Consider the following 106215-nt stretch of genomic DNA (forward strand, 5'->3'; position numbering starts at 1 on the left):
CGAATTAATTCAGGTTTCAAAGGCAAGCAGAGATTAAAAGTATTGGGGTAATGGCAGTAGGGATTTTTCAGAAAATTGCAAGCTAAGCCAAAAGTTCCAAGCTTACATTTAATTCCAGCTTTATTGGAACTGTGGGTCAGTTGCAGTAATCGAGGCTTGCTAGAGGGGCCTCAAACAGCTGGTTTTTTAAAAGTGAAACTTCTCTCCAAATACAGTTACATTCTCTGCTGAACAGATCAGGCCTCTTCAAAGGATTAAATCCAGCCATGTTTTTCACGCGATCGCATGGCTTTTGTACATGGAGGTCTGATGATCCCCAGCATAGACTTGGGGGGGGGGGGGTCAAAGGGAAAACAGGGTTAACATACCTGTAACTTATGTTCATCGAGTTCTTCTGTGCTGACACACATGGGACTGCGCAGGCGCAGGCCAGCCGCCGGAGAATTTTCTAGAGCTTCCATGGCTCCGAAGGGGCCGTTTGTCGCGCGCCTCAGCGACCGTTTTCCCGCCCAAACGGTCACGTGATCCTCCAGCGACCAACGGCCCCTTCCCTCAGTTCTCCCTTGCCGCCGCTTGACCAACACACTTCAGCCATAACACCTTAAAAACACCAATTTCCGTTACAGCCAACACAGTATTGTGCATTGGAGTTCACAGCGGGGTAGGAGGGAGGGTTGTGTGTCAGCACAGAAGAACTCGATGAACATAAGTTACAGGTATGTTAACCCTGTTTTCATCTTCGTTCTTCTGTGCCTCCACACATGGGAGTGTACCAAGCTTCACACAATAAGGAAGGCGGGGGTGAAGTCCAACACAATTTTATTAAGCAAACAAGATCAACAATAAATAGATATGCATATATACATCTATGTAAAAATACTGTGTAAGGACACATAAATACTCAATATTTACATATATACACACCCCCAGGTACATATATACACACTTTCACTCAAGGGTACCCAACAGGTACGTCAAGAAAGTCATACCAAAACTCCCTCAGGAAAAGAGGGAGTGTAAGACAGCCTTGGCCACAGATACATCCTGCTCCGCATTGACATCAACGGCGTAATGCCTGACAAAGGTGTCTGCAGAGGACCATGTGGCTGCTTTACAAATGTTAACCAGGGGCACCCCCCTGAGGAGTGCCGAAGAGGATGCTTGGGACCGCGTGGAGTGGGCTCTGACATGAAGCGGGCAAGCCACCCCTGCTAGGGAATAGGCCTTGCTAATGGCCGTCACAATCCACCTAGACAGGGTCTGTGAGGAAGCCCTGTTACCCTTGTCCTTGGCCCCAAAACATACAAACAGGTGAGGACTGGAGCGGAATCCCTTCGTCCTATCCAGGTAATAGGCTAGGGCCCTCTTCAAGTCTAGGGTATGGAGGGCCTTTTCCCCCTTAGAGGAGGGTTGAGGAAAGAATGCAGGCAGTGAGATATCCTGCGAGAGGTGGAAGGCGGACACCACCTTGGGCAGGAACTCAAGGCAGGGACGCAGGACCACCTTGTTGGGATGAAACACAAGAAAGGGAGGGTCAGACCGCAGTGCAGACAGTTCACTGACCCTTCTGGCCGACGTGACGGCCACCAAGAATGCTACCTTGTAGGATAGCATATCCAAGGGGCATGTAGCCATAGGTTCAAATGGAGGCAACATGAGATGTGAGAGCACCAAGGACAGTGACCACCGAGGCACTGGCGCAGACACAGGTGGGTAAAGATTGTACATGCCCTTAAGGAACTGGCGGGATTGTGGGTGAGAAAACACCGTAGCACCCTCAATTCGGGTGTGAGCAGCTGATATCGCTGCCAGGTGGACCTTGAGGGAGGAAACCTTCAAGCCCATACCACGCAAGTGGCACAAATACTCGAATACAACCCCCAAGGGACTGCTGTCAGGCACCACCCCTCTGGCAAGTGCCCAGAGCTCAAACCTGCGCCACTTGGCCGCATAAGCGCGCCTAGTGGATGGCCGACGAGCATTCAGGAGGACCCTCTGTACCTCGTCAGTAAAGCCTATCGGGGAGGAACGATCCGCCAAGCCGTTAGGTGCAGCTGCTTGGGATCGTGGTGGACTAGGCTCCCGTTTAGGAGAAGGTCTTGCCGAGGAGGCAGACTCACATACGTCCGTTTGGACATCCGCAGGAGCTTCGGGAACCAAACCTGCCGTGGCCAGAAGGGGGCCACTAGGATGCAGTCCGTCCCGTCCTCCTCTATCTTGCACAGGACCCTGGGAATCAAGGGGAACGGAGGAAACATGTAGTGCAAGCCCTGCGTCCACGTAAACTGGAAGGCATCCCCAATAGAGAGGGGGTCGCTCCCTGCCCTGGAACAGAACGTGTGGGCCTTGGTGGTCGCCGCAGTGGCGAACACATCTATCACTGGATGACCCCACATCTGGAAGATCGGCCCAACGTACTCTACGTTCAGTTCCCACTCGTGTTCCAGTAAAGGGACCCTGCTGAGGGCATCTGCCCGGGCATTGTCTGACCCAGCCACGTGTATAGCACGGAGCGACACGCCGTTCTTGATAGCCCACTGCCAAGTGAGTGTGGCTTCCCGGCACAGGGCCATGGACACTGTGCCCCCCTGCTGATTCACGTAGTACATGGCAGTCGTGTTGTCCGTCTGCACCAAGACATGACGATTTCTCAGCAGTGCTGTAAGAGACACAAGTGCGAAACGAACGGCCCTTAGTTCAAGCACATTGATATGGAGGGTCTTTTCCCTGTCAGACCAGACATCTTGCACAGCCACATCACCACAGTAAGCACCCCATCCCATCAGAGAGGCATCAGTGGTAACCGTGATGTCATGGTGTTGATACCCAAAAGGGGTCCCTCTAAACAAGTTGTCATCAGACAGCCACCAGTCCAAGGAGGAGAGGATGACCCTCGGGATAGAGAATTTGAGGGACGGAGGGTGCAGTAGAGCATCGTACCTCCGCACAAACCAGTTCTGGAGAGGGCGCATACGCAGCCTAGCGAAAGGCACCACAGAGGTGGCCGCTGCCATATGCCCTAGTAAGCACTGGATAGCACGCACAGACTGGAACCGGTTCCTTTTAAACATGGACACTAGACCTCTTAGGGACCGAGCCCTCTCCAAGGGGAGCAGGGCCTTACCCTCCACAGAGTCCAAAAGTGCACCAATGTAGGACACCTTGCAGTTGGGCACCAGTTTGGATTTCTCCAAGTTCACCAGGAGCCCCAGGCGTTGGCACGTGCTAAGTACCAAGCCAATGTCCTGCACCAGCCTAGACTCTGAGTCAGCCACGATGAGCCAGTCATCGAGGTACGGAAAGATAGTACAACCTTCTTCCCGTAGGAAGGAAACCACAGGGGCCACACATTTAGTGAACACTCGTGGGGCAGTGGACAGGCCAAAGGGGAGCACCTTATACCGGAAAACCCTTTGCCGGTAAACAAAGCTCAGGTATTTCCTGTGCTCCTTCCGTATGCCCACGTGAAAGTATGCGTCTTTTAAGTCAAGAACCGCAAACCAATCCCCCTGTTTTAGCAAGGCGATCACAGCCGCCAACGTTACCATTTTGAATTTGGTCACCTTGAGGAAGGCATTAAGGCCCCTCAGATCTAAGATGGGACGTAAGCCCCCATCCTTCTTAGGGACCAGGAAGAACCTAGAGAAGAAACCCTTTACAGAGTCGTCATAGGGCAATTCTTCCACAGCACCCTTGGCCAAGAGCGACACGATCTCCGCATCCAGCTCGGCCATAGTGTTATTGACAGCTGTCAGGGGTGAACTGCATCTAGGCAGCTCAACAAACTCCAGCCCGTACCCCAGTTCAACAATAGTTAAGACCCATGAGTCAGATGTTATTGACTCCCACTCAGAGAGGAGTGGACTAAGTCTGTCCGAAAAGTTCAGGGATACGGCTGGCGTGACCTGTCAGTACTGCCTCCCGGCGCCCTGCTGTTCTTTCTGCAGGGCCGGTTGCTGTGCCTGACGAGGTTTGAAGGGCCGACGCCTCCTCTGCTGTTGTGCGGGAGGGTAGGGCCGCTGCTGGTAGGCAGGATACTGATGATAGCCCGGCCGCTGCTGTTGGTATCTGCCCTGGTAGTGGTAAGGGCCGGACCGGGGAGCGTACCGTGACCTGGAGGAGGGCTTGTCCGCTGGAGCCAGACCCAAGGACCGCGCCGTCTGCCTGTCCTCTTTTTTCTTTTTCAGGGTCTCGTCGGTCGATTTGGAGAACAGCGAGTCCCCTTCAAAGGGCATGCTCTCCACCCTGGAACGCACCTCCTGGGACAGGGCCGTAGACCGCAACCAGGAGTGGCGCCTGAGGACCACCGCCGACGCCATCCCTCTAGCAGCAGTGTCAGCAGCGTGGCTCCCAGCGTTCATCTGCTGCTTAGACAGCCTCACAGCCTCCGTCTGTAGCAGGGACACCACAGCCTTCTGCTCAGGAGGGAGGTCCCGGGTATAGGATGCCAACTTCTCCCAGAGGTACAGCTGGTACCCTGCCATGATGGTCTGGTAGTTGGCAATCCTCAGACCCAGCGAAGCGACGATGTATTGGCGCCTGCCCATGGCATCAAGCTTCTTGCCCTCTTTATCGGCAGGCACCGAGGAGTGACCCGATCGTCGGGGGTTGAACTCCTCTGTGACCAAGGAGGAAGGTGGAGGGTGTTTCACCAACGCCGGCCAGGTGCCCTGCTTGATCTTGTAAAGCTGCTCGATGCGCTTGGACGTTGGAGGTTGATCACAGGGCACCTGCCACACCTTCTCCACAATCTCCTCAATACCCTCGAGCATGGGGAAGCCTACGTACGCCGGATTATCTCCATAGATACGTTTGAGGAGCTTGTCCTTGGTCTGGGGAAGTGCCGAAGAGATGTCCATCTCGAGAGCCTTGGCCATCCTTGCCATCTGATCGGCGTAGATGCGGAGGTCCTCGAATGGCGAGTCCGCAGATGGCACTAGCTCCTCAGCCGGCGATGGTTCGGACCAGGACTCCGACTGGTAGCCGCCAAAGCTCTCGACATCCTCCTCATCGGAACCGAGCTGGGATTCCGGAACCTGGAGCGGAGGGGGAGCCCACGCCGACCTCGACGTCGAAGGCCTCGGTTCCGACACGGAGAAGCCCGCAGGTGCCCCCTCCCATTGGCAACGGTATGGCGAGGGGAGGTAGGAAGCTTGCCGATGCCGGGACGCAGTGGACCGGACTGATCGGACACTGTCCCCGGAACCATGCCGCTCACGACCGACCAGAGGTGGAGACGGACGGACAGGCGACGGACGGCTCCGACGAGGAGATGGGCTCGGTTCCAGCCTCGGCGACCGAAGGGCAAGCGATGGTCGGCTCCGACGGTGCGGGCTCGGCTCCGGCCCCGACGAGAATTCCGCGGGCACCGTCTCGAAGGCCATCGGATCCGGCACCTGCACGGAGATGTCCTCTGGCTCCGGGGAGCCCAGATGAGGGGAAGGCGTGTGAGGAAGCACGATGACCTCCTCCTGAGGAGCGGGACGCGGCGACCGATGGTGCTTGGTCTTTTTCTTCTTCTTCGGTGGTTCCGAAGAAGAACTCGGAACCGACGCGCTCCTCGCCTTCGAAGGGGACCTCGGCTTCGACCTCTTAGGCTTCGTCGGAACCGATCCGGCCGTCGGTTCCGACCGGGGACTCGGTACCAGGATCCTCGGTTCCGAAGCTGGTCTCGGATCCGACCTGGTAGATGAAGCGCTACGGGGCGGCCGCACCGGTCCCTGCGCTGGAGAGGCCGCTCTCGACGCCGAGGTACTCGGGGGACGCGGTTTCGACCCCGACCTCGCGGAGGCCACTGAGCCAGCTCTGGAATGCCGTTCGGCAGAGGGGCTTGGGCCGGCCTTGGAGGAGGGCAACGGAGCGCCTCCGGACATGACCTTCTGCCACAGGGAGGAATTCAATCGGGCCTTGCGCTCCTGCCGGGCCTTGCTGGTGAAGCCCTGGCAAATTTTACAGGCCGTCACATTATGGGTCTCTCCCAAACAGAACAGGCACAGTTCATGGCCATCGGTTTTGGCCATTTTCGTGTGGCATTGGAGGCAATGCTTGAAGAGAGCCTTTGAGGCCATCTTCAGGGGCACGCGAAAGGAAGGTCAAAAACAGTCCGAGTCAAATTACCGAGTCCACAACAATGTCCAAAACGAGATCCGAAGAATAGTCGAGGTCACGAAGTCCGAAGTCAAAAGCCAAGCAATCAGTCAGAATAAAGCACGAAGCACAAAAAAGCACAGAGCAACGAAGCTCACGTTCTCTCCAAGCGGCGGCAAGAAGAGAACTGAGGGAAGGGGCCGTTGGTCGCTGGAGGATCACGTGACCGTTTGGGCGGGAAAACGGTCGCTGAGGCGCGCGACAAACGGCCCCTTCGGAGCCATGGAAGCTCTAGAAAATTCTCCGGCGGCTGGCCTGCGCCTGCGCAGTCCCATGTGTGGAGGCACAGAAGAACGAAGATGAACTCTTCCTTTTCAGGCCAGCAAAAAATCTGCTAGATCCAACCCACTGAGTTAAACATACCCCACCAATCATGTACCGCAGCCCACCAGGGTGTTGGGCCAATCTTTTGTTTGTTTGCGGCTGCTAAGCAAGGGGGCCTGGAAAATGCCTGACCAGCAGGGCAGGTAGGTCATTTGCTTGGCCTGAGTTGAACAGACCTAGTGGAGATAAGGGTGATCTGCATGGTTTGTATACAGCACAAGCCTCCATTGTGGTTCGGAAATCAAAAACTGAACAGGGTGCTTTGATTCATGATGGGGCGCGCAGAATGCTCCGAGGAGGGCAGGTGCTGTTCAAGCTTAGTAGCTTGGAGGGAAGAATTACAGCCACTCTGCAGGAGCCACCTGTGTCTGGAGCCTCCCCCCCCCCCAAATATCTTCAATTACCAGGTTGCAGAGTCTCCCAATTCAGATCAGGACCCCATTGCAAGAAGTGTGTTTTAAATCTCCTCTTCCATGCCATTTTCCTGATCTAAAATGGCCACAGAGGACTGTTTTTGTGCCACTGAGGAAAGCTACAGGTATCTGAGGGTGGATCACAAGGACACAGACCTCCCAGTGTCTCATCCAGCTCTGCTTGGGGCTTCCCAAAATATACTTTTCCAAAGTGTAGGGGAAAATGTTTCCCAAAATGTGCATGTGATAAACAACTCCCACAAGGCAATGCTATTTAAGGCAGCACCGTTAAGCACCACATCTTGCAGGAAAATTGTATTATGGTTGTTTTTCCAAAGTGGAGGATGCAAAGATATTGCCCCGCCCCCAAAACCACCCAGAGGAAGCAGCTACTGGTGGAAGCAGGCCAAGGGGAGCTCATGTCAGAAACTGTGCAGGTGCAAGTCCTTGGTCCCTTTGTTGCTACCACACCTGAGAGGACTTGGGGGAAATCTGAAAATGCTAGGTTGAGACGATCTTGGAGATCTGAGGGTGGATCACAGGGAGGGCAGGGTTTGAGGAGGGGCCTCAGCAGGCCTGTCAAGACTGCCCCATCTCCAGCTGATGTATTTCATTCTGACTACCTTTTCGTGTGTATCTGCTAAGATTTGTGATGGCTCATGCCCAGAGGAGCTGGGTAGCCCCTTACTAGAGGTGCTGACACAACTGGCAGACAGGCAACAAGAAGAGAGGGAGGAGGCTTCAATCCTGAAAGGCAAGAGCTGGATTAGCCAGGTATCAAGGTACACCTAATCCAGTTGCCAAATAGTCTGCCAGGTCCAAAGGGTTGCCAACCTCCAGGTGAGGCCTGGAGATTTCCTGGAATTACAACTGGTCTCCTAAGAGCAACTGTGGCAACTAGTGGGGAACCTGGATAATTTTTTTATATGGCTGTATTGGTATTTTGTAGCTCTTTGAGTTTATGGAGTTGTTTGTTAATTATATCTTTGCTACAGCCAATGGCAAATTACAATAAACTTCTAACTCCAGTCTACAGAGATCAGTTCCCCTAGAAAAAATGGCTGCTTTGGAGGGCGGACTGTATGGCATTATATCCTGCTCAGGTCCCTCATCTTCTCTGCCCTGTTCAGGCTCCACTCCAAAATTTACAGGAATTTCCCAGAGTTGGGAACCCTGCTTTGGGAGGACTGGCTTCATAGGCATACCATCAATAGGACAGGACTGTGCCCTTTCCAGTGTGCACCATCAATCGTGGCTGGCCCCACCTACCCTACTGTGCCACTTTAAGGGGGTGGTGGTGCTGGGAACAAGATCAGCCATGTCCAGCTGGCAGAGATCAATGGACTTCCCAGTTAAATGGGGAATTATAGGGCACTGTCACTATCGCTATGCTCGCCACATGCTACGTCTCAACCCTGCTGCATGCCTCAAAGCAGCCTCTCAGTGGCGGCAGCCGCATCAGTGAGCGTGGACAATGGCAAGTCCTCTGAAGGAACTACGCACCTTTTATTGGTTTTGAACCACAATGCAGCAGGGAAGATTTCTAGAGCATCACTGCCCTAAAATAGCCCTCCTGTTCCCACACCCGACAGGGCAGCAGAGGAAGGCCTTATCCCAGGGACCAGACCATCAGATCCTGAAAGTAGTATTTTCATTATGTGACTTTTGAACATGAGTTTTTAAAAAGTTTTAGCCTCTTTTATTATTAAAAAAGCAAAAGCAAACCAAAGGCTGAACACATGCTCACCGGTGAATGGCTTTGTGCACACAAGAATGAGAAGATAAAGGCAGATAGTGCCCAGTTTTCTTAATCTTAAAGGGAGGGGTATGGAGAGAAAATGCTCTTCCTCTGTTCTGCACCCCTCACAGCTAGCAGAAACCTCTGGCACGGTCCAAAGGCATGTGTAACAGCCCCCTTGCTGAAGAGAAGTTTCTGTGGCTGGATAGGTGACCTCCTGGAAATCCTAGGTAAGCTGCCTTCACTTCCCTAAAGGAAGTTAAGAGGAGACATTAAACACAATCAAAGAAACAAGCGTCATTACATAACAAAGCACAACCAAACAGAATAAACTGTGTAAAAGATGCAGACAGATGCAACCTTGCTTAATTTAGAAAACTGTCTTCCTTCACAAAACAATTTTCTCAGAATCACAGGGGGAAAACAGGATGTGCCCAGCTCTGATCATCACTGCTGGTGGGCTTGATCATGATGGGATTTTAGGCTTGGGAACACAGCCAGCTTTTCTAAATATGATGGAAAACAACCTTCTGAAGCTCCTGTCCTTCTGCTGAAATACGACAGGCTTTGAGGACAAGCCCTAACAGGTCACCTTCAGCCACCATCCGTTTTCCAAGCTCCTCGCCAAAAGGATTGGCAAAGCGTATGGAATGTACAGTCCTTTGACAGCAGGGGTCAGGGACAGGGTGGGAGGGGAGGAACAGCTTTTTGACGGTAGCAGCCTGGATTACAGTTAATCCAATATACGCATCCAGCCAGAAAATGGATACTGTGTCAAAGCAGGAATGCAAAAATCCAAGTAGCCATGAACTGCAGGGGCCTCAAACTGTACCTGGCAACAGGCAGAAAGCACCCTGAAGATTACTCCTCCACCGTTTTTAATTTTTCTAATGCAAAAAAGAGTGCTGCTATTTTCATAAAATCTTGGAAAATCTCAAAAGAAAAATCAAAATTCTGCACCAAGAGAAGTTGAATTCTGGCAGCCCCAGGGAGACCTGCTTATTTTGCCTTCATGCATTTGGCTTTTGTTAGTCACAGAGAGGCGCAGAGAACTTTACAGGCCACTAAAGTGCCCCTCTTTGGTCACTGGAGATCTTGCCTGGTTTGCTTTATGGTTTCTGGGGCTTCAGCACAAATTGATCACGTCTCCACTCTCCCCACTCAGAGTTTCTGAAGTGTTAGGATTTGAGTGAAAATTCAGAATGGGTCCTGAGCACATGCAAGGAGGAATATGCGCCTCCTGGACAGCGTAGTGCCAATGGACCATCTGCCTCCCTGCAGTTATTATAGGCACAGGGGCCTTCTCAGGCTCTGGACTTGGCACCCAACTAGTTATCCATCACATTCATACCAATTTAACTGATCAGTTTTCTGCCCTGCTTTCTCCTGACTTGTAGCACATGCTGTGGTCACCACTATGGTGGTTAACTAGGGTGGGGTGAGAGGAGGTGAGCTGATACATGGAGGTTCTTACTGCACACTCAGCTAGAAAGGTTTCCTCTTTTTTCTTGTCAAGAAAGCTGCCCAATAGACCAGTTTTTATGACACAAAGACATAGAGAGATGAAGAAAGTTCCCCCTAGTGAATTTCTGCCAGGCAAAAAAGGCAGCAACTTCATGTTGAAAAGTGTCTTCTGGCCCCATAAACATTTTTTTTTACTCCTATGGAATGAGAGTTCTTAAAGCAAATTTGGCCTTCTTTACAGTGCTTTCAAACTTCCTATGACTACGGAATCCTTTCTCCTTGCCAACAAAGGAACCCCAGAATGTTGGAGCAGACTCTATGGCACGTTCCAGCATGCACACAGCTCCTGTGGGACATCAATCATGCTTGCTCAGCTTCAGCACTGACCCACATCTTCTGGGTGTGTGACCTAGAACACACCCTCCCTACATGCCAGTGATTGTGCACAGGAGGAGCCAATGGATCATGGTGAGCAAATCTGATCTTGCTGACTTAGGAACATCTAAGTAGTCCTGACATCAGGTAACCAGAAAGCATTTTGAAAACCATTGCAGTAAAATTCATCATAAAACCATTAATGTGTAACACTGGAGAGGGAGGCAGACCAGACAAAACGAGCATATTTTCAGTGACTGGGCAACTACTGCCACCTAGTGGCTGGCCACTGCTGAGACTCTCCCACATCAGCACTCTCCACGGCCTTGTCCGTTTTTACTCTCCTTTGGTACTCTTTTTTCTTAGTAATGTCTGAACCTTTGGCACTCTTTGCACAAAAGGCACTTGGGGCCCTGTTCTACCATCTCCAATTTTTCTGGCTCCAGTGTTCCATGCTCATCTGGTTGAATTTTTTTTTTCTTACAGAGATGGGTTTTGAAGGTGCAGAGACTTGCAAATCGCACAAGTTCAAGGTAGAGGGGTGGCGAAACTTGGGTCTCCTGTACACGGGCAGGCACAAGAAAGCAACAGGGTTTAATAGTTGTTGCCTGAACTATGCAGGCAACTTAAAGAGTTGCAAGCCGAGATCCTCAATTTCAATCATTTCAAGAATGTTGGTAGTGGAGGCAAAATTGGACCTCTCTGGGCTGCCAAATGGCCCCTCCTCAGATTTCATCAAGGACAGTTCAATCTAGCAATGGCTATTGGTTACAGTAACTAAAAACAGAACCTGAGGTAGCAGACTTCATTGTACCGGAGACTGAGGACTAGGAACAGGGGCTCCACCCCGCTGCATTTATGAAGTTCTCAGGGGCAGCTGGAGACACAGAACTGGATGAGACGGAACTTTGGTCAGAAGCAGCAAGGCAATCCGTATCACAAAAATCCCCAGTCCAATCTACAACGTCTGTATTGCTATTTTAAAAACAAGAGCAGATGGGTCAAAGAAAAAGACAAATATCCATGATTTCCTCTCTGAATCAGCCTGGTGTTTGTAAAGCCTGAAAAAACAAAGCTTCCACATCTTGGTAGGAATGATCTTTATGGTGAAACCCCTTTTTCCTTTTTGTAAAATGAAGCAAATCCTCACAAGCATCTTCTCTACCCAACTGGCCTCAATTTGACCCATGGCTCCTGTCTTGGAGCCCGCTTATTAACGTCAGAGATTGGTGCTGGGATCCTAATGAGCTGCGTGCAGTTGAGCATGTGAAGAGTGCCCCTGCCATCCAGGAGCAATCTCAGCCAGTTTGCACAAATATAAGACAGAGTTGGGGGGGGGGTGAGGTCCAAGTGAGTTTTGTGAGTGGGTGCACACAACAGTTAAAGGTCAGAGGATACACTGTCTGGAAAGGGTTGAACCCCAGCATGTTCCTTTTAAGAAATTAATCTCTGCAACTTGGCATCTCTCCTCTCTTCCCACTTGTTTAAAAGGGAGGAAGCAGAATTCATAGCATAGTTACTTCTGATGAGACAGTTAAGGGTAATCTGTCAAGCAGGCAACATAATGCTCTTCTTTCCTGAAGCAGTTGACACAGCGCAAACAAGGTCTCCAAATGTTCTCAGCTCACCACCATCTTCCACAATACTTTTGAAGTCCCTTTAGTAGAGCCCATCAGACTAGCAGATCCAATGCTGCAGAGCCACTCACAAAACTAAACTACACTAAACTGAAAAGGAATCAAGGCGAGCAAGGCAAGAGGGAGACCGTCCCTGGTTCTCCCTCAAAAGAAACACACAAAAAAAACATCCAGAAGGTACGATGATGTACCCTCAAGCCAAGTTCCTGGGGAGGAAAGATGTATATCCTGATACATCCAGGAGAAAGGCAACCAGTGTATTACATCATGGCAAAAAAACCCAGATATGGACACTTTAAGAGTAGAAGGAAAAGAGGAAGTCCAAACTGTCACCACTTCTCAAAGCAAAGCAAGCCCAGCTCCTCGAATGCTGGAAATGACCAGTGGGTGTCCTTTAAAGAGGCGAGTGCTCTCCCCCAATCTGTGTTGCACTAAAGGCTTTAGTCTATTTTAAGAATGTCTGAGTTGGCCTTCAAGAGATAGAGGCTGTCGTCCACGAGGAAACTGTAAGGAGAAGAAGAAGGGATTGTTTGACTGTCAGTGGAGAGATTAGCTGGGTTTGTTACAAGGCACTGAACAAAACTTACCACTGGCCTCAACAGCCTGCAGAGCCCACACTTGACCTCAAGGAATTGCTGGGGAACCCACATCTAGCTACAGCTCATCTCCACTCCCCTCCCCACCCCCATGCCATTTCCCCAAGACCTTATACATGCATGGGAACTGCTGATAACTGAACTGCTGACTTGCAAACTGCCTGAAAGAGCAGCCTGGATCCAAGGATCCTTCCTTCAACTTGAATGGCTTCTCTGTGGGATAAAGAGCCACTGGATGAGGAAGAAGGCTTCAAACTTTACTGAGCAATGTGGTAGGACCCCTTCCAGCAGGTACATGAGCCACACAGCTTCCAGGGAATCGCTCCTTGCAAAAGGCTGCATGTCTTTGTTTAACAAAGGCTTATGAAATGTGCCACAGTTTAACACAGGACTGGCTACAAACTAGAATTTCTAACACACACACACACCTTTGGGACTGACTATGCTCTGTCCTACATAGACAGGAATAACTGTCAACTTCTCAACTAGCCCCTACTCCCCTTGCCTTTTAGCAGCAGTGCAGTGGGCAGAAATTCACAGCCATGAGACTTACCTCCACGCACGGAGAAACTTTCCCCTGCCAATTTCTACACATCACATTGCTGTTAAAGGGAGAAAAGTAGGGCCCAGGCTGGTTCCCTTCCAATCAAGAGTGAGTAACATCTCAGGCAAGAGTGTATTTCAAAATTTTGTGCTGAGGCCTGCTATGTATTCTGAGATTATGAAACTGTACCATGCAAATGCATGGTACTGGTTTTGAGCGCTTAAACACCACACCTAATAACCTCAACTTTCATTTCTTTAAAGCCGTCAAGACCACGAAGGCAAGTATCGAGAGCATGCAATCTTCTGGGGATAGATGAAGACTCACAAAAGCTCATATTGAAATAAATGTGCCACTGGACTTCCATTTCTAGTGAATAAAATTTCCTCCTGTTGACTGTCACCAGCACATAGTATCCAGAGATCTATCTAGTACATTTTTTCTCTCATCCTTCCTCCAGGAAGTTCAGGGTGGCATGCCTGGTCCTCCTCACAACCAGAGAGGCATAGTCGTTACAGTGACGGACTAGGATCTGGGAGACATGAATCCCTGCTCTGTCATGGAAGCTCACTGGGTGACCTTGAGCTTGTTACATTCTCTCAGCCCAGCCTACCTCACAGGGTTGTTGTGAGGATAAACTAGAGGAGAGAAAAATGATGTAAGCAACTTTGGGTCCCCATTGGGGAGAAAAGGCAGAGTATAAATAAAGCAAACAACAACAACAACATTCGATTTATATACCGCCCTTCAGGATGACTTAACACCCACTCAGAGCGCTTTACAAAATATGTTATAATTATCCCCACAACAAAACACCCTGTGAGGTGGGTGGGGCTAAGAGAGCTCCAGAGAGCTGTGACTGACCCAAGGTCTCCCACCTGGCTTGAAGTGGAGGAGTGAGGAATCAAACCTGGTTCTCCAGATTAGAGTCCCGTGCTCTTAACCACTACACCAAACTGGCTCTCAGTTGAATAAATAACAATTGAATAAATAAGAGGATGAGGGGACAAAGACGCACAGCAAGATTCAAGGCACAGCAAGGATTTGAACTCTGGACTCCCAGCTCCTTGTCCAGGGGCTTAAACTTTGCTGTCCCTCCGGAGAACTTTTGGAATTTTGACCAATCATAGCAGGTGCCATATTGGCTGCCGTTGGTGGGGGGGGGGAGGATTTACAAAATGTTGGGAGGTTCCAAGCGAAGCATCCTCCTATGATGCGGGCAGCTATTTACAAATGGGCACTCTCTGAAGATGCTTCCTAGGGTCTTCTGAAGCACCTCGTGATCCAGTGAGGTAGAAGATAGCCATGATGGGCTCTTTGCTTTGGAGAAGCAGCAAGCGGGCACCAGGAAACTCATTGGTGGGTATCATATTGCCCATGACCATCCTAGTCCAACATTCTAATCACTACACCATGCAGTTGTGGCTGACCTGTAGAAAAGGATGTTGACAGGGATGGTGCTGATGTGCCAGATCGCATGGGCATCGAAGACCCAAAACAACGGCGGGAAGTCCAGGAGCTCTAGCAAAGCCAAGGCTTGCAGAAGCAGGACAACTGCCACGCACTTCCAGACGTATGGCAAGCGTTGCTGGTTCCTCATGCACCAGCCCAACCACCAGAAGAGGTTGAGGAGGCCTGCGGGAGGCAAGCAGACAAAAGGAGAAGAAAATCCTTCACGTTTGCCGTTGGTATTATCAGCTTGTGGACACATGGAGCAGGGGGCTTCGGACTTCTATGCATGTGGCTGTGCAGTTGTAAGCATTGTGGAGGTAGTGGTACTGCCTACAATGTGAGTGGCAGTAGGACATCTGGACCAGGTTGCTCCTCCCTCAATATCAGATCTCCAAGTACATTTGCCAGGCCCCAATCCCCGAAATAAGCAAGCTGGGGGAAACACTGAACACCTGTGGCAGGTCTTGGCTCTATCTCCAAGCCCAAATCGAGGCAGGGGGTCCACTTCTGCACTGGCATACCTGAGCTCTTTGCAGTGCAGAAGTTATTCACTAGAGAGGGTGCCGTAAAGCCTGAAGCTTTCACACATGATGCTGTCTTGTGCTGAGTCACATCCAAGGTCAGTACTACAGTCAGTGTCTACAGTGGCTCTCCAGGCCTCAGGTGGAGGCCTTCTGCAGCATCTCCTGCCTGATCCATTTAGCTGAAGATGCCAGGGATTGAACCTGGGACCTCCTGCATGCAAAGCAGATGCTCTACCACCAAGCCATTGTCCCACCAACCTGAACCAGCTCTCTGCCTTGCAACTGAACCATGACTGCTGAGAAACCTCCATGTTATGTGCATAGCAGCCTGGCCACTCTCACAACTACATCCATGTTCTTCTATGGGACTGAAGTTCTATGGGATTAACATGTACCTAGTTTCCCAGCCTGGCCCTGAAAAAGTCTCACTGAATCATTCTTCAGTTTTGTAATCTAGTTTTGGTGCAACGTTTGCTCTGTGCATTAGACCTTTTATTGTATACATTATACTGTTTTGAGTGCTTTTCTGTCTCTAATTTTGTAATATGGTTTACCATATTGTTTGCTGAACATATTATATTGTTCTTATGGCATTGTTTTTTACTGCGTAATCTGCCTTTGGTCCTAGCAAGAAAGGAGGACTAAATATAAAGAAAAATAAATAAATAAAAATTCATGGTAATTCATATAAACAGTGATCAATGTTAAAAGTTGAACATTATTATGTCATGCTGTGCGCGTAAGGCAGGGGTGTTTCCAGTGACTGGTGTCCTATGTTACATATATGTACATGACAGGCAGGCCTCACCGATTGCCACATTGGCAGCCATGTTGTAGCCATAATCAAACCGCACAAGCGTCAGGTATGAGATGTGGCAGGCCAGGAAGAGGAGCAGGAAACCCCCAAAGACGGTGGCAAAAGCTGGACGTTTTAACCCCAGGGTCCTGTGACAAAACAAACAGAAGGCCATGGGCTGTGGCGTGCTTGCCCTTTTCCCCTCTGCCTGTGGGGAAAGGAGTGCTGTGAAAGCCACTACCATTACCTTATAGGGATTTGGCCTAGACAAGGCGCTCACTTGCTTCTTCCCCAATGGACCACCTCACTAAAGCAAAGAACCAAGCCTGACTTTCTTCCACTTCATTGGGAGGAGGCGGTGCTTTAGAACAACATAGGAGACATCACTCTCGTCTCTGCAGAGAGCACCCATTTTGGAAATAGATTTCTCCATAACAGGAGGAAGTGCAGCTAGGAACTGCCTAACATTCTGTGGAACCACCCAACATTTTTTCATCAGGCTGAGCCCTTATGGCAGCCATTTTGTGGCTGGCCAAGTCAAGTTCCCATTGCAGCCATTTTGGGGGCTCTCACTAACTACTCTCAACATTCCAAAAGTGCCCAGAGCTCAACCCCTGGCCTAGATAAATGTTTGTGCCTTTCCATCCTTTTAGCTAATGCTAATTCAAAGAAATTACAGGGTGGGGAAGAATAGATACTCACCGAACACAACATAAATATACAGAGTGAAGGATAACAGCTGAAGCGCAGAAATAGTCCATTTTCTGTGGGAAAAGAAATTCAGCAGAGATCTGCAACAGTCCTTACTCCATGGTAGATAAACGGCTTAAAAACAAAAATGTCTCTGCCCCTGCCCTAACGAACATGTAACTAGTTCCCCCCCCTCCCTTGCTAGATGTGTAGATTCTCAGCAAGCTATTGAAGCAGTTTGATGTGCCTGGTGTATTCCAGGAAGGGTTGACTTTTGTGGAAGGCTCCCTCTTACCGAAAGCAAACTGAAGGCAAGGGAAAGCAGTTCTTCTTAGCATCCCCTGAGGGAGGAAGGGCAGTCAGGCCCATGCCACATGGATCTCCCTTGGCTTTTACTCTATAAAATGGCATGCACTTGAATAGTTAGTTATAAAAACAATTGCTGAGCTTGAAAGATCATCGACCCTATGCATGCTTACTTGAAAGCACGTCTCCTTGCCTTCTGCTGCATTTATGTCTGTGTAAATGTGTTTAGGACAAGTTCTCATTCTCTTCCTAAAGTTCTGGGGGTCAGGAACTTATTTTTATTGACAGAACTGGGGACTGATTTTTCACAATACCTTAAAAAATCCCCCAAACCTTTTACTGCTACATCGGTTATGCAACATTTTCATGACACAATGCCACTCACCTCGGTTAGATTTGTGTCTCGAGTGTGAAAAATCGTAGACCAGAACCAGGCATTCAAAGAAACCTGAAGACAGAGGGAGGAAAAAATGTAGGCCAAGTTAAACACACAAGCTAAGATCAGAACTTTGAAGGTGAGCTCTGCCACATGAATGCTACAGAAGTATAAGAAAACAAGTTGCTCGGCTAGGAACCTGCCTGTCATATGATGAAAAGCTGCTTGCCAGTGTGGTACAATGCTCAGAGTTGTGGACTAGGGACTGGGTGGCCCAGATTTGACTCCCACTCTGCCATAGTTTTAGGTGGGTAGCCATGTTGGTCTGCAGGAGAACAGCAGGATTTGAGACCAGTGGCACCTTAGAAATCAACAAGATTTTCAGAGTATAACACTATGAAAATCTTGTTGGCCTCTAAGGTGTCACTGGACTCAAATCCTGCCACTCTGCCATGGAAGCTTGGTAGGTGAACTTCAGCCTGCCACACACACTTAGCCTAACCTACCTCACAGGGTTGTTGTGAAGGAAAAATGGAGGAAAGGAGAATGATGTAAGCTGCTTTGGGTCCCCACTGGGGAGAAAGATGGGGTATAGATGAAGTAAAGTATTTGCAAATTTATGAGTGTGCCTGAGGCAGACCTTGGAAAGTGATACAATAACAATAACATTTGATTTATATACCGCCCTTCAGGACAACTTAATTCCCCCTCAGAACGGTTTACAAAGTATGTTATTATTATCCCCACAACAAACACCCTGTGAGATAGGTGGGGCTGAGAGAGCTCCAGAGAGCTGTGACTGACCCAAGGTCACCCAGCTGGCTTCAAGTGGAGGATGGGGAATCAAACCCAACTCTCCAGATTAGAGTCCCACACTCTTAACCACTACACCAAACTTGCTGTAGAGCCTGGCTTTTCTGTCTCAGGGAGAATAAGGTGTACAGAGCCAAGTGTTTGTATAAGAAGAGGGACCACTTTAAACAGACCTGCTGATCTTCTCCTCCTCTTCCACCCAGCCTATGCATAGCAGGGATCCCACCTCACCTTCACGAGTTTGGCTTTCCCCCTTCCTGAATGGAATCAAAGTCTGTAATCTCACATTCTGACTTGGAAATAAATCTAATTGAAATGTATTGGACTTATTTTCAAGGAACCCTATTTAGAATTGTGCTGCTAAGCTGTGAGATGACAGGGATAGAAGCAAGCTAAACAGCACCAGAAAATTACCTACCCAAGCAAAGGCGATACAGGTATGGTACATGGGAGAAGAAGGTGGGACGGCAGCTTTGTATCTGTTCAGCATGACTAAATTGGCAAGTCCATTTAGGAGTGAAGCGAAGGCAGAAGCTGGCTCCTGAAAGAACAGGAAACGAGAGAAGGGCCACTAAGGGAGGAAAAACAGAACAAGAACAAAAAAATCATGACATGCCCAAACGTAAAACACACATATATGCTTTCCAGGATGATTTCAGGGACTAAAACTAGAATACCCTAAGAGGGATGCACAGCCCTACAGAAAGTTCCCTGATCTGACAGGTGGCAAGAAGAACTGGTGGAACTGCCACCAGCTGGCCTTCTGACTTTAGCACCTTATACTTTCTTTTAAAGAAGAGTTTCTGGTCCTCATGGTTGTGGTGGAAAGTGGTTAAAAGGAGGCAAGAGGTTCTGGCGCCTCAAACAGCAGCATGAAACAGGCCCAACTTCAGCTGCAAATCAAGAGAAGTGATTGCTGGATATGCCTCTTAATGAACCAGCTTTCCTTAGCACAGATAATGTTATCATTGTTAGAGCTACTGAATGCTGTGTTAGAAGCTTAGAAACAGAACTCAGAAGGCAAGCAAGGAACCCTGCAATAGAACAGCCTGGAGAAGTGAACTCAGTTGGCTGAGAAGGACCAAATCTTGACTTGGGCAAGACTTGGGTTCTAAGGGTGGGGCAGGCAGGTTTGCAATGTTGCTGGCTGAGAAAGATGTCACTTGGATAGTTTGGGGAAAAGTGGGAAATGACCATGGAACTCACAGAGTGCATGGAGGACAATCATGATGATGATATTGTAGTAATAACAATATTGTTCTTATATATTGCTCTTCTAGGCAGCTTACTGCCCACTCAGAGCAGTGAACATAGTCTGTGCTATTATAATTCCCATAATACATTATATTACATTACACTTCCAATTTTAGAAAAGTTTCTGGCTCTCACAGTTGTGGAGGAAGGCTTAAAAGGAGGATCCAGGTGGTGTTTTTTGAGAACCAAAATCTTTCTGCGCCAGACAGCATTAGTGGTGCTCTCCAACTTCAGGGATTCCCACCATAAGAAGTACCCCAACTCCTTCTTATACCCCAGCTCAACTCATGGACACCACTCACCTTTCCATGAAACTGAGGCACTTTGTATCCTTCCTGGACATAAAGGCCCACAGTAAGCCACATACATTCATATTTACAATCATCTCTGCAAGTCCATCCTAAAATACGTACGGAGAAACATAAAGTTAGGGAAGATGTTTATTTGGACAATAGCCAGAGATGTAAAATATCTGGAATGTTGGAGCACCTGGACAAAACCTAGAAACCTGAAACATATGCAATACTTACTTTCTTATCAAGTCTAAAAGAATTCTATTTAAAGAACATAAAATGCATCATTTATAATTTAGCTAGCCTATACAATTGTACTATTTGTCATGTTTATTAAATGAAAAAATACAAAAGGCTTAATTTTTACTAGAAAAATTGCAAATATATCCAATACAAGAAAGGGGTGGCAAACTGCTGCACCCTATACTACCTAGTTAACAAACATAGCTTCATTTTTGCCAGTTGGAAATAGAAAACACAATGTATGTAGTACTAAAAAGGAGTGTATTATTTAAACAGAAATGGTAGCAAACAATAACAACAGATTAGCAGCATATTTCGATGTAGAACAATGAAAACATTGAACTTTTCAATATTACATTATCATGCACGTTAAGACGCTGATAAAATGAATCACGTTTAAACAACATACACTGGAAATATGTTGTGTATCTACTCAGCAATTATCATCCTCTACTGCTGTAGCCTGTTTTGTATCCTAAACACTTTGAATAAACAGCATTGGTCTTAAAAGTCTTTCCCTCATTCCAAAACAGAAAATGTTGCATTAATCTTTTTTTTTAAAGTTCTCCCCCAAAATTCCAATGCTTCTGTTTCAAAAAAAGAAAAAAAATCCTTAGGTTAAAATTGGTTTTCCACCCCAAAATAATGTCCAGGATTTTTTCTCCTTCCCATCTCTAACAATACCTACAAAAAAAACCCCCTTATTAAAATCACTTTGAAGTGACCGAGAGGTTATTGGAATTGTATGTATATTTTATTTTAAGCAATTATAAGCTAACCATACGCCTTGTGACTTTTTTTTCTTTTCGAGCAAGTCATTAGGGGCAGAACCTAAAGAGGGTCTTTAAGGCTGGTAATGTTTTTAAAACATTAAGAACATACTGAATGTTTCTGAATGAATGTTAATCTGCTTGGGGCCACAAAAACGAAAAATGCAATCATATCCATTCTTTTAGAAACACCATTTAACGTCCTGTGTGGTTTCCACATAAATGTATTTGTGATTTGCCTGCTTTAGTTTAGATGCATATTCAAGGAGTGAGGGACAGATGGGGGCACTTCAGGAGTGGGAAAGCCAGAAGTACTGTGCTTAAAGCAACAGTCCTACAATCTTTCCTTGGGGTTAAGCTTTACTGAACCACTCTAGTGTAGTGGTAGAGAGAGACCCATATTTGTATCTCTGTTCTTCCACGGAACCTCACTAGATGTGATGCTGGACCAATCCGTCTCTTTTTCACAAGGTTGTGAAAAATAGAAAAATACATAAATTGAACACCATGGAATTTAAGGTATATGAAGCTGCCTTCTACCCAGTAAAACCGTTATTCCCTCTTATCTCAGTCCAATCGGCTCTGAGCAGCAGGAGCTCTTCAGAATCTCAAATGAAACAGGACTTTCCCAGCACTTTCTGCAGAGATCGTTGAAACAGCGATGCAAAGACTGAACTCACAAGACGCTGAGCAACAGCCCCTTCCTTGCTAAGAAGTAAACATATACAGGAACTTAACAACCTATGCCATGGATTGAGCGGGAGGAAGTAGCCATTCTTAATTTCTGAATTAAAAAATGCGGGTCTTGACGCTTGCTTGAGAACCTTTTTACGCTAGAAACTTTTATCCAGATTTTTTAAAAAACTCATTATCTACTGATTTTGGGAAATGCACCCTGCAAATTTTCTCTCCATTTAGTTGCTCGCAAAAGTGCCTGGGAGGAGCCACAGAGGCACCGAGAGAAGCGAGCAGAGCGCTGACCCTTGCCGGCTGTGCAAAGGAGGTTGTCTTCGGTGGACCCCTGCAGCGGGCCAGTTTATGGGCGTGGCCACATGCTCAGGGGGCGTGGCCCTTGGTGGAGCCTTGCGGTACCTGTGAGGCTCATGTAGAGCGGCTGCTGGGAGCGGAAGTGTCGCAGCCCGGCCCCGGAGCAGTTGCGCTTCTCGCAATGTGCCAAGCAGTCTCGGTAGACGGGCTCCCGGTCTCCTCGCGACCCTTGTGCCGGGGCCGGGCCTGCCCCTGCCGCCCCCAACAATAGCAGCAGTGCGGTTCGAGCAGCCATCCCGCCTCACAGGAGGCTAGGACGCCGCTTCCGCTCTGCACAGGAAATAGTCCTATTCTAATATTCGTCCCCCAGGCATTTTAGTTGCAGCGATTACACGAGAAGGTTCCGCTCTCGTCCGAAAGGCAAAGGATTATGGGGAAAGTAGTTTCTTATTCCAAAAGACTCTTGCGGTGGAACTTCCAACTAGAAAAAAAGAAAACTATGAAAGAAAAGAAGAGGCAGCTCACCATGTAAACGCTGCAGGCACCTGTAGAGTTGCCATGGCTTTTAAAAACTTTTGCTGTCGTGTGCCTGGACTAGCTGCATGGCAGGCAGTAGTTCAACGGGAGCAGGTTTCCCTAGCGTAGAGCGGCAGTAATGAGAAAACCTCACCCGATGCATTTCTGCCTCTCAACTCTGCACTGTGTAGAAATAGAGCAAACGAAGCTGTTTTTCCCTCACTACATTGGCATTCCATGGAAAGTGTGCCTATTGAACTGCCTGCAATTAGAGTTGCCAACCTCCAGGTGGCGGATGGTGATCTCCAGGAATTACAACTGATTTCCAGGCCATAGATATCAGTTCCCTGAGAAAATAGCTGCTTTGGAGGGTGAATTCTGTGGCATTATATCCCGCGGAGGTCCTTCCTCTCCCCAAACCCTACCCACTCCAAATTCTACCCCAAAATCTCCAGAAATTTCCCAACCTGGAGCTGGCAAGCCTACCTGCAATGCAACTGCTGGTAGGAAAGGTGTTTCTTTACACCTGAACAACCCTTTTCAACTCTATGCCTGCAAAAGCAGGGATCCAAGAATTGTGGGAAAGGGGAGTCACTTTCCTTTGGGAGGAATTCCAGGACCTATGGTGGTCCATGGTGTGGGTTCAGGTTTTATGGTTTTAGCTTTCTCCTGGGATCTGTAGAGGAAGCAGAAATATCAGAGTGGGGTGGGGGGGAAGACATTTTATGGCTGCCTTGAGAACTTTTTTTTCTGCTGCCATTCCTGCATGTCCATAAACTCCAACCATTGGGCACCACCAGGCTCTTTTGCACAACTAGGCAACTCTGCCTCCTACTTCACATCACCTTATCTGCCATCACCTTGCTCCCATGCACCTCCTGCTGCATCTTTGGGCCTGACAACCTGATACATGGTTCCAGGGACTTGTCAAGCAGTTGTGTGCTTGGGAGTTCACAGGTGAAGGCCATCCTTGGGAGCCTGGAGGCCAATTCAGACTGGAGCTGTGGTGTGCAGGGAGAGGGGTTTAAGCCTTCTGTCATGAGCCATGGTCTCTGGAGGTCTCCTATCCAACGACTAACCAAAGCCGACCCTGCTTAGCTTCGAAATCTGGCAAGACTGGGCTTTCCAGGTCAGGGGCCAGGGCTTATGAGATTTACTGGTTCTTTTAAAGGCTTTATCAATTTATGGACATAGCAACGAATTGTGGGTTTCTTTTTTTAATGGCTGTTGTCCAGATGTTGTTGATTGCGCTGTTTTGTGATGAGCTTTTATACACTTAGGTATTTGTTAGTTACTCTTGTATGTCACTGCACGAGTTACAGTGCTGAGAATGGGTCTCATATTCCAAAAATAATTAAATTCTCTGTAATTTATACATTTCTTCACATGCCTGTCAGTCTGGACCTACTGCCCAATTAATGACTGCACGGGATGACCTGTAGTTCTTATATATTTTTTTTAAAAAAATATTCATTAATCTTTTCATATATCTCTATGATGTCTATCCACCTAGTTCTTTTTCCTTATTGTAAAAAGCTACCTTCTCAAGCTTTTTTCCAACTGGAACATGCTCCTTTTCTAAAGAAAATCATTGTTCAATCTGATTGTATGGTCTTAGGTACTCTTAACGCTGAAATGGACTTCCAGCTACCTTTTCTCTTCTACATTGCCATGATAACTTTTTTTTTTAGATGGGAGGGCCAGAGCTGTATTCTGTATTGATGCACTACGGAGTTATAGAAAAGCATTGTTGGACTTGGTCTCTTTTTAGTGTCTCTTCTAAGAATTCCTATTTTCCATTGTCTTATATTGGCAGAGTTGCCTGGAGGGGTGTATGCGTGTGGGCAATCTGAGTCAGACCTCTACAAAGGAAGGGGGCCCTCTGCGTCAACACCAGGGTGTACTGTTGCTGTGGCCGTGCTGCGTTGTTCAGCACAGAATTCTTGGTATTTTGTGGACAGTTTCCATTAAAAAAGAAGAAAATGGCTTAAATATAAGATGTCATCGACTCTCACCATCCCAAAGCAAAAGCCATTTTCGATGACCAAAATAAGAACAAACAGTGTGCAAGCTTTCAGATTCTCCAGAACTCTTAACTGGGCTGGATGGTTAGAAAACAAACAAGCAAAGGCAAGGAAGCAAACGATCCTTTCAGACCATAGTCTTAAGCACCCTTTGTGCCCGAAAAGATCATTTCTCCCCCCCTCCCCTCCTCTTTAAAAAAATCCATCTTAATACACAGTTCTGGAGAATTCACAAACTTGCACACTATTGTGTCATCTGAAATGGTAATACATCTCTTATTATGTTCTTTCATTCCTAGCTTTGTAATGCAAGTTTAGGAAATACTTCCTTGGCAAGCCATTAATGCTTTAATAGTATCCTGTCTCTGAGGTATACTCTCTCTGCAGTAACAAGCAGGGAGGAGGAAGGGGAAAGCCCACTTGCTCCCAGGACAAGGAGAAGTTGCATGCAAGAATTCTCCGGTGTACAAGAATTCTCTCAAGTGGTGCTCCCCATGGGTGTATCCATGTAACGGGTTGCATCAGGATTCCTACCATCAATGAGATCGCAAAGATGGATATTTTGTCCCTTTCAGGTAGAAGAGCAATATTCCTTCTCTTTGCAGACAGCTGTGGGGCATGAAAAAACAAGTATACAAGGAGAGGAAAGAACCCCTTAAGAACAGCGAGCCTTCTCCCCTCCTCTCTTTCTGGCTGCCTGCAGGGTTTGACGGCAGCTTTGAAAGGGCCCATTCTCTAGCAATCCCTCCACGTTCCAAGAATTTCCTCCCCAGGGTTTGGACTGTCAAGCCAACAACCCCCTCCGCCAAGGCCCTCCTTCCACCCCCCTGGCCTTTCATATCTTAGAGAAGGCAACACACCAATCCAGCCATTGAGCCCCGAACACAACTGGCAACAAACCAAGGCCTGGCCAAGGACAGCAAACTGCTGAAGTCTGTTACATGTTGCTTATGTCAGTTGAAGTTGTGACTTGTAACACAATCAAGACTTTACCAGAATCTCAGCTGGGGTTAGATAATCTTCATTGGAAAGGGTTTAGAAGAGAGCTGCACATTCAAAGAGAGCAACTAGGATCGTGATTCTTACATTGCGGCTGACAGTGCTGTTGACAGGTCAGACACAATTACATGACACACTATTCCTGGGTTTGCTAACCCCAAAAGTTGTGCACTGAAAGTCCCTGGTTGAAATTTAGATTCTCACATGTGTACGGGCTGATTCCTCCCCTCCCCTCCACTTCCACCTGCTTCTAATCTCGGTTAAATTCCTGAAACAGAATTCTGTCTTTTCCTAGATTCTCCAATTCAAATGCTAACTACAATTGTTACAAAGCAGGAAATGTAGTTACTCAGCCTGCATTAACATGAAGAATGAAAACTTCTGATTAGCATAAGTTTCCTGTCTCTTATATTACCTCTTTTACAGTGTAGGTTGGCACAAGCCATCAAATGAACGAACACTCCTTTGCCCACTGCTGGCAACTTTTCATCAACAAGGAGTGATGAGACTCTAGTATGCAGAGATTCAGATCCTCAGGTGGAAACATCCTTTTGGGAAACAGCTGCAATACGGTTACATAATTTGTATTTGTTTGTTGGCGAACTTTAAGTTCAGACCTCAAGGATGATGACGCACAAGTATGTCCTAGGTCAAAGAAAGTTGGCCTGTTGAGCAAATTCAATATTTTCCTTTATGTTTGAATGACTAATTATTCTGATTTCATAATTTTTAATAAAACTTTTTATCTGTTGCATAATGTGCCTATGGATTTATTCTTCAGTGTCCCCTTAAACACTTTATGTTACCCTTTACTGATAAACAGCTATTTTGGTCTGTGTACAAAATTCAGGTACCCTGACCTGGATGTCCCAGGCTAGCCTGATCTTGTCAGATCATAGAACCTAAGCAGGGTTGCCTCTTTTTGTTACTTGGATGGGAGACCACCAAAGAATTCAAGGGTCACTGTGCAAAGGCAGGGAATGGCAAACTACCTCTGTTTGTCTCTTGCCTTGAAAACCCAGTGGGGTTGCCATAAATCAGATGTGACTTGATAGCACTTTACACATATGCATGAAATTCAAGTCTCCCCAGTTGCAAAGAGGGCTATACATATACCATTTTAGGTTTTTATTACTGAATTTTTAGCAGTAACTGGTTGACAGAGCAATCTGTGAAAGGCTGGTAAAAGAGCTCCAGTAAATCACAGCCATCCTTCTTTTGTAGAGCCCAGTTGGATTGGGCCAGCATTGGCAGGAACCATGGCACCTGCAGGTGCTGGGCTGGGGACCATGGCTCTGCACCCTAAAGCTATATCACTTAAGACCACTGGATCCTGTTCAAAGGGCCTCTTGAGCTGCATAAAGGTAATTCCAGCAATTTTGCTCAATCTAGAATTATGATCAAGGCAACATTCATAATGACATCCTTCAATACAAGCTTCAAACTGCATGAGAAAATGGGAGTAATCTTGCATAGCTCCTTTTTAATTTGAGTCAGGCCTTAAGATCTGCCCCTTCATACTGCTTTTGCTCACTAAAAAAACAACCTTTTGCAAGCTTTTTGTTGTTACTCATCAGCAGATGCCTAAAGACGTTTTAGTCCTACTAATTGTTGTTTTTTAAACAAACCAGCCATTTCCTTTTCGCCTAGCCTGCTCCAGATTCACATACTTAATTTTCTTCCTCCTATAGTCACGCTTATTTTATTGCAAAATGTGCGTTCATAATGCAAGTTTTGTTTTTTAGTTCTTACTTGGGTCCTAGAGTGTGAAATGCCCAGGTTTCAGCCTATGTGGCAATTTCAGTTTCTGCCTTGATACTCTTCTGTGAGAAACACACACCTTAAAAATGCTCGGAGGCATTTTCAACTAGATGATTACATCATGTGGCAGTGTGCAGGCTGAGAGTCAAGAAGTCCCTGCTTCAGATCTTATATCTGCCATGAAGTCACTAAATGGCCTTAGAGGCCTCAGTCATCTTCCTATCAGATCTGCAGTTTGGGGATAAAAATACTTCCTGACCTACTATACTGGGTGTTTTAAGAACTGCTGTGATTTTATTTTGTTGATATCATTTATATTCCACCTTTCTCCCCAGTTGGGACCCAAAGCAGTTTACATTGTTCTCTACTTCACCATTTTACCCTCACAATAACCCTGTGAAGTAGGTTAGGCTGAGTGTGTGTAGCTGGCCCGAGGTCACCCAGTAAGCTTCCATGGCAGACGGGATTTGAACCTGGGTCTTTTACATCCTGCTCTGACTATATCACATGGACTGAACAGTAGCGTGTATGAAGTGCATTTAACACTCTAGAGCATGATGTAAATGCTAAGTTTTAATTTTATTAATGATGCAGAGCTGAAGCCTGGGAATAGCTGCAAGTTCTGGGCCGACCCTGGCTTGAATACAGAACTTATCTAATGACTGGACCTCTGAGAGGGCAATCCTAAGCAGGTCTACTCCGAATCCTACTCAGGTTTATTGAATGGGGCATACTCACAGGAAAGTGTCATTAGGATTGCACTGTGGGTCTTGAAAGCTCATTCCCTGCAAATCTAGTCAGTCTTTAGAGTGCTACTGGACCTGAATATTTATTAACTTTCCCTGCCCCACACCAATCCATTTAAGTCTGATTCCCAGTTGATCTCCTGTGATTTTATCTAAGAGCATTTCTGAAACAGACTTGTGATCTTTCCTTGCTGGTAATTTTTAATTCCAGTTCCTTGCTGGTTTAGTTTGGAGATTATTTGGGCTTGGTCTGCTGTGTTTTTGTAATAGGAAATGAGAGAAAACTGTTACAGAGGCACATTCCTTTTAAAATGAGCAATAGCTTTTGCATGTTAAAAGTTGCATGTCCTCTTGCCTCTTCCCATCTTTCCAAATGGCACTGTATAAATATATTACCATTAGTCATGTAATTTAGACAAATCATCTGTCTTTTAACTAATCTACACAAAAGAGATGTGACAGTCCAGCTTTTAAAACAAATCTTTCTTTCTCTTGGTCAACTCTACATTTTAAAATACTTCTCTCTTTTAATCTTTGCCTAGTAATTTGTTTAAAAAATGTATACAATTATTTGATTTCCCTTAGTCGACAGTCAGTGCCTGTAACAGAAAAGTGATTTTTTTAAAAGTATAATTTCCCCCCTTCCTTTTCTCCATTCAAAGTCCATGGCTTTCAACCGAAGGACCTCCAAACAAGATTGCCCAATGGAGAAGGGGACGGTCCATAATTCGGCAGTGGCAAGAAGGCAAAAGAAAACTTTTGAGGGGGGAAAGTTTTCTCTCACCGCTCTCGGTTTCCCACGAACGGGGTTTGGCTGCTCCAACGAAGAACTGGTTTGCCACTCCCAAGGGAGCTGGAATCCTTCTCTGGGGCGCGCTCAGCGCGTTCCCGACGGCTGGTGTTAGTGGAGAAAAGAGGTGGTGCCCTTTTTTTTTTAACGCAGTGGAAAGGGCTTGAAAAGTTGAGTTGTAAAGAAAAGTAGGAAGGGGGAGAGAAATTGCGAAAGCGAAGAGGGCGCGCTTGGAAGACGGTTGGAGAGATCCTCGCCCACCTCCTTCCTCTCCCTGGATTCAGCCGAGCCATGAGCCGGGATTTGCAATGAAAAACAATGGGGCCCTTTTCCAGCCCCTCCTGGCTTTCCATGGGGCTCCTCTTGGTCTCGATCCGGCCGGGCGCTTGCAGTACAGAAGGTGAGAGCTGGCTTGATAGGAGTGGGGGCTCGCAGGGGCCTGGAGAGGCAGGCGGGCCGAGCGACCCGTGGCGGCAGTTTTGGGGAGCAGGAAAAGAAAGACCGAAAAAGTCTGGAGAATTGCCGAGAGCGAAACTGGGTCTCACTTGTTGCTTCTCGGCTTTTCGCTTTGCCTTGTCTTCAAGTCAGCCCCTTGGATTAATGCTTGAGCTCCGTATAAGTGCAGATCGACTGGGAAGGGGGGCTGCGGGGGGAGTTTGACGGCTGCGGCTGTTGTGGGGGGCGGAATTGGGGAGAACTGCGGCCGGATAATTTTGCGCCAACACCAGCTGAGCTCTGATCGGTAACGCGGAGATTTCGGAGCGCCGCACGAAACAAGGAGGGGAGGGTTCGCTTTCCCCCCTCCCGCTGCGGCTCTCTTCCCGAATCGAAGCGACTCCGAAGAGTTCTGCCGCCCCGCCCTTGCAAAACGTGTGCAGGGGTGGAACTGCGATTACAGATTAGGACCGCGGAGCCGGTTAATGATGGTAGTTACTCCGGACGAATTACTCCGGGGTGGAAATTAGGCATATAGAGCGCGCGGGCGGTGTAGCGAGGGCTGTGCCTTGCAACAGGGGAGAAGTTGGATTTGACCATGATGCGTGGTCTTGAGTGTCGAGTGGGCTCCTGGTTTCTTTACTAGAATCCACAGACCTGTTATATTTGCAAAGCAAAGCTTCATACTTGGGATCTCTTAATCGTGGGGATTTTTAAGAGGGGCCATATGCCCCCCGCTGGAAATCCACAAATGGAGGAGGGTGCATTCAGGACTGGGGGGGGGGGGAGATAATTCTGGATTTTAGTCAACCCTTTCTTGCCCTGGCCAAAGGAAGCGAGTTGGTTTGTTTTGTTCAACCCACCTTGAGGCTATAATCCCAGATACTCTGTTTTCCCCAGTGGTGGTGGGGAGTGCCCTCAAGTCATAGCTGATTTATGGCGACCCTTGGTGGGGTTTTCATGGCAAGAGACTAACAGAGGTGGTTTGCCATTGCCTGCTTCTGCAACCCTGGTCTCTGTTGGAAGTCTCGCCTTTAAAAAAGTGGCATGCAGCAAATAGGAACCAAAGGAGTAAGTCAATGGCCCATCAGGCATGGAGGTCTCGCTGAATGTGAGATTTGTCTTATCATCTGCATATACCTTATAAATATGACTGTATTAGAGTTGTCTTGACTGAAATGTTGTTTTCATTGAAGGAGGGCATTCTGTGATGATGTTGAGTGCATGGTGGGTGGTAGTGGATTCAGGGTTAAGAATCCCACTGTCTGAGCAGCTAAAACGGAACCTGAACTTGAAATGATCCTGACTTTGCTAGTTCACACCATAGATTGTGGGCTGGAAATGCATTAATGGTCCACAAGTTAACCAAGATCTACTTTCTGCCCATCTCTGGTATTTGCATTGTGCTTCCATGCAATTTTGTATTTTCTGTCTTCATCTGCCCTACCTTATCTCTTGTAATGGACTTTTATGGATTTTTCTCCTCTTCTTATGAAATCATACTAGGAGTAGGCAACCTATTGGGCCAGAAGGCAATCCCCGTTGTGAACAAACCCATGAAACTCCCTTAGACCCTTGGTCTATCAAGGTCAGTATTGGCTACTCTGACTGGCAAAAGCTCTCCAATGTCTCAGGACAAGGTCTTCCACATCAACTACCTCCTGACCCTTTTAACTGAGGATGTCAAGGACTGAACCTGGGATCTTGTGCATGCAAACCTGACGTTCTACCACTGAACCATGGACCCTCAGGAAGATGCTGTCTCGCTGGCAAACAAAAACAGGAGGGTGGAAATATTAGAGCCAAGGTACAAGTGACGCCTGACACAGGTTGGACACTTGTCAGATTCCCTCAAGTTTTGATGGGAAATGTAGGTATCCTGGTCTTGCAGCTGTAATGGAGAGCCAAGCTGTAAAACCAGGACGCCTACATTTCCCATCAAAACTTGAGGGAAGCTGACAAGTGTCCAACCTGTGTAAGGCGTCACTTGTAGCTTGGCTCTGAGTTGCACTTGGCCTGTACATACGTGGAACAAGTTGAACACGAGAGCTACTGCCAGTGCTCCCCAGGTTCACATAGTCGGTATCTGACTGGCAGCTGCATATCTAGGAGGTGAAGATGGACAGAAGTCATACTTGTTGCCTTCTTCCATGCTGCTAGTTCTAGTGGCTTTGCTAGCGTCACTGGGGTTCATCTTGGATGGAGAATCTGTACTAAGCCAAATGGTCTGCCATGCTGCAGTTTTTCATGTTGTTGATGGAGATTTCCTTCTCTAGAAATACAAAATGTTGGGACCATATCTGTATGTCAGTTATACCACATAGTTCAATGATGGAGGATAAATTTTTATCTTTCTTCTATGAGGAACTGAAATGGGAACTAGAGATTCCCAATATCAGTTCCTCATAGTGTTTAATTGAGCCTAATGATAACCAAATGAAGATGTGGAAAGTTCATGCAAACAGTTTCTCTGTGCAACGTCATGTAATCCACCTTGAGTCTTAGTGAGAAAGGCAAACTATAAATAATGTAAATAAATAAATCATATCTAAACAGACTCTCTTAAAGGGAGGCATGCCAAATAAGGTCCCCAGGCTCCCTGATTCTCATAATCTGAGTCTCTTGGGGGAGGGTTACATATAAGGAGTGCTGCTTTATAGGTCAAGAGGTGGTTCCTGATAGGATAGACCCTGCTGGTGGCTCAAGACTGGATCCAGATGGACACAGGGGTGGGTGAATGCAGGAAATGTTTGATTCTTGGTTCTGTCCTCCAGCACTGCTTAGGATTTCACTGTAAGATGACAAAATGTCAGTCAGCCACCAAAATCTTGCAGCCCTAATGAATCTGATTGGTACCTGTGAAGGTCAATTGATCTGCAAGAGCTCTGCCTTCCAGACCCTCCCTGAGAAACAGAGGAGTCTGAAGGAGCCCAGGCTGGGTCACCAGATTTTGTTGTTCATGTTAATAGAACTTTTCTGTGCTGTTGGAGTTAGCATCACCACTTGTATTTACAAAATTTATACCCTGCCTGTCTGCCCTCATCAGGGTTACCAAGGCAGCTAACAGATAAAAGTACATCTTAAAGATTAAACCAAAACAAAAACACATTATTAAAGCAATTAAAACCAAAGTTAAAAGACACACAAAAATATTAAAAATGCAATTAAAACAGGGCAGAGCGGAGGGATTACTGATGAAAGAAAAAAATGTTTACCCGATGGTGGAAGACATCAACAGAAGGGGACAGATGAGTCTCACTGGATAGAAAGTTCCAGTGTTTTGGTGCCAGGACCAAGAAGGCCCATTTGTGAGTTGCCACCCACCTAATTTCACAGGGTGGGGCACCTGAAGTAAGGTTGCCAAGCATGGCATGGCAATTAATGGGAGACCAGGAGAGGGAAATGCGAGCATTGTAGGGGATGGCATGGCATCACCTCTGGGAAGTGATGTCACACCTCTCTAGAAATTACTGGAAACTCTTATGTTAAACCATAGCATTTCTAGCATATCCTAGAGAGGACTAATGTCAGACCTTTGCTCTTTATTATTTATTTACTTCATTTATACTTCACTGTCCCCTCCAATGGGGACCCAAAGCAGCTTACATTGTCCTCCTCTACCTTTTATCCTCACAACAAACCTGGCCCAAGTTCAACTAGCAAGCCTCCCTGGCAGAGTGTGGATTTGAACCTGGGTCTACAGGATCCTTGTCTGACATGCTAACTACTATGCTACATTGGTGTGACTATCATCCATTTTTTAAATCCTGATTTGTTATAACATCTGTGATCGGGATATTTCCATTTTGAGGTTTGGATTAGGCAGCATCTGAAAGTGCATCCTTCAGACTGGGGTGAAGAGCTGAGTTCTCAACAATGTTGTTTGGGTTTGGAATTTTGACCCTTTTTTGAATGCTGATTATGCCTCTTGCTCTGGCCAATCGGACTTAATCTAGTTGCCCCTCACAGTTTTATGTACTTAAAGGTTGGCTTTATGTTTGTCCAAAACACCAGAGTTAAGTCGTCATTGTCGTGTTAGGCAAGGAAGTGAAACGTGTGGGGCTTGGAACGTTGCAAACTTCTCAAGATGCAGGTGTTGAGTATTTGGGATTATTCAGTCATCCTTGTCAGGGCTGGCTCCTTAGCCTTTGTCGTGTTTTATTCTTTGGCTACATCTTTATGTGTAACAGGCAAGGGCTACAGTGCCTGTAAAGAATGTCATTTTTTAAATCTTTGCTCTTTGTTCCAGGGAGAAAGGGGCCGAGTCTTTAGGCTCCCTGGAATATATTTATTGATTTAAAAATGCGTTTCCTGCTTCTGCAACACATGGAGCAGATTTTAGAAACAGTAAATAGTATGACATCATAAAACAGCAACCATCAAAACAGCAACCCTGAAATAATAAACTGCCCAAGTTGTATCCTCCTTCCTTATGTTCCTAGCTTGAACAAGGGAGTGTTTTCTTAGGGCCTGTTCACATGTTGCAAATACCTACACATGAAAAACCAATGTGGTGTTCGTGGTTGGACTGTCAGGACTTGGATCTGGGAGAACCCGGTTTGAATCCCCACTCTGCCATGGAAACTTGCTGGATGACCTAGGGCCAGTTACTCACTCTCAGCCTAACCTACCTCACAGCACTGTTGTGAGGATAAAATGGAGGAGAGGAGAACGATGCAAGAAAGTAGGGTTGCCAATCTTCAAGTCAGGTCTGGAGTTCTCTCAAAATTACCAACGATCTCCGGACTACAGATCAGTTCCTCTGGAGGAAATGGTAGCAGTGGAGGGCAGACTCTAAGGTATCACATCTCCACTCTATCTCCTCCACAAAGTTTGCCTTCACTAGGCACCCTGAGTCGGCAACCCTATAGGAGATGCTTTGGGTCCCCATTAGGGAGAAATGCAAGGTATGAATGAAATAAACAGTATACCCCACATGCCTTTAACAGATGTGGTGTGGGAGTTCTGTGCCCATAACAATTCTCAGGCAAATGGACACCTAATTTGGATTCGAGCCACAGGGAGAGGCAGCTTAAGCTCCCCCCCCCCCATGCTGTTTTCCTGAAATGGCCCTGAAGGACTGCTGTTTGACTCTTTGTAGAAACTTCCATGTAACCCATCAGCACACACAAGTTTCCCAAGTGGGAAAACTAGTGTCCTGCTGAAGCCATTGCAGGTTGCGGAAAAGGCCTGGGGAAAGAGATTTAACCCCGCTCTCCTTGCGTGCTGTAGACCTGTTGGGAATTGGTCCCGCACACACACCTGGAAATTAAATTCTTAGCTTGGTATGCTTGAGAGCACGGCTGACTAACAGGGCTGTGGCTAAGGTTGCCAGCTTCTAGATGGGTTGTGGAGCTCTCCTGGAATTACAGCTGATCTCCAGACAACAGAAATCAGTCCACCTGGACAAGATGGCTGCTTTGAAAGGTGGACTCTATGGCACTGAGGTCCCTGCCCTCCTCAGGCTCCACACCTGAATCTCCAGCTGTTTCCCAACCCCGAGTTGGCAACCCTAGCCGCCCGTGACACTCATGCAGGAAAAAGAACTCTGTGCTACATGAATTTTATCTTAGCAAAACCTAGACTCCTCACTCAGTGTAGGCATTAACTAACTTAGTGAAACTAGCAAATTGTCTCTGTATTTTTCATGATTTGATTTGATTTTTTTATCTAACTGCATTGTACGTGGGAGTTCCTGCATTTCTTGGCTCCTTCCCCTTGATTTTTGCCCCATAGCCGCGCATAAAATGGCTGCCCATCTCTAGGCCACAAAACCTTATGCTGGAATGAACATTTTGTTAGTCTTTAAGGTGCCACAAGACTCCTGTTTGTTTTCCAATTCACTGATTCCTCATCCCAGATATACAAGAGTAGTTGGTAGTTAGCTAGGCAGAGAATATGAGACTTCCCTTCTGTGAGGATCTTGCTCTTCACTGTGATATGTTAATTTCTGTATGCTTGGGAGTTTGGAGGCTTGGGAAGTGTATATATCTGTTGGACTGGGGAGAGCTAGCCAGCATTCCATTCTAATGCTTATAAAAGGAACACTGGAAAGGAGACAACCTCTGAATTGCTGAAGAGTTCTGTGTGACTTTGAAAATGTGTGTACTCCAGAATCAGGTTGAAATAACCCAGGCTGCTACTAGGTTGTGCAAGTGACTTGTTTTTGCCAGATGGAAAAAGAGCTTCAAGCTAAGTCTCTAGCCAAGACCATGTGAATCCATAATTGTACCTGGGTAGCCCCTACTCTGTAATGATACTGGCCTCTTTTGTCAGAGAGTTGTGAGGACTGCTGAAAGCCTATCTACAACGTAAAGAAAAAAGCACCTGTTTCCCCAGGACTGCTAGTCAGCTTGTTTCCGACTATCCTAGCAAAATGCCAGTCTGTGCAACTCATCAGCTAATAATTAGTGACCATCTGAGCGGTCCCCGTGATAACTTTGTTCAACATGTGGGAAGGTGTTTTAGGCTTTCCTCTACCCTTCAACTGCTGACCATTCCGTGCTACCCCAGTCCGACCAGAGATGCTGTTTCAGATTTCAGGGTGGTGGAGAGGGACGCAGCCTTCGGCCATTTGGCACATGGAACTGGTGTGTGGGGCCGGGTATGAGGTGGCCTGTTCTGGAATCAGATCATACTTAGCACATGATGTCAGTATTGGGTTACTTTGACCGCTGTCACGTCGTGTGTCCTTGGGAATTGTAAACTCTGAGAGTTCTCAACTCTCACATATCCTCCCATATTAAGCATATGAGGGCAGAAAGGCGGGTATAAATTTTATAAAATAAATATCATGGCTGATGTGGTGATTTGGCATGTCTGTTATATCACCTTCAATATGAGGTATTCAGTTTGCACTTTTAGTTGCCAGTCTTCAGAATTGTGTGATATACACAATTGTATGATATACAGGTACCTTCTGTGAAAAAAGGGAGATTAAATGTGGAAAACCAGGACTACCCCTCCTCAAATTCTCGTCCTTAGTTATACCTGGAGTCACTTATCCCCTACATTGATTCTACTCTGAGCAAAAGAATCTCTTCTCTTTCCTGTGCCATTTGTTAGTGGCAAAGTTTTGAACTTCTTTGTATTCTCTAAAATGTTTGACCAAGACCAAACAGGAAATGTCTATCCTACAAAGCGAAACCCGTTTCAAACTGATACAACTACCATGTCTTCCCTCAAGTGACCCTAAGACTTAGGAGTTAGGGAGCTGAGAATTCTCTATGAGAGAGCCCTCTGTATTTCCAATTTAAAAAATAGGTTACATTTTAGAGGCTCCTTCTGGATATGAGAGAGATTCAAGATGAATTTGGGGGTCATTCTGAAAAGCAACAGAGAATAGACCTACCCCCCCCTTTCCTACAAAGCAGTGAGAAAAATGTGAGAAAGTGGAGACTTGAAAATCCTCAACTTTTATAATGTAACTCAAACAAGCCTACTCAGAAGTAAACACCCTCCCACCCCTACCCCGTTCAATAGGACTGACTCCTGTCAGTGTGCATAAGATTGCAGCTCTAATTTTCCTTCCTTTGTGCTTAGGAGGGACATTGCAAAGGGGCATGCAAACTCCCTTGTTCCCAAGGTGACCTTCAAACTTCTGCCAGAACCAGGATTACTTGGGTCCCTCCCCCTCCCTCCCCGCCACCTTTTCTTCCATTGCAGCTGAGGTTAAATGTTAAATATTAAACTCTTTAATGGCCTTACACCAGCAAACAAAAAGCCTTTTACCCTCTCCCCCCCCCCAAATTAATGGTAGAATTTCTAGGTCAGCTGTAAGGGACCTTGCCATGCTCTGGGCTCCCATACATTCTTCTGACAGTACTCTCCTGGGTTGGGAGGTATGATGAGAAGGTGGGCTGCTTCCACTCACCATAAACAGTCAACATCCATAGCCTAACAGAATTAACAGCACCAGCGAGACACGTTACTGCCTCCTAAAGGCTGCATCGCGCAGTCCAAACACACCCCACACTCCCTTGTGATGCCTTGGAGGATACTGGGGTTCAAATTTAGGATCAGGCTTTCTCATGTGGACATAATCTCTCCCCCCTTATTTTTGGTTCATTTAAAAGAAACACCCATTGATTCAGTTTTCTTAGAATTAGTTGTGTATACCTCACGTATGCCTTTTTCCTTAATGGGAACTCAAGAGTAGCTTACATCATTCTCTTTTCTAGTTTATCCTCACTACAGCCTTGTAGGGTAGGGTAGGCTGAGAGTATGACTGGCCTAAGATCACCCAACAAACTTCTGTGGCAGGGTGAGGGATTCGAACCTGGGTCTCCCCAAATCCTAATCTGCCATTCTAACTCTGCTGACTCTATTTACATTTTGTTCTTCCATTTTTTTCCTGCTGGGAAACTTATTTCCAGATACAACTCCCCCCCCATCTAATTGGGACAGAATGCTCACCCAGAATGCCTCTCTATGGTTACCAACAGGTCTGGAGAAAAATGTCCTCTCTCTTTAACAAAGGACCTTGGTGCCAAGAAAAGCTTCAACTGTCAATTTCCACATATTAAAGGTGCAGGACATTTCCTGCCCAAACCTTTTGTCAATGGTGTTTTTATTTAAAAATGCACTATGACTGTCTACATTTTTTAAAAATAAGCAAACTCATATAAATGCATGTACATCCTCTCAATGCATCTAATTTGGTACTTAGTTTAATAGAAAAGTTGTCTGTCCCTCCACTCCCAATAGCAATGGAGTATAGGAGGTGATAATCACAGTTAGGGCAAAGCAAGTTTATCAGTAATAGAGAGAGAAGAAAGGGTTAATACCTACTTTCCCAACCTCCTGAAGCTGATTTGAAGGAACTTGAGAGTCACTTAAGAGCTCTAGGTATCTGGTGTGACTTTAAGTCTAGAACCTCTTATATATAACCAGAGAATCACACCTAATTTATGATACAAGGCCTCTCTTTGCTCTCTTGGCCCCTCCTCTTCTGCAGCTTCTTAAAATGTGTTGAATGATGTTCTTTCTATTGTATCTGAGGAAGTGACCTATGACTCATGAAACTCATATTGGAATAAATGTTGTTAGTCTTTTAGGTGCCACTGGACTTTTGCTTTGTCTATCTTGTGTCATTGTCTCTGATTGCAGTATGTACACATAGAGATTGAGGCTACTGCCTGGCATTCTGGAATGGTGGTTTGGTGGCCCAGGTGGCATCCTTTGGTCTGCAAGACTGCCTGACCCGCTGGGCACAGCAGCGGAGAGAACAGGATAGCAAGAAAAGAAGAGCTGCTGCTTTTATAACCGTGTTGCTGTCTTTCATGTACATCTGTACACTTGTAATGGCTAAGCAAAGCTCACTATGCGCCAAGGTTTAGCAGCACAGCCCTTTTGCTGTACTAGGGTCTCAATCCTTCAATGTGTGAAGCAGCAGAGTCCTTCAAAGCCATTGCAGAATGAATGCCATTCTTTCAGCCTAATGCCACGACTAAGGGATTGGATTGGAGCAAAAGTCTTTCAGGGCACAGCACTGAACCTCTCAAGATAGGCTTGTGCTCTGACATGTTTCTTTCATAATTAAATTCTGTCCAAATGGGAAGTGATGTATGCACTCCTTTTCCAGTGCACAAATTTTTCTTTTGTGGAGAGAGAGATGTGCTGAAAGATGCATGTTTATTGATAAGAGATGTAATTTGTAATGTGTGAATGAGTTTGTGCCCTTAGGAACATTGTCCACCCAGCCAGCAAAAATTCTAATGCCTAATTCTAATGCAAGATCAGGGGATAGGAATTTGAGCCAGTCTGACAGGGGGAGTTGCATGGTAAAGTGGGTTGGAGAGGAAATCCCTACAGTTGCTGCTGTACCATGTCTACATGTTGATCTCTCCCACCCATCCTGCCTTGGGTCAATAAAGCCTGTAGATGGAACCTATTGAGGAACCACAAACAGGCCTCTACTAGGATTGCCATCCTCCAGGTGGGGCCTGGAGTTCTCCCGGAATTACAACTGGTTACAAGATGACACAGATCAGCCCTGGTCTTTGTTGGCGGTCTCCCATCCAATTACTAACCAAGGCCAATCCTGCTTAACGTCTGAGATCTGACGAGATCAGGCTCATCTGGGCTATCCAGGTGAGAGCAAATGTATGAAGTACAACTTAACATGTTCCCAGTCATGTGACTTTGAAGAGCTGTCCTGAGGCCGAGAGAATGAGCCCCAAAAGCTTAAGGCCAGAGCCCAAGAGCTGGCAATTCTGTTTCCACCAGCCCGCTGAGAGACTGTTACAGATGTCTGCAGGTTTTCTCCATTGCTTCCCAATTCTCAGATGGTATCAGAAAATGAAAATCTGAAGAATGATGAGGAAATTAAAAGATGGTTTGAGAGTGGCTTGCATCTGTGCCAAGCATGTGAATGTTCCCAAGTAGGTACCCTTGGTTTTGACTTTGTCTCTTTGCAAGCACTCATGGTTACTTGACTTGTGGGTTCAGGGAAGCAATTTGAAAAGTAAATGTACCTGCGAAGCCAGTTTAGCTTTATTTTAGAGTCTTTCCAGCCCTGAACTCATAAAATTCTTAGTAGTTAGAGGCATGATGGTGGTAAATTATAGTGGCATTTTATGTAATACTCTTTGTGTTGAAGGATTTCATGCATTCTTTTGGCATTTTTACAACAACTCTGCTTGGTAGGCCAGTATTATTCTTATGTCTCACACTGCAGGGCTGCACCTCACACATGGTTGGGTGTTACATATCATTGAACTACTACAGGACTTCACAATTAGATGGTTTTGTGCATGCAGATGCACTTATTCAGATGCGCTGACGCTGCCTGGAATTTTGCAAGTCCCCAATTAAACCTCCACTGGGACCTTTGAAAAAAAGTATACAAATGATGACTGGAAGACCCCCTTCCCTCCCTTCTCCCATAGACTATGCTGGAACTGTAATGAGGACATTGGGTGGGGGGAGGTGCCTGTGCCAGTCCTTTGTGGAGAAGGGTTGGAGGCAGACGCCTGACACTGATCACCACATATTTTAAATTGCACATGTTACTCTGACTCTCAGCTCCTTGCTGGTACACATGAAGCTGCCTTATACTTTGTTACACACTTGGTCTATCAAAGTCAGTATTGCCTACTCTGACCGGCAGAAGCTGTCCTCTAGTATGCCTCTCCTTCATTCCATATCATTCTTTTATTTTGGGGCCTTAGCACATGATATTGAGAGGTATACTGCTCTGCATAAGGAAGTTCCATTTAACTGTTGTAGCTGAGAATAGGAAGGAGGAATTTGGGCAGCTGAATTCAAGGATAAGTGTGGGAACCCTAGAGTATAGCTTCCCCACTTTTTGAGGGTATAACTACCCTTGCTAGTAGTGCATTTCCTACCTTACTATTTTTTATTTAAAGTATTTATATGCTCACCTTTCTCCTGAGCATATTATGAGATTCTGAGCTGGGTGACCGAAAGAGGGCTAGAACACGTCTAAATCCAGAGGAGTTAGCCATGTTCGTCTGTAGTCGCAAAATAGTAGAGAGTCCAGTAGCACCTTTAAGACTAACCAACTTTATTGTAGCATAAGCTTTTGAGAACCACAGTTTCTCTTTGAGGTTCTCGAAAGCTTATGCTACAATAAAGGTGGTTAGTCTTAAAGGTGCTACTAGACTCTTTACTAAGCTGTCTAGTGGTGGAAAATTCTCACTGAATCAGAAAGAGCACACTATAGAGCCCATTGAAAGTGGTAGTGATAGTGGCAAAGAAACCTTGCTTCTCTGCAACCATTGCATCAGCTGGTTCATTACCATATCAGTTATTTAAGGTATGTTGACACCTTCTGACTCCTAAGTCTGAACCTCTACTGTCTCAAAAACAGACAACTAGCTGCAACACCTTTGCAAAGTTTTTTGCTTTGATCCAGATGCCAGCATTAATATAGATAAGGAGGAAGAAATGCTTAATACACCATCTGGTCCACCTATGGACCACTTTGACCCCGTTACAGTGATGGATAGTGACATGATCCTGGTACTTGTGAAGGCTGTTACTTATGCACTGGATCCTTACCCATCTTGGCTGCTAAAATCTTGTAAACAATACATAAATGAGCCCATAATGTCTGTAATAAATCAATCACTAACTCAATGCACCTTTCCCCAGCCACTCAAAGAAGCGGTTATCATCCCACTACTTAAAAAAAACATCTCTAGAAAAAAATGATGTATGGCTAATTATCACCCAGTCTCTAATCTGTCCTTTCTAGGCAAAGTGATTGAGAGAGCAGTAGCAGATGAACTCCAGGTCTTGTATAACTCCAGTGCCCTCTGCACCCTTTTCAGTCTGGTATCAGACAGGGCTATGGGATGGAGGCAGCTCTGGTGGCTTTAGTGGATAACCTCTGAATGTAGATAAAGGCCATATTTCTTTGTTGCTCCTCCTGGATCTATTTGCAGCCTTCGACACAGTAGCTCATGTCATCGTGTTGAGGTGTTTGGAGGCGGAAGTAAGTATCAAGGATGTGCCTAGGATTGGTTTAAATCATTCCTCATGGAATGGACTCAAAGGGTTGCTATTGGAGACCAGCTATCTTCAGGGTGGGAATTCTTGTGAGGTCCCACAGGGCACAATCTTATGCTACTTAACCTCTGTGTAAATTTAACCTCTATGTAGAGTCTTTCATAGAAATAATTCATAGCTATGGAATTGGATGTCATCAATATGTGGATGACACTCAGCTCTCTATCTAAATCCCCTGGTGATCCAGTAGATGTCTTGAGTCACTGCCTGGCAGCCATGGTCAGTTGGCTGAAAGTGAACAAATTGAAACTAAACCCAGACAAGACAGAAGTGGTGTTGGTTGAGAAGGTGGAGATCTTGAAGGGCATTGTGCTCCCTACTTGTGTGAGGTTCAGCTGACCCTTGCAGACTCAGTAAAGAGGGTAGGGGTTATACTGCACCCAGTGTTGCTCTAGAAAAGCAAGTTAATGCATTGCAAAAAATGCCTTCTACAAACTCAGTCTAGCTCAGAAGATGGCCCCATACACTGACACAGCTGATCAAGCACCTACATCCACACCATGATAACAAGGCTAGACTACTATAATGCACTCTCCATAGATCTCCCTGCAAAGTCAACTCAGGGACTCCAGTTGGTGTGAAACTAGCTAGGAAGAGTATGGATATTACTCCTGTTCTGCAGTCACAACATTGGGTACCCATCAGTTACCAGGCTCAACTCAAGATTTTGGTTATCCTTGATCCCTCGTATCTACAGGACTGCCTGTCTCCCTATGCTCTGCCATGGAGGCTTCACTCATCTGAACATGGTCTTCTGCAGGTGCTGCCCTGCGGTTGGGCAAAATCAACAGCTACTCATACATACATATTCTCTGTAGTGCCCCCCCCCCACCTTATGAAATGGCTTGCCTAAAGAGGTCAGGAAATCTCCCTCTCTCATGGCTTTCTGCAAACTGCAAAACTGAATTATTCGGGAGGGCTTTATTACACAGGTAGTAGGGCTATGCTGTAAGGAAATGGTTCAGAGCAATGTTTTGTTAAAGTGATAGGGACTGTAGACTATTCTGCTGTGTACTGTGTTCTTGCAAGTATGCTCTTGGTGGGTAGTTTCTGTGTTGTTTGATATGTCATGTTCAATTGCTTTTGTTTTGTTTCTGCATTGTTTCAGCTCTGTATCAGATTTCTACTTGCTTTCAAATTTCTGCAGTCTGTACCCTATTGTGTTGTTTATTGAATATCTCAGATGCTGGTTGTGTTGACTACATTGAATAATCTGCCTTGAGTCTCATTAAGAAAAGAAGAAGATAAATAACACAAATAAATTAGTCTGTGGGGGTCTACTTTACATTACATCACATTATATTTATTAATTTAGTTCCTGATGCCTAAACTGCCTTTCTGGTTAAAAAAAGTGTCTGGGGAGGTGTGCCTCCAGTCAGCCTGTAAATGATGTGGGGGCTCTCCAAAATGGAGGCTTGCCAGCTTCAAAGAAGCCTGCATGCCAAAGTTAAATTTAAAACGCCTCTCCCTTTTCTAAGCCTGTAGAGAAGAGCAGTCTCCTTCCTTTCTTCTGGGTGGCCCAGGCCTGAGGCCTTGTGTGGACTGTTGCTGGGAGACCGCTGGCGGACATGCCAGGAATTCCAGCAGATGGGAGTTGAAAGTATTAGTGGCCCTTTCAATGGATCCTCCTGCAGGGGAACCATGGCTGTGCACTAGACGCTGGGGAAATAAGATCAGCCTTTGGCAAGAGAAGTGGTTGCTAAGGCCTGGCAGTGAAGCAGCGCCTTGGCACATCTGTAGGCATCGTATAACCTCTGGGCCTCCTTTTTCCTCAGAGGAATCCTTTTGCCAGGATGTCTCTCCTGCCAGAAATACCTATAGGCTGCTAAGCACTGCCCCTCTCCATATGTTGCTCTAGTGGAAAAGTGGATTATTGATATTGCTGATAGGCTTTTTACAAGCTGGACGTCTTGGGGGGAATTGTAGGGATTTGAAAACCTTAAAAATCTCCTCTTCACAGAATTCTGTAAGCTTTCAGGGACCTGAGGAAGCCAGAGTCCCCCCATGCACGCACGCACGCACGCACGCACACACTTCAAACTTACTCTGCTGTAAAAATTCCTTGCCTCTTGGAGCATGTTCAGTCCAATTTTTGATTCTTTCTATTGAATTACAAATCCTGCCTTTAGATGGGGCATGAAAATGCAAATGGCAGCATGGTAATGGTATTTACAACCCTCTGTTCTTGTATACTGTGTCTTCTGTGCAGTTCCACGTGTGACTCTGCACGCACAGCCCTGCCGATCAGTGAGGTTTTATAGCTAAAATCCGCTAAGGGTCACATGTCTCTCCATGCGCATGCGTGGCGTTTCTCGCTGCACATGCCACTGGGAGATGGTGCCCCCTTACCCTCAGTTTCTTTTTCACCGCTGGCCAGGGAGGTTCTTGTCTTCTAGCTCTGCTGTGATCTGTAAAGTAAGAAAGAAAGAGAAAGTGTGAATGAAATGGCTGAGAAAGCATTATTTAAATGCTGCACTACTTGTGCAGTGAAGATGACGAAATCGGATGGGCACTCCATTTATCTAGAATGCCATGGGGAAGTGCACAACGTTCAGGCCTGTGAACATTGCTGCAAATTTACCCTAAGGCTAGAGCCGAGAGAGCCACTAGACTGAAAGAGCTCCTCTGGGAAAGGGCTATGAAAGCCTAGGATATTTCCAAGACTACTTTCCCTTCTGCTTCTGGGAGTGGGGACCATGCTGCACCAACTTGGTCCTCCATGTTGGAGACTAAATCTCCGTCTTGGATCCAACGTCTTTCGACCCAGTCATCCACATTGGCTCCAACAGTTATGGACCTGTTTCAGAATCGGCAGCAACATCATGCACTTGAGACACATAACTTCATTGAGATTCCTCGGATCCAACAACTACCGTCAACATCGCCTTCAAGATCGGAACCGACCTTATGCAAAAATATGACTAAGCAGAAACAACAATTGTTAATGGAAACAACGGATTGTGAAGTAACAAGTAAAGTGAAATATTTGGGAGTCGAATTAACTGCAAAGAACATAGATCTATTCAAAAACAATTATGAAAAACTATGGACTCAGATAGAGAGAGACTTGATTAAATGGAATAGATTGAATTTGTCATGGTTGGGCAGGATTGCAGCAGTTAAGATGAATGTGTTACCAAGAGTAATGTTTTTGCTACAGACAATACCAATCATCAGAGACTCCAAACAATTTGAAAAATGGCAGAGGAAAATATCAGATTTTGTTTGGGCAGGCAAGAAGCCTCGAGTGAAAGTGAAAGTTTTACAAGATGCAAAGGAAAGAGGCGGAATGCAACTGCCCAATCTGAGACTTTATCATGATGCAATCTGCCTAGTTTGGTTGAAAGAATGGATGACATTAAAGAACAAGAAACTATTAGCCCTAGAGGGATATAAAAAAATATTTGGATGGCACGCATATTTATGGCATGACAAAGTAAAGGTCAACTCGATGTTCCTGCATCACTTTGTTCGGAGAAGTCTATACATAATCTGGAAGAAGTACAGAATTTATCTACAAGAAGGAACCCCTTTGTGGGTGGTTCCATATGAGGTGATAGACCCGAGAGCTGTTGATAATGAACAACAATGTTTAACGTATAAAGAAATAACTAAAACTGAAGCATCCAAACTTAGAATAAAGACACAAGAGGAACTATCACCTAACTACGATTGGTTCCAGTATAGACAGATCAGAGACTTATATAATTCGGACTCTGTAAAGGGAGGTATACGAATAGAGAACTCGGAACTAGAGCAGACCCTTCTTAAAGAAGATAAGAAAAGAATATCCAAGGTATACCAAGTACTGTTGAAGTGGTATACCGAGGACGAGATAGTTAAAACACAAATGGTGAAATGGGCTATAAACTTTAATAAAGAAATAACAATGGAGGCATGGGAATACTTGTGGAAAACTACAATGAAGACAACGACATGTATTAATATCAAAGAGAACATTTACAAAATGATCTATCGTTGGTACATGACACCAAAGAAGATTGTGCTAGGGAATTTGAATACTTCTAATAAATGCTGGAAATGTAAGAAGCATGAGGGCTCCCTCTATCATATGTGGTGGTCGTGTGAGGTAGCCAGGCAGTACTGGGGGGAAATAATAAGAGAAATGAGTGAAATTTTACAATTTCAAATTAATAAGAACCCAGAACTCCTGCTACTGAACTTGGGAATGGAGGGAATTCCAGCCCAACACAGGACGTTGATATTTTATATGACAGCAGCAGCTAGACTTTTGTATGCGCAAAAATGGAAAGTACAAGAAGTGCCAACTATTGAAGATTGGACTTACAAATTGCTGTATATGGCTGAAATGGACAAGATGACAAGAAAACTGAGAGATCTGGACTCAGGGCAGTTCAACACAGACTGGGAGAAGCTGAAACAATACCTGGAGAAGAAATGGGAGGTGGGAGGAAAACTGTGGCAGTTTGAGAACTACTGAAGTATTGAAGTAGAGGGGGGAGACTTTACCGGGGGGAGAAGAGATAAATGTGAATTAATAAGCAGTCAGATTAATAGATTGACATATATATAGATATATATAGGTTAACAAACAGAACATAGAGAAAATAATTAATTATAAGGACTAAATATAAGGAGCGATTAACTAACAATATTTTCTTTTTTTCTGATAAGTTTTGTACCAAACTGAATGTCTGAAGATATAGATGGGTCAAATTGATTGACTACGTGAGGAGAGATATATAGAACTATTATAAAAAGATAGAATGAGTAATATATAGAGAGAATAAGTCAAATTGTTTGATATAAACGAATGTATGATCTATATGGTTTATGATATATAGAAATATCTGAAATTGAAAAATTGGGGTAAATTGTTTATCTAAGATGGAAACAAAGACTTACAGTTTGGGCATAAAAATAGTTAAGGATGTACTGCTTAGAATAATGGAGAATATATATTTGTTTTAGATAGAGGAAGCTAATAAAAGGGAAAGGGGACAAAGGGTTGGAAAGCTGTTGGAAGTCAACAAAAAGGGGGGGAAAGGGAGGGGGTTAGAGATGAAAAAATTGGGGAAAATTGAATGTAAATGTGGAAATAATGGATTCTAACCCAATAATAATTTTTCAAAAAAAAAAAAAAAGATCGGAACCGACCTTGGTGCCAACAACAAAATGGAAGAAGAGGCGTTCGGATCCGACTGCGACTCAACCTTTAGATCCAAAGATTTCGGATATGACAGCCATGGAACTGAAGAACTCAGAACTGAGGACTGTGAGCCAGTTGAGGGCAACACCAGAGGGTGTAAGTCAGGTGCCCCCCCCACCGATTTCCTGGAACCCCCGAGAAAGACCAAGAAGACAAAGCACAAGGAGAGACATACTGAAAAATTCGACACCATCATAATGGACAAACCTTGAACACCATCTTTCCACTCTAGGTCTCCTGAGAAGTGGTTGGAAGTAGTGAGTTGTACATAACTGCCTTGGACAAAGGGCCATGAAGAAAAACAACCCTTCTGCTTCCACATATGCCAGGACTGGCAACATCAGCAACATATGCTGCCAGTTAAATATGGCGTTGAATTGGGCAAACCTTATGGCTCTCACTCCATGGCATCAGCCTTAGACAGCTTTGACCAACCAAGGGGCGTAAAGATGCAGTACAAAATTTCAAGATCATCTTTCTCTTACCAAGCATCAGAACCAGACCAAGAAAGGAGCTCAGGCCCCTTATCTGATTTCTCGCCGGATGAGGTTGTGATGGGAATGGGACAATTTTACTGTCTATACTCAGAACAAATTATCAGGATGGCACGCTTTTAGGATATTGAGATATCGGCAGTGGAACCAAAGCCCAAGGACAAGGTCCTACAGTATCTCTGCTCCGAGAATACAACTAATGTAGCCTTCCTGGTAATTGAAGGCTTTGTGGACCTCATCAGTTCCATCTGCAAGAAACCAGCTTCAGTCCATGCTACTACCAAGAAATCATAAGAGCTTTATAAGACAAGGGATGACGTTTGCTCTTTTCTGTTTCGTCACTGTCTACCATCATCATCAGTGACTGAAGAAATGCAAACAAGACAGTGGCAGTGCAGGGCTCACATACTGCCCTGGCTGACGAGAGTAGAAAGCTGAACACTTTGGGAAGAAAGTTATACTTACCATCAAAATGGCAAATTATATGGCCATCATGGGGGCCTACCAGGTCTTTTTATGGAACCGCATGTCGGCCTTCATGGAAAAACTACCTGTTGACCAGAAAACCTTGGCCAAGGTGATTTTGGAGGAAGCCCTCAAATTATCAAAACAACAGATCAGTGCAGGGTGAAATACAGTTGACACACTGGCCAGAACATTCGCATCGTCAATAGTACTCAGAATGCTACATGCTACATGCTACAACGCTACTGCTTGAGATGAGGGCCAAAATTGAGGATCTGTCGTTTGAAGGATAGACATTGTTTTCCTCTAAGACGGATGACTATCTCTCGCAGAAAAAGAAAGATAGACAGATGGCCTGTTCATATGGAGTAATTCCTCCAAAGCATCAGCCTGTACAATGGTACCAGTACCGCCTACAACAACCATATAAAAACAAGCATTACCGATATCAACCATAACAAGCGTATCCTCACTATTCACAGTACAGACAACACCAATCCCAGCAAGGGCAATACTCACGCAGATGATCTGCTAATAGAGCCCGTCAAGGGTAACAGGCCCCATTGGGTAAAGAGTCCCAAGGCCAGCAGAAACAGTTTTGACTAGGAGTAGAACAGCCTGTAACGTTTGGAAACAGGCTAACTAAATACTATACAGCCTGGGTGTTAAAAGTTGTTGAAGTTGGTTATAAAATTGAGTTTTCCAGTTATCTTCCTGATTTTTCCCTAAATGTCCATTCAGACAAATTACTAACAGAATTGACAGAATTACAAAAGAAAGGGGCAATAGAAAGAGTCCCTACCAGCAAGCCCTTGGGGGATTTTACTTGCTAATGTTCCTGGTGGATAAGAAAGACGGTGGTGTCAGATCTATATTAGACCTTAGGAGTTTGAACAAATATATACATTCCTGGAAATTTACAATGGTAACATTTAACATGGTGTTACAACTGCTTCCATTTAACTCTTGGTTCGTAGTCTTAGACTTAAGAGACGTGTACTTCCACATCTCTGTCCACCCCATTCATAGAAAATTTCGGAGGTTCATCTGCAACGGCAACATATTTCAGTACCAGGTATTACCCTTTGGTCTATCCACAGCACCTAGGGTATTTACAAAATCTATGGCAGTATTAGTGGCCAACTTGAGGAAACAAGGATGTTCAATTTACCCCTATCTCAACGATTGGCTGATCACAGCCTCGTCAGCTGAAATGCTGGAACGTCATGTATGCTTGGTGATTAACACTTGAGAACACCTAGGTTTGGTAATTAACTGCGCTTGGACCCTCTAGAAGGGCACAATTTATAGGGGATATGTTAGATAGCGTACAAAATAGAGGCTTTTTACCTCAAGAAAGAGCAAACCTGATGAAGAATATAGTGAGACAATTCACCCGCTATAGGTTCCAGTCACCTTTACCCATCCAGACCCTTCTGGGGATCATGGGTGCTACTACAGTGGTTACACCTATGGCTAGATTACATATGCGTAAGCTGCAATTGTGGTTCCTATCTGTCCATGACTTTGAAATGCAGAAACAAGACAAAAGGGTATACAATACCCAAGGTGGTGGTTAAGTCAGAGCCAAGCTATAAGTGACGCCTGACACAGGTTGGACACTTGTCAGCTTCCCTCAAGTTTTGATGGGAAATGTAGGCATCCTGGTCTTGCAGCTGTAATGGAGAGCCAAGCTGTAAAACCAGGACGCCTACATTTCCCATCAAAACTTGAGGGAAGCTGACAAGTGTCTAACCTGTGTCAGGCGTCACTTGTAGCTTGGCTCTCACATTGCTCTACAGGCTGTACATATTCCAGGCGCTTCAGATGTAGTAGCAGACAAATTATGCAGGTTAAACATGGAGAATCACAAGTGGTCCCTGAAAAATACATATCTGGAACAGGTGTTCAGGGATTGGGGTTACCCAAACATAGACCTATTTGTGAAAGAAGGGAACCGGAAAGCACCAAAATTTTGCCAGAACAGTCAGCAAAATACTGAGGGACAAACCAAATATAATTACGATAACACCTTACTGGCCCAGGCAACCTTGGTTCTAACACATGATGCATCTATCCAAGGGCTCACTATTTCATTTCAGGTCGGAACCAGACCTCCGCGACAACGGGTTATGGTATCACAATCTACCCAGACTGAGACTGACAGCTTGGCACATAATGGGACATGAACACTTTCTGACAGAGTAGCAGAAGTAGTCCTGAACTTCAGAAGAGAAAATACTAGAAAGTCTTCCGTGTTCAAATGGGAAAGGTTTGGCGCTTGGGCCAGACAGAAAGGATTACATCCTTTTGATTCCCAACTATCAGACATACTAGAATTTTTTACTAACTCTCAAGGATGAGGGCCTTTCTAACTCATCAAAGTTTATTTAGCTGCCATTTCAGCCTTCCATCCTAGATGGAAAGACGTTTTTCACATAGCATCTTAAAAACATTTCTGAGGGGTTTACAGAACCTGTTCCCACCAGTCAAAGAAATAGTTCCTCAATGGTCCTTGCAGTTAGTGCTAGCCAGACTTATGCTTCCAGCTTTCAAACAACTGGCAAGCTTTGCTTTACAACACTTATCTCTTAAAGTTTCCTTTCTTTTAGCGATTGCGTCATCGAAGGGTGAGTGAGCTAGGAGCTCTAAGCTCCGGCCCTCCTTTTTTGAAGGTACAACAGGTACATCAAAGCAAAGTGTTTCTGAGACCTTGTCTTAAATTTAGACCTAAGGTAGTGGACTGATTCCATTTGTCTCAAGACTTGATACTACCAGTATTTTCCCCAACACCTTCATCTAACTCAGAGCATTACATACAATTGATATGTCTAAAGCTATTTTGTTCTATTTAGATTGCACAACTACATTTAGAAAAGACAAACAGCTTCTTATTTGCTATGCTGGCCTTAGAAAAGGGAAGGCAGCTACAGCTCAATCCATAGTGACATGGGTAACACTAACTATCAAAACATGCTGCACAACAGCACACTTACGTTGCCCTTTAGAGGCGAAGGCACATTCTACGAGATCCAGGCTTCATCCGCAGCACTGATGAGTAGAGTGTCCATACGTGACATCTGTAATGCAGCAGCTTGGTCCTCTGCAGCCATGTTTGCAAAGCACTACAGCCTGGATGTGATGGAGAGGAGAGAATCAGCATTTGGAAGCACTAGCCAAAGTCATACTTTTCTGCATAGCTGGAAATTCCCCTGAGTATGTAGATAGCCTGATTTTGCCCCATTTTGTCCGTGGGCAGCCTGATGTTGCTGCTTTGGTGATGCCACACCCTATTCACTAGTAATGATGGGCCCCACAGCAAACAGTTCTTTCTGGCTTTCTTCTTTATTTCGAAATGGATTTGTGTTGTGTTTGACATCTGTTCTATTGGTGCCTTGATCCATTAAACATCGAACCTCTGTCTGGAAACTATGTCATTTCCCAAAACTTGTGGTTGCTCTAAATTACTCCTGGTACCCATTGTAAGAGTCTTGAGAGTAGGTTTTAGCTATTTTTAAACTTGTGAGGGGTGTACTCTTTGGCCCAAGAGTGATTGGGCTAGCTTTCTTCTATAGCCGCTACAAGGCTCTGCTCTGCTAGGTTTTGTATTGGACTGGAATTTTGCATGCCACAGACGTGAGAGCCAAGTTTCATTTGCTATTGTTCTTAGTTTTCTCCTGCCAGATACATATATTACCTATACAGTACCTTTCCCCTCTTTGGTGAGTTGCCACATCCAACCTCTGCATCTGGAATAGCACCCCATTTTCCAAATCATGCTTCCCAGTTCAATCTGTTTCAGGGAGGGAGCTGAGCAAAGGGCCTCAAGCTTGTGTTAGGAAGTACCTGCTCTGCGTCTGCTTAGCAACTCCTCTCTCTTCAAGTGCTGTGCCTATACATCTAGATGTTCCCGTGGAAGCCGGGCAGGAAGAATTGGGACTGTTGCTCTTGCTTCAGAGGTGGGGTGTGTTGGCTCCACCAGCATTTCTTCAGAGAGCCACTTTTCCTTTCTAAAACATGCCTAGCTTGAAAAAGCAGTTCTGTCTTCAAACCTCACCAGTCGCCTGGGGGTGGCCTAATAACATCCAGTGAGGCTGTAGCAAGAAAGGCTGAGCAGCCTCTGTCAGTGCAGGCATTCCTCACAGAAGCCCAAAAAGTGCTGTCTTCCCTGCCTGGTTCTGAATAGAGACTTCGAACCAGGACCCCAACTTGTACAACCCATTCTTTGTTTTCACAGTGCATGTCCATCTCTGCCCATTCCCCATCAAGGAATGAGACGCTCGGAGGGCCAAGATTCCTGGACATTTATTAGCTAGATAATTTTGGCAGGTGCAGCTTTGTATAGAAGAATGGCTATGCTATCACACACAGAACCCTTTGTGGCCTTGGTCCCTCTTATCTGCAGAAGCACCTCTCTCCCTATGTTCTGCCATGGTAGCTTTGTTCATCCGAACAGAGCCATCTGCAGGTGCCACCCTGCATCTGGGCAAAATCAACAGCTGACCATACATGTGCATTCTCTGTTGTGGCACATGTATTATGGAATAGCCTGCCTGATGAGGTTAGAAGGGCTCCCACTCTCCTGGCCTTCTGCAAATGATGCAAAACTGAATTATTCAGGAGGGCTTTTTTACACAGGCAATAGGGCAGTGTTGTAAGGGGATGGTTCAGAGAGATGCTTTGGTAAAGGGACAGGGACAGTAGCCTATACTGCTGTGTACCTACTGGGTAACTTCTGCATCATTTAATATGCCATGTCTAATTGCTTATGCTTTGTTTCATTATTGTTTCAGCTCTGTATTCAGATTTCTGTTTGCATTCAGATTTCTGCAGTCCATACCTTATTGTATTGTTATTGAATGTCTGAGCCATTGATCTTTTTGACTCATAATGTGTAACCCGCCTTGAGTCTCAGTGAGAAATGTGGCCTATAGGTAACATAAATAAAAATAAAAAAATTAAAAAGTTGCAGCAGCTGAAAATTCCCTCTTCTGTACAATGAGTAACAGTAAGAGTTCTGCCCCCTTTTGCCTCCTGAGTATGCACTCTCTCCTCCACACCTCTTAAAAATTGACTGGAAAATGGTGATGTGTTGGTACAGCTTCACTTAGGTATGGTTGTAACCCAGCAATTGAAGATCAGTGATCCAGTCTGTTTGCTTGCATGTAATGGCTAAAACGAGGAGAGGAAGGAGAGAAGACCTTGATTCATATTGAAAACAGAAAGGCATTGTGGCCTTCTGCAAGCCATTATTTTCCTAGCCTTGTCTCCCTTTTGGCTGCTGCTATTTATTATTATTCATAATAATAATTGATTATGTTAGACTACCTTCCAAGGCTATTGTAGAGGGCATATTTAGTATGCTAAAGTATTACAGCTGGAAAACTCAAATTCTGCAGTTGGATGAATGTAAAAGTAGTTGTTTTATTTATAGAAAGGGCGCATTGCATTAGTTACCCGGAGAAAGAATCTAGGACATTCCTTGCTCTAAGGTCAGCTCCCAACCGAAGGCCAGTTGAGTCTCAGGCAAATATTGCTTACAAGCATTCTTCTGTAGATAAAGCAAGTAGCCCACTTTTAGGGTAGAAGCAATATGAGCTTTTAAAAGTCTTTCTGTTTGAGGCTCTGTCAAAAGCCTCTTCAGCTTGAGAGCTGCCAAACAGAGGGTGTTGACAGTCCCTGTAAAACCAGGCAGGCAGGTAATCCAGGTTTATTGCCCTTGGCTGGGGGGTTCTATTTAGCTTTATGGCTTACAGTTGAGTACCTCTAACTACCGTTTTATTGCCCTCTAGTTTTTTACAAATTAACCAGGGTGGTTAGATACCCACTTTTTCAGAGGACAGATCTCTTCTTTGAGGCCTATCCTCTGAAAGGTCCATTAAAATTGACTAAAGTGGTAGTGGAGATTAGAGTACTTTAACTACCTGCCCTTGGAAGAAGCCAGTGTGGTGTAGCGATTAGAGTGTTGGGGCCAAGCTACAAGTGACGAATGACACAGGTTGGACACTTGTCAGCTTCCCTCAAGTTTTGATGGGAAATGTAGGCAGCTTGGCGGAATGTTGGACAAGTGACAGTTGAAAAGTCCATTAGACAGCAGCCAAGCTGCAAGACCAGGATGCCTACATTTCCCATCAAAACTTGAGGGAAGCTGACTAGTGTCCAACCTGTGTCATTCGTCACTTGTAGCTTGGCCGTCAGAGTAGAATCTGGGAAACCCAGGTTTGCGTGCCTGCTGTGCCCCAGAAGCTTGCTCTGTGCTCTTGGACCGGTCATACTCTCAGCCTAACACACCTCACAGGGTTGTTGTGAGGAAAAAATGGAACAGGCGAGAGCAATGTAAGTCTCTTTGGGTTCCCATTGGGGAGGAAGTTGGGGTATAAATGAAGTAAATAAATTATAAATAAATTGTGTCCTCTTTTTTGGTTATACGTAGATGGTTACCATAATAGGTGCAGTGTTGTGCTTGTGAAAGTTCAGTTCTCATGGTAAGAATTACTGAGATGACCCTTTCACTGTCCTCCCCCTTGCTCATTGATAGTGGCTCTATCTAATAATATATATTTATTAATTTACTCTGCAGTAACAAGTCTTACACCAATTGGAACGCAAAATGAATGATGTATTGAGGGGGGCATTTTTTCCTAAGTATAGTAATGTGTTTTAAGGGCTCAGACTGAACCTTACTGGCTGCCTAACTTGACATTAGCAGGTTCCTTTAGTGTTCATGTGCGTGCCTTTATTTTCATGTGTAGTAGAGTCAAGATGGATCCATCCCCCACTTCAGAGGGAGGGGCTGAAATTCCAAAAAAGGCATATCCAATGCATGTGTGGATATACATTTTTTTTTTTTAAAAAAGGCTATCTCTGGACTTTCCCCCAAAAGTAAAAAAAAAAAGAATTATTTTAAAACAAAAACAGGTATGAAGAGGATCCTTTGGGTAGCCCAATCATTTGAGTGTGTGTCAGACACCCTTTCAGATATTTATTTCAGCTGCTATATGTGTATTGTAAATCTAAGTCTGGCTGCTGTACTCTTGTTTGTTTTTGACCTAGTTATTAGTCCCACACCCCGCTGATTGCTTCACTCCACCTGAACGTTGGAAACGACTTGAACTGCCCTTTTGCCTGCCAACTGTGATGTCTCAGTTTCCCGCCGACTGAACTTTTATCAGATCAGGAGGCGGGCCGTGTCTGTGGGAATGGTCCCTTGGTTGCTAATGGGCCCAGGGAGTTCCATTGCCTGTCTGCTGGGACCGGTTATGCTTCTCTGCTGGGTGCTTGCCCGTGCAGGAAAGAGGATTGCGTAAAAGGCTTTGCGTGGGAAGAAAGGAGTAAACAAGGGGGAGAAAAGGACCCATCCCAACCAGACAAACAAGCTTGTACCTCACCTGCCCCACAGTTTATAATTGGTCTGTTATTTCTTAGGTAAAGTATTATTCCTGGAAGTACTGGAGTAAGGTGCAGAGTGCATGTTTTGTATACTTTATGGACCAGGATTTGATCCCTGGTTAAGGGATGGCTGATAGCAGGGCTGTGACACGCCTTTCTTTATCTTGAGCCCCGGAGAGAGTTTTCCCACATGGAGAAAATCACTTCTGATGCATAACATTTCTGGGTTTCATTTTTCAACTTTTCCAGGATTGCTTGCTTAAATTTTTTATTAAAAACTTGAAATTGGTTTTAAAGTAAGTCATACAATAATAAAGCAGGCAATAGATAAGAAATTAGAAAACAAGAAAACTGTAGTTGATGATGCAAGCAGTACAGTATGTGGGCAGAGAAGAAAGCTTTGCTTCATAACCTCATAAGGGCTTTAGCTGCTGATCTCGAGGCGGGGGGAGGAGGAAAATGTGAGGTCTCCGGACATACTACTAATCTAGAACAATTTCTAGGGCCAGTGTGTGCAGTGGTTAGAATGATGGACTGTTCAAATCACCACATTGCTATGAAGCCATCTCTCTGTCTCTCTCTCATACACTCACACAGCCTTATTTACTTCACAAGGTGGCTGTGGGGACAAAATTGAGAAGACAGAACCATGTATGCTGCCTTGAGTATTTTAGAGGAAGGATGGGGTAAAAATGTCCTAGATTATTAAATAGCTCAGGCCCAAGACTTTTGGTGCCTGCTTCGATTACACTAAGAACCTGCAGCGATATCAGCCAAGAATTTCTCTCGCACAAGTCCCACTAAAAAACACAGCTTCATTTTGTGTCAGTGGACTAGATCCACGGGTCTTCATGTTCAGGGGAGCTACCTGGTGGATGGCGCTCGGTGGCTCAGTTCTGGTGTTCCCCTGAGGGATACCCACCTGTTGCCTGAAGCGAGCACCTCACCTTCCCTCATGGTAAGGCTGCCTCTGATAACTGCCCACTAATCCAGATGAAACTAATTAGCACTGGAAGTTTCTCTTTGGTTCCTTCCACACAGGAGTTCCCCCCTCCCCCATGAAAAGCAGGGAGATCCTGCAGTATAGTGCAATGCCGAATTTATGCACCTCTTACTTGGATCACTATCCACCTCCCTGCCTCCAGCCAGCCCTTTAAAGGACATTTTTATTTTCCCTGCCAAGCCACATTATAGTGGTACAGCACAGCTTGGTAGGGAAGGGGGAGGGGTCCTGGCTACAGGGGATCCCAGCAGAATTGCCGTTGTGTGCGCTTTTGCACAGACAGGACACTGAAAAAGGAGTGGGGTGGAGGTGGCAGCACAAACAAGTTGTATGAGAATGTGGGAGGGTGAATGAGGTTCTTACCCGTTCCTTCCTCACTTGCTGCTAGTGCCATGGTGTGTGTGTGTGTGGGGGGGGGGTGCATTTTCTTGCCCCTTTTTAGAAGCAGACTTTGCCTATGTGCCTTGAGAAGGTATGGAAACACTTTTGCTACATTTGGACCTGTGCACAGATCACCTCAACCAAGATTGTTGACATCCCAAAGATTGGCCTGAGGTTTGTAGGCAACTGAGCAAGAGGAAAATGATGCCTCCTCAAAATGTTTTTGAATGTTTGTGCTCTTTAGCAAAAGGAATTTACGAGATGGCTCCTAATATATCTGCACAAGAGTCTCATAAAAGGATGAGTTCGGCCCAGAACTAGAAGTAGGGCCTTGCTGCAGCTGAGAGAAGCCACCACACATATCCCCCTTACTTAGGGTTGCCAGGTCCCTCTATCCTCCCGCCAGGAGGGTTGGGGACCCAGCACTTACCTCGTGCCGGCAGCGTGTTGATCTTTGTGCTCATGTATGCTCCGGAGCCGGCATGATGATGTCACTTCTGGAAGTGATGTCATCCTGCCAGCTGTGAGAGCACTTCCACACTCTGGCCCAAATTGGCCCCAAACGAAGCCCGGAAATGCTCCTGCAGCAGGTGCGACAACATCAATTCTGGAAGTGGTGTTGCTGCACTGGTTGGGAGCGTGTGCAGGGCGCGCGTTCTGGAAGTGCCTACTGGTGGCTGGCAACTTCTGGAAGCTTGCCCCCTCCCTCTAATTGCTGGACGATCGGTGGATGAGGGGGCAAATCTGTGGGAGTTTGCCAGCCACTGGTGGGCACCTGGGAACCCTACCCTTACCCATTTGGCAATCTTCATCCATACAACATGTGTGGTGGGATGTCCTTGTTCTGCGAGTTTCACCCACTCTACTTTGTTAGGAGTAGCCCAGGTAATGAAATTGTAACATGTCATAGGTTTTATTTTGGATGCTACTGAAGGAGAGAGGAGGATGACTTGAGGTTACTGTGGTAACTGGGTGGCCTCCTCATAAAATCTAGGTTTCCCTGTGTTAGCATCTGTCATGTTCTGTAACCCACATGTTGTTACAGATGTTACAGACTAACTCATTTATGAACCATATTATAAAACTCTAATGAAAACAGTAGTGCAGAAATGCATCGCTGCATCTTTTTAAAAACTCTTAATTAAATTGCTTTAAAAATTCCTTTTTAAATATCATGGCTTACCTTTCCTTGCCTTATTTATGAGGAATCTTCCCAATCTGTCATTATTCGTTTCAATTGGCATGGGATTCTGCGAGGTATTCCCCCCCCAATTCAATTTCAAATCTGTTTGTTCAAAAGCAAAGCACATCATAAAATGCTAATACCGTTATCCAGTATCTGTTCATTCGATCAGTGCATGTGCCTCATCAGCTTCAAATTTCCTAAACCCACAGCATTTCACGGATCAGGCCAAGGATCTGCAATTTCTTTGTGGAGGCTGCCGAATGGCCGGAAATCATTGGGGTAATGCAGGAAGTCTGTAGGAAACTATTGCACTTGGCCGTGGAGTTAAAAGGAGCTTGTGGTATTTCCTGCAGCAAGTGATACTTCTCCCTCGTATTTGGTGTCCAAAATCGGGGGAAAGATTCTGTCAAAGCAATGGGCCATATGTAGGAGAAGTGCCAGTAGAAGTGGGGGGGGGAGGGGTCTAAAAGGGATGAGAAAAGCACCTGCTTGGATTGGATGGGTTCTAAACTCCAAGCAGGAGTTGTGTTCTAGATTGCTGGCTGTTAAAAATAAAAATAAAAATAAAAATGCAACGGCTTTTTATGTAAACATTTCCGGTGCTGTATGTGTTTTAGTTCTGGTCTTTGATTATAGTAAATCAATTCAGTTCCATTCAAACATGAAATGATCATCTTTCACCGATTGAATAGACACACATTTTTGAAATAGCTTTCCCTGGCACAGAGATTGACATGTGAGAAGTGGTTAAGAAACAATATAATCTTAAATAATTTCAGTGATTAGAGGATAGTTTCAGGTAGGTTGGCCGTGTTGGTCTGTAGTAGAACAGCAGGATTTGAGTCCAATGCTACCTTAAAAACCAACAAGATTTTTAGGGTATAAGCTTTTGAGAGTCAAAGCTACCTTCTTCAGATACATGAAGAGAGGAATGTCACTGGTTGAATATCTACCTGCCATTTGATAGAACCCCACTTCCTACCTGTAGCTTCTGAAAAGAATATATATGGTTAACTTGTGTAATTTATTCTGGCAAGAGCAGTGCCCATAGCCCTGAATACGTATACGGACTAGTGGTGTAGGTATGGAATATCTACCTTATATTTGGAAGTCCCAATTTTAACCCCATACCTATTTAAATCCAACAGAGAGCCCATATCAAGAAGCTTATGGCAGTACTGAAGAAAAGGAAGTAAAGAGACCTGTCCCCACCCTAGGCTTTCTGATTCAGATAATGTTGTTTTGGGGGAGGTGTGGGATTCAGCAGCTAGCATTCCCTTTGAGCTCAGCTTCACTGACATTTGCTCTCCTTCACAGTATGCACAGGGACAGACATGAAGCTGCAGCAACCTTCCAGCCCAGTAAACCATTATGCCACACTCCGACGACTCTACGAGAACTGCCGCGTTGTTCAAGGCAACTTGGAGATCACCTATCTGCCAGCTGATGCGGACACCTCCTTTCTTATGGTGGGTGTCATGTGAGAAGTGCGTGCGTGCATTGCATGCTGTCAAAGCCTACCTTTATTTTATGATAATGAGGGCGGGGAGGAAGGAAAATGGAGAAAGTGGGTGCAGGTTCCGATTTGTGGTTATCCCTCCCTTTTCTGTGTAAAGTTTAGAGAGGGAAAGGAGATGCTCAGAGGTTGCAAAAAGCAGCAGGTTCTGGGCAGTCAGATTGCACCATAGCAGCTTCCCACTTCATTTCTGCCCACAAGGGAATTAGATAACATCTCTCATGGCAGCCGTGCCCACTAAGTAGTGCCCTGTATTGTCTCCTGTGGCTGCCACCATTTCCTCAGACATCCACTCTAGTTTCATGGGTAGGGTTACATTGGCAGGCCTTGACTGTACTAGGCAGGAAGCCCTGCCTGTCTTATGGGATGTGATAAAACAGCGGAGCTGGCAAGAAAATCAGAATCATTAGCTGCTCAGGGCCAGTGAAATCTGCATTTGGGTGCATGCCTAGCCTTGATCTGATTCAGTGGCTCTGGGCAAGCTGTTAGCCTTCAACCTCATGTTTCCTTTCTTAAACCAATAGGAACATGTCTCACACTACAATCCTATTCCCTAGGATGTGAGAGTTTCAGGTTGGGTAAATGGCAGTGAAGGGAAGGCCAAATCCCCTTCTCCCCATCCACTGCAGTTCCAATCCTAATTGGGCACTGCATGTGCAGGAACTGAGGAGAACCCATGACTCATGAGTGATTGTATTATGTCTGACACGGTGTACTCTCTAATGTATGAAAAGGACACCTGTCAGTTGCATGTTGCCATGCTTCTCATTTGTGCCACCTCACGTGGCTACTTGAGAGCAGTAAACTGGCCCTACTTTCTGTGTCTTGAACATCCAGTTTCTTGCTGTTGATTCCCCCCTCTCTTTTTGTTTCTCTCAGGACATCCGAGAGGTCCAGGGGTATGTGCTGATTGCAAAGAACCACGTGCGTCACTTGCAGCTAAACAGCCTCCTCATCATTCGAGGGACACAGTTATATGAGGAAAAATATGCTCTGGCTGTCCTTGAAAATGCCGAACCCAGCGAGAATGTAGGACTGCAGGAGTTGGGCATGTTGAAGTTGACAGGTCTGGAAGGAGGAGCATTTTCTTTTAAAACAAAAATGAAACAAAATACCCTCGGCGAGCGAGTGTTGAGGCTGGGTTGCTAGCCACACAGTAAGTGGGAGAAGGTGATCATGAAGGAACATTGTCTAGCTAGGAAGGCACTGCTGCATTCGTACTCGGCCTGCGGCTTGTGGATGGTTACGTGCACAATTACCATCAGCCACTAGAGCCACATGATTATTGTATGCCCTTGTGCGCCACTGCACCAAATACACATGTGCACAATAATCTAAGATATAACCATTTTCAGTGCTTTTTTGCTTTAAAAAAAAAGAGGTGCTGGTACTCACAATGTTTGCTGCCTTTGGGGCCCAAGCCCCAGCCACAAGAGGTGCCGGTATTGTGTACTGGCACGTACCAACAGAAAAAATACCTTGACCATACCATATTAAAATTTTAACTATTGTCTTTTCAATTATCAGAGTCCTTCTGAGCATGCCTCTCCCCATCATTGTTGGATGCTAGCTAGTCATGGAGAAAGGCTTGCAAATCAAACTAAGAACACAAAACAGTGTGCAAGCTTTCAAGTTCTTTGGAACTCTTTATTAGGCTAGATGTATAAAAAAAATACACACATGCTTCCCTATCTTAAAAGTTCCCTACGAGTTGATCTCCAGCATTGCAGGAAATGGAGTGGTTAGAACCTCTGGCCGTCCTAAGATTTCTACTTGCAACAGCCTTACCTTGCCCACTTTCCTGAAGCATGGGGCAGGTGTCATACTGGTGCTCAGAAGAGCCACAGGTGGCTCCCGAGCCATTGAGTGAGCATCACTGTTCTAGAGACTTTTGATTTCAGGACCCTACTGCAAATGTTACTTCCTAAATCAAACCTGCAGAATAAACTACAGTCCACATATATGGTGACACCATAGCATTTGTCATAGGGGAGCCTTCTGTGGACCCCTTCCTTTCTCCATTCCTGCCTAGTTGGTGCCTGCTCTATTGAGCTGACCTTTGTATTTTCCCAGGCCTTGGGAAGATGCAAGATTGTCTGCTACTTGAGGTGGATTTGCCCTTAACTTGCCAGAATAGTTCCCACTGAACTGTTGCCCGGAGGGCTGCTAGTGGCCAGGAGAAAGCTGATCTCCTGCGGTGATGGCAAAGTTGAAGGGTCTGCTCAGCTCGAACTTTTTTGAAAAGTATAGGCATCAATTGGAACAGAGTAAAGAGGAGGAGGAAGTGAAGGCCCATATTTAACTCTGCTCCTTACTTTTCTGTATATTGGGATCCTTCCACTTAGCTTGGATCTGGACGAGGGTGGTGCGGAAGGAGGTGATGGGTGAGTCTGTGCCAGTCATTGTCATCTCTATGGCACAAGATCAAGCCGAATGGCCTTTGGAGGGTCACCAGTGTTGCAAGGGCCACTCGGCTCAGCTCTTTCCTGGGCCGTTTTAACCCCACTTACCCCCACCCCATTACAGTTTGTTTGATGCTGCTGCTTCTTTGGGAAATTTAATGATGTTTGCAGTATAATCCTAAACAGAGTTATGCCATGCTAACTCCATTGAAGTCATGGGCACTAAGAGCAGGTCCTTCCAAAAAGCAGCGCCCCCCCCCCTCCCAGTAGGCAGTCATGACCTAACAGGCGGGAATCTATGACCCATCTGAGGATCGCAGCCCATAGGTCGGTGATATTCACTCTGTGGCTCTGGAGCCACCTGTGGTTCTTCTGAGAACTGTTCCCCAGTGTGGCACCCACCCCCTGTTTCAGGAAAGTGGGCAAGGCCATTGCTAGGTGGGGCTTTTGATAAGCAAGTAGTTCCCACTTTGACATGGCTGCTGCTGGAGGAAGAGTGCGTTGTGCCCTAAGTTTGAACAACGGTGAAGAGAGACAACCCTGCATGCTCAGATGTATGCTGGCAATAAAAAAACATTATAAATATGTAGTTAATATTAAACACCATAGAAATGGTGTCACTGCTCTTGTACGCCCACGTTTCCAGCATGCACCATCAATCGTGGCTGGCCCAGCCCATTGTGTTGTGCTACGTATTTTGTGGGTTTGTTTTCCTGCTGGGAACTGGGCCAGCAGGCAGATCAAGCAAAGGTTGATGGATTTCCCAAATCAAACTGGAAACCAAGTTACTCAAGTGTTCCTAACTATGCTCATTCCTACAACCTGCAACCAAAACCCTTCCCCAAGCCTTAAAGCAGTCTCTCATTGGTTGTAGTCAAGTCAGTAGGATTAACACTGGCACCTGCTACTAAGGAACTATGGTTTTTCTGCTTTTGAGCCACAGTGTAGGAGAAAGATGTTTAGTACATCACAGAGCTATCCAGTGCCCATAAAAAAGTCTAATAGTGATGGGCAAGTGGTCTTGCAGGGAAACCTGTCTGCCGTTATTGAGATTGAGGAACTCCTCATAAGTTTCCAAGGAATGTTCTCAAGGACTATAGCTCTGGTAGAGCATCTGCCTGGCCTGCGAAAGGTCCCAGGGTCAATCCCCAGCATCTCCAGTTAAAAGGAGCAGGTAGTAAGTGATAAAAAAGACCTCCACCTGAGATCCTGCAGACACGCAGCATTGATGCTGAGAGAGCAAGAGTCATTCAGTATAAGGCAGCTTCGTGTGTTCATGCTGATCTCATAGGTTTCTTTCCTAAGCAACAGTTCAAAACAAGCAAATCAAACATAAACAGAGTTAATGAGATCATGCGTTTCATTGAGTCGCAGTTGTAAAATCACGTTTGTCTTTCTGTCTCCTGCACGCTGTTATTACACTCGTATACCGTATGCACGGCCAAAGTTTTTTGTAATGTCTCCACCTTCTAGGTTAGGAGGAGCCCCAGAGGGGAGCTTAGATGGTCAGTAGGAAAAGAATGGGTAACACCACGTCTGTTTGTGGGAAGAGGGCCCTTCTGTTTAGCTGCTGTAGCTCCAGGGTAAGGAGAATAGTCTGTGAGCCAGGAAATTGTTGTTTCAAGTCCCACCTTGGCGAGGAATTCACTGGGTGGCTTGATGCTAAACCACTAGCTCTCTGCCTCAGGCTTATTATTTCGTTAGTACATTTTTATCCCACCCTTCCTTCAAAGAGCTCAGGCCAGTATACCTCCCTTTTCCATTACAGCCTTACAACAACCTTGTGAAGAAGAGTAGGCTGAGAAAGAAACTGACTGGTGAAAAGTCACCCGCTGGGCTTCCATGGCAGAGCGGGGGTTTGAACCCTGAGTCTCCCAGATCCTGGTCTGACACTCTAACCATGCTAGCTCTGTGAGCTTCCTCCACCATGTGCAATTTGGGAAAGATGATATATCTGACCAACTGTACAGGGCTGTTGTTAGGGTTACAACAAGGTGATGCGCATGAATTTATATAGGATTTTAAAGTGTTTTAAGCATTGTATAAATGCCATGATTATTTTAGCTCAGCGAAGAGCTTCCTGAGCTTTGGAAACAGATTATGCCACTAAAACGTTATTTGCTTGTGCGTCTGTCCAGTTTCTTGTTGCTTCCTCTCTTTGCAGAGATTCTGAAAGGAGGAGTAATTGTTGATGAAAATCCACAACTGTGCTTCCAGGAGACCATTGACTGGAACGACATCTTCCACAAACACAATTATTGGCACAACCACACACTGATCAGTACCCGTCGCCGTCGGATGTGTAAGTATTCTGGGCTGGGTATGTGTGATGAAAATAAAAGTGGGGATGGCATTAAAATAAAGTCCCAGATTCTTGGGTTGCAGTATTTCTATTTCTTCCTTATGAGCACAATTCAAAGTTTTGCATCAGAGCTGCGAATAATCTGTACCATCCCCTCTATGCCCCCACTCCAACCATTTATGATTCTGTACCCCCCCCCCCCGCCAAATGCTGGATTCTGCTACCTGTTTAAATTATGGAAATTGACCCATGTTTGCTTATCTGGCACAACTTTTTTGCTCTTGCTTGTCCTGGAGAGCAGGACAATGCCTAGGCAGGGCATGGCCTATAGCAGGGGCAGGCAGCCCTCAAGATATGAGCATGCAGGGCTAGATCTCCATTCAAAGAACGAAGGCACTGGTGGCACTTTGGGTGCCAGTGATGTAGAAATGCCAGTGATGTAGGCATGTTTTGTGCCGGATAACTTCTGGAAGTCAGAGGGCTTAACTGTATGTTATGCTTCCTCCAGGGACATTCTGAGTGGAGTGGAGAGGCATGTTCCGAAGTTCCACACTTTACAGGCACATGTGGGATGAATTCAGATTGAGACTGTGGTGCACAGGGAGAAGGGGCTTAGACTTTTTGTCCAAGCGCCATTTTCGTGACCTGAAATGGCTCTGCAGGGTCCTATTTGCTCTGCTGGAAAAATATACTACGTAGCCCGTTAGTACATGTACAGGCTCCAGTGGTGCAAATTTCAGGTCACGAAAACAATATTTGGGCGGGGGGGGGAGGTCTAAATCCCCTCTGTGCGCCACAGTCCCAGTGGGTCTGTACATGCCTGGGAAGCACAGGACTTCAGAATGTAACCTTCAGCCTGACTGGGGATATCTGCAAGAAATAACATAATGTGCGGTTAGGCCCTTGTTCGGTCGCCCCTGTGGCTTCTGCACCCCTACAAGCGTGGCTTCACAGCCCTTTGGACTAGAAGCAGAATTTAGCACTCACTGCCACCTCCTGCCCTTTTCCTGTGCTCTGATTGAATAGTGGCATACATGCAGCCATGCTGCCCACTCTTTAGAGCATCCTTGGCCACGGTTATCTCCACGTCTGTTCTCGTTCCTCTGTTTTTTGCAAAGAGCCGCCTCTCAGTGGTGAATACCGGCTGTAAGGGAATCTCTGTTTTCTCTCCCTCCAGGCCCTGACTGCAGAAGCATCTGCCTCAATGGCCACTGCTGGGGTGAATCAAAACAAAGCTGCCAAACAAGTGAGTCCCAGCTGTAGAGATCTGGTGCCTGCAGGGAGCAGAGCACAACCCTGCTTCTTTTCACCTTCACAGTGCTGAGGAAGCTTAGAGGAGTACAGAAGGCTCACACTCCACACCTTCTGCCAGGAGGGTGTGCTCAAATATAGAGGGGATATTGCGCTTTTTTTGAGAGAGAACTGGAGCATCTTTCCTTAAGGGCTTGATGTGATTTCCTCATCTTTGTAGCAGCTGCTGCTCCTGGATCCCAATGTGGGGCTGTTTGGCACTTAGGAGGCAGCTCCTCTCTTCTTGCAGGAGTTCAGGGAAAGGAAACCCTTCTGTGTGTACCAAGTCGGAACCTAGGCTTATGTCTCCATTTTCTGTTTTGCAATTGCCAGTGACCAGCAAAATCTGCGCCAGCAGCTGTCCAAGGTGCAAGGGGCATCTCCCCACAGACTGTTGCCATGAGCAATGTGCGGCAGGCTGCACAGGACCCAAGCACTCCGATTGCTTGGTGAGTGTGTGCCCTCCACGGCCCTCTAATTGCTACACTGTCTGTTTCTCATTTATCAAAAGTGTTGCCAAGTTTTGATTGCAAAAATACTAACTCTGCACCCCCTCTTGATGAGTGCCAGAAAGCACAGCCAAGAAATGCCCCACCACGTCTGAGGCAGATCTAGGGTGAAACCTAGCAGCTGACCAGTGGATCCTGGCAGAATAAAAATAATATCTAATATTTGTATAGCGCTTTAGAGTGTTGTCATTGCTGTATAACACTTTGGATCTTTTGTAGGGTGATTTCCCCTCTCCGGCTTCTTCTTTTTAACTAACTCTGATGCATTTGACATTTCTTCACTTCTGGAGCATTTTCTGACCTCATCAGGGCATTTTTGAGTTTCTCTTTTAGTTAATTTATGATATTTCTGGAAGACTCCCTTCCCCCAAAAGTTCTCATCTGTGTCTGTTCTGCTGCTTTCATCATCCACACAGGGTCTGCCACTTTACTACTAGATCTTGCCCACAGCTCATTACCCCAAGGAACATGTTAACTTTTGAGGGGGTCCCAAGGTTAAATCTAATCAGGCTGCTTTTCCAGAATGTTACCTTATTTGCACACACTGCTTCTAGTATTGAAGCACCCAAAGTGAGTTTTTCCTTTTTGTTTTTCAAAACTGCCACTTCACTTTCTGTGCCTGCAGGCCTGCCTACACTTCAACCATAGTGGGATCTGTGAACTGCACTGCCCTCTCTTCTTCCACTACATTCAGGACAACTATGAGTCCGTACCCAATCCGAATGGGCGCTATACCTTTGGAGCCACGTGTGTCACCGAATGTCCTTGTAAGTCTCTGCGATTGTGTATGTATACGATGGGGATAGGGAAGTGGATTTGAGGGCTGAAAAATCCCCAGGATGTTGACTGCCTTTGACTTAATTCCTATGGCAGTAAACCTGTGCCTGAGTTGGACCCCCACAGTCTGCATTAGGAATTGGATGGTAAGGGTTGTCCTGACATGCCCGGTTTCTGCCTGCAGGTTATTGTTTCTGATTTTGAGGAGCATTCAGTTATGTGACCCGGCATCAGCATTGCAAAAGCCCATAGTCCTTCATGAGCCCATAGACCCATAGACATTCACGAGTTGACTGCCATTGCTACTAGACCTGTTCTTCATGAATGTATTCAATCCCCAGCTTTTGGCTGAGTCCTTTTGCTGAAAAGTAAGCTATGATTTACTTTCGGTCTAAAGCAGCCTTCAGCGTTTCAGACTCGGCTGCAGTGATATTTTTGTGAACGGATGTAACTTGTTGGGGGTTTGTCTGTTGGTTGGCCTCTATCCAGCCACCCATCTCAAAAATTTAAGGCCGTAAAGGTTTTGCAAGAGCAAGGTGATTTTCCCCTCCCACAGGCTAACCCCAAGTCTTAGTATTATGACACTGGGAATTTTTCTCCTAACCACTCTCTGCACCGCTTGTCTTTTTGTGAACTTAAGAGACTGAGCTACAAATTTAACTGTTTTGGGTTCAAATTTTACCATTGCCTCAAACATAGGAAAGCTACTTTCTATCTTTTATCTTCTATCATAGGAAGATGAGAGGGAACATCACCAGTTTGAATGCTTCCCAGTGTCAAATCCTTCTTGCATATAGGAAGCTAGCTGGCCAAGGAGAAGGAATTTGGCTTATTATTCATCTTGACCAGGTAGATTTTCATGTGCAGGGACAATTGTTCAGACATGCAGCTAAACTTTTTCTAAACAGTTGATTGAGCTCTGAGGTACAGACTTAGTAAAGGCCACTTGGAACCACTGGAGATAGGGACAATTTTTACATCAAAAATGCTTCAGTGCAGAAAAATCGTTTAAGCCCCCACATTGAGCCCTGCATATGATGACAGCACACGTGTGCATGTGGCACAGGCATAGGAGGGGATGTCAGTCTCTCATATTGCTGATGGTTGGCAGGTAGCAGAGCCCCTGTGGTACATTGACACCCTTTTCATTGTGCCATGCCCCGCAAGCTGCGACCAATTGTAGTTCCCAGCATGTCATAGGATTTCTTTTATGTCTTGGAAGGCCTTTGGTGAACCTGAGTCTTGTCCCAAAGTCTATAAAGCTAGCTGTGCTATCCTAAGCAGGATTACTTGCTTCTGAACTCTTTGATGTCTATGGACTTGGAAGGCTGAAACTCTGTTTAGGTTTTCACTGTCGTGCTTTTTGGAAAGCCAGTGGTGTGTAGTGGTTAGAGTGCTGGACTAGGATCTGGGAGACCCAAGTTTGAATCCCCGCTCTGCCACAGAAGCTTGCTGGGTGACCTTGGGCCAGTCATATTCCCTCAGCCTAGCTTACCTCACAGGGTGATGAGGTCCTTGAAGGATCAGTGGAATAAAAATGCAATAGATGAAAAACTCGAGAGCAGTGGAAGAGCTGTGGCAGATTCTCTTGAACTGACTCTTTCTTCTCTAATGTCATACGCTAAGTGTTCGTATGCATCTTGGTTTCTGGCTCTGTGCATCTCCCGTATGCGATGTTCAGAATATCCTGAGTCGGATCCCCTCACTTGCTTCCCACTCCTTACTACAGATAACTACTTGACCGCAGAGGTTGGCTCCTGCACTTTGGTGTGTCCGAAGAACAGCCAGGAAGTAACCGTGGGCACCGTTCAGAAGTGTGAGAAATGCAGCAAACCCTGCTCAGAAGGTAACAAGCTAGGTCTGGCTGGCCAGAGGCAGAGAGGGAGCTGGTTTCAGGAGGACTCTTTAGTTCCTGGCATACACCAAGCTTGGTAGCTTACATTGTATATATACTATGCATCTGTTCCCGTGAGCTTACTGTGATGCATTATGAGTGGGGCTGTCCTCTTAATTTGGCTGGGAACTTCAGAAGGTGGCAGATAGTTTACTAAGTAGGGTGCACTGATTTGAACATATTTCACTCTTAACCAAAAGATGGTTACTGGCTCAGTTCAAGGTGCTGTTTTGCAGAGCCTAAACAAGCTGGGACTGGGGTTATGCTGCATGAACCTACAAGGCTGGTTCATGGTGTTCTGTTGCTCTGAGCAAGGTATACCCACCCCCTCCTGATCTGGTATCTCTGCTGGCCACAGCAGGTTGCCTTGCAGCCATTGTTGGCACAGTCTCTCATATTGCTGATGGTTGGCAGGTTTGATAAGAACACAAAACTCCTGTGATAAGAATTAAGGTATTTAAAGTGCACCGTGCAAATAAGCAATTTCAATGTATGATGTAATCACTACTTCCAACTCAATCCAGTACAAAATAAACAATGCAATAAATCTTACATAAAGTGCAAATGCAAGATGCATATACAGTTCTTACAAAGTGCTACCTGGCTGGCAGGTAGCAGAGCCCCTGTGGTACATTGACACCCTTTTCATTGCGCCGTGCCCCACAAGCAGTCACTTGGGTGGCTTGGACAGAAAGCTGGCCCTGTGAACCTGCCTGCTGCTTAAGATCTGCATCAGAGGCCTTTGATAAGACAGGTGGGTTATGACCAGAGAGAACCTTTCTGGCGACAGTGCCCTGTTTATGGAATATCTTCCCCGGATAGCTTTGTAAGGTGCCCCACCTGATATTCATGATTGGCACCAGGAGAAGACCTTTTTCTCTGCCAAGGCTTCCGGGAAAGAAGAGTGGTTCTGCAGTAGTATTATCAAAATGTGTTGCAGTTCTGCTGGGTTTACGTTTCTTCATTTTTAAGTCATTCTTACATCAGTTTTACTTTGATTTGAAGGCCTTTTGAAATGAAGTGGTTTGTAAGATCTTTAATAAAACAAAATAACACTAGGTTCTAGGGCTTCATCAGTACTCAAGAAGGTGACCAAAGCAGAGATGTAGGGAAAAGTAATGAGTAGCTCGAACAAGCTTGAACCTGATCTGCATTTCCTTTGGTTTTCTTCTTTTGTCTCCTGGGGCAGTCCCGCCCCACCCTGACGTAAATGGTTTAGCCTACTCACTTCCAGCAATTTCGGAACTCTTCCTGTAGTGTACAGCAGTCCAGTCATTCCATCACTGGACTCTCAGCTCTTCCTTGACTGCTTTATGTTCTAACTGGTACATCTCCATGCCACTCTCCACCCACCAATGACTGAGTTGGTTTTCCCACAGTCCATCAGTCTCCTGGATCCCTTCAGCCATAAAATTCAGGGCATGTGATATTCCCATTGTGTTTGGGGCAGGTGAGGGAAGGAAGTCCTGAACTTCCCTGAGAGAGCCGGGAAGATTTTTGCCCATTCAGGAAGCCGTGTGGAGCCACTTCCCTTTTACGGGGATGCCACTGCCTGGTCAGCTGACTGGCATTGTCCCAGGAGGGCCCAAAGGGGCAGAGCTGGGAGGGGGAACTGTTCCGGACCTTTCTCCATAGGAGACGCCCTTGTGAGCAGTCAGAGGTGTGCACAGGTTGGAAGGCTTTTAAAGGGGAGGCAGAGGAGGCTGCTGATGGCTTCTCTCTACAGGCTGCAGGGGAGAGAAGGAAGAGGAGGAGGAAGAATAAGGCGTACTGTCCTCTTTGTACTGAAGTCTTGAGGTCCTCTGAAGTGTCCATCCCCTACCCTTCCGTTGACTCAACTCATGTTGCTGGGTCCATGAAGAGACAGGGGATAGACACTCCACAGTCCCGTGCATTGTCTGGGCTACATGGATGGCTCAATGACAAATTCTCAGGCTGCCAGATTCATATGCTCATTTTCTCACTTCTCTGTTGTTCACACCTTTCTATCTCTGTCTCTCACAGTCTGCTATGGCTTGGGGATGGATTTCCTGAAAGGAGTCCGGGCTGTCAATGCCTCTAACATCAAGCATTTTGTCGGTTGCACCAAGATCTTTGGCAGCTTAGCTTTTCTTAAAGAGACCTTTCTAGGGTGAGTAACGGGGGGGGGGGGGGGGGGTTGGTGAAATATTTTGGCAGCACTTGCAGCAGTTGCAGAGAACCGAAGGAATTATTTATTACTTAAGGTGCCAACAGTGCAGAATTTTATGTTATAATGTAAAGGTAAGTTGCTGCACAGCCATAGAGGGCAAGTTAGTGTATGTGTCCTTCATTTTTCACCAGTACTCCCCCCCCCTTCTTTCCATCCAGGGATCCTGCCACTAATACCCCACCTCTGGCTCCCGAACAGCTTCAAGCCTTTGAGAAACTGAAGGATCTAACTGGTACATAAGAAGAACCCCCCTCCCAGGTTGAAGGGATTGCTGTATCCTTATGAGGGATATCCTTTTTAAATTAGGGATCCTAACTTCATGTTTCTGTTCACAGGCTTCTTGTACATTGAATCCTGGCCAGAAACTCTCCCAGACTTGAGCCCCTTCCAGAACCTCCAGGTGATTCGGGGAAGAGCGCTCTACAAGTAAGGTTCCTCTTCCAGGAATTTGGCAGTAGCAAAATCCCTGTTGTAATATGGGTCAGTTCCAGTGGGATTTGCTGAAACCAGTGGGCTTAGTCTGGAGTAAGTTTGTATGGGATTACACTGTATGGGACTAACTCTCTGATGTTCTGGCTTTTAGGAACTGGGTTGAGAAATGGGTTTTTGTTATATGGGAACAAGCAGCGATAGTTGTATGATTGTTTTTCATCTCTGTTTTATCCTGATTTTAAATAATGTTGTAACCCATCTGGAGTCTAGGATGGCATAAAAACATTCATAAATAAACGGAGGAGTCCGCATTTGAATCTTGATTTATCCAAGCCATTATCTGTCTTAAGTCTTATCCCTCCATTTGCAATACAGTGATAGTAATACCTACCTTATAGCCTGGTTGTAACAGTTACCTCACAATAATGGATGTGAATAGTATTCATTCTAATAAGACGTAACTACATAAATGCCTAATATGATGGTGCTCCCCTTCCTGGAGAGAAGTGTCCTGTATACTGCTGAAGGCCGATGTTGTGGGTTTTCTGGAAAAAATTGGGTTGTAACATTTCCTGATTTAAATTTCAATAAATAATTTAAATATTGTTAGCAAAAGAAGGCAAATACACCATATACAAGCCTGCCTCATATCTCACATTTAGCCCATCTAACATGATTGATTTGCAGCACAACACTCCTAATAACTACAGTAAAACAGAGATTCTATTTCTGTGTGTGCGTGTGCGCGCTGGGGTGGTGTTAAGGTTAGCGGACGTCTCCATTTGGGATCATACAGAAGCCTCAATATTTAGCTCATAGGCCTGGAGAGAAGGAGATGATGTGTGTGTTTTAGCACTGTATCCATATCCTTCCCAAGTGAGGAGTCCTCTTTTCTTTTGTTTTCCTTTTGCCAGTGGGGCGTACTCTCTGACTTTGCAAAACCTCTCCATCTCATCGTTGGGCCTGCGTTCTTTGCATGAGATCAGCAGCGGAATGGTCCTTATCCATCACAACCCCCATCTCTGCTTCATCCAGAATGTGCCTTGGGAAGTCATTTTCAGAAACCCTCGACAGATGCTCTTCCATAATGACAACAAGCCCGCGGAACAGTGTGGTAAGAGCTGGGTTGGTTGTGGAAGCCTGCTGCCGTTTTCTCAAACATGGGAAACCATTCTGACCTTGGCATTTCAAGTAGGGCAGCAGCAAAATGGTCAGTGTGAAAGAAGAATTCTTGTATGTATACAAGAGTGAGAGGTCTGTGTATGAGACATTGAGGCCTGTTGCCCCTCTCCCCTCTGCCTCTTTCAAGGGAAGACCCATGGCAGACCTGTTGCTGCTGTTGCTGCCTGGGTAACAGGTTCTGTCCTGTATCTCCTCTCTGCAGAGCTCCATGGTCAGGTGTGCTTCTCCCTCTGCTCCCAAGGGCACTGCTGGGGACCTGCGGCAACTCAGTGTGTGTCCTGCAGTGGGTTTCTGCGCGGAGAAGAATGTGTTGAGAGTTGCAGAGTTCTGGATGGGTATGTGAGAAGGGTGCTGGTGAAATAAAGGTCCTATCTGGCCAGAATACTGGTTAGACAAAACTTGAGGATGCTGTGTAAAAAATAGATTTTTCACCTTTATTAAGGTCTAGAAACATGCTAGGTTTTAAAAAAATAAAAATAATATTCCTGGGGTGTTGGTTTTGGTGCTTCTTACTGAATTCTGTGTTTTTATTGGGCTGTTTAAGATGCATGGAAACATCACCTTGTCTTTATTACCATTGCCACCAAATTTTAATAAAACAAAATAAAAATCTAATAAAATGCACAGTCCAGCTGCTACAGCTGTTCCACAGACAGCCTATTGCACCAATCCTTTGGGAAGACAAGAGAAGTGGAGTGACTTCCTCAACTTTGGACTGATTGCAATGCCTTTCCTTGCAGAGATGTACGAGAACATGTCAATGGAACTCAGTGCCTTCCATGCCATCCGGAATGCTTGCCCCAAAATGGGACGGAGACCTGCTATGGATTGGTAAATGCAGGGAGTTTGGGCAAGCCGGGGAGGAGTATTATGGAGCCCTAATTGTATTGTGAAGCTGCCTTCCTCAGATCCATCAACCTAATCAGTTTCTGTGGTGCATGTTCAAAGAGATAAACGCACACACACACCATGCTTATTCTCTGTGCAGCGTCCACCTCTAGAAGGAACTTTTTACTCTTCAAGCCATCCACGCCAACACTATTGGCTGTTGTGACAGCTGAACATTTTTTTCTTATTGCACAGTTTGTGTTTTCACTTCCTTCCTTCCTTCCTTCTTTCCTTCCTTCCTAGGAGGCACAGCAATGTGTGGCTTGTGCCCATTATAAAGATGGCCTCTCCTGTGTGGAGCGATGCCCCAGCGGCGTGAAGGTCGATGCCTCTTTTGTGCCCATATGGAAGTATCCGGATGAGGAAGGCATCTGTCAGTTCTGCCCAATCAATTGCACCCACTCGTGAGTTAACAAGGGAGACAAGACAGCGGGAGGAAAGCAGCTGTAGGTCTTGGAAGTGTGGACTAGTGGGAAGTGGGGTGGATAATTATGAATAGGCACTTTCTGAAGGAGCACTGGCTGCATAAAGCAACTGGAGGCAATTGTAGGATGAAGTTCTTGAATGGTCTCCCAAAGAATTCCATGGACATTCAAAGTGCTTTGCTTTAGCCGTGCCTGTATAATCCCACAATACTGTAAATTCACACAAGGCGGTTTTCCAAGTTATACAGTCTCAGAACTCTTTAACAAACTCGATTCTACCTTGGGGGCTGTGGCTCAGTGGTTAGAGCATCCACTTTCCATGCAGAAAGTCCAGGTTAAGTCCCTGGCACCTCCAGTTTAAGAAAGGGATCCAGTAGTAGTTGATACCTGAGAGCTCTCCTCCTCCTTTATAGGTTTGATGGACCTTATCAGACTGCATGGGGGGTGGTATTTTATTTATTTGTTTAGCTATTAATACACTGTCTTTCTCCCCCTGGAAAAATCTCCTGACAAACTGAAATGGCAAAACTTAACCAAATATGAACGTCTAAGGGATGGTTAAAAAAAAGGGATAGTGACCTTTTCCAGCTCACTCACTGTGAGACTGTTAAGAAAATGAGTCCGAACATTAGTGGTACTTTATTAGAATATAAACTTGGAAAGGAAAACTGCATTTTAATAGTAAATAAAGTATAGATCCTTGAAATCAGAAATGGTAACAAAAGCCTACATTTAGTTAATGTTGTTATGTAGTTATAAGTAGTATGTTTTCCATGCTTATAATAAATAAAACTATAAAAACTACCAGAACAACAAACAAAGGAATATGTGCAGTTCTGTGCAGTTAAATAAAGGATACTCGGGAGTCATCCAAGGAGTTTTCTTCTCTAAAAATTGGCCCACCGATACACCGTATAACTGTGGATTGTATGCGAAGTTTAACAGGATGTTTGGACAGGCTGTGTATTAAATGATTGTATGGCACACCAGATGTGTTTCTTTCCAGGTGCACGTTACGGGATGAACTTGGCTGCCCACTGGATCAGAAGCCAAGGTACTGAGCTGCATTATAGAGCAACAAAGTAAAACATGGGCCTAGTGGCACCTAACAAAATGTATTCTGTTATAGGCTTTTGTGAGTCAGAGCTCACTTCATCAGATGCATGGAAGTGTAAATCCAGAGAAAGTATATTTATACTTGAATTATAGAACAAGTTGAGAAGATAAAATTTGGAAGCTTTGGGATTTTGGAAAGTACAGGTTATGAACAAAAGCTATGCTGATATCCAGGAATGTATTGTTTATCAGGGAAGGCAATGTAAAAAATGTGCAAATCTCAATTTTTAAAAATGCGTAAGTTTCTAGTTCATAAAGCTGCAGAGCCTTCAGAACTGTTGTTAAGGGCTGGAAATCACTTTGTGTGCGTTAAAAGCTATAGAAACAATCATTAGTCTCAAACTGAGAAAGATTTAGCGTGGGGTTACAGATAAGTCAATGAAAATCAGCGTTAAAGAACTACCTGCCCCAAATATGATTTTGCTCCTTTTTCCTCTTCCACCTGCCCCTTGCTGCAGTGAGAGAGTGCGCACATGCACACTGAAGCAGAAGAGGAGCTAGGTTGTTGGAAGAAGAATGTTGAGTGATTCTTGAAAGGCAGCTTTTTACTTTCTGAGCATTGTGTAGAAACTATGCAGGGTATCAGTTGGTATATTTTTCCCCATATGTGGGCAATGATGTCATGCTCAGGGAAGGGCTAAAGATGTGTTGGGATTCCCCAGATCTCAGAGATGACCAACACCTGATGGGCCTTCTCTGCCTGCTGATTTTGGTCCCTGTTCCTGCAGGAGGTAACCCTTGCCCTTACCCAAGCAGAAGAGGTTGTCCTGGACTAAATCTTTCTCCGTCTCTCTCTTTCTCCCCTTCCCTTCCTTCTCAGCCAAGCAACATCCATCATTGCTGGTGTGGTGGGTGCTGCACTTGCCCTGGTCCTCTTCTTTCTTATCATTATCTGTATCAATCGGCGGAAACAGAAGGAGAGGAAACATACAATGCGGCGTCTCCTGCAGGAGACAGAGGTATGAGCAGCAAGTGTGACCCCGCTTCCTGTTGCAAGCTTGAAACAAGGTTGGATCCAACCAGCTTTTTCACTGATGAAGAAGGAAGGAGAGGTTCCCTTTGACCACCCAAAAAGGCTATGCCTAAGGAATCATGAGACCCATATGGAAAAATGCCCATGTGGGACAGAGGGCTGTAGTAAGGAGAGGAACTGGGTGAGATTGAGTGAAAAAGCTGGTTGGATCCACCTCTTAGATCTTAAGGTTTTAAATTTTAGTAATGCTGAGAAATATATGCCTGTATGGTCCACTTAATTATGGAGCCTCCATGTTCAGAGGCAATATACCTTGGGATATCAGCTACTGGGCAGGGGAGAAGCAACTGGAGAAGGCCGTTACCTTCACGTTGTGCTTGTGGGCCTCCTAAGAGCATCTTATTGGCACCTGTTTGGAAACATGATACTGGAATAGAAGGACCTGGGTCTGATTCTGCAAAGCAAGCCTTATGTATATAAGGCATATTTTAATATTCCTGAAGAAGTCCCCTCTTGAATAACCCTTGCCAGGGATACTGAACAGCTCGTGTGAATGAATGCTACCTTGAAAGCTCTGGTGCGGAAGTCTCTGGAGAAGGTCCTCCTTCTCATCTCCAGCCCTGCACTCTCTGCCCAGTCCTGCTTAGGTGAAGTGGATGACAACTAGAGAGAAGGTTTTCTTGGTAACGACAGCCTGTTTTTGAAATGCCCTCCCCATTGAGGGCTACCCGATGCCTACCCTGTTGGCTTTGAGACACCAGGCTAACAGCTTTCTGTTTGCCTGGGCTTTTAACTGATATTTCCTCCTGCCTTAGTTGTTGCTGTATTTTTGTTGAATGATCTCATGTCTTGTATCCCATTGGTTTGATATTTTGGTGGCTCACTCTTGTGTTGGATGCTGATGGGGAAAGCATATATCTGTCTCTCTTTTCATATCTTCTCTCTGTCCATGACTGGTAGCTGGTGGAGCCCTTGACCCCCAGTGGTGCCCTTCCTAACCAGGCTCAGATGCGCATTCTCAAGGAGACGGAGTTGAAAAAAGTCAAGGTTTTGGGATCTGGCGCTTTTGGGACTGTCTACAAGGTGAGCAGAGTGGAAGAGGCTCAGCTACAAGGGTTAAAGTGACCATTGACTGATGGAGATCTAGAAACCTTTCCCAGATAGATGTGGCTTGATCATTACTTGGGATCTAGTTTGCTTTCCTCAAAGGAACATTTTGATCCAGGGCTGATTCTGTTTTCCCAGAACCCAAGAGAGTGTCGATGTGATCCTTTTGCCAGCTAGCGGGGCTCCAGTTTGGAGCGCAGTTGCGTGAATGTCTCTGCCAACAGAGCACACAAATCCCATGGTGCCTACAGCTTTGTGGCTGAAGGCAGCCACTTGGCCTGCAAAGAGATGACCTGAATGGGACCCCAAATCAAGTAGCCAGTGTGGTGTACTACTTAAAAGGGTTGGAGTAGGAGCTGGGTGAACCAGGTTCAAATTCCCACTCTCCATGGAATCTTGCTGGGTGACCTTGGGCCAGTTGCACACTTAGTCTAACCTACATCACAGGGCTGTTGTGGGGATAAAATGGAGGAGAGAAGAATGATGTCAGCAGCTTTGGGTCCTCATAGGAGAGAAAGGTGGATTATAAAGGAAATAAATAAATACTACTGGAGAGACCCAATGTAATGCAAGGATCAGACTGTCCTTGGAGGTTGGACTTCAGATTCTGACTCTGCCCGGGAAGCTTGCTGCATGCCCTTGGGCCACTCACACTCTCTCAGCTCATTCCCCTCACAGGGTTTGTGTTGGAAGGGTAAAATGGAGGAGGGGAGAACCAAGTACACTGTCCTGAGCTCCTTGGAGGAAAGGAGAGAAAAAATGGAGTCTTGGGACAAAACGTAGGAAAGCCTCTCCCCACCCCCTCCCTCCATTGCCACTGAATCTTCAGCCTTTGGAGCAATGTAGATGTTATACTCACTGTGGGAACCAGTATACCATTGGTGTGTGCCTCCCCTGGCTGATAGTTTAGTTCTGTTTGATCCTACATATCATATTGTGATTCCCCACTCCACCCTTCTAATTAGCTCTGTTAAGAAACTAACTCAATAGGAAAGATTCTTGTGGTGCCTCCCCCCTGAAACTCCAAGGAGTTTCTGCTGGATTTCTTCATCCTTACTTCATTGTCCTCTCTGCAGGGTGTTTGGATTCCAGATGGTGAAAGCGTGAAGATCCCAGTAGCTATTAAAGTTTTGCGGGAAAATACTTCACCCAAAGCCAACAAGGAGATTTTGGACGTGAGTGAAAGTCTTGACAACTTGTCTGGGGGACTCTTTCTTCCAGCAGGGGGCAGCAGATCCACACAGCTGCACTCTCCTCCTCCTGGGCCAAACTCCCTTGCAAGTTGAGTAGTCTCTGTGAGTTTTGTTCCCCCCAAAAGACCAATTAACACCTTCCCTATTTCCCCTCCTCCAGGAAGCTTATGTTATGGCTGGCGTGGGCAGCCCGTATGTCTCACGGCTGCTGGGAATCTGCCTGACGTCCACTGTGCAGCTGGTCACACAGCTGATGCCATATGGCTGCCTGCTGGACTATGTACGGGAAAACAAAGACCGCATTGGGTCCCAGGACCTCCTGAACTGGTGTGTGCAGATAGCAAAGGTAGGTGGAGTTACAAGGCAGGGGCAGGGCTTTGTAGCAATGGCCCACCTGGTGTGCATGTTGTATGGCAATAGTGATCAACTTTTCTCAGACTTCTTTTTACCATTAATTCGACACATGAGATTTAGTTTTGTTTTACTGTCTGCAGTTGTTTCTCTCCTCTTACTTCCTCCTCCTCTCGATTCCATCCTCTCTCCCAACATTCTTCTTTAAAAAAAAAAAAAATCCTAAACAAGATGTCTAAAAAAGTGAATTTCAGCAAGTGTATTCTACAGCTGCAGTGCTATATTGGGAGAAACTTCAATACAAGTTGCCAGAATTTACAGCAATTAAAGGCAATGTGTGTGTTTTATGTGCTTTCAAGTTGCTTCTGACTTATGGCACCCCAATGAATGAAAGACCTCCAAAGCGGAGTACCGAATCAGGTTCAAGGTTTTGGTTCTAACCTATAAAGCCCTATGCGGACTGGGACCTGCGTATCTGTGGGACTGCCTCTCCCCATATGAATCCCAGAGGACTCTTCGTTCCAGTGAGAAACGTCTGCTAAAGGTCCCTGGCCCCAGGGAGGCCCGCCTGGCATCGACCAGGGCCAGGGCCTTTTCGGTCCTGGCCCCAGCCTGGTGGGAACGCTCTGTCTGATGAGACCAAGGCCCAGCAAGACTTGTTATCCTTTCACTGGGCCTGTTAGACGGAGCTGTTCCGCCAGGCATATGGGCGGTGCTAGGCGGAGCCCCCCTGGCCAGTTGATGGTGGATTGGGCCCTCCCCACCACACAAATACCCCCCATTTTACTATGAAGATGCTCTGAAAATGACTTAGGCTGGTCAGTTGTGCTGCTATGTTCAGGTTTTTATATGTATTTTAAATTGTGTAATATTTTGGATGTTTTATGGTTGCTAATTTATAATAATTATTTTATATATTTTAACTGTATGTGCCTGTAATCCGCCCTGAGCCTGCTGGAAATGTGGGGAGGGTGGAATATAAATTGAAATAAATAAATAAATAGATAAATAAATAAATAAAATGTCCTGCCCTTAAGAGACTTGCTCAGATTTTGCAAACTGAAGGAATCCTTTGTTGAGTCAAACCATCTCATTTTGGGTCTTCCTGTTTTCCTACTCCCTTCAACTTTTCCTAGCATTATTGACTTTTCCAGAGAGTCTTATCTTCTCATGATGGGACCAAAGTACAATAGCCTCAGTTCTGTCATTTTAGCTTCTATGGAGAATTCAGGCTTGATTTGATCTAGAACCCACTTGTTTGTCTTTTTGGCCCCCCCGTGGTATCCACAAGTGCTGTGTTGTCGGAAAGATGCACCCAGCACTTGAGAATGAGGAATTCAATAGACAGAAAATCCCTGCATGTTCTCTCTGTCTTTTCATCCTTTTAAAAACATCCAGCAAGTTTCTAGCTTTTTTGAGTATAGTAAAAACACAAATGAGAATTCTGGTAGTCGAGGGTTCAGTGCCCCTGCCTCAACAGCCCTCTGCCTCACAATCTTCTTGCCCGTGTAAGCTCTCTTTGAGCACTGAAATTTGTATAAGCTGCTTGAACATTATTTGGATAGGCCTATACAGGGGCAGAACACGTGCTTCATTCTCAATCTGAGGAGGAATCTCGGGTAGCCAGGGTAGAGAAGGCATCTGCCTGGGACCTTGGGGGGCTGCAGCCAATTGGAGTGGACAATACTAGGCTAGAGGGACCAATGGACTGACTTGGTTCCTACATTCAGATATCTTTGTTTATGTAAGCTGTTTAAGAAAGAATAACCCGTCTGCCAGATGTGAGCAAGCTTCATAAGTGCTCCCACCTCCCATTTTATTTAACTCTGGAGACTCATCTTTCAAAGTAAGTTGAGCAAGCTTGTTATGAGTCCATGAGAGGTGAAATTAATTTTAATTAACAACTCTTGCCCTCCCCCCTGTTGTTCTGCTACTGGGGATGAGGTATGCACCCATCCAACACTTGCATTACTGCATCTGTTCAAGAGCTTAAGAAAATAATTCCCCAGACAGGTATATTTTTCTTTCCGTTCTCAGGGGATGAGCTACCTGGAGGATGTCCGTCTGGTTCATCGGGATTTAGCTGCCCGGAACGTCTTGGTGAAGAGCCCCAATCATGTCAAGATCACAGACTTTGGCTTGGCCCGGCTACTGGACATAGACGAGACAGAATATCACGCAGATGGAGGAAAGGTGAGAAGAATGAAGGTTGTAAGCCCAGGATCGATTGGGCTGCTGAGCAAGGGCAAGTCAAACATGGGCCACAGGGGTCTGCACATAGTAGGCTGGGGAGGATTTTTATGTGCAGCTGGTTTGGGGCTCAACAAACCGACTCCTGATCTTGTGCTGTAACTGCAAGCATCCCCAAACAGTACAGGATTGGGTACTCCAGTCAATGGAGAGAGATTAGTGTGCTCTGAAACTTATTTTGCATTGCACATCCCCAAGCACGCTGCTGGCACATTTCTAGGCCCTTGGTCGGTAATATCTGTAAGTGCAGACTGAACTTCAAAATAAATGTTTTTTTTAAAAAACCTTTGTAAATAACTGCACCAGGGTAGTGGCACGCACCTTTTCCTGTCCTTATTGTCACCATTGCTGCCTTTCCTTCCTCTCCTATTGTGGGGATATTTCTAGTGCTTATTTGGTTTATTTTTTAAAATGTAGCTAATTATTTTGACATGGTGATTCATTCTTTCTTCACGCAAAGCCGCTTATAAAACCGAAACGATGAGTATAGTAAAACCAGGTTAGCAAAAGGTCAACCCCAAATTAGTTCAGCTTGGCCAATGAACTGCATGTATCGGTGCTTCTAGTGTTGCTCTGTATGAACTAGGCCAGCACAATGGAGGCCGTGTAGGGAGGGCTTTCTTTATCACCCCTAGGCATGCAGCATCCAGAATAGTAAACTGTCTCTGGGTTGTGTTACTTCAAACTGCAGATGAGGGCCCATCTCACAGAACATTCCTTCACACAATATTCCCTCCACACAGAAAGTAAGCATCTTATGGGAAAGGATTGTAGACCACCCTTCTCCCCAAAAGCCTAGTTTTTGGTGTGCAAGAAATGTTTTTGTGTGTAGAGGGTCATTCTGTCCTGCAAAATCCCTCCTACTGTCTAGTTCAGCCAATTCATAGGAGTAAGCCAAAGCTAATGCTTGTTACAGTTCCTGTGGGAGTTCCAGGAAGTTCCCTTGTGCTTGGCTATTGCCTGGCCTCAACCCACAGAGGACTGGTTTGGTGCCATCTGGCTATCACTGTTTTATTCTTTGGTCTTGCCCAGGTGCCCATCAAGTGGATGGCTCTGGAATCCATCTTGCGCAGACGTTTCACCCACCAAAGTGACGTGTGGAGCTATGGTATGTGAAGGTCTCAGGGCAACATCCTGTCCACCCTCTCCTGTTGAGAACACCTGATGGTCTTGACACTTGGTGGAAACCACCTCTCCTCTCTCTCTCCAGGTGTCACTGTATGGGAACTGATGACATTTGGTGCCAAACCGTACGATGGTATCCCAGCCCGAGAGATCCCTGATTTACTGGAGAAAGGAGAACGGTTGCCCCAGCCCCCCATCTGCACCATTGATGTCTACATGATCATGGTGAAATGTACGGGACCAGGGAGGATGATTCTGCCATGCAAAACAATGGTTGCAATGTTGCTGGCCCTCAGTCTGTTGGTAACGAGTGTAAAAAGAACTCTGGAAGAGATTCCTTGCAGGCTGATCTGCATCTCTCATCTAGAGTTCCTTTAGAAACTCTGTTTTCTAAAAACTCTTGGATTGTTTTTAATTTTTAAAAAATGGACTGGTAAGATATTCTTCTGTGAGAGGGCAGAAAAGCATGGTATATGATACTGTATACATCATTCTGCTGATAACAGACCTCAGCTTTTTTCTGGGGTGAAAAAAGGAAATTTCTAGCGTTTATGGCTGCAGTGATATATTTGACAAAGCGTAGGGCATGCTTGCTGAACCCCTCAGATGAGATTTCCACTGTTTCTGGACAGCTCCTTCTGCAGACTCCTCCAGTGGATCTAGTCCTGTACAAGAATAAAATACATTATTGCTGTGTTGTGGAATTCAGCATGAACTGGGCTCAGAATTTGGATTCACTGGGAAGAGAATTTTCCTTTTATTTTTCACATACAGTACAAAGAGTCCTGAGCTTTGTAATGCTTAAAACAGTTGTGTTTAGTGCATGATATGTAGACACAGGAGAAAGGAAACAGATATCTAAATTGCAAATATGTACATTCTGTGGTAGGGAAGAAAGTATTTTGAAATACCCAGAATTCTTTCAGTATATTGAAATGCCTGAATTCTCTAATGGGGCACCCTAGCAGGCTGACACCCCTGTAAGTGACTTAATTTTTGCAGTCTGCTGTCTGTCACATTGTGGGGAATTAGTTCTCTTCTGCTTGGAAGAGGACTGTATGTTTGTGTTTCATTTCCCACTCAGGTTGGATGATTGACTCAGAATGCCGGCCCAAGTTCCGGGAACTGGTCACAGAGTTCTCGCGGATGGCCAGGGACCCACAGCGCTTTGTGGTCATCCAGGTGAGCTTACAGCGTTGGTGGTGGGGAAAGCAATCTCATCCCGCAGGGTTCTGTGATATTCCTGGAAAGAGTTTTTCACAAGTGTTGCTAAACAGGAAGAAGGAGAGGAAGTATCAATAGCATCAAACTTTCCTTGCTGGATAAAACAAAGGTCATTGAATAAATCCAGCATTCTGTCTGCGGCGGTGGCCACCTTGATGCTTTTGGGTACTCACAAGAAGGGTTTGAAACCAGCAGCCTACTTCTTTTATGGTCCCCAGCATCTGCTATTATGAACTGCTCAAAGCAAGACATTAACACAGGACAAGAGAGCCATGATGTGATGGTGCTAAGGGGGCTTTCTGTAGTTGCCTGTAGCTTCTGTGGCTGGCAGCTGCTGCTATAGGCACTTTAAGACATCTGAAGATGTGTAGGCTGGTTTGCAAGCTGCTGTGTGAATGGGATTGTTCTATGCTTAAGATCCAATTGATCTGAAGGATGGAAGAAATTGGATCACCCCTCAGACTGGCTAAAGGTTCTGTGCGTGGTGTTTGGCATTCTGTTGTGGCCTATGACTGGCACCGCTGGCCTTAATCCTCTGGATTAAAACTCTGGTCCCTGGTGCAATTCAACTCCTCTTACTTGTGACCTTTGGCAGTTCTAATTATTATTTTTATTTTAAATGTGCATAACAGTCATGGTTGGTCTTCCTTGACAGAATGATGATGCGATGGGCCTAGCCAGTCCCATTGACAGCACTTTCTACCGCACTTTGCTAGAGGAGGAAGACATGCAAGATTTGGTGGATGCTGAAGAGTATCTCGTTCCCCACCAGGGCTTCTTCAGTACTGAGATGTCATCTGATTACCGATCCAGGATCCCCTCAACCAGAGTAAGCACAAGGCTCAAGTACTTAAGTTGTCATAACAACAGGCAAAGTCAGCATGTCTCTTGGCTACTTTATGCTTCCAGCGTGCTATGCTCTCTTCTCCTTTTGGAGGTGCATGAGTACAATGGGGTGTGCTCAAATTCATTGACTTCCTGGTTTTTACCTTCGCTTGTTAGCTGTTGGATAGGTGGTAGAGGCCATGCAGGCACAAGTTATATAATTTTACCTTTTTTTAAAAAAAAGCTCAGAATTTTAAACTTCCCCCTCCACTCAAGCACAGGCTATGAAATGGCCCTAAAATATTCCCTGGATATTTGCTCCTTCCTCTTCTGCTTCTAGGCTGAGATATGGATATCTCAACTTGCCTCTCCAAATCAGAGGATCAAGTTTCTAAATCTCATTATTTCACCAGAGCCATATGCATCCCTCCCCATCTATTTTTCAGAGTGCCACAGAAACGCAAACGCATACAGAGGAGGTGGAGACGGAGGCATCAGCTCAGTATCCCTATCTGGGCCCTGATCTCCCAGAACACTTAGAACCCATCTCCCTCCACTCACTGGAGGACGACTACACAGGCAGGAAGCTACTGCGGATGCCGCCACTGCTGCAGGAGCCTGGCAGTCTCCAGCGCTACAGCGAAGACCCTACCAGTACTTTGATGAATGACAATGAGAGTCTGGAAGCCAAGAACTACAGTTCACCTCTACCCTGTGGTGTTGTTCCAGGTAGAAGTTAGTGTTTGATACATATGTATGACTGCATATATTCTGTGCACAGGCAACCAAATGGATGCAGGCTTAGTTTTGTTTCTAAAGAAAGTTTCTAGTCCTCTTGACCATAAAGGTTTTCTTTTTTAAGTATGCCAGTCATGAGTTTTGGAGGACTTAGGAAATGAATATTGCTTGGAGGGTGTTATTTATTAATTAATTAAAATACTTATACCTTGTCTTTCCTCATGGCTCAAAGCTGCTTACACATGATTAAAAGTATCACTATTTAAAACAAATAGTGAATTCCTCCGTCTGTTTAAATTTTGCTGCCAGTTTTAAATTGCTTTTAGCTATATGTTACTCATTTTCTATTGTATTGTGTTTTAATCGGGTTGTGACCTGCGGGGAGAGCGGACTGAGCCAAGCTACAAGTGATGCCCCTCTCCTCCCCTCCTCCCCTCTCTTCCTCTATATTTGACCAGTTTCTGTTGGCCCTCCATGCATCTGACGAAGAGAAATGTGATTCTCGAAAGCTTACGCTGCAATAAAATTGGTTAATCTTAAAGGTGCTACTGGACTCTTTTTGATTACACAGGTTGGACACTTGTCAGCTTCCCTCAAGTTTTGATGGGAAATGTAGGCATCCTGGTCTTGCAGCTGTAATGTTGTTGGTAATGGAGAGCCAAGCTGTAAAACCAGGATGCCTACATTTCCCATCAAAACTTGAGGGAAGCTGACAAGTATCCAACCTGTGTAAGGCGTCACTTGTAGCTTGGCTCTATAAGTCAAATAAATAAATAAATCCCCATGTGACACCTCTCCCTCAAAGATGCTTGTGGTCTTTACCGTGTTCCCCCTCATGCTCTCAGGAATCAGTTCCACAAAGTGGATGCTACAATGAAGAAGTCATGGGCCTTAACACCTGGCAGATTACCTTCATTGGGGAACAGCCAGTTAGTGGCTGCCTGACTGTAGTTGGTGCATGGAGATATATGAGAGGAGCTGGTTCTTGATCAGCTTCCACAGCCTGGCTTTCACATTCCTTTGACTTTCCTTTACCCTCTGCAGAGTATGTGAACCAATCAGAGAACAGCCTCTCACCTAGCAAAAGCCTGCGAACTCCAGGATCGACACTGGAAAAGCCAAAGGGTCATTTGGGCAAGAACGGGCTCATCAAGGAACCAAAGAGTGCCTTCCACAGCAGCTTCCCCAATGTGGTGGAGAACCCAGAGTATCTGACACCACGTAACCTCCCTGTGGCTGGCCCATTGCCACAAGCGTTTGACAACCTCTATTATTGGAATCAGGAGACCCCCAAGAGCCACCCGGCAGAATTCTTTCCCACTTCTGCTTCTCCTGCTGCCACTAACAGCTTCACCACAACCCCGACCGTGGAGAACCTGGAGTACCTTGGCCTAACAGAATCGGTCACTCATTCCAATGACTTACCAGCCTAAAGGGCCTCCTTCCCATTCACCAGTGAAATCTACTTTCACAATCCAGGCAGCTCAGGACTATGAATGCACATAAGATGGCAGGGATCCCTTAAGGCTTTGGCAGCCCTCTTTGGGCCAAGCAAGCCTGTTCTTCCTCCTAGCAGCTGGGCTAAGCAAGCCCCCATCGTGCAATTTGAACAAAGAAGGCTGTGGTATGGCAAGGAAACAAAATGGAGGGTTTGTTCAACCTGCCCTTGTCAGTCCCTGCCTTTCTTTTCCTGGATCTCAAGACAAAAAGGAGGTCAGGAAAAGAACTAAAGAATCAGAACAGTGGAATGGTTTTTGAAACTTTTGAGGGCTTTCTTAATGGAGGATTTTTTTATAAGAAAAAACAAAGTCCAATTGTGAGCTTATCTTGGAATCTTTGTTGGTTTATTTTTATGGCAGTGGCGAAAAAGGAATATTTGACCCTGACAAGTTCAGAAAATACTGACATCCAAGGGGTTATGGTGAAATAATCTGTGGTGGAATGGACACAAAATTCCTCTCTAGTGAGGGTGGGAGGAGATGACTTTGTCAAGTGACAAAAGCAAACTGTGGTGTGTTTTTTCTCAATATCAAAAGAAAATTCCAGAAGGGTCAGATGAGGAACTGAAATTGTCTTTGATTCATGTTATGAGCAGTTTGGCTTGAAGAGAATCTGAAAAAGAATTAAGTTTGGAGGGATTCTCTTTTTAAATAACACCCCATTTTATGCTCTTTTCTTAGTGCTGTGTTCCATGTCCCAGCGGTTGCAACTTTTCTTTTGAGGCTACTGAATCAAAAAGCCAAGAACAATTTAGGGACTGATGGGTGCAAGGGGGAGGATGGGAGAGTTTAAGTCATGATAGTTCCATGGAAACAAGATGCTTGCTTTACTGATGGTCTTGGAATATTTATTATGCTGAAGCAGGTTAGGGTGTTTTGTATACCACAATTACACAGGAGGTGAACAAAACTGCAGAATGTGGTAGTGGGTGCAGAACTGAAGTTCCTGAGAACTTTCTTTTTCTTTCTGGTTGTAAAAGCAAGTTTCTAGCCCTTACAGCCATGAAGGTATGTGCTTGAAAGGGGCAAAAAGGGAAAGGTGAAAAGGTACTAAAATCTCAGAAACCAGAGATAGTGGAGTAAGACAGCCAGAAATATTGGGGTGGAGTTTTAGTATTCCACATATCAGCTTGCTTCACATCCCATGATTAAGAAATGAGTGAAAACTGAAGAATAAATTATGCTGCATCATAGAAACCACACCAGTTTGCTCAGTTTGCATAACTTATATAGCTCAGAGGATGGCGTTTTTTCCACACAACTGAGAATTAAGAGATGGTGCTCAACCTTTTTGCTCAGAGCATTCATCAGAGGGCACTGTACGTTTTACTCTCACAGTGACTGCCTTGAAACTGGTGTTCTCCCAACTGAGCAGTTCTGAACTTTTGTTGATCTGCAGCCATCCAAGCTAGGAAGTCTTTATTACTAGGCCTAAAGCCTTTCTCACAGATGGGCTTGTTCATTTTCTAGGGTTCATGTAAAATGTGTTGCTCTGGAATCTGCACATGTAGCAATCTCCCGATTGTTGTTTTGAGCATGTCTGTAAACCACAGGAAAAGCCGAACCTTTCACCCCAGCTGCTAGAGTAAGGGCTGTGGGAATCCTTTCTCATTTCCAAGAGCGTCTCATGAAGGAAGACATTGGCCTTGTGCTCAGTTTGCCCTTCCACTTGGGTTTTCACGCATCAAATTTCTCCCGGTTTAGAGGGAAGCCATCTAATTTGACATGGGGGTTGTTCCTTCAGGCAGCTGGTTTGGGATGCTTTTAAGAGTGACAGGAGGCAGACAGGCCTGATTCAGATGCCGTACATACAACCTATCCTTCTACACAAGTCCAGCTGACCAGGAATGTCATCCATTTCAGTGAGGCACGTACAGGAAAATGTCTTGGTGGACTGTGCTTCTTAATTTGTGGGATAGCCGTTTGGGGTTTCCACAGGCTCTGGGCTGCTAAGGGGAGAAAGGCAGTCAACTTGTCTCATTCCACTTGGAGCATTTTACGATGGGCCCTAAAGGCTTGTGTGGTCAGGAACCTCCTGTCCTGCTTTCCCACGGCACTCCCCTTGCACTGATCTTCGTGTATCTTTGAGGTGATGGTGCTGTGGGACCGTGAAGTTGCTGGCCTTGTGCAAAGCCACTACTCACCACCCCCTTCCTCCTCACCAAGCAGAATTTTGAAGAAATAAATGAAGTGAGGGAAATGTTACGTTTTTATTGTGCAAAGCAGATTAGCTGACTGGCTTGATTACTGGAACTGATGATGGGCGATAGCTTTAAGACAGACGTACTAAACATGCCATCCTAGGCACCTCCTGAAGAAAGTCCTTGACTCGCACAAGAGGGAGGTTGAAACCCTGCAATCCACCAATCAAGAGGGGGAGAGAGGGATGAGTTATCTATTTCTGCCCACCCTTTTCACCCCCACCCTCTCTCTGAAACCCTTTGTTTCCAAACCTGTGTTTTTTGGTATATCCAAGGTAATCTACTGTGGATGGTATACAACAAAATCACAAGTATTTGTATATTTGATATCGATACATTGGTTTTCATTTTCTACCACTTGGCTTAAGTAATTTTTGGTGGAGGGACACTTTTGGCTGGATCCCACCTCCTCCAAGGGGAGTAACGCGAGCATCTCGCAAGCAGTGGATCCACCACGTAGCCCAGACTCAGGCTGCCTGAGGAGACTGGAGGTGACCCTTCTCAGCCAAGGTGAGACTCTGATTTACAAATGCTGGGTGCTGTTAATGGCGGCAGGTGCCCAAACCTCTGAGATGATCTCTGGCAGAACTCTTACTGAGGCAAATGAAGCAACACAGGAAGGTGAGAAGTTTGCTTTGGATGCTATTTCAGTTAATTCCTGGTGTCCTCTATGCAGGGAGGTAGGGGCTCTCCAACAGGGAGCGGTCTGTTTCCAGAGCAAGGGCCGCTGAGTTTTGGAATATCCATGTGCCGGAATGGCAAAGCATTCCTTTTCATGCCTCTTTCCCGGAAAGGTTCTGGAAGTCTGATCTTACTGCTGTTTTCCACATGTGGACCAGCCAGTGGGGCTTCCCTGGTACTGCTGCATCAGCTGATACAGTGTGTGGACAATGGGCTTCCAGAGGGCAGGTTTCTTCATCCCGGTCCCCGTGGCAGTAGTCACCCCTTGCCCTCACATCACTATGACTTTCTCAGGATTTAAAAAAACAAAAACAAATTGAGAATCGTTATATCATTTTAACAGTCTTGCATATCAGGATCTCTGAATTCCCCACGTTCATTTTTTTTAAAAGTACATCTCTAGCCCCTTCAGTTGCTGTGATATGCCTCTCCCTTTTATCTCAGCAACGAACAAGGCTAGAGACAACTTTTTTAAAAAACAAAAGCCGTTACTGCAGAGGACCCGATACACAGATTGGTCTAATAATATTCAACTGCCTTTTTTTTAAAAAAAGCTCAGGGTTGGGGAGGGCTGCCAAAGGGCAGGGGATACAGCGTGTGGCATAAGCAGGACTGGGAAAATCTGAACTTTCCTACTTGCTCAGTAGCCATCCAGACTTTGCATCAAAGTGGATTTGAGAAAGAGGAGAGAAAAGCTGGGGAAACTCCAGGTGGAGCAAAAATGTGCCATGATGTACTGTAGGGAAGCAAGAAGAAAACCAGCTGGCTCCCCACTTTTGGATTTAACTGCATCCCCTGGAGCCCCCAAGCAGGAAGCTAGACCCTGAAGCTCTAAGTCAAAGCCCTGTGCCTGGCACCTCTAGTCAAGACATGATTCAGCCCCGCCCTTCCAATTACGGTCACACCCTGAGCCAGACAGCTGATCCGAATACAAACACCATGTGATAATGATGCTTTGCATACCCGTCCTGATGAAACAGGAGAATGTGGTATATACCATTCCACTGTGGCTCATGTAATGTGTGCTAGAGCGCTTCCTGTTGCCCCCGCAACACCAGGCAAGAGCTGTTTCCAGGTATCCCTGTGAGCCGCCTCACCTGACAGTCAAACGGAACTTCACTAGCAAAAAGTCAGAGATTACCTCAGGGAGAGGACTATGGAGAAGTGGCAAGGGTTGGTGCCACCTGACTCAGCAGACTTAAACTGCCCGACACATACCGTTTGCCCAAGTTTTTCCAGTTGTCTTCCTTTCCACAGCCAACTTTTGCACTGGCAAGGAGGGGATGATGAAAAAAAATTGTCAGCAAGGCACCATAACTAAGGTGATTGTAGCAGCCACTTGGGAATGGAGAGCTGTTGAAAAATGAGCATACCGCAGAGGTAGGTTCTATGGATGGTATCCCAGTAAAATATAGTTGATGGCCTGTACTAGGTTGGACTATATGAATCTGATTTAGCCTAAATCCAACCATGGTCCACTGAGGTCATTCTTCTCTAATTGGCATTAGCTTGCTTCACTCTTATCCACTACTACCTAATACTTTTAATTGGAGATGTCAGAAACCGAACTCCAAACCTTCAGCAGACAGAGCAGATGCTGTACCACTGAGCCCCAACTCTACACCAATGCTTACATGAACTGCTTTCAACTGAGTCAGGCCCTTGGTCTATCAAGGTCAGGACTGTCTACTCTGACTGGCAGCAGCTCTCTGGAGTCAAAGGTCTTTTGCATCACCTGATCTATTACACTGGAGGAGCCAGGGACTGAACCTGGGATCTTCTGCATGCAGGTCGTCTACCACAAAACCATAGCCCCTCTCCAGCTCCAGGAGTAGTTGAACCCAAGCAGAACCTAAATGCTACACTCACTAGGCCTGGGGTGCACATTGTGCAATGTCAAACTTCGGGCATGGTCAACCACAGCAGTGTGGCTCTGTCCCACCTTTTGCAAAACAAACACAACCCTTCAAAGATCAACCAGTCTCCTTGTGGGTACAGTGCCCCTGCAGCATGGGAATCGTGTAGGAAGTGGAAGCCCACCTCCTTCCTCTTGAGTTTTAGACCATGACGATTACTCCCCAGAAGCCATTTCACTTCTTTTTGCACTCATAAATCCTTTAATAGGACTATGGATGAGATGAGCCTGCCGCAGGCGTAAAATCCTTCTGCTGAAAAAGAAGCAAGGCTGCCTCAATCGCATCACTGTGATTTGGATAGAAATAAGAAAAACTAACCAGGTGTTCTTAAATGGACTGTTTTCCTTTTGCGATAGAATCTTGAATTCATTCCAGAGCAGGCCTTGAACCTTGAGAAAATGGGCTGCATCCCACTCTGGAAATCCGGGACAGCGCCTGGTCCCCCTCCCAACTACTTCCACAGTACCAACTGAAACTTTCCTCATTCTATCCCTTTCCCTCACACTATTTACCACAACCATTTAACTTTTTCTTTGTCCTTTTTAATACAATATATATATTGGATTTGTCAACATTCTCAACACATAAATTAGACAGCAAGAAGCAGTATCGACTCTTCCTCCTCAATCCTCACCAAGGCATCTGTGTGTTAATCACAGTTAGCAGCACTGCTGAGACCCGGCCTCTTAGCACTCTGAGGGTGGCAGATAAAGAGGTGAAAATTGGGTGCTAAAAACAGAGGCGTCTAGAAGCAGGAGGGAGGGGCAAAAGAGGAACTACGCTTTACAGTCACAAACTGGTCGTGAGATGAGGTCATATAAAAAAATGTGTGATGCGATGCCGAGAATCTCATCTCTCCCCCACCCCCACCCCGCCCTTAACAGTTGCTGCTTGCAGAGTTTGAGAAATGGCACAGATTTGGCATTGCAGAAATTTGACCCAGGAAAAGATGTGGGGCACCCTCTGGGCACTTAATTCCAGCCTAAGATAAGTGGACCGGGGGGGTGGGGAGAGATGATCAATCCAATTTTTTTAAAAAAGAATTCTTTAACGTGGATCTAAATGCTTGATGAACTACACCCAAGAGTTAGGCAGGTGTTTAACTGTTGCTTCAGAACGATAAAGGGGGAATATTAATGGGTGGTAAGTTCCAAAAAGTAAGACTGTCCTTCAGTCCCAGCCAGGCATGGTTAAAAAAACCCAAAACCTCAGCCTCACCCTCTTTGTGCTTGGGGCTTGCAAAGTCCTCATGGGATGGTCCCCTCTTAAGTCCTGCCCTGCTCCTTAAAAATGAGTGCCAAGGGAGACTTCCTTGAAGGTGAAAGCCTTACTCAACATGTTTTGCAAGGACTCTGTTGCCCCCTCTCCCCCCTGCCAAATCCCCTCCTGTGGTTCTCGCTTACAGGGCTCTCTGGACATTAGCAACCAAAAATATCTTGACCCTGCTCCTGTAGCCCCACCTAGTAAGGTCATTAATTCTGGAGGCAGAGGAAAAGGACAGCTAGAGGTAAGCTGGGGCAGGGTGAAAGGAGGAGGGGGAAACTGAAAGATGGGAAATGGAGAAGGTAAGGCTAAAGAATGATGCATGGCGGGCGGCTCTTAGTGATCTTCTCGAGTGGCTCACCGTTGCTGGCCCTTCGGATGGCTTCAATGAGCTGAAGAGGTGGGAGAGAGAAAACCGAGAGATGTGAATGCTTCCAGGACAGGCTGAGGGCTTGTCTGTACTACTGAATGAGAATAGTTTCATCAAGTACCCTGAGAAATTAGTTATTGCAAAGAGATACCATACGGGGAAACTACATAGCTTAGATTCGAGTCCAGCAGCATCTTAGAGACCAATAAGATTTCCAGGGTATAAGCTTTCAAGAGTCAGAGCTCCCTTCTTCAGATACCTAACAAAGGCAGATTAGACTCTTGCAACTTATACCATGGAAAGCTTGTTGGTCATTATGGTGCTACCAGACTCTTGCTCTTCAACATGGCTACCCACCTGAAACTATCTACAAGTTTAATACATTAAAAATTAAAGTATTCTTTTCACATGTACCTTTATTCTCCCAACTACAACCCTGTAAACAGAAGTCTTTTGTAACTAGGAATGCAGGCAATGCATTCAGTTGGGCTCTGACACCATAAATGTGTTTGTCTTTAAAGTGATGCAAGAGACTTGTTATTTGGGCTGCAGGAGATTAATGAGGTTGCATTTTTGGAATTTATACTGAAGTAGTAGTAACTTGCAAGTTTACTGAAATTTAATCATCCGCCTTTAAATCCATCAAATACAATTTTTTTAAAAAATGAGCTGATATGCCATGTATAACGCTCTGACTTGGATGATTCTGTAACTCCTGCGATGAAGAGCACTAGAAACTTGCACAATGATTTTTAAAAGAATTCTTACAGAATTACATGTGGAGAGGATGCAGGCTGCCAGTTCCCTCTGATCAGCATGGGAAGATGCAGCTGTCTGGGTAATGAAACCCCTTTGAGGAAAGAGCAACTGCTAGCTGCTTGGAAACAGGTGGCTATCAGTGAGACTGTTTCCATTCAAGCTTCCCTGGAAAGCAAGCAACACAAGGGACATCTAGGGGTCAGGGGACAACTCACATCTTTCTCATAAGGGAATCCTCCATTCTCAAGTTTGGAGAAGACCAGCTGGCCATTTATCTCGATCTCAAAAGCTCCTGTAAGGAGGGAAAACAAACAGACACTAGAAATGTACCTGAAAGAGTAATGTGGAAGGGACCAAGAACGTCTAAAGTCAACCCTCGCTTCTCCCCGCCCCCCCCCATTAATACCAAAGCAAAACTATCCCTGTCCAGGTATCAGCTCATGCCATCAAAGTGCCATGAGCAGAAACAGATTGTGTTCAGCTGGTAGATCTGTTCCACCAGGGGACGTACTTTCCCAACAGCACAAGGAGCTTCTGCACCGAGGAAGCTCCATGCACCGGAAGAAAAGCACCTCTGCCTTGCAGAATGAATCCAGGGAACCAACCCACTGAGCTGTGCTGCCTGAAGTGAGCCAAGTCCCACCATATAGGGGATGCCACCTGACTTCTTGGTTTCTAACCCAAACACTAGACCCCACCTAACCCTGTCAGCACCTAGAGGGGGTCTCGTTAGCACCAGTTGTCAAGCTGGGTCCTCGGGAACACTTGTCAAAGAAAAGATCAGGAAAAAGAGACAAACCTCCTCACGACTCACCTTCCCCCACAAAGTGCAGCCACGAGGAAATGTCAGGCTTGTTCTAGTTATATTCTCAGCTCACACCTGTGAACAGTGAAGCTTCACTTGCCAGTGCCCCTCAGGAACTAAGTGCCTGTGGAACACTCCCCAGGGTCTCCGCACTGTTAACTAGACCCTAAAATTTCTGTACCTCTAGCATGCTTCTGAGGGTTTCCAGCATATTAAATGCTTGATGATTCAGCTCTCATGTGTTAGTGTTGCAGCAACACTCTGTGAGCTGCAGCGTGAACAGCCTCATGCTACGAACAAGGTCTTACTAAGAACTCCAAGTCTCCATGCAGAAGCATCCTGGGACCATACCTGTCCCTCCAAGTCGGGATTCGATCTCCACATCAGGATACTCTTCTTTGACTGCACTCGCCAGCTCCAGATAGGCGGACTCAAAGCCACAGGGCTTGCTGGGAAGAAAAATGCAAAAAACAAGAGAGAAACACGGTAAGATCAGCAAAAAAAAAAGCACAAGCACTGTAAAAAACGTACTACAAAGTATCTCAAAGTATATAAAGTGGATATATAGTGAAACAATATATCCAACAGTATCAATGTACATTCCAAAACAATAGGCTATATATACTTTGAGATACTTTGTAGTAAGCTTTTCAGGGAAGAAAAATGCAGGCAGTGTATAAAATGGAAGCTAGTTAAAGAAGGGAGTTTACATCAGAATTGGGAAACCGTGCAGGACAAATGCAAGTACACAGTGTATGCTGTTCACACATGGCTGATGTTTACACCTTCCTTTTTGAAGAGGCATAACCAAAACACATGTTCATATGGGATTGTCTTCATGGCTGGCCCAAACACCCACCATCAGACACAGCCCCCCATGTAGTGGGGCCAGTGCCCGTGTGCAAATAAATTCTGCACTTGTTTAGTATCTTACTGTGTACGTGCATGGAAAGTGCATAACCCTGCCCATCCTCCAAGGAGCTCAAGGAGGCATGCATCATTCTCCCTCCCCCATTTTATCTTCACGACAACCTTTGAGGTAGGTTAACTGCTCTGGATGTGGCCAGCATCTTGATGCCTGGGAATTTGGAGTATCCCATCTTGAATTCCATGACGGAAGGTAATTGAAATATAAACTGCCTCAAACCAGTGCCTAGATGTGGTGGTTCAGTGACCAAGGGAAAATATGCTGAAATACTCCAGACAAGACAGAAGTGAAGGTGGTTAAGCAAGGCTGATGGGAATAATCTGCCGACTCGGGATTTAGTTAACTTATTTATTTCACAACATTTATAGACTGCCTTTCTCAAGGATACAAAGGGGATATTGTTTTTTGATTTCATGTGGAACTTTATGGCTGTACAAATTGAGAAAAAGACACAAGGCTGGAACCGGACTAGACCAGCAATTCTAATTGATTCTCCTTTTCTGCTACAATATAATTCCTCAGGTACCCCAGGAGCAGCATTTCATGGGAATCAGCAGGAGGCAGTGACAGGGAGGAAAGTTCCACGCTACTCATGGATAATTTAGTTTGGATCCAACCCACAAGGCAGATAAGTTTATCCCTTGCAGACCATGTGAAGAGCTTGGAGGTGTTCTACGACCTGGAGAACTGAACTGCCAGACTTACTAAGACTTCCATCTTCAAATTACGTCTTGCTCGTAAGCTATCTTCCTCAGCTACGCCAACCCAGGTGTGCTACAAGAGGTTCCTGTTCACGGGAGCGTGGGAACTTCAATTAGTGCAAAATGCAGCATCTGGTTTTCTAGCCGCTTCACTGGTTGCTCATTAGTTTCCTGTCTCCGTACAAGGAGCTGGACCACTAAAGCCCTTCATGACTTGGGACCTGCGTGTCTGAAGGTCCAACTCCCCATGCATGAACCCATGCACCAAGAAGGCTCCAATCCTGACAGCTCTTGCTTGCTACTCAAGAACGTCCAGCATTCCACAGCCTGGTGCTGGGCCTTTTTGGCCACTGCCCCATCTCTCTGGAACAGTCCCAAGAGCACCTTCCCATAAGCGAAATCCTATTCAGAGAACTTGCCTCTGAACATACCATTTCTGTGTTACTTGCCACCAGCTTGGCTCTCTAGGCAAGGGTGTTTTGCAAGACTTGGATAATGAGTGGCAAGCATGCCTTGCTGCAAGCTGCCCTGGGCCTTGGAATGGCTCTCACATGTTTATGTTGTTTTAACAGAATGTGATTGTTTTGTACGCAGAATTGGAAACTGCCTTGTGGTGGGAGTGGAACTGGAAAAATGTTTTAAAAATACATTAAAATAAATACACCACATTGGATCTCAACAACCTATCAGCCCTACTGCTGCAATTCGCATTTTGCAAAACTCTTTTAAGACTGAGAGCAGCAGTGATGCTCTATAAACCACAGTACACATCACTGATGGTGTATCATAATAAATTAACAATATATGAACCAAATAAAAATAATTATTTAATATAAATGTGTTAAATTAACAACTATCAATAAACACCATTATCAGTTATGTGTGGACTTAATTGTTACCTTCCCATATTAACAGAAAAAAATGTGACCATTATCAATTGTATTTATGAATGTGTGTTATAGAGCGCCCTCAATTTATGGCGACTCCTGGTGAGGTTTTCATGGGGAAAAACTAACAGAGGTGGTTTGCCATTGCCTGCCTCTGCAACCCCGGTCTTCGTTGGAGGTCTCCCATCCCATTACTAACCAAGGCCGATCCTGCTTAGCTTCTGAGTTCTGATGAAATCAGAGTACCCATTGCTTAATAAATAATACAAAGCACCGACTGAGAGAAGAACGGTGGTAAGAAAGCGGGCTGCATGAACTTACAACAACACGAGGGCGGGGTCTATACTAAGTGGGCAGGGCCAGGAAAAAGAAACTGCGGAATGAAAAGGTAGGCGAAGATTGCAAGGGGTGGGCGGGGTCTGTTTTAGCTGTCAGCGACCACGCCCACAACCTGCCTCTCTCTCTCACCAGTACTCCACCACGATCCGGACCCCTCCTCCGGCCTCGGGCGGAGTCTCCCCGGCGGGCTCTCCGGAGCCGTCGCTCATCGCGCCCCCTTCCAGTCAGTTCCTCCGCCAACGCCTTATTCTCTGGCCTCCGCTAGGTCGAGAGCCGCGTCCGGAGCGGAGATGGATTTCCGGTACATTCCACGTCACGTGGCGATGGGGAGTAAGTGAAAGACTTCCGGTTTTTAGGCGCGCGGGCTTTTGGACAAAGGTCGGTTTCCAGGTTTCCCGCCGTATCCTTTCCGTCCAAGCAGAAAAGCTTTGGCGCCCTCTACAGAATCTTATTGAGAAGCTCAGCCTCCGGGGAGAGCTTGAGCCCCGTTCATTCCCTCCCTGCAGTTGCCATAAGTGTAAACAACGCGCCCTAAGCCATGTGGAGGAGGGGAAATTACCTCATCTGTCCCCCCCCCCCCATGAATCTGTGACATTTCCATAATAGGCACCTCAACGTCTTCCTCACCATCTCTCATACGTGATGTACTTATTTATCCGGCCCAGCTTGGCTTCCCTTTCCCCAGTTTATCCTCACAACCGGTTTATAATGTAGGTTAGGCTGAGGGAAAGTGAGTGGCATGGCTAGGGGGATTTGAACCTGAGCCTCCCAGATCAGCTACACACACAAACGTCCCTGTTCACCGGAGGCAAACCGCTCCTTATGCTTGCTCTAGGATCTGCCTATGGTAAAATCACCACCCCTGTTCATTAGGGCAAGCTCTTAAACCTCTCACAATTTCATCTGACAGGCTTAACTTTATAAAATGATTGTGAAGATTATGTATTTTATTTGAAACATTTGTAGCCCGCGTTTCTCCTAAATGGAAGAGTTGGATTACAATTTTTAAGTACCTGAAGTAGAATTAAAAAATAAACATGGCAATCTTGCTTTAGTTACATTTTTAAAATCCAGCCTTTCAGTGGTACTGGAAAGCTGCCAGATGAGGGGTTTCTCCTCCTCAGCAGAAAGGCCATTTTTATACTGAGATCACAGTGTCTTCCACATGGATGTTCTGTTTTTCCTGGCTCTCAAACTGGAGCATTATTTTTTCCCTGGAGCATCCACAGGAAGTCTCCCTTGATCCGTTTTCCTTTAGTTTCCTCTAATTTGCTTTGATTTTCTCAGACTTACTTTGATCTGATTGTTCCTCAAAGATCTCAGTTCCAGGCATATGTGCATGTGATGTGGATGGAAAGCTCCATGTTTTTAAATCTGGTCACACTGGCATCATTTTGCTACTGTCAGTTCCCTGTGGCTGCCATTCTCCCCACCTCATAAACCAATATAGGAAATACGAGATTTTTTAAAAAATGCCAGTGGGTAGAGAATGGCAGCTGCAAGAGGATTTTCAAGGAAGGTACATAGGATCTTTCTGCATGGATGTTGTGCTACTGCTGCAAATGCAATTGCATTTGCTATGGCAGCAATTATACAAGGGGAAATCATCACTGTATGCAAGCAACCAATGTGTGCTAAGTGAGATTTAGGGTTGCCACCTTCGAGGTGGGACCTGGAGATTGCCTGGAATTACAACTGATCTCCAGAACACAGTTTCCTTGGGGAAAATGGCTACTTTGGAGGGTGGACTGTATGACATTATACCCTGCTGAGGTCCCTCCCCTCCCCAAATGCCACCCTGCCTAGCCTCCATCCTCAAATATCCAGGTATTTCCCAAATGCAAATTGGCAGTTCTAAGGATGTGGGGAGGAGCTGTCTGGTGATGGTGTTACATGTATTTCTGGGAAAAATCAGAAGGAGTATCACACTGTTCTAGGAATCACCAGAAACTGGTAAAACAATGCTGATTCCTAAAGTGACGCAACATCATGCCTGAATTTTTTTCTGGAAATAACAATAAATGGTGACGTGCTGATGCCGTTTTTTAATTTCTTTTTTCTCCTGTTGACTGCTAGAGTGCTAGCGGTTAACATGAGCAGGAGATAGGCTTGCCAATCTCCAAGTGGGGCCTGGAGATCTGGAATGGCAATTTATCTAGAAACTACAGAGATTAATTCCCCTGAAGAAAATGACTGCTTTCGAGGGTGGACTCTGTGGCATTATATCTTGCTGAGGTCAGTCCCCTTCCCAAACTCTACCCCCCAGGCTCCACCACCCAAATCTCCAGGAATTTCCAAAGCCAGAGTTGGCAACCCTAGCGGGAAATTGGTAACTCTATAAGGAAGTGATCCCCTGTGTACCTGTCTCCATCACAGAGTGGCAATTGCCTTGGAATCTTCCAATATTTTGTGGTTATTTGTGTCCCTTAAGGCAGCCATTTCATGGAGCACCCACTAGAAAACAGATGCCTCCATCACAGAAGGAGTTTTGGCTTGGAACCTCCCAACGTTTTGTAATTTCCTTTCCATTACAGCCATTTTGTGGCAGTGCCCTCTGCCCTTTCTCAAAATTCCCATAGTGTCCATTGGCTCAAAAAGGTTCCACAAAAGGCTGTCTTTTCCTTCTCTGGTTCTGGCTTTCCCCGCCTATGTGTGGAAGGATCCACACATCCTTCCTCTTCTTTCCATTGAGATTTCAGGATCCCTTCTCCTCAGCACCACCTGAATTACTGTTCATAACTCTTGTGCCATTCCACCCTCCCCCCATGTGTCTTGAATCTTCTTACAATCCTCCCTATGTCCTCTTCTAGATTTTGTTGAGGCTTGTCATCATAGCCACACACAAAGACATACTTCTTTAGAACAAACTAGACAAATACCAAAGGTAATATGGAATGCATATGGAGTAACATCTGAACTTTAAATTCACAGATTTATAGCCACTTGGAATGATGCATGCAATAAGGGTTCTGGAAGACCAACAATCATTATGTCTGGAGAAGGGTAAGTCCATTCATTTAGGCCATCTCCTCATGGGTTACCTGCCCTGAGTTCAGTGTTTTGGGGAAGCCTTTCCCCCCCTGACTTCTCCACAGCATCGTGGTGTAGTCATGCACCTCCAGAGGTTTCCCCAGCTTCTCTCCAGGCTTTCTCAAACCTGTTTTTCTTCAGAGTTTTGGGAAAGATTGCAATAAATCCTGGATGGCTGCTGTGTGGTTGGGAAAATTTGGATTTTCTGGTCTACATGGGAGCCATTTTCCCTGATCCTGGCCCACAGGAACCATTTCTTTCCCCTGCCCCTGGAAGGGTGGTTTTTTTTTTAAAAAAAAATTGGCACTAGAATAGTGTTATATTGATATGCCATTGTAACTATAGGTGTAGCAAGTTCTCTGCATTCTCAATTTTCATTTTTAAAAAAGTAAGCCTCTAGCCCTTTCTATGGTGGATATGTAAGGCAAAAAGCATATCTTTGGAAGAAAAGGGGACTAGGGACTTTCTTGTTTAAAAAAATAAAAACTGGGAATTCAAAGAGCCTGCTACACCTATTTACAACAATATATCAATATAATGATATTCTAGTACAAGTTAAATATATATATATATATTGCAAAAGCCCCAGTGGCCCAGGGGAGGGGAGGTGGCCACTTCTGGGGAATTGGGGCAATGAAACTGCGGAGGTCCCAACCCTGTGGATGCCCCATTGCTTCAGCCATACCAGCAGTGGGGAAACTGCAAGATCGCATCTCCATGTGGAAGCCACCTTAGTGAACAATAATGGATAATAAATAATTAGCATTTATAAGTAGTACTGTACCCAAATACTCAAAAGTGCTTCACATACATACTAACAACTAGGGCTTTTTTTCTGGGAAAAGAGGTGGTGGAACTCAGTGGGTTACCCTCGGAGAAAATGGTCACATGGCTGGTGGCCCTGCCCCCTGATCTCCAGACAGAGGGGAATTTAGATTGCCCTCCGCACTGCTCCAGCGGCGCAGAGGGCAATCTAAACTCCCCTCTGTCTGGAGATCAGGGGGTGGGGCCATCAGCCATGTGACCATTTTCAAGAGGTTATGGAACTCCGTTCCACCGCATTCCAGCAAAAAAAAAGCCCTGCTAATAATAACAGTTCTATTGCTATGCTGGTATCACTATCCTGAGAGAATGATTGGCTTAAGGCTACCTGGTGATATTTTTCCTGAACTAATATTGGAGCCACGCTCCACCCTTCCACTTTTGAGAACTCTCTTTTGAGTTGCATTTAAGAACTATACACTCTCAATGGTCCTGTCCCCTGACGAGAAGCAGGTACGCTCGGTGTTGTGACTCATGCAACAAGCAGTCTCCTCTGAAGCTGGATATTTCTGCTGCATCTTTGCAACAGGAGAAATGAATGACCATGTATGACACTGAACAATACAAAGACTGGACCAAATTACCATTCCCAGCAGAGGGTGATTGGAAAAAAACAAAGCTGGACCACTGAATCTTGTAAAGGTGCTGTGTTTAGCCTCTTATATACACAGGTCTTTGGCTCACGACAGTCTTCAGTTAATTGATTTCTCATGGCATACAAATGGTTCATGGCACACAGTCCGGATAATTCTGTCTTTGCCTACAGATGACAAACCAGTGGCATTTTAATCCAATTCCCAAATTTAAGCCACCACTAACTAATTTAACAAATTTACCTACAGTTTTACTTACAATGAATCAGAATCTGAGCATTTAAAGACTTTGGGGGCCAATTCACATGCTACAAAGTCCTTGTGTCCCCCAGATGTCTGTTGTGCAGCTAGGGAAGTTCCATGGGGGCCTGATTCACATCAAGACCACAGAGCTCCCCCCCCCCCCCACGACTGTGAAATAAGTTCAGGGCTTGGAATTCCCAGAGTTGGTGAACAGGACCTATGGCATACATGTGGGGGATGCAAAGAATTTGTTACATGTCAAATGGACCTTACATTTTAAACAAGAAGTCATGTTATTCAGTTGTATTAACAATTCCATCATGATTATGAATAGAACAGACATGAACAGACTCTTCCCCTTCACCCTCCATCAAGAAACCAAATACCAACAGGCTTCAGGCTTCTCTTAAACTGTAAAACCGAAATGCTCCTAAACTGGAAATGGTTGAACAAGCATGCTTCCCCTAATTCCTGGGAATTTTGTAAGGGTGCTGAGACTTTGAGATTTCTAGCCCTTTCATAAAATTAAAATGTTCAGAGCCCCTTGAGGGAAAGCCACAATACATAAATGATTATTTTTCTTCGCATTTTCACCACTAGCTTTCTCCAACAAAGAAAATAATTCCCTATTCCCCCCACCCTAATTACATATTGCAAGAGAGTGGTAATCCTCTTCAGAGTACACTAAGCCGGGGCAGAAGAAAGGATGGAGCTTCTCTTGAAAGTCACCTGCAATAGTGCAGATTTTCTCCATGTTCTCTGCATTGTAGAATCCGACTTTGCCATTTTCATAGTCTAGCATCACCCCAATCTTCGTAGGGTTGTGATTGGGAGCCAGACGAACCAAGGGTGAGCTCAGGGCATAGAATTTGTTTCCTGGTGCTTTTCTGAGGACCCAGTAGCCATTTTGAGGGGCAAGATTTTCCATTGCCTTGCGTTCGACGTTACAGCTGGCTACTCCGAGGACCCAGTTGGTTTTCTGCCCAACACTCACTTCCCAGTAATGTCTGCCTGACTGGAAACCCTGTGAGCAGAGAACATAAAGACAGGGTTGGAAACGTAATGGATTGTTTGGATTCACCTGGTGGCGTGGACTCAGCCGTACTGATTTTAAGTCTTGAGAAATAACTAGGTAAGGGTGTGCGCTGTTGATGTCCAGGGTGAGGCGCTCCAATGCAGATTTTGCCATGTTCTTTAGCATCTGACAGCAAATTGAATACTGTAAAGGAGGGCTACATAACACTTCTGGTCCACAGGACCTCATCTCCTTCTTGTACCTTGTCAGTTCTCTTCTCAGCTGTTCCAGTTGGCTATCAGCCATATCAGTTAAGTGTCCATTGCTGTCCTTGCTTTTACTAAGGTTGTCTACCAGCTCCAAAGCAGAGGATGCAGCTTCAACCACATCCATCATCTTGTTCTCCAGGAAGCACAGAGCCTTCTCCTTCTGTTGCTCAATTTTGTCCATGAGAGAGGACTCCTCATGGTACAAGAAGTCATGCATTGTCTTGAACCCCACAGCCACCTCTTCTTGGAAGGAGTGCACAGTTCTCAGGATAGCTTGGATCCGCTCTGTGTAGCTTCTATAGAGTTTCTCTGCATCCTCATGCAGGCACAGGACCTTCTGAACGACATCCTCTACTTCCTTTCTGCAGTTGGTCTCTCTGGGTGTGTCCATGATAATGTCTTGTGATTCTTCAGAAGAGCTCAGAGAAGCCGTGGAATTGGTGTCCCCCTTTTTTGTGGTTGTCCTGCTCCTTCTGAAAACTCAGTTCCTGTAGCAGATCATGCAGGATAGCCCCTGAGATTGTTCTTTAGCAGCTCCTGGAGTTCTGTCCTGCTGATGAACAAGTTTCTATTTCCTGGAGACACTGTCAATGTAGATCCAAGTAGAGCTGCAGAAGTTTCGTTTTCTTATTTTACTAGTTAATATGTTTCTACTCACCACGCCTCGTAGGCATGATTTATCTCTATATAACTGGCCTCACTGGATCAACTTACATATTATGTCAACCCCTCCCCACCCTAGCAAGTTACATTTTAATCTTGATGGCATCCAGGACAGGCTGCATTTAAGAGTCTCTGTACAGGAGACGCATTATGTGAGGATGCTCAAGGGAAGGGAGATGCAATGTTAGCTGGGAATTGTAGTGTAAAAAGACAGATTGGAAGGCTCTGTCATTTTCACCTGTCTACAGTCCACAAGACAAGATTGCTCCTCAGAGGTTTGTTTATTTCCTCTCTGCCTCCCTGACTCCCTGAAGGCTCTGTCAATTCCCCTCCCCTTTGATTCTTGGCTAACATTGGTTCTCCCTTCACTTAAGCATCCCCGTAATGCCTCTTGTCTCGTTTAGAGAGTGGGGAGTGGCAGAGAAGTGGGGAGACAAAAGATTTTTAACTCTTTCCCCTCCTGAAACGTTAAAAAAATTCAGAATAACGTTTCCAAAATTGTTTTAGCATCAGCTGGAGGAAAGAGATGAGGTCCTCATATTTATAGTTTGTCTTTTTTCACCCGCATGTCAAAAAGCTGGCTTGGGAGCCTGATTCTGACCTGGAAGAGGACAAAGAGGGAAAGATTTAAGCCACTTCATTCCACCTTCCTTTCATTGTCTCACATGCAGCCTGCCTGCAGATTTACAGTTTTAAAAACTGCAGGAGAGAACCACAGAGCTTTGCTTACTGTAAAGGTTGGAATAGATCACAGGGAGAACAGCAGGAGGAGAATGTGGGTAAAAGCCAAACTGTACGCAAAGAATCATGGGGACTATTTGGCTGCCATTTCAGAACTGTTGTGGAATGCAGAGACCTACGTCTAGATGCAGTGGAGGATCTTGTCCACATTTTTCCATGGAAAATGAAATGTCAGAATGACTCAAACTTCTCTTCAGATGAGACATAATGATGTTGTCCAAAGGTGGGGAAAAGTCAGTCCTTCTTCATAGAATTTCGTAGCGAGACCCACACTGGGTAGAGTCAAGACTTCCTTGTGGTACAATTTTAAGCATGTTTACATAGAAATAAGTTTTGCTAAGTTCAGTAGGATTTGTCGCCTTGTAATCATGCCATAAGATTATAACCTCAGTCCTAGTGCTTGAGTGTGTAAGAGAGTGATTCCGCACACGTTGGATAATGCACTTCCAATCCTCTTTATAGATCATTTGGAACTGATTTTTTTGTGTGCGGAACAAAAACTCCACTTCAAACAATTGATAAAATGCATTGAAAGTGCATTATCGAACGTGTGTGGAATCAGCCTGAGTAAATGTCTAATCCGTACTCAGATAGCTGTGAATATGCTCTGTCTGGGTGAGTGAAGCCACTGGAAGGGAAACTGCACGAGATGCCCGGATGCATATTGGTTCCTGCAAGGTTCCCTGGGTAATGTAGTCTTAAAAAGAACAGCTGCTTCATGCAATTCTCCCCCGGGGAAAGAGCGGTGGGGGATTCTCTTTCTGCCTCTTACAAAAAGCCTCTGCTCAGGTTTTCCTCTGGGAGCTTGGGGGTGGGGTGTGTGTGGACGTAACAGGAGGCAGGAAATCCAGGTTGGTTTTTTCTAGTGAGAAATAGAATCCGTGATGCAATTCTCCGCATAGAAGAGCATTGGGGGGGAGGGGATTCTCTCTTTCGCTAGGGAACCTTGCGGGACGTGACACATGAAGAACACGAGCATCTCATGTAGCTTGGCTCTAAGAGGAGCCATTCTATGCGCAAAACTGAGGGCACAGATAAGTCAGTGAAGATATTTTGGAGTTCTGAAGCAAACAATTTGAATTGTCCCACAACAAATCTTTTTGTGACCCCTTCCTTTTTCTTTTTTCTTTTAAGAATGTCTTTGCCACAGACAAGTGGAACAACCTTTCCAGAACACATTGCAGTTCTGCACGCCCCCCCCTCCCATCTTAATTAATCTGAGTTGGTTGCAGTATTATTTTATTTATTATTTATTTTATTTTATTTTATTTTATTCGATTTATACCCCGCCCTCCCCACAGATGGGCTCAGGGCAGCTAACAACATTAAAAAAAAACATTAAAAGTCACAAAAACAAAATCAATAATAATTTTTTAAAAGTCATTAAAATAGTCCAAGAGCAGGCTATTGAAACAAATATTGGGAGTCTGTATATGGGCATAGCAGATGGCCGAGGGCAGCCCCAGAAGAAGTGGTGGTCTTAGATGGAAGAAGGAGGACACCTGCTGGCACTCAGCCAAAGGCCTGGTGGAACATCTCCGTTTTACAGGCCCTGCGAAACAGGTCCTGCAGGGCCCGGATCTCCAGCGGGAGAGCATTCCACCAGGCTGGGGCCAGGGCAGAAAAAGCCCTGTCCCTGGTTGAGGCCAGACGGATGTCCTTCGGGCCGGGGACCACCAGGAGTTGCTTGTCTGCAGAGCTCAACACCCTGCAGGTGCAGTACAATCCTAAGTCAAGTAAATCCACTGAAGTCAATGGGTTTAGAAGAGTGTAACTCTGCTAAGGATTGCAGTGTTAGAGAGCAATGCTAGGCAGTTCTACTCAGAATTCTACTCAGGTTTGTTCAGTAGGGTTTGCTCTCAAGAAAGTTTTTTCAAGATTGCACGTAGCTGCAGTTTAGCTAAGTATCAGTGCAATGCTATGCAGATTTATTAGGTCCATTGAAATCACGCTGGAAGATGTCAACATAAGATTGCACTGTTAGTTATAGGTAAGTTATGGGTCCTGGCTGCCATGTGGTCTAGAATCTTGAGGATGCTAATATGTACTGGTTCAGGCAGGATGGCTTCCTTCTTTGTAGCTGTGCCATCTCCCCGTACTGCCCCAAAGCCGAGAGTGAAAGAC

At 45.5% G+C, this 106215-nt stretch overlaps 3 protein-coding genes across 12 annotated transcripts; 1 reads left to right on the top strand and 2 right to left on the bottom strand.

Moving 5' to 3' along the window:
- Positions 1 to 8566: 8566 nt before the first annotated feature.
- PGAP3 (post-GPI attachment to proteins phospholipase 3) lies at positions 8567 to 25774 on the bottom strand. Of its 6 annotated transcripts, XM_054995539.1 has the most exons (9): positions 21848 to 22049; positions 19752 to 19849; positions 18614 to 18766; positions 17392 to 17454; positions 16713 to 16774; positions 16023 to 16159; positions 14669 to 14873; positions 11252 to 12602; positions 8815 to 8871 (listed from the first exon to the last, which is right to left on the bottom strand). In XM_054995539.1, exons 1-8 carry the CDS (start codon positions 22035 to 22037, stop codon positions 12539 to 12541), a joined length of 972 nt encoding a protein of 323 aa, XP_054851514.1. In that variant the 5' UTR covers positions 22038 to 22049; the 3' UTR covers positions 8815 to 8871; positions 11252 to 12538. The 6 variants fall into 6 exon arrangements, with proteins under 6 accessions (XP_054851516.1, XP_054851513.1, XP_054851512.1 ...); XM_054995541.1 differs by lacking the exons at positions 11252 to 12602; positions 21848 to 22049 and adding an exon at positions 25697 to 25774 and having other exon boundaries at positions 8567 to 8871; XM_054995538.1 differs by lacking the exon at positions 11252 to 12602 and having other exon boundaries at positions 8567 to 8871; positions 18614 to 18736.
- Positions 25775 to 28509: 2735 nt separating this feature from the next.
- On the top strand, positions 28510 to 86537 carry ERBB2 (erb-b2 receptor tyrosine kinase 2). The gene is made up of 27 exons (XM_054995245.1): positions 28510 to 28978; positions 58974 to 59125; positions 60052 to 60238; positions 63739 to 63876; positions 65054 to 65122; positions 65500 to 65615; positions 66301 to 66442; positions 68182 to 68298; positions 70351 to 70477; positions 70696 to 70769; positions 70873 to 70963; positions 71884 to 72083; positions 72354 to 72486; positions 72892 to 72982; positions 73283 to 73443; positions 74471 to 74518; positions 75401 to 75539; positions 76514 to 76636; positions 77737 to 77835; positions 78014 to 78199; positions 80242 to 80397; positions 81487 to 81562; positions 81665 to 81811; positions 82664 to 82761; positions 83459 to 83632; positions 84075 to 84357; positions 85411 to 86537. Exons 1-27 carry the CDS (start codon positions 28897 to 28899, stop codon positions 85797 to 85799), a joined length of 3798 nt encoding a protein of 1265 aa, XP_054851220.1. The 5' UTR covers positions 28510 to 28896; the 3' UTR covers positions 85800 to 86537.
- A 1519-nt stretch (positions 86538 to 88056) lies between these two features.
- On the bottom strand, positions 88057 to 97036 carry MIEN1 (migration and invasion enhancer 1). 5 transcript variants are annotated; one of them, XR_008598015.1, is made up of 6 exons: positions 96845 to 97036; positions 94212 to 94309; positions 93271 to 93347; positions 92288 to 92318; positions 89889 to 90016; positions 88057 to 89032 (listed from the first exon to the last, which is right to left on the bottom strand). XR_008598015.1 is itself a non-coding variant. In XM_054995248.1 (5 exons), exons 1-5 carry the CDS (start codon positions 96922 to 96924, stop codon positions 89019 to 89021), a joined length of 300 nt encoding a protein of 99 aa, XP_054851223.1. In that variant the 5' UTR covers positions 96925 to 97036; the 3' UTR covers positions 88057 to 89018. The 5 variants fall into 5 exon arrangements, 3 of the variants coding, with proteins under 3 accessions (XP_054851223.1, XP_054851221.1, XP_054851222.1); XR_008598014.1 differs by having other exon boundaries at positions 88057 to 89036; XM_054995248.1 differs by lacking the exon at positions 89889 to 90016.
- Between the last annotated feature and the right edge of the window lie 9179 nt (positions 97037 to 106215).

This window comes from Eublepharis macularius, chromosome 12 (genome assembly GCF_028583425.1).
Source record: "Eublepharis macularius isolate TG4126 chromosome 12, MPM_Emac_v1.0, whole genome shotgun sequence".
NCBI classification, from domain to species: Eukaryota; Metazoa; Chordata; class Lepidosauria; order Squamata; family Eublepharidae; genus Eublepharis; species Eublepharis macularius.

Excerpts from the sequence above, each read along its gene's own strand:
- PGAP3 (XM_054995537.1), bottom strand. The coding sequence starts at position 22,037 with ATGGCTGCTCGAACCGCACTGCTGCTATTGTTGGGGGCGGCAGGGGCA. Across the intron at positions 19,850-21,847 it reads GCTCTACATGAGCCTCACAG|GATGGACTTGCAGAGATGAT; the intron begins GTACCGCAAGGC and ends TACGTATTTTAG. Across the intron at positions 16,775-17,391 it reads GAGACACAAATCTAACCGAG|AAAATGGACTATTTCTGCGC; the intron begins GTGAGTGGCATT and ends CTTTTCCCACAG.
- ERBB2 (XM_054995245.1), top strand. The coding sequence starts at position 28,897 with ATGGGGCCCTTTTCCAGCCCCTCCTGGCTTTCCATGGGGCTCCTCTTG. Across the intron at positions 70,478-70,695 it reads CTTAAAGAGACCTTTCTAGG|GGATCCTGCCACTAATACCC; the intron begins GTGAGTAACGGG and ends CTTTCCATCCAG. Across the intron at positions 78,200-80,241 it reads GGTGTGTGCAGATAGCAAAG|GGGATGAGCTACCTGGAGGA; the intron begins GTAGGTGGAGTT and ends TTCCGTTCTCAG.
- MIEN1 (XM_054995246.1), bottom strand. The coding sequence starts at position 96,924 with ATGAGCGACGGCTCCGGAGAGCCCGCCGGGGAGACTCCGCCCGAGGCC. Across the intron at positions 94,310-96,844 it reads CGGATCGTGGTGGAGTACTG|CAAGCCCTGTGGCTTTGAGT; the intron begins GTGAGAGAGAGA and ends TTTTCTTCCCAG. Across the intron at positions 93,348-94,211 it reads ATCCCGACTTGGAGGGACAG|GAGCTTTTGAGATCGAGATA; the intron begins GTATGGTCCCAG and ends CCCTCCTTACAG.